Source organism: Equus przewalskii, chromosome 30, assembly GCF_037783145.1.
Source record: "Equus przewalskii isolate Varuska chromosome 30, EquPr2, whole genome shotgun sequence".
In the NCBI taxonomy this organism is placed as follows: Eukaryota; Metazoa; Chordata; class Mammalia; order Perissodactyla; family Equidae; genus Equus; species Equus przewalskii.
The window spans coordinates 12,161,769-12,293,494 of NC_091860.1; the positions used below are offsets into that span (position 1 = coordinate 12,161,769).

Consider the following 131,726-nt stretch of genomic DNA (forward strand, 5'->3'; position numbering starts at 1 on the left):
ATATCACATTAAATATAAACAAAGAACACTGAACATTCAGATAAGCTATCTGAGGATAATGAGATTCCCAACAAATAATATTGCCATAGTAAGCAATATTTAACTAGTCTCTAAAAGGCAATCGATTGGTTAATACTTTAAATCCACCAAAATTGTGGATATTTACTCATAGAATTAAACTTTTCCTACTACCTATTATATGCAAGAGTAAGAAGCCCTTTTCTGCTGGAAAGTATAAAATAAGAGTATCTGTGTGGGTTAACAATGTCAGTGACATTTTTTGAGTGACACACCCCGCTGAGACACATATTTATATCTAACAGTTGATATAAAATGCTTGCATTAACTCTGGTTTGTTAGGCCATTTCTTCCGGGGAAAGTTCTGTTATTTAGTTTTCTAACCAGACCTGAGTCATTGACGAAACTATGTAAGTTAAAGTTTTCAACACCACACACACACACACACACACACACCACTAATGAAAAGCTTTAGTCATACATGCATATTCATTAATTTCTCCCTGAGGAATGCTCCATCAATCCTAACATACTAATGCCTGACAAGTCAAGCCAGCTGAAGGTTCTCTTTGGGCCATGAGGTAACATTTTCCTGTGTTGTAAGACATGAGGCATAAGGAGCTTTCTTTTGTAAAGCTAAGAGATAGTATGGCTCTCAAACAAGGAAAGAGAAAACCATGGCAATTATGTAGTGATAAACAATGGAAATCTGCAAGGTTGCATGGACCGATGTTTTTTGTTTTCTTCTTCACAGTCAACTTTTTAGAAGCTACTCTTTCTAAGAGAAGTGAAATAGCATTCTAGCTCTTTTCCTGAGGATTTTTATTCTATTCCACTCCTTGATGAGGTCAAATGTGTTCCAGAATAAGACTTAAGCAAACTCTGCCTTCTTTCACTTTAATTTAGTTCTCTCCTTTTCTCCAAGATAATCGTTTATAGAAATTGCAATGCCTGCAAGAAGGAGAGACTGGCCTCTGACTTCCTGGCTGGAGGCTTGACAAGCCAGAGCAAAGAGTAGTGAAAGAATTCTTAAGACTACTTGACATGAATTCTCTAGAGTTGAAGTCATACCACACATGGGGGCTGTTACCAATTTTGGTCTAAAGTGTTCTGAAGGAGGAAGGTTCAGTGGAGTACTTTGTACCAGTAAGTCTTGAACTGTGGAGGTGGCCTGGGAAGAAGTGGGGTACTGCTCCACCCAGCCAACTTCTCTGTGCTCCTGGAGAGAAAAGTTTTCAAGTCATTCCCATGGATCTGCATGAAAGAGTATGGTAACTTAGAGGAAGGGTAAGAGCTGCGGAGCTTCTCAGGAGGCCACTACCCAAATGATGGAGTACTCCATCCTGAGAAAAGGTAGGAAGTGTGGACTGCTGGAGAGGCTAAAGGGAGATTAGATTATATATTGTTCTCTGAGGGTCTTCAGTGACAGACGGGGCTGCGATAAAGCTGAATACCATCCAATGAAAGGGCATAGAGCACCTGTGTGAAGTCTACCGCATCAGTCTAGGTCACCAGTATTAGACCAAACCAAAAGCAGGCCAGAGAACTGTCATTCTGAATTCTAGAAAACAACATGTCAAATCTATCTGTTCCCCTGCACTTGGATGAATAGCCAGCTATACATAGCGTTATTGCAAGGCATTCAAACATCAGTTCCTGAAAAATTTCATAATCATAACAACTGCTACTTAAGGAATGCACAGGCCTGTGGTGATGCTTCCTTATCCTTTCTCTACCTCCTCACTGGAGAGCAGCCAGACCCAGGAGTGGGGCCAGCATCCCCCTCCACCCCCTAGCCAAATCCAGCATGCCAGGGTGGGAGAAAGGATGAACGAGCAAACCATGCCCCAGACCCCACTCTGAGCCCTTGGCCCCCAAACCTAGCCTATATTAGGGACAGAAGGAGCTCTGAATTTAGCAGACTATGTTTTAATAACTGAAAGTGACCAGAAATTATGGATTCCACTTAAGATATCATTAAATGGGAAAAACTCATTTGACATAGCACTCTGAAAGCTGTGGTTGAGGGGAAAATAATATCTTTATGTCCTCAGCGAATTGAAATTCCTCTCTAATTCATTTTAGAAAGATTGCCATCCAAGGTGGCTGATTTCTTTGTAAGTTTTGGATTTCAAAGAAGCAAGGTTATTCTATCCAGAAAATTAATTTATGAGTTACCAAAATTTTTTCCAGATACATAAAGTATTGGTATACTTCCTATTTCATCCCTTGTTTTCAAAAAAATAGAAGGAGATTACTAGAATCTGGGATAGATATTGTCATAAATGGAAGAAATTCCTTAAATAGAAGACATCTTATCTCTGTAAGTATCAAGAAAATACCACTTATGTTCACCTATGGTTAGTGCCTTGGAACAGCAGTTTTCCAAATGGTGACCTCATGGATGAAAAGCACTCATGTGTCTTGCGAACTTGAGCCATTGAGCCCTTCTCACCTGGAGGACCTGTCCCCATATGTCATGAGAAGAGAAAGCAGAGCTGATAAAAAATTACAGAACAAGAAATGGATAACCTTCTTTCATCTTGTATGAGCTCCTTTGTTTTAGTAAAGAGATTTTATCATCTTAAGCAACCCAGTCACCATCACCAAGAACAAGGTAAAAACAGACAAATTCCAACGATGTTAGTATGTTAGTTACAAGACTGAGCGTCTGTTTTTGATGGTCATTTCATAAAATTTTCATCTTGGCTTTGTAATATTTTTTCCATTATTTATAGTTTATCTTTGATATTTGGGGATTTGGGATTAAAAAAATCTGTCATTATGTCGAACCTTTAAGATAAGCAATTGACATCATCTCTGTGTGGCTTTAGGAAAAATAAGTATGCAAAATAAAATTGTGTTTGTTGCCAATGCTCTACCTTAGACTTTGATGTGTGTGCAGAGCCTTCTGGGGATGTGTGTTAGGCTGCACCATGAAGAAAGAATGGTGAGAAAGGATGGATGGAGTGAGCTGGGTAAAAAGCAGAAGTTGTGACAAATGAACACATAAATGGGTTTCTCAGATTAATCTCTGACTTGCTGATGACGAGAGTGAACTTGAGAAGGGCTGTAATAAATCAGGGACTGTTCACAGTTACTGATTACTGAGAGCAAGCCCCAGAGTAAATCAGCTCCCCAGGATGCAGGCTGGTTTTGAATCCAGAGATGGAGAGCGCAGCTGTGGACCTCTGAGACGCGGGAGGATGTGTGGGAGGGCACGCATGACCTTTATGGCAAGGAAGGCTAAAACAATAATTTAAAAAACATGATTTTAAAATGCCTTACTTTTGAACAACTTTGGTGATCTTTGTTTATCTCATTTTAATTCTCATGCCAGCTGCGGAGTATATCTTGCTTCTTTATAAAAGGCAAGTGACTGACCCAAGATCATCTAACTGGAACCGCCAGTTTAAACGCAGGTCTTCTGACTCCAGTGCCAGTATTCTTTCTCTGACAGGCTCGACTGGAAGGACGAGGTTAACCCGACATGGCCAGGCCATCTCCCAGAGGAATGTACATGCTGGAAGGTTCTTTCAACCCAAGAAGTGGGAAAAGCCTTTCTTCTGATGAATTGCTATGTTTTGTTTTGATAGACTGAAAAGAATAGACTTTGATAGACTGGGCTGCTGAAAAGCTCAGAGCCCAACTTCTGGCCACATCTCCAATTTTGGAAATTGCATAGGACCTTCTGGTCATATCTTCCCATTCCACCCATATCATACCTCATCCTGACTGTTTTATTCCCATTTTCTTATTTTAAAGCGGCATGCATATTATAAACTTCTTCAAATTACTTGTGGAACAAGATAGGATATAAATATATAAATTGAAAAAGCAAATATGTGACATTTGACAGGTTTAGGTTTCTGGAGGCAGAGCTGTCATTCTGAGTCATAGAAAACAACATCTAACTATCCATCTTTTTACCTGTGCTTGGATGAATGACAGGCTATATATAGTGATGTTGCAAAGCATTCAAGCATCAGTCCCTGACAAATATTTCATTAACACAACTGCTTTTTATCAAATGCTGTGAGCACAGAGCTGCTGTGGGTGCCAAGAGCTGGGCTCCTGTTCTCCAGGCTTGGATAGGAAGCATGGTTCTCTTCCATACTGAGGAAACTTCCCCTGGGAAGAGGTGTAAGTCTGGACTGTCCATATAATCACCCTATGGGGGGAAGGGACACCCTGGTCATACAGAGCTGTCCCGTCTGTGGATTCTCATACCCTCCCAGACTTCTGCTCCCAGTTCCTGCCCAGTTTTCCCTCATGTCAATGCCCAGCTCAGAGCTCCCTTCTCTTCCTTCCTGGAATCTTAAGCTTTCTTTTTTCCTCTTCTTCCTCTCAGTTCTGAAGAGCCAGGACCCCATACTTCACAATCTCATTAGACCACACATATAACAGTCTCAAAACTCCAGGACAACATGGCCATTATTCACTAAAACCCCAATCTCACCATAACGTATAGAGCACATGACATGATTAAATATGTTGAATGGCATAGGTTTAAATGTGAAATAGTGTGATGGAATTTTTAACAGACACAGAACTTATGCCTACAACTGAGTTGATGTGTTCATTCCGTCATTTTTTTTAAGCAATCCAATCACTAAGAGTCCCACCTAGGCAGTTATAGAGGTGGTCCTTGGGATCCAGTCGCCATCATTAACTATGACAATGGAAAGTAATCATCAAAGGAACATGGATAGGGGCTAAGCTTTTTGCTGAGGGTGTCAAACCTTCAAGACCGTAACTGTGGAGCTCATGGCTGAAGGCATCTTCCTGGTACAAAGGACTCAGCAAAAGCTGCACCCTGCGCATATAACTACACATTCATTACCCACACACATTAGCCCATTTGTGTCATCAATCCACAGATCTGCAGGGCTGGGGGCCAGTGAGTGACTGGAGAGTCATTTTGATACAGATATACATGGATTTTGCTATTTCTTTTCCAATTTAAAAATCCTGGGCTAAAATGGGCAATTTAGTATAATAAAGCTATCATGTGCTTCTGAATCTCTTTCCTTGCTTTTAAATTGTTGCATTTAGATAATAACTCTTTACTTTCATCCTTTGTCCCAGACATCTTAAAGATTCTGCTGACTTTTAATATATTCTGTGTACAGAATAAGAGACAAAATAGCCGAGCGTACGTTTATTTGGCTCAATTGCCCTCAACGTGGTGGCAGCTGCCATTGGAAGGTGACCCATTGCTGAATTCAGTGTTTTCCTTGTTCCTGGTGATCATCTCTCCAGGGCATGAAGAAAGCTAGAATGGAAATTTCATAGGTTGTCAATGAAGAGACTTTAATTTAGAAATTCTCAAACGTGCATAACTCCCTCCGTTGTGAGTCAAGATGGCGGTTAACTTTTCAGGAGTGAGTAGTGTCTCCTGTGTTTCTTGGTACACAAATATTGGGAAAGAGTTAGGCTAGCTTAAGTGGGTGATTTCTTCAGATTATACGTCAGTGGTTCTCAAAGGGTGGTCACGGACCAGCAGAGTCAGTACAAAACGTGAGAAGTTGTTACAAATGCAGACACTTGGGTCTTACCCCAGATCTACTGAATCTGGAACTCTGAGATTGGTGCCCAGTAATCACCAGAAGACAGGTGACTCTGACGCCCGTTGGAGTTAGGAAACCACAGCTCTATCAGTCTAGTGTGAGAACAAATGCCTTGAATCAGATTATGTTATGAGAGTAGTGGACACACTCCAGCTTCTTGAACTAGAGTCTATCCAGGTTTAGCTAATGCAAGGTAGTAGTCAATGGATGGAACATTAAGGATTGCTTTTCTTTTAAAATGGCTTGTGGTTTTAGGGGCACAACTCCTTGGCCTTAGTTAATGGGTGTCAGTAATTACATAACTGTTTACAATTAGACAATGATGTCAACAAATTGGGTGGTTAGTAGCCAATCTTCTGGAGAGATGCCTGAATGTGGGCACAGCCCACAGCAGATTACTCAAGCATGATCAAGGGCATATTGGGGACAAACAACCAGATCTCATAGGACATATTAATTTTTTGAGCTGCAGTGAACTCAATACTGCAGACAGCGTATTTTAGCACTTGAGGCACCCAATTCCTGTCTATTTTTCCATGTGCTTTAGATACAGCCTTTGTGGCCCTCGTTTTACATGATGGCCATGTTTGAATTTTACAATGGTTCTTATAAAATGGTGACAAGAACTTTATATCACAATGTGCAAATAAAAGGTAAGTGTTGGCATCAGCATTCTGAATAGATCTTTCTGGCCTTGACCTCCAGGAATAGCCAGAAGAGCGTGCGTGCCCAACTTGACCAGGAAAGAGTCTCTCGCCCTCCTTGAGCTTTCTTTGATTAATGAGATGGGCACTTGCCAAGGGGAAGGGTGGTATCACGATATTGCAGCCCTTGCCCACCTGGCCTCGGTTTCTCCCTGTGCCTGGAACAGCCGCCACCATCCTGTCCCACCGATGGCCTGTTCTTCCTCTGGAACATGTGTGGGAATTGTTGTTCCTTCTTGGGAAATGTCATCTTTTCTCTTAGTTTCCCTGTTGTCACTAGGAGACCCAGGGACCTCAAATCAAATCAATTTGTACAAGGTAGGAATCAGCATGGATCAAATAAGACCGAGGAGTAATTAGTGCCTGCGTGAACCCGTTACAAAGCAGTCACACTGGTCGCATATTTATGTTCTGCCATTTGTCAGGAACTTTCAAGACTCTACTAACGTTACTTTAAAAATGTCTAAGTGGAAATACTATTCCCAGCCTACCCTGAACTTGAGCCGGTGCTGAGGAGCGGTCTCCCCAGTCTCCCAGAACAAGCAGACAGTTATTAATGGAGATGCTCCACTGGCTCATGTATGTACTAACATCTGTTAAAATCGCATTTGTTCAGGATTGCATGGATGATTGATACAGGAACATATCACTTTGGCCAAACACAAGCTTTTATGATTTCATGATGATGTTTCCCAGAGTACTAGGTTATGATGACCTGACTTTAAAAGTTAAAAGTCAAAGCAATCTGCTTTCATCCTAGGCTGACTGTACAGGAGAGATTTTCCGTTGGAACAACCTGCCATTTAAAGGGAATGGGGTCTCTGGCAGCGGGGGGAGCTGGAATCTGTGGCTGGGACTCCTTTGGGTCCTCTGGAGGCAGCCACATAGCCTGGCACAGTGTGGCTCTTCAGAGGGAGGGTGTTATGCTCGGAATAGAGAAATTTTCTCTCCCAGTCTGGGGGTTCATAGCCTGACTGCCTGGGGAGGTGACTGCAGAAGCAGGGTGTGGAGTGGACACTGACTGTTTTGCTTGTAAATCCCTCCAAAGAGCATTCTGCATGCCCTTGAACTTAATATTCATTGCTTTTGAACTTGCATATACTTGCACTTACATTCAAGTATAAACTAGGAGGCTCAAAGCGTCAGAGCTGGGTCAGTCCTTAGCTATTGACGGATGCACATCTCTCCTGCCTTTTGCTTCTTCCAGTCGCATCTCTGCATCACCATTTACTCCTCACTCAGTTTTGCTCTGTGTTGGGGAATCTCACTAGGAGCTCTAGACAAATTAGACATTCTTGTAAAATGCAGTGGCTCTTTGTTAGCTTTCTTTTTCCTTTGCCTTCTTAGAAAAATATTTTTGCAAGTGAAGGAGCAGGAAGTTTGGAAGTTTTACGGTTTTTTGTGTTATTAGGACAGAATCATTGTTTTGTCAACTTGCTTTCCGCTAACTGATGCATCTTCCCCTGTGGACAAAAGGTTTTTGGGTCTGTGGGATTTGGGATAAGGAAGGGCCCACTAGGGGGCGCCAAGCGCCGCAGAATATTCAACTCCGCGCAAAGATGAGGCAGGCTGCCAGCCTTGGTGTCGGGAGGCCTGCGGCTCTGGGAGGCTCTGGAAGTGCTCTTGGAAGGCCTTCATCTGTCTATTAATGGGTTTGACAGAGAGAAGCACTGCCAAGACCCAGATGGGAGGGTGAAGAGGCAGAGTAGGGAGGAGGGATGGGATTGAGAAAATTGGTGAAAGGAAGGAGGGAGGGAGAAGAGAATTGGAGGAGGGGGGAAAAGATAGGAGGGAAGAGAAGGAAATGCTGCTTTTTGTAGGACTGGGGGCTCCAGAGACATTGGAATATGGTGTTTTTGTGGACCATATGGTGTGGCGGGGGCACAGGGAAGGAGCCAGGTTTGTGCTTAATTAGGGGACTTGATGTGTCCCGGGTCTGCAAGGTCTTAGCCATCCTGTGGGCCTGGATCTCCCCAGGGTCCTCTCAGGCCCCTGTGTCAACCTCCAACCTCCCTAATTTAGAGTCACAACTTACCTGGCTTATGTCCTCCTTCTGGAAAAGAACAACGATCCATTTTGACTTCAGTACCTGCCCGATGGAAGTGGGAAGTGAAGGTGGAGGTCAATTTCGTTATACCTTCCAGCCCTTTAGAATCACACATGATTATGATCAACAATTTTGAACCTCAAGGATGATGGGAAAAGAAGGGACTTTTTCCTATTTAAAAATGTTTCCGGCTAATAATAGTTGCTAGCTTTTCCTGAGCTCTTCCTAGGCTCTAGGAAGAATTGTAAGCATTAGAAAGGATAAAGCCATTTAATCGTCACAGCAATCTGAGGAAGTCAGTACTATAGTTCCCCCTGTTTACAAAGGGGAAATGGCTCACCCAAGGTCATACCACCATCAGGCAGTGGAGCCAAAATTATGACCCCAGACAGTCTGACTTCAGAGTGTGCGCTTAAGTAATTTACCTAAAATGACAGTCAGTTGAGTGATGGAATGAACTTGAACTTAGGATTTCCATCTTCAATGGCATCTACACCTCCGCTGTATCCTCCTCATCACTGTTCTCATCACTGTGTTGGTCTCAGGACCCCATATACTCTAATTATTGAGGACCCTGAAGAGCATTGTTTGTAGGTTGCACCTATCGCTATTTACCAGACTGGAAATTAAAGCTGAGCAATTCAAATATTTATTAGTTCATTAAAAAATAACAGTAATAACCCATTCCATGTTTATAAGTAGCAAATTTTTATGAAAAAGAACTAGTTTCCAAAATAATAAAAAATTAGTAAGAATTTTAAATAGTAAAGAAATTTGTAAGTATGTGAGGTGATGGATGTTAACTAAGCTTAATTCTGGTAATCATTTTGCAATATATACATAATCAAATCATTACGTTATATACCTGGAATTAATACAATGTTATATGTCAATTATATCTCAACAGAAAATTAGTGAGAAGAAGAAAGTTTCGATTTTCTGCTAAATGTAAATGTAATTTTGATACAGAAAACTTAATACGGAAAAGCACAAAGAAAAGTGTAAACAAAAATCATCTGAAATCCTACTGCCTAGGAACCACTAGGAATATGTTTTGTATATTGTTCTATCCTCCTGGGAAGACTATGAATTCTAGACACTAAAATAGTAACCTTAAATTGTAGCAATTTAAACATTCCTACAAATCAGAGAGGAGGTCTCAAGGTTCTGCTAAGACCTGGAGGGGAAAATAAGTGACTTTTGACACACATTTCTAGATTTATGGGTGGGAATTCCCCAGGCCCCACCATTCATTATCTGAGTGATGCTGGGTTTGGGCAAGTTACCTAACTTTCCAGCCTCAGGTTTCCTCTCTAAAGGGGAGATAATAACATAAACCTTCAAAGGATTATGGAGATAATTGAATGAAAAATGTATGTAAATGCTTAGAAGGGGACCTGAAATGTAAGTATTCAAAATGTTAGTATTATTACCGTTTAAGATGATTCCTGGCACCCTCTATATTCCCTGTTAAATCATATGCTCCCTTTCATTTTAATGTCTATTGTGTGTTAGTATGTTTATCCTTAAATAATCAGGCAATTCTGGAGATGGAAATACACCCATCCTGGTACAATGCTCAACCCCAGAAGATCGTGATGTTTATTCTAGGTATTATCATTCGTGATTTTCTTCCCATGCCGAGAGTTTCTGATAAAGACATAGATGTTGTAGATCCTCAAGTTGGGCAGAAAAAATCTGTATTCCTCCTATTGTAAATCTATTATATGTAGATGAGAATACAATGCATAACCTCTCTGGAAAAGAAAGTTGGCACTTGGTTGGCACTGAATGCATTCCCGTTAAATGCACAGGTTAATGGAGCCAAATCTAGGCTGTAGCTTTAAGAGCAGCCTCCTGCACAATCCAGAGGCTTGAAATCCTCTAAAGGTGGGGTACAGGAGGCAGAGGCCAGGAGAACTCTGCTGTAGAGAAGCTGTCTTCTCTTTGTAAGGTATTCATTTAACATGGACAGTGCTGGGGGAGTGGAGTACCTTTCATAAGCAATCTGTACGTTTTGGCAGGCTAGTAAGGATTCCTGCCTTTAACCTGCTGGTAAGATGAGAAAAGGGTAACATGGTCCCCAAGGATCAGTTAATCTACCTACCAGGTCAAGTAACCATGCATGTTTGGCTCCTGGGTATAGACGAATGTAATTGATCTAATATTGTTGAAAGAATTCCCAAGTTACATTCCATTGTTAGGAAGCCAGTTTCTCTCCCTGCACCACACTGTGGTAGACCATATCATTGTCCCCAAATCTTTCCCTCTCTCTGTATCACTACTTTTGCCCTGTGACTTTCCAGTTTCTCCCACCAAAGGAGCAGAGAATAGCTCCCAATCTTTCACGCTTGTGTTTGGCCATGTGACTTGCCTTGGCCAAAAGAATGAGGTGCAAGTAAGAACGTGCAAGTTCAGAACCTAGATCCTAAGAAAGAAGCCTTTTGTGTTTTCACTCGTTTTCTTGTGATTCAGCCATTTCCATGAGAAGAGCATGGCTCAGGCAGGCCCGCCGGTCCAAGGAGGAGGATGAGACACATGGAGCAGAGCCATCCCAGTGGGGCCCAGCCAGTATCAGCCAACCTCCGATAAACCCACAAACATGTGAACGAAATAAATGCTTAGGAGTTATACGCCACCAAGATATTACAGTTGTTTGTTACACAGCAATAGCTAGCTGATACATGGGCCCATCCTGAGGCCAGAGTAAGGAAGACAGCAGATATGACAGTAAAAGAAAAGCCCATTCTCTCCACTGGTAGAGTGTGAGGAGTCAGAGAAGAAGGAAGATGAAGAGGTCAAATGCCAAACTTCTTATTTCCTCCTTGTTCTTGAGTGTGATGGGTTGGAAAGGTGAGAAGCATCCTGCAGATTTTGGAAAACCTGAGAACATCAGGCATCAGTGGCCCATTTTCCTGGGAATAGCATGGGACAGGCTGTGATCCTCCAGGAAACACCTGCATTTTGCTGCACAGTGTGCCAGGGAGCTCTCCTTCAGCTTTGGGAGATAGAGGAGTCTGGGCCAGTGGCCATGGGAGCTGGTGCTCCTGCCTCTCCTCAGTCTTCACAGAGTTCGTGGGGGATCTAGAACTCACTGCATGTCCCAGCAAGAGGGGCTGAGGGGTCAGTGGACTGACATAAGCCTGGGGTTAGAACAGAGAAGCCTGAGAACATATGGAATTTGTGGCCAGAGACAAGTGACTGGGAGAGTGATGCCCCAGCATCATATTTTATCCCTCCTTAAAAAAAGGCCAGATGCCAGCATTTCTCCATCAGTGGTCTCCTCGCAGGGCCTGTGGCTCTGCAGATCAGTGACCACCAGATACCATCTTGGGGAGAAGTGAGGTGGGAGGTGACGGGGGGAGATATCTGCCACGTGATGAGCTGCCACATCAAGCATTTACCTGAACGATGCTGGGTCATCCCGAAAGAAATATCAAATGACAAGTGGCAAATTGAAGATTTTCTTTGCTTCTCTGGGTATGGTGGCCAGTGCTCTTAAGAAGTTTAAACCAATTCCTAAGAGTGGTTGATTGTTTCTTAGAATCTCATTCCGTATAATGTTTTCTCCAAATGGTAACAAATGTAAGGTTTTCGTTTACAAAGAGCGCCTAAAACGCTATAACCCGTGTAAGACTTCAGCGCACAAACATCCCACCGCTACCGGCGGAAAGCTTTTCCTTCAGCTGTCGGCTGTCAGCAACTCTTCGCAGGCTGGTTTGAGTTGGACAGGAACCATTGTACGGGAGGGCCATGTGGTATTATCCACATGCTATGTAACCAAAATTGTATTTTCACGGCAGAGAGAACAGAAGCAGGATTCCAAGCGGATTTCAGACTGGTCCCTGAATCTGCTGCCAATGTCCTATATCCAGTTTCCCGCCCCCTCGTTCTACATTTCAGCAACAGCCAGCGCCTGGCAATCCCAGAGTTTATTTGGCCCATGTCATCTGAGAATGCCACGGGGTGATTTGTGGTGGGAGAGATGTGTTAACTGGGCCTAAACTGCTATCCAATACCCAAAACGTAAACCGCTTCCTGCCAGGTTGAAAAAGGAGCCGAGCCTTTTGGAAAGTTTACCTTACATTTGCTGAGGCCTTCCAATTTCTTGGTTGCAGCTGGATGTGCTCTCAGAGCAGAGCAGATACCCTGGGAAAGAAAAGGGATGCCCGGTCATCCAGCCCAGCTGGGGACAGTGAGGGCTGGAGCCGTCCTGGGACAGTCTGCCCCTGCCTGGCTCCCGGCTCTGCGGGGCTCCCGGGGCCCAGGGGGCTCAGCCAAGGATGGAGGAATCCCCGGGCTGATTGGATTCTCCAGGAGAAGCCTCGTACAACAAAATTACCTTTCAGCTCCTATATATTGTCTCTTCCCAGCCAAGCATCCTTTCCCAGGTCCTTATTAAGCATCTACCGCGTGGCAGACACCATGCTCTGTACACAGCATCCATTTGCCAATTATTTCCTCGGAACTCGTTTTCCAGGCACAATGCGATGTTGAAGACTAGCCACAAACCTTACTTTCGACGCAGCGCTTCTTGACTTACGTTCAGCGCTTGTTTGAAGATACTTACAGTTTTGTCACTCTTAAACCGATGCCCAGGGCTTCCGTGTGATGGATAGAGTTCTTGTGACTTGTTCCAAGTAAGTTGAGAGCTGAAGGGATTAGCAAGCGGGAGCCTCTGAAAATGGGAGAGAAGTTGATGAGGGGGAGGGGGGCCCGAGGCCCTGGTGCCTGGGCTTGCTGGGAGGCATTTGGATGACTTACAGCGGGGAAAGACTGAGCAGCCGCTGCACGCCTATAAATTTATCTCCCTGAACTACGGCCTCCCCATCTGTTCTAGCCTCTAATTACAAATGCAAAAAATAGCTAATTTGCAATGGCATCATAAAACGAGGAAATATAAGTGATTTAAGAGCTGCTCTACGCTATGTTGTTCATGTTTTACACACTCCAGGCAGAGCGAAATTGCTCTCTCCCTGTGTTAAGAGAGTTCCTCACATCAGCCGGTTTCTGATTTGGCCGGACTGTGGGAGAATTCTCACCAAGTTGCAAAGGGGGAGGAGCTGGCCCCCAGGACCAGACGCTCCACGCTTGATTCTGCGGCGGAGAGGGGGCGGGCCCCTGGGGTTACTGCTCAAGGCCAGTAGTCTGCCATGATTTCTGGATTATTTGAACTCTTTGGGGAAATATATGATGTGGACACAGTACTGTGAGTCTAACTATGATCATTATAAATTATTTTCTTTTCCACGGTGCCAATGATGAAATAAGGAGGATTTATCGTGAATCATCTTAGTAAGGAGAGATTGGACTTCCTTTTCTTTCTCTCCTCCTCCTTCCCAGCCCCTCATCCTCCTCTATCTTCTGTCTCTACCTTTAGAAGACCTGAGAAATCACCTGGAGTGACAGGAGCGTGGGGTGGAGGAAAGAGGGAACCATCTGGAGTCAGGCGCTGCCTCTAGATTCCTGCTGGGCTCCTGGCACCCAGTGGTTATGCAAAAACATGGGAGGGGACAACCTCCCTGAGCCTCACTTCTCTTAGGTGTGGACCAGGATGAGCAGCCCCTGCTCTACCTCCCAGGTCTTGAGAACCGTCACATGGATCTTGATGTGACCGAGCCTGGTAGACCAGAAAGCTCTTGCAGGAGCGCGTGCTCTCTGATCAGCCATTCCGTTCCGTAGGTGAGCACCGGAGTCCGCCGCAGTGCTCAGATGGGAGCCTCATCCTTGACTTGGCCCCGGCGCTCACCTCCTCTTAATACCTCCTCCTAACACCCAGGCTGTATAGGACACTGTTGGGGCACCCGGGACTGTGCTGGCTCCTGGGGAAGCATCTGGGAGAGGGGCACAGACTCTGGTGGAGACCATAAAAAAGAAGACACTTTCTTTGCTCTTGAGGAGCTAGCTGGTCTGGTTTCACACCTCCCTAGGAGTGGAAAGAGACTTCCCTGAGACCTGCCCTCAGAGTCAGCATTGCTGGGAACTTATTACAAACTTGGGGCAACTCATTGTGTTTCTCTGGGCCTCAGTTTTTCCCTGCTATAAAATAAGAAGGTTGAACAAGATCGTCTCTAGGAATTCTTCAAGCTCTAAGACTCTGTTGTTAGAACATCGAATCTAATCTGGGCAGCAGCCTTTGTTTTATCAACTGTGGGTTTCAACACTCATTTGCTCTGCGATCTTTTGGTTGCTTTAAGCGTGTTATGACTGTCATTTCCATCTTTAGTGATGGTATATGCACAATAAGGAAAATAATACATAAAAGTTCTTTCTGAAAAAGTAAAAACAAAATTCCAATGGACAAGGGACTGGCCCCATGGCTGGGTGGTTAAGTTCACGTGCTCCGCTTTGGCAGCCCACGGTTTCGCTAGCTCGGATCCTGGGTGCCGGCATGGCACTGCTCATCAGGCCATGCTGAGGCGGCATCCCACATTATACAACCAGAGCACTCACAACTAGAATATACAACTATGTACTGGGGGGCTTTGGGGAGAAGAAGAAGAAGAAAAAGATTGGCAACAGATGTTAGCGCAGGTGCCAATCTTTAAAAAATAAAATAAAGTAAAAAAATAAAATTCCAATGGACAACTCATATATGAGAGTTCTAAATAAACTTTAAGTAATAGATCGTTTGGGAGGTGCTAGGAAAAAATTATTCTGGCATTTGTTAAAAGGGTAAAGAAGAGTTCATTTGGGACTATTGTGATAGGTGTCAAGACTGTTGCAATAGAGGAGAAAGAAACTGCACTTAGCTCCAAATACAGCAAAGACAGCTGGGGATTTATAGCCCAAGAGCAGAGTGATGGGGTCAGTGGATGGAAAATCATTGAGAGGAGACATCAAGGGTAGAGGGATTCTTGCTAAACCCACTTAACAGGATTCTTGCTGTAGGCAGGCCGGGGGGAGCAGATATCAAGGGTGAGGAATTTGATCAGATTTTGAGGGTGACCAGATATCAAGGTTGAAGGGACTCTTGCTACACTGACTTGGCAGGATTTTTGCTACAACTGGATTAGGCGGGTCAAAGACAAGGCCCAAGGATGAGGCCTCATTGAAAACAAGGCTCAGAGGAGCCTGTCTAAAGTTTGGTCAAGGAAAGAATCTTTGTCAGTGGGAGGAAATAGTCTATCTTCTAGAACAGTGTAATCTTTTGAGGTGATTTTTAGTATAATGATGGGATGGCTAGTTCTTCATAGATGTTTCGCAAATAAACAATGGAAGACAGGAGGAGGGTAGTGGAAGGATACGTTCCACTTTGGTTAATCAGACACAATCCTTGGGTCACCGACTTGGTGGGGACTCATATTTGCAGAGGAGCTCAGAATCTTGGCTTTCATGACATGGGTTGCAACTACTTCTGGGTCAACCACCAAGACTAGGCTGAACCCTATGCTTCTATGAAAAATAGCTGCCATTACATAATGTTTACAATGTAAAGATAACTGCTAGAATGTTTCTTGCATTGCTCTTAGTTCCATCATTGTGTGTAGGAAAAAAGTTTTAATAAGCCTGTGTACTATTGACAAGTGTTCAGAACGTCCTAAGTAAATATCACAGTGTAGACACATATCATATTGTCTACATGGCATGCTTCTTTACCCTGCCCTCTTTGTTACTGCTCCGTCTCCACACTCACTTAGGGTCCTTGGTTCTGTGAGTTCAATGATACTGCCTATAGAGCTGCTTAAAAAGGAGAACAATTTTTGTTGGACCCTAATCCACTATTTCAATTTAAGGTTTGAAAGTACAAACACTTGTGTGTGAGAGATTTTGAACTAAGAGGATAACGAAGTGGGTATCTGTTATTACCTGCATCTTCCATCCAGGCCTCTGGCCCCAGGGCTTGGGTAGGGCTGATGCGGCCTCAGTGAGGACGAGAAGCTAGGCAGACTGGCTCTGCCTTCCGGGAGTTTCTTGTTAATATGGGAACACTGCTCTGAGGTACACAGAATCACTGGGACCACAGGTGTGTGAGAGGACATTCAGAACAGAAGAAAGGTTGGCACAAATGGAAAAAGAAGTCAGAGCATAAAAGATCAGCAGTCAAAGTCTAAGAAACAGTAAGAAAAAGGTCCACTTCCGTTTGGCATTCTCAGGGTTTCAAAACCTTCCAGAAGCAAAACAGAAAAATGGCAAAGCAAAAGAAACAGTATCTTCCTAAGAAAAGGAAAAGGAGAAAAACTGCTGCTTGCTCACCCTTAATTACAGAGAATGGAGAAAATTAAGAAAACCAAAGAGCTTTTTGCTTTTCATTTATAAGTATGAGACAAAGTTGGTTCCCATCTTTACCTTGTTGTTTTCCGTGGAAGAAAGCAGCTTTCAAATTATATTCACAGATTGACTATGCTGAATAGATGTAGCTTCGTTTTATTCAATCAGAAAATAATTCTTTTTTGATTATTACCTTATTTGAAAACAGTGTATTTTGGGCCACAGAGCAGAACTTCGGAGCTGCGATCGAGTGGCACGTTGGAGCAGTCCATGACATTTTAAGTTTGTATTTTCATATGTTTAGGCTCCTAGAACCTGAGTGGAAGGCCAACCTAAGCCGTAAATGACACAGAAAAAAATAAGCTGTTTGCTCTGATCCACAGTCAGAGCAACTCCAGGAGTGCGTTCTCTGGTTAATCTGGACCCGACTAACTCAGCTAAAGCAAATTTCAGAAATGACTTTAAAAACAAATTGTATCCCAATTGCCCCCTTCTAAAGCATTCTCAGTTCCTCTTCTTCCACTTGGGCAGCAAAGCACGGGGCCCCCAGAATTCTGACCTAGCTTTCCATAACACCTCGGTGAATTCAAGGAGCTTTCTGGGTAATTAACATGCAAATGTGTATTTCCATGCATGATCATAGACAAGCTTTCACTCTCCTGCTGAGGGATTGATTTTGTTAGAGCGCCCGGGAAGGTGTGTTTTTCATTTAGACATGCTTGTGTGACTGTGAACACAAAGAGTAAATTCCATCCAGGCAGTAATTGATAACGAACCTTATGAGAAATGAGATCTATCCCCACAGCGAGTAAAAATATCTGCGCCCGGAATTGGTCGGCATATACTGGCTGAAAGATGAGGATGTATCAAGGAATGTTCATTTGGAGCAATTCCTGCTTTTTATGTATTTAAAATGTTCTAAAGGAATTTTTTAAAAAAGCTTCAGTGATTATCTGCAAAATAACCGTGTTAGAAGGCTTTATTAAATCATACAGTCTCACTTCATTTATTGTTTCTAAGGATGACTCCCATAGGAGTGAGGAACTTTGGCCTTTGTTCTGTCTTCTTTTCCTCCCAGGAAGGGGACCCACTGGAGAGACGTCTGTAAGGGTTTCCCCTGGTGACATTCAGAAGGATGGCTTGCCACTCTCTTGGGTAAACAGTTCTGCTTGGAGTGCCTAAAATGTATATCTTTAAGACCAGATTTCTGAGTTTTTTGTTTTCGTGGTAAAGTATTTCTCCCGTCTGGGTTGGTATTGTGTGGCTGGGATGACATGTCTTGTAGTCTTTGAATAAGACTGAGAAGGGAGGATTTAGCATCTCAGGCATCAGGGCAGCTAGAAGCTTCTGGGGCCATCTTTTGGTAAGAAAGTGGTTGCCTGAAATTTGAGCTCCCTGCCTTCTGAGTTAGAAAAAGCTGAACTGGCCCTGGGGCCGGTGTCCGGGGAGCTTTGTCCCTGAGTGGGTGGTGATGGGCAGAGGATGAAAACGTACCACTTCTTAGCATCCAGGATTATGGGTACACCATTTTTTTAAAGCCTATGAGGAGACAAAATGTTAACAGTGGTTAGTTGTGTCTGGTCAGGGGACTGTGAGTGCAATTGCTTCTTTATATGTTTGTCTACTTTTTAAAAACTCTCTACGGTGAGACTGTATTACTTTCAGAATCCTAAAATACTATTTTTTTTTTAAGATTTTATTTTTTTCCTTTTTCTCCCCAAAGCCCCCCAGTACATAGTTGTATATTCTTCGTTGTGGGTCCTTCTAGTTGTGTCATGTGGTTTGATGAGCAGTGCCATGTCCGCGCCCAGGATTCGAACCAACGAAACACTGGGCCGCCTGCAGCGGAGCGCGCCAACTTAACCACTCGGCCACGGGGCCAGCCCCCTAAAACATTGTTTTTAAAGCTGCCCATTCTGGAGAATATCTGGAGGTATCATGGAGCTGGCAGTGGAAGGAAGGCCCCAAGGGGGGAACACAGCCCCATCTTGGCTACAACCCAGTCCCAGGCTCCCCAAACCCTGACGCTGGCGGGCTCCAGCGTGGTGAGGACAGGGCCGTCTGCTCCCCAGTTGGGAAATCTCCCATGCTCAGCAAGGTGCTCCGAAGGCCCGCCTCTGCCCCCCATTCTCACCTCGAAGGGCTGCACTGGGGCCTGCGTTCCATTAGAGCTGCCCTTGACTGTGGTACCAGCTTCTAGCACGTTGATTTATGGAGCTATTTGGTGTCAGGTAATTGCCCATCAATATCCTATTTATCACCCAGCTTGTCACTGGTTGTGGCTGCTATTCCTTGAAGCCAAGGCCTTTGGGAAAGGGCCAGGGACTCAAAACACAGCAAGAGGACCTAAGAAATGTAACATGGCCCAGTTTGCTTGTCACCGCTCAGCTTTCCCTTGAACAAGGGGAGGCACAAAGGCCTGTGTCGAGGGCAGGGAGATGCTGGCTGTAACATGATCTCTGGAAGCGAGGAGGGTCCCTCTTTTCCCAGCCTTCTTCCCCAACACCTTTCCTAAGTAGATGCATTCTGTGTTGGGAATAGGAATAAAATCTGCATATTCAGTAGGTCATTAAGTTAAAAAAAAAAAGAGTCGAGATTAATAGACTGGAAGGAAATATATCAAAACCCAAACACTCTGATTGATAGAAAACTTCTTTCTTCTTTGCTATATTTTCCATCGTATCTATAATGAGCGTGTATCTCTTAAAAACAAAATCATGCATTTTGTATATGTTCACTGATACTTGAAATCCCACAATTAAAGAGACGTTCATTTGGCTTCAAGTTTTTTGTGCTTTTAAAATGCAGATTCTCTTAGGTGTCTTTTTCAGCCTCGCTGAAGCGTTCATCCATCTAGAAAGAAGGCTTTGGAATTGATGGGCCCCCAGAGAGCAGGCTGATGAGCCTGAGGGTGTATGGGGGCTGAGGGGAGCGGCTGGGAGAAAAGAGTGGAAGGTGAGTTGGGAAACCAGCTTTGCCCACCCCAGGGTTGGCTAGGGGTGCCCCTGGTGAGCCAGCACACTGGGAAACTCAGGTGCGGACGTGAGGACCCCCACCCCCCACCTTCGCAGTACCCGATTCCTGGAAAGCCCAGCTGTGGTCTGGAGCCCTAGAGATGAGGAAACGCTGGACTTCCCCAGCCCCTCCCTTGCCCTTGAGTTTCAAGGGCTCTGCCTGGTGGTGCCTCCTCCCGCTCTCGCTTTTGGGGGTGGGAGAGAAAAGGGACAAGAGACTCTGGGTGTTTTGCAACAGAAAGTCCCGGCTCCTGACACTGAGTAAATAAAAGTGATTTTTCTTTTAAGAAAAAAGAGCCTTTTATCACACTCCGAGGGCTCTCAGAAACCATTTGGGCAGATTTTCCTAGGCTTGTTTTCAAATGGAAAAGTGAGAGGGCATCCTTGTCTGCCCCCCAACTCACACTCACAAACCACAGCGTGAGGAGAGGAGGGTTTCCGGTTCGATCACCTGCAGCGCGGCCCTCACTGAATGGAAGGAGGCTGTGAATGTTTCTATCCACAGATTCCCCTGTATTTTCATTATGTCTGAAAATCTGGGTCCCAGGGCACGCCTGGGGAGAACTGCCATTCGTTGGATGCTTCTTCTGTGCCAGGCACTGTTTAAACTGCTCCACGTTTACTCATCCATTTCATTCTCACAGCAGCTCTATGAGAAGGGAGCTGTTGTCCTTACCATTTTCTGAGCAAAGAAACTGAGAGCCGGGCAATCATTCATTTAGTGAGTAGCAGAGCCAGGACACGAACCTGGATGTTCGGCGATGGCCTTCGGTTGATAACCATGACGTGACACACATTGTCTCTCACCATGGTGTTTGCAGACGGTCATTTCAAATTTTGCTTACATCTATGCAGTAGAAGTTTTAAAAAGTAATTATAATGAAATACCTTTCCAGGCATTATGCTAATTATAATGTGCTAACAATTTACATCCGTAATTAGGAGACTGGGGAGTGAGTGATTCTGTTGCTTGAAAAGGGAGGGTACAAATATTACTCCCTGTGGAAACCACATACCCTAGCCCCAAGAATAAAAATAGCCTTCCAACGGGGACTGGTGCCCAATGGGAGCCGTCATCTAAATATTTTCAAGGCCCAAAGATTTTAGTGATTAAATATACCAGTGGCATGAATATGTACAGACAAGGAAGTGTTCAGCCTTTTCAGTGTAGAGGAGGAAAACGTCTTTTTCCTACTGCCTTCCTAGGTTCTCTGGCTGGGGCTCTGTAAATTGGACTGACAAAAATTCAGATTAACAAGAGAAAAGAATAGGAATTTACTTAACATAAGCTATAGGTGACATGGGAGCCTTCATAAGGAAATGAATTTCCCCAAAAAGGTGAAACCTAAGGATTTTTATACTAGGTTTGATGACGAGTGGAAGGTTGTGGAAAAATGTGATAAGACGAAAGAGTATGAGCTAAGGGTAGGTAAACTGGGAGAAACATAGCAAAGCATATTCATTTGGATTCCTCTTGGAGTCCCTCAGTCTTCAGAAATAGGAAGGGCATCTCTCACATGAGGGGCTCATGACCTGCTGCAGGGGAGACAGAGGAGGTCAGAGTGACCATCTTGCACCTGTCATTTCTCAAATTCCTTCACCTAAAAATATTCAATATGCCAAATTGCCTTATTTTGGAGTAGTGTGCTCTGACCACTGTCATCAGCAAACAAGAAAATTGGAATAAGGAAACTTTAAGGCTGATGGCATCTTGCAACCAAGAAATTCAGTACAACATGGGTCTCAAATTTCCTAGACAGTTTATTTCATATATTTTTAAATTTTCTTTTTATAGAAATGAATATACTAATTAAAAATAGTTTGATTCCAATTTTTTTAAAACTTTGGAGAATAATAACTTCCAAATCTCTGCTGGGATTAATATGTTATGATCCACACTTAACTTTGGATGATGGAAACCTGAGCAGAGGGAACACTCTGGAGCACTTGCCAAAGATCCACTCTGACCTTCTCTGTGGAAGTTTCTAGTCTATAACCAAACTCCATCTATGGGCTTTTCAACATGGTGTCTTTGACAGAGATGCTAACTGTACATGAAAAATGATAAAAGGACATGTCCCAGAGGGAGCCACTTTCCGTGTGTCCTCTCCCAGTCCTCTGACTGTGAGAGCTCTGCAGCTCAGCAGGTGACAGGCTGAGGGCTCTGTTTGGCTTCTCTCCTGGAGTGATTTACATTAAGTCTCTGGACTAGATTCCCAGCCGGATATCACCCTCCTCCCTTTGCCCAGCCCAGGCCTTCAGGACGATGTCCATAACAAGATGGCGAGCCTAAAACTATGCCTAAAATGAATCAAACAGTCGGCAGTAAGAGATTTACCAAAGCCTCCCTCATTTCTTCATTTCCTTTCTGAGGGATTTCACATTTGTGAGCATATTCTCTGAATGTGACGGTGTAGCCGTGCCAGGCACAGCCATCCCAAGTCTCAGGGCATTTTCGTAAAGAATGTGCATGAGAAGGGAGCATTTGAGTTATCCTGTGCATATTTTTAACTCACCAGTAACATTTATGTAGCTAACAATCATGGCTCCAGGGCGTCGAGAGGGCTTTCCCATTGCTAAACTTTGTGCTATTTCTTCAAGCCAGCTAGGATGGGTTCCATATTGGTACTTCTGAGTGGGGCTCTGAAGTTCATTTTTGGCAATTCTTAGCTCCCTTTTTATTTTTTACTATTGTCTTATTTAGCTAGGGGTAATAATAACTGCACAAGGAAAATCTCCTCAACCCTCAACAGTTGATTTGTGCCTTTTACCCTAACTCTCAAAGGAGTAAATAATTGCATACAAGGGATGCAAGCCAAGCTTTCTATCCCGTAAGAGTCTGAGAAACCAGCACGCTTATCTCTCTTTCTGTCTCTCTCTCTCTATTTGTATTAATAAAACAAGATTAAACAATTTTTTCTGCAAAACTAAATAGATGAAATCACACAGCTAGAAAATTGTGTATGCATGAGAATGACTTTCAAAGATTTAGCAGACAAGTGATAATACAGATATAAATGCATTCATCTGGGTATTTCAAAGTTTTTCGAAAAGTAAAGACTATGGAATCACAAAGAACGATAGAAGCTAACTCAGATTTTTCAAAGAAAAGAACCTATAGATAAACTAATTGGACTATCACTTGATTTGTGTGTCAGATATGTAAGTGCTTAGAGAGAACACTGTTCAGCTGTTCTCATCAGTATGATTAATGACTACTTAAAAGTGCTCGATTCCATTTGTTTGCCAGCTGTTCTTGTGTAGAGCAAACTGGGACTTTCTTAAGATACTCAGAGTTGGCCTGTCTGCAGGATTTGGGGGCTGCTACCTATGAGCTGGAAAAAGAAATCGGTAGCTCTTTGCTCATCACTCTGCGGGCAGACCCAGACACTTGTGACTGACATGTACCTACAGCAGAAGCTGACTACTGGGGACTTGTAAAAACAGGGGCCTGCTCCTTTGAGAATTCTGGTTGGTGGAAAGATCTTAGCCAATATGGAGCCATATGCATGGTTAGCAAGTTAACCTAAGTAGTCTTAACTACACAAACTAATAGTACTTTAAAAGGTAAATATTCACGATGAGTCATTTAAAATCACAGACAAGCTGGGCCCAAGCAGTAGTACAAAATCATGGAACCATGGAAATAATGCTGTATCCATTCCTAAGGAAGTGGCCACCACAGGTTACACCGTGTGGGCGGGCAAGGTGTTGGTGACGGGGGAATGACACATGCCTAATGGGGAATGATTTCAGACATAAGCTCCAAAGACAGCATTTTCATTTCCTGTTGTTCAAGTTCAAAAGAAGCTGTGCAATCTTTGTACGTGCTACACTGAAAGGCACAGGGAAGTCAGTACCTCATCAGAGATAGGAGTGCTTTTCTTTACCACCCAACCCCTTTCAAAAGTATCCAAGTGAAAATGAAAATGAATGAAAATCCCTTTAATCTTTAAGGTCACTTAGTTTAAGGCATACAGTCAGTCAACAAATATTGCTGCAGACATCCCTGTGCTAGTAACTCTGCCAGTAAGGTGTACGCCAGTCCCGCAGCATCTCTGTGTCCCGCTGGGGGAGATAAAGCATAATAGCTAACAGTTGTCAAGTGCTTGCTGTGCTTAGCGCTGTACTGAGCACATCGCGTGCACTATCTGTTTTATTCCTCCGAGCTACCTTATGAGGTCATGACTGTTATTACATGCCCATTTTAGAGACAGGAAAACTAAGACATCTGCTCAACATCCCCCAGTTAAGAATGGCAGAAGCAAGACTCAGACCCTAGTCTCTCTGACTCCGAGGAAAATGACAATGCAGGGCAGTAAACTTACGGGAAGATGCCGAAATGAGTACCAAAGATAGTGTTATAGAAGGCCAGCAGGAGAGCAAAAGGAATCTGGAGAAGCTTAGGGAAGCAGGTGAAGCTTGATTTGAACGCGCAGACAAAAGATGAGTAGGATGATATTGAGGATGACTCCCACACTTTCTCACAAATATTCCTTTAGTGTTGCCAGAGAAAGACTATTGGTGTCATGAGTCATTAAGCTGATTTACTGTGACTTTTCTTATATAATTATATATACACATAAATTTTTATAAAAATTGATATACATAAATATATGCATATTTTAAGGTATACATACAAATATAGAGATACTGGCTTGGGTAAGTTCATATAACCATATGTCAATCATCTCTATTTTATAGATGAGAAATTCCATAAACCCTTGTATACTGTGAGAATTGATGAAGATATTGGCAGACAATTTTTCATGAGTCTCCTTCATTTCTGCATGTCTTACAAACAGAAGCTGCCTGACCGCCCTTTGTTCTGGACTGTCATTTCAAGGTTGGTAGCAAACAGCCTTGCAAGATATAGTGTCTCCCATCTGGTGAAAAGGGCAGGCATGCTTACTGCCCCTTTTAACAGATTGGGTTCTCTCAGCTCAGGGTTCCTCTCTTGTAACACAACCCACCACACTCCTAGGCATCCATCTGGGTCCCTCTAGGTTGCCCCCAGGAGACTTAGGGGCAAGGGAAACTGACGCAACATGCCATCTCATGCCGCTTGCTGTGCCATGAGTAATGAAGTCCTTTGTCTCTGATCCAGGAATCTCATGTCTTCTGACAGCAGCCATGAAACTGTGGCAGTTAACTTACAAGTAGGGTAAAAAAACTTCAGACCCTTGACACTTTAGACAATAGGAAATTTTTTTCTTTTTTAGATAGGTCAAATTTGTCCTCATCGTTACTGAAAACTAAGGCATCTGCTTTGGCATCTATTGGATTAATATCAAGTAGATCCATCTTAGATCTTGGAGAAACCAAAGAAGACAAAATGCCAGCGTGAGTCTCCCCTGAGTGCTTAGCCAAGGTGCCCAGGCACTAGGTTCAGTAGGGTACAGCCCTTTCTATGTCCTTCCCCTCAAAGTGCTCGTCAGCTAAAGCAAGGGTTGACAAGCGGGCCCATGAGCCAAATCTGGCCCACACCTGTTTTCCTAAATAAAGTTGACTATCCAGGTACTGTCTATGGCTGCTTTTGTGCTATAGCAGCCTTGAGCAGTCGCCATAGAGACTGTACGGCCTGCAAAACCTAAAGTATTTACTATCTGGCCCTTTAAGGAATACATTTACTGACTCCTGATCTAAAAGAAGAGACAGACACATGAAGAATAAAGAATTCCCTCAAACACACTAAAGGCAGAGGTGTGAACAGAACATTATGGGAGCATAGAATAGAAAGCCATAAACACACACCCACATGCACGTGCATGCACACACACATGCACTCACGGACACGTGCACCTCCCCGCCCTTGTGCACACACATCTGTCATCTATATGCACGGTCTTATTTCGCCCTCACAGCAGCTTCATTAGGCATACAGATTGGGGGCATGGCCTCCGGAGACAAGCTAGCTTCAAATTCAAAGCTTTGCCACTTGCCAGCTGAGTAATTTTTGGGTAAGTTACTTAACATCTCTGTGCCTCACTTGCTAACCATGGGTAATGCTACATATACATCATAGGGCTACTGGGAGGATTAAATGAAGTCATAGAAATGCCTCTGACACATAGTAAACAATATGTAAATATTTGTTGTTATTCATCCTCATTTTCCAGAAGAGTAAACTGAGGACCAGAGAGGTTGAATAATTTCCTCAAAGTCACACAGGTAGAAGGAGGTTGATGCAGAGCTTAATATTTGCTCTGGCTCCAAAACCTAGGCTTTTTATCACTGTTATTATACTGCCTCTCAGTAATAAAAGCTTATTGAATTTCTAAGAAAAATCACCACAATAAAATTTCTTTACCTTTTCTGACAATTTTTTTTACTTTTTCAGTTGTTATTTGTGGTTTATTTATTGGCAGATCCTACAGGTACTGTGCCCGTTCTGCAAGAGTCTTATTTGAATTTGCAGTATTAACATTTTCACACCTGAACTTTGATGGCTGTCCTTTGAAGTCAAGTCCACTTTTAATACTAAAATAATTATATTCGTGGCTTTAAAAGCATAAGCCTAAGCAAAGATTTTGCTAGTGGTCTATATAATAACATTCATGTAATTTTAAATAAAGAATAGTACTTTTAAATATAAACTCTAGATAAGTGATTCGATACTATTGTATTGCTCTAAGAATATACCAAAAACAGTGATATTTTAAATATAGTTTTCATAGAGTCATTTTATCCTACCCTTAGTATTCCACTGAGTTAAAAAAAAAGAAACAGAGGCAGCCCTGATGGCCCAGTGGTTAAAGTTTGGCATTCCTACTGCTCCAGTAGCCCAGGTTCAGTTCCTGAGTTGGAACCACATCACCTATCTGTCAGTAGCCATGCTATGGTGGTGGCTCACATAGACGAACTAGAAGGTTTTACTACTAGGATATGCAACCATGCACTGGGGCTTTGGGGAGAAGAAAAAATAAATATCAACAATAAAAAACAAACAACTACTATCAGTATGTGGATTACAGCCTTTCTGTGAATGGTTCTAATGGAAAATTCACCATCTCCTAAACCCAGACCCCTGCATCTTAGCTCCAGATTACCGCCTTTGGCAATGGAGGGCTATGGTGATGTCTTGCTGAGAAACAAGTTACTATTTAAAGAATTCTGTGTCAGTAAAAAGAAAAGGTCAGTATCCATTTGGTTTTACTTATTATTTTGAGCTTCTGGAAAAGTATTTTTCATGGATGACAATGCTGCTTCTTTGACAAGGAAATAATACTTTTGAAACCTGATGTGTACTTATTAAAAGAATCTTCATTGATGATACTTACTCAAAGGCTGAAAGCCTATGAAAAGGATTCTAACTGTCCGTTTCTCCATTTAATTAATAGCTATTTTAAAAAGTTAGATATTAATTTTAATGAAATGGTTTGATTTCCAGAAGAGAAACTGTAGCTTTTGCTTCTGACAAAATAACAAGTTACTTTGTATAAATTGTTTTGAAATCTCACAACAATAGTTGCCAGAGTTCCCACAGTTTTTCAGTGACAGAGTCAGGATTCTAACTCAGACCTCCATGGTTCCAGATATTATCCAATATTTCCTGGGTCTAGTTCTGACCAAATAACATGTTAGTCCAGTCCAAAGCGTGTAATTCCTGAAGGAGATCCTTAGCACTTTCTCCTTCCTCTGGCGTGACTGAGAAGGTCATATATTCCAGAAATGCAGCTACAAAATGGAGAGGCTGCTGTCAGCATGGGTCCTTGAGTACTGTGTGAAGCAGAGACTCCTCTACTGACCTGTGTTTGACATGTAATGTGATAAAAGACTTTTATCTTAAGCTACTGAGATGTGGGGATTGTTTATTATCACTGTATAGATATCCTATTCAAATACAGTTGTCTTTGCCTATTTTCCAAGTGGATTATCTTTTTCTCATTGATTTATAGAAGCTCTTTGTTTATTAAGGATATGAACATTTTGTCTGTTACATATGCTGCAAATTTTTTTCTCCTTGCCTATAATTTTGCTTATATTTTATTTTGCTGAGCAGAAATATTTTTGCTTATGCTGTATTTTTCTGAACAGGAATTTGAAGGCTTTATGTAGCCAAACTTGTCAGATATGTTCTTCTATGGCTTCTAGTTTTTCTGTCATAAATAGACAGTTTCTCCCCTTGCCAAGATTATAATTTTCCCATTGTCATTTACTGAATAGGTTGTTGACTTCCCCACTGGGCAGAAAAGCTACTTTTATCAATACTAAATCCCCACCTATATATATATGGATCTGTGTCTGGACTCTTAATATTTTTCTGCTTTTCTGCCTGTACCATATTAATTTACTCATTATTGTTTTTAAACATATATTCTGATACATCATAGAGACAATTCCTCTTTTCCTATTTCAAAATATGATTGATATTCCTTCTTACAGATAACTTTTACTACTTGTCAAGTTCCAGAAAAGAAAATGTGTTGGGATTCTAATTGAAATTATACTAAATGTATATATTAATATGGAGAGCACTGAAATCTTTATATTGCTGAGTTTTCCATCAAGAAAACTGGTGTGTATCTTCATTTATCCAGATCTCATTAAAATTTTATAGTTTTTTTTTGTGTATTCTTTGTTAAATCTATTTGTAGGTCTTTTATAATTGTGGTTGCTATTGTAAATGTGTTTTCTTTTTATAATAGATTGGCTTATTATTAAATTTTATGGCTTTACACTTACCTGGTAACACAAAATCAACTTCAAAGACTTGTCTGAGAATATAACTTAAACTCATTCCTGTTCAATAATTACCTGGAACTTAGCTGACACAGAGGGTATGCATAATTGTCTCAAAGATGCAAAAAAAAAAAAAAGTAGTGTCTACCTAGACCATATCATAGTGGCTCTCTATGGAACTTTTGCCTCATTCCATCTTGATGTCAGGTCACTGGCCTAGGACAACTCTTCCAGAACTTACTAGGGAGTTGTTTTTCAAAGGTGTTATTTTGTATGTTACATTTGTCATCTGTATGAAGCTCCCAAAGAGGAATTCCCTTGGTCTTTGTTCCTCCTGAGAAACTGCTTTGTGCTTTTATCTAGTGGACTCTCTTGTAAACCATGTAACTGATAGCATTTCTCTCTGCGTTGACTACTGTGTTGCTTAGAGTCAAGTTTTCACCCACCTCTAACAAATAGACAGGATTTTCATGGAGGCATTTGAATTCTAAGCTTATTCTTGGCCTTGTTGAACTTTCTTTCCTACAGTTATACCTTTTTTCATTTATTTTTATCTTGCTACATCTTCTACATCTTTGTAATCCACTTTAAATGCTTTCTGGATCAAAACAGACTTGAAAATGCTTAGATGGGTTTATATCGTATAATCCATGCTCTAATTCATGAAATTGCAAGATAAATAATTACCACACCGTCTGATATAAAGAACTTTATTTTGAAATAAAGAATTGTACATTCTTTGAAATTACATACAGAATAATCTTAGCCTTAATTTCTAAAATCAAACTCACTTTTAAAAACCTTCTAGTAAAATGATTACACAAGTAAATTTTAGACTTACAGCCTGACGAGGAAATAAATACTTGATGAGATTCATCATATTACTTGTTTTTATTTCTCTTACCATTTGAAATGTATGTCTCTCCCATTTTGTGCTCAATATCGAAAACGCAATTCCTGAGTAAAGCTTTACTCTATTTCTATATTTCAAAATTTTCTAGAAAAGAAGAATTTTTAAGTGATATAAATTTAAAATAATAGTTTGTGACCCAGCATTAAAATGTGTAGAAGCAAATCAGAATTGTTTTGAATTGAAGGCATATTTCCAAGTCAACACAGACAAGACAAAGACAGTTTATAGAAATCACTTTTAGAAATATTTTTAGTTCAGTGAAGTATATTAAATAGCCTACTTAATCGTAAGTTTTAAGAAATGCGAACAAAAAATTTGTAGAAAGAATTTATAATACTAAAATAGAGCTATAATAATCAAACTATCAATAATCTTACTTTATGAAAGTGGGACAAAGTGACTGAAGACAATAAAAAAACATGGAATTTATTTAACCAAGTGTTCCTGAAGCATTCTGGGTATGAAGAATGACAGTCATGAGGCCATGGTGTTGTCTTGAGAACAGCAGCTGGATGCTTTTCCACATGATTCCTAACAGGCAGAGATGCCCCTTAGGAAATAGTGGGTTGGACTAATTTTGACAATAATAGGCTTTCCATGAGGGACAGTGCCCATAATATGATCTAATCAGACTGAACTCTTCCCAAAAGCCCGGAATCAGAAGCACAACCAAGTTTGATCCAATTCTCCTCATTTCTACACAGAGAGAGCATTTGTAATACTTCTATTTAAAGAAACAAAATCAATTGGTGAACTCCGTAGAAAATGCATATAATGAATTTCTGGCTTGAACCCTTTTTGTGTTCATTTGATGGTTTAAAGAAATCTATACAGATCTGCGTCTCTACTTCTCAACTTCATCAGTCCTCCTGGATGGAACATGAGGTCAACTATGTATACCTCGGGAGGAGGCAGACCCCCAATCGCTCCCTTACGAGATTCATTCATCAGCTTAACTTCATTCCAAGCTCTGCCATACTCCCCGCGAACCAGAGAGCAGCCGATGCCAATTTTATCAGCCAGAGCCTGTGGGAGAAAACACGAGATCAACCAAGAGTGAAGAGGGAGGGGGGTGGAGGAAAATCCTCAGTTGTAAGACCCACCTTGGCTGAAGGTGAAATATACAACTCTTGCGAAGACATGCTTAGAAAGGAGGCTGAAAAAATGCGAAATGTTGTGATAGGAGCCAATAAGATGTGATAAGTTCCCTTGTTCCTCAAGATTCTGTGCACTCAAAATCTCTGTGTAGGCCCTGCTGGGAAGTGACATTTTCCAGGCAGTTACGCTGCATTGTATCAGCACAAGATTGATGATGTCATTGCAGAAAAGCTATTCCGCGGGCTTTCAGCGCTGGTACATCTATCAATCTTCCCCTGTTTCTGGGCTGCTCTTTGGGTGTGATATGCGGTGGGATTGCATAGAGGGATAAGATTGGTGGGGACGTGTCTCTAGCCGGTTTATTCTGTGTGATGGAGATGGGTGATGGGGCGCAAGAGGAGCAGGACCGTGAGTGTCTGTCCTGGTGCTGCCTCCTGCCACCTCCTCAGGGGTTGCTTAGCTTCCTTAGAAGCTGTCTCTTCAATTTGTCCTGATTTTGAGGTTACTAAAAAAGTGCCTTTAAAATAATCTAGAAACTTCTTAGCCATATCATAGTGGATAAGAGAGCTGCCTCAGACTGCCCGGGTTTGAATTTTGGCTCAGCCACATACTAGTTGTTGTCACCTCAAGCAAATGATTCAGCCTCTCTGTGTTTCCCTCTTTTCCTCTGTGAAACCAGGCTAAGAACAGTATACCTACCTTCCTTGTAGGGTGGTTTTAAAGATGAAGAGAATTAATACGTGTCAAGTGCTGACAGCCGTGAATGCTGGCCCAGGGCAAGTACACAACTAATGTTCCTACTACAAGAAGGCAAGGACTGTGTTGTTTTAACAACCCATGTATTTATTTATGAATGTAATTTATCAATTACTTACTATGTAATGACGGTACCAGGTAGTCTTGAGTGGACCAAGATGATTAAGACCTGACTGTCATTTTTAGGGCCTCCTGTTCTATCTAGCCTGAGACTGCCTGGTAAGCAGTCAATTCTAACACAGCAGTATCTGAGCGTATGGCACGCATAGTCTAGTGGGGCAGAGAGACAAAGCTAAACATCTAATTATATGATGTTTTCCAAAGTAATAATTACCGATCTCTTATTCTACATCAAGGCACTTTAAATCATCAAAACAACCTGTGGAATAGATGCTATTGTATTCCACATTTTATAGAGAGTAAAACTGAGGTCAGATACTTTTCCCAAAGTCCCAGTAAGTGATGACCTAATGGGAAAGCCAGGGACTCTCAGAGTCTGAGTTCTTAACCTCAGGGTGATACTGCCTCCAACTAAGTTGAATGAGTTTCCATCTGAAAGTCTCTATTTCCTTTGTGAAGCGGGAAACAAGGTCATCTGCTTGGAGGAAGAGGGGGAGATGAAAAGGCTGAGGAAGAAGGGCAGATGTGGGGCACAGCTGCTGAGGAGGAAAAGCCTGAGACTGGAGCTGGAAAAGGGTGACCAGGCAACACGCATGCGCACCCTCATTGGACACCCTGAATCAGCTGGGGCATTCCCCACTGTCATGTTCTGCAGCCTGAGTATCATCATGGAAAGGGGCAGGCCAACTGGATTGGTGCAGGGTGGCTGGTAAGGCAAAGGGGTGGAAGGATGCGGCAAGAAAATGAGGGAAATGAGTGAGCCAGTTCTAAGGTCTGTGGACGAATTATCTAGGCTGCTAAACAAGAGCCAAAAACCTGGAAGAAAATGGTGGAGATGAAGAGTATATGTAGGGGGAGTGAACAATTTAGGAGGTGGAAGGATAAGAGGTTCTATCAGTGAGTATTGGTGTTCAGGATTTCAGTGGTGGGCAAGAACTCGTAATTAATTGCATGACTCAGCTGAGGGGTGAGAGTAAGGAATTCATTTTGGCATAATGCTGTGTCCTGGATGTTTGTGTCTTCCCCAAATTCGTATGTTGAAGCCCTAATCCTTAATGTGATGGTAATTCCCAGTGTGGGGTGGGTCCTTAAGGAGTTATTAGGTTTAGATGAGGTCATGAGGGTGGAGCCCTCACTGTGGGATTAATGCCCTTGTAAGAGGAGGAAGGGACCAGAGCGCCCTCTCCCTCCACATGTGAGGCTACAGTAAGAAAGTGGCCACTGTGAACTAGGAAGTGGGCCCTCACCAGACGCTGGCTCTGATGGCACCTCGATCATGGACTTCTCAGCCTCCAGCAGTGTGAGAAGCGTTTATTGTTTAAGCCATTCAGTGTACGGTGTTTTGTTACGGCAGCCCCAGCAGATGAATACAGCATCTATGAGACACTCAAGTGCAGCCGGCTACAGGGTAAACAGATACATAGATCTGGGATCAGGAGAGGTTGGTGGGACAGAGGAAAGGATCTGGAAACCTTAGGCATTTTGGTGGTATTTAACGCCACGTGAGAGGATGACGTCACCATATGAAGTACATAAAGGGAGAAAAGAGAAGAGTCCGGGTCAGAACCTTGAGGCATCCCAACATTTAAGAGAGAGGGGTGGAGGAAAAGAGGTGTCCAAAGGAGACTGAGATGAAGTGGAAAGAGAGGACAAAGTTACTGAATAGAGTGGTGTCAAAGAAAGAGAAGGACCAATGACAAATTCTTTGACATATCAAGTAAGACAGACAATAGATCACTATGCTCCTTACTGAGGGAGTAAAGGCCAGACTGCAGGGAGCTGAGAAGAAAAATGAGGTGTGCCAGAGAGGGACAAGGAACTGAGATCACTCAGAATTTTGACCAGGAATGAGAATTATCTACAGATAGAAGTGGTGTGGTAAGTTTTTTTTTTTTTAAAAAAGATTGGCACCTGAGCTAACATCTGTTGCCAATCTTTTCTTTCTTCTTCTTTTTCTTCTCCCCAAAGCCCCCCAGTACATAGTTGTATATTCTAGTTGTGGTTCCTTCTGGTTGTTGCTACGTGGAACGCCACCTTAGCATGGCCTGATGAGCAGTGCTAGGTCCGTGCCCAGGATCCGAACTGGCGGAACCCTGGGCCCCTGAAGCAAACTGCGTGAACTTAACCACTCTGCCACAGGGCTGGCCCTACAGTATGGTAAGTCTTGATTCAGATAGGAAAGGGTTCACATTCCAGCTGTATCTCTGGTTGGCCTTGGGTAAATTCCTTCTCTAAGTAACAGTTTTCTTGTCTTTAAAATAAGGGTAGTCATTTCAACTTTTGGCATTTTTGAGACCCTTCACAATTATGTTCAAGTGCCTCATTCATAGCTCAAAATGATGGTGGTCATGGTACTAGGAGCTATAGGAGTATTTGTAGATATTACGAGAAAGATTTATATTTTCTCTTTCAATATTGTAGACTTAAGTTTAGATTTTAAAGGAGAAACAGCTAATAGAGAGAAGGAGATTTGAGACAGGAAAGAAGAATTGATAGAGCAAGAAATCCAGAGAAATAGGAAAGACTGGCACTTGGATTATAAATAGAGTTAGCTTGAGACTGGAGGCAAGATATAAGTAGATGCAATGAGATTTATAGGTATCTGGGAGAGGGTAGGAGTTTTATACACTCAAACCATTCTTCCAATTCCTATTCTATTCCAGACATTGGGTATAATGGAACAACAAGAACAAAGAGATAATCTTCTCTCAAACCTGAGCCTTCTCTGATGTCCGCCATCTTGGTGAATAATGCCATCATTACCAATTGCCCTGACCACAGTCTGAAAATAATTTTACTCTTCTCGTGCAATCATACACCACACGCAGGCGGTCACCAGCTCCTTTCAGTTTCATCTCCTAAATCTCCCTCTAAATTCACCCCCTCTTTCACACGCTCACGACCATGGTTTTAGCATAGGTCACCCATACTTCTTGCTCCATTGACCTTCCAATTGGTCTTCCCATTTCCAGCCTGGCCCCTGCTCTAATTGATTCCTCATTCTGCTGCCTGAACAGTCTCTCAAAACCATGTTACCACTTTCCCCTTAACAATATTCAGTGGCTACCCACAGATTTTAGGATCAAGTGCAAACTCACACAGTGCTTTGTGATCTGGTCTTTTAGCCCCAATCAACCCCTTCTCCTTTCTTCAGACAAGCTACTCTACATTCCTCAAATGGACCATTGACTCTACACCTGTAATTTTGTATAAAATGTTTGCTTGGTTTAGAATACTCTCATCTTCCTTCTTTACCTGCTGAAATCCTATGTAGTCTCTCATACTCAGGCCACGTGCCAATTCCTCCCCAGAAACTTTCCTTGACATCACCTTGGAACCCACAAGTCTGCATGCAGGGACTGTCACCTTGGTAACTATAGATTCCCAGATCCTAGAAGAGGCCCTGGCCTATAGTAGGTGTATGATAAATGCTGAATGAATACGCTTCCAATAGTCTGGTGAATATGTATGTATGTATGTGTGTGTGTATGTATCTATATACACATACATATGTATCTCAAATATAAGTAAATCTAAATGATAGGATTACTAGTGTCTGGTTAAATGTTAGCAACTGGCTCACTCCATTATGATACAGACAAAACATTTTTACCTAATGGCAAATGAGGCAAAATATCTGAAATACCTTGAAAAGCAAGGCTCGATGGTAGAAGGTTCCTTTTTTGATCTGTCCAATTGGTACAACATTAGATTTAAGTTGATATTTTAGTTCACTTATGTGAAGCTCCCAGCCGAAATCGTGGAGTTTCTCTTTCGGAATTTTACCACCCATTTTTTCTGCCACATACCTGTGTCAATTGCATTGAGATCAAATCAGTCGAGTTTAAGATCTCATTTGGGATGCTTTGAGAGTAACTATATGTATAATTATATGTGTAAAAACTATAATCCTTCTGATTTTTATTGTTTGCTTTACTTTTAAAAATATACTTACTATACGTAGGTTAATGTTACACTTATTGTATTCAAACTATCATATATAAACTGAAATTCTAACAATTTCATTCAACACGAAGAAAGAAATGAATGCTAATTCTCCCAATATCTGTAACAAGATACAAATCAATATCACAGTAAATTTGTATCAGTATGTATGCAGTTTTAACATTTTCTTACTCTTTAAAAGTAGTTTTAAATGTTTCAATCTGAAATCCAAGACATTATACTAACATATGATCCTTCTTTTAAGGAATTTAAACTCAGAGAAGACAAACATAGAGGAATTTTCCCATTAGATTCACAAATATCTTCAAGCTTTATAATTATTTTTTCTTAAAATTTTTTTTTTAATTTAGAGAAAGACAGGGTATTTGGCTAACACTGAAGTTAGAGGAGAGAGGAAGAGGTAAAAGGAGCACTAAGTAACAGTTAGGTGGAGAGGCGGGATGCATGTGGTCTACTTTGCCTGTGGGTTTCTCCTAATACTATAGACGTCACTGAAGAAGTCAGTAAACACATCTGCAAAAATCCTCTGTCAACTAAGGCTACTACAATCTTGGAGTATAGGCAGAATTGCAAATTTTAAGGAAACAATTTCCCCTTGCTGTATGTGGAACAAATCGAAGAAGACAATGGTGAAAAACAACAGAGGAGGTTGGGGAGAAAGCCACTGAACTGACCCAGGGTTCCACTAGCCAGGTGTACTGTAAGGAATGCTAGGAACCCAAGGCATCGGCACAAATCTCTGTATCTCTAGCTTGGGGTGGGCTCGGGTTAAACCAACAGTTATTTGGAAATGATGAAAAGTATTTCTGATAGGAACAAAGCATGAGGAAATTTGGCAAATGTTGAAATGAGCTGCATCAGAATTCTGCTGGAGTCATCACTTCTCAAGGACACCAGGAAAACTTCAGTAGCCAAAAATGTTCTCTTCCAGTTTGGCTGACAAGAAGTCAGTGATCTGGCGGCTGTGCTTCTTGCAGTTGTCACATCCAGGTTTGATGACTGCAACTCACTTCTGTTTGGAGTAGATACAGGCACCTATGGAGACCGCAGCTGTTGCACACCCCAGGAGTTCACCTACTGGTTGGTGTCAGTCATGAAGCCTCTCCTCTATTTCTACTGATCTCTAATCCCTTACAGTCACCAAATCAAGTTCTCAGCTTTCTCTTAGTGGAATCACATTAAACGCTCTAATTGAAAAGGCAACTTCCCTGCTTTATATGGCGCGCAGAGCCGGCCCAAACAGCCGTCAATTAGAATATTCACACTTCCGCTTTAGGGCAATGTAATACACAAAAATCAGTCAGACAACATAAAAACAGGGGACGGTTATTCATATGAGAAAATAATTTGTGAGTTTACACTAATTCACACTAAGATTCCTTTAAATTGTGAACACCCCATATACCTAAGGAATAATTTAATTTTCAAACTTTTGACTCATTACTAACTTCTTCAGGATCACGCTGATGGATGAATGGTTTAGCTGGAGAAAACGACATAGGCATTTTTCTTTAAGCAATTTCCAGCTCCTAGCTCTGATTCTTGGTGGAAATATGACCTAAAATAGTAATTGAGAATTTTTTCAATTCATTGTGTTTCTCCTTCAGAGTCAGAGGTAGGGTGCTGTCAAATTCAATTTTATTATGGTGTAGTTATCTGAAAATTGGCTAAAACATGCAGACCACTAAAACCAAAAACTTTTTTTCAGAAAATGGAAATGCATGTGTATATATAGACAACTTACTTTGCAAGAACCTCAATCTGTTCCTTAATATTGGTTATGGGAAGAATTGATTTGGTCACTTCATACACATAAACACAGAAGTCAGAATCAGCTGGAGGGTACCACTCTTTATCATAGTTCCCTTCTCCAGGCAATTTGGGTACTGCCAACACTTCTTCTTCCTCCTTCACTTTTTCCTCTTCTTTTTTTCCTCTGCCTTTCCTTTGAGAGTAAACAATAGCAATCAAAATCACAAAATGAATAAATACTAACTGTGCTCTGAGTTAATCTGAAGCGTATGACAGAAATAGAATATTTTCTACCTCAACAACCACATCACATATAGTTCTCAAATTCTCAATGACGACAATAAAGTTTCATAGTCTCTAATTATGCAGAAGAAATTAATTTTAAAGATAACATTACATGATTGATATATATTATGAAAGTCATGCATCCGTCTTCTGCACAATTGCTTAGCAAGATGTCTGGCATATGGTAGGTATGTAATAAATATTTACTGAATTGTAAAAAAATAGGTTGCCTCCTCAGGAAGTCTAAGCCAGTCTTATCTCATCTCTTGCTTCAGTTGGGACCTTCTACAAGAAGAATGTGGATCACTATTTTTAAGAAAAATTATCCAAACCATGGAAAAACACAAACAAAATAAGGATGACACAGAATTTCTATGTCATGCAAGGGCAAATACTTAACCAAAGTTTATCTAGGGAAACGCAATTAGTTCTGTACTTAAGAAAAATGAAATATACTTAGTAAGCAGTAAAGATAGTATTAATTAAAAGTTTCAGACTTAGAGAAGTTACTAGTTAACATGTAAATTTTTATTTAGTAGAGATACAAATTATTTCTATCCAATGGAAAAGATACTCCCAAAGGTTATGGTCTATTGTCCTGTAGGATGTTAACCAGTCTTTTATGCACTCAGCAATCTTTTTCTAACACTTATTAATTAAACTGGATATAAATGCCTAACTCCTCAAATGTTCTTTGAACCAGTATTAATGTCCTACTGGTTCCATTATTAATTAATGAGTTGCACAAAAACAATGACACGGGTTCTCCCTCCAGGTAACATGGAGTCAGCACACTTCACCCTGTCTCTCCTGTTGAACGCAGTCATAAAACCCGGACAGGATGCATGCAACAGCTGTTTAAAGACTCTGAAAAGCAAATAGTAGCAGGAACGTCAGAGAAGACCCAGATGTGAATTACTGTTGAATAGATGGTGAGTTTATCTTTTTATTTTCCTCCAGTATTCTCCAAGCTGAGCTAAACATAGCCCAAAATCTAGAAGTGGGCATCGGTACAGAAAGAGAGAGAGCTCAAGGAGAAACGCTCTTGAGAAACAGGGAAGACAGAGAATGGAAGAAAGCTCTGTTTTTGTCTTCTGGTTTTTCTTATTTTTCTTTATTCTCTTGTGCCCCAGTTCCTAAGGAATACTCAGACAGTGCTGGCAGTGGTGACATCGGGGTCTCTTAAGAACCCAAAACCACTTTATACTTCTTAGTCTTCCTGGTGTTTTGGCTGTAGATACAAGTGCAGTCATGGCAAGAGTGTATCAGGGCAGGGTAAATCAAGTTTTCTGGCTTAAGGACCAAAAAGGAGACCTCAAAGAACCAGAAAAAACAAGGGAGGTCATGGAGAGTGAGGAGCTCAGGAGAGCAAGCTCATGAAATTGTTTATGAATTCCTAGGCTTCCCCCTGAACTGCACATGCATGGTTCTAACCCTAAACAGCACACCTAAACAGATTTTTGAGGATGGAACTATTGGTTAGCCAACCACCCAAGTCCCCAACTGGACGCTAGCTGGCACATATGCAGGACTGCTCCAAATAGCACTGCAAAGCCTTTGAAAACTGGACTGACAGTGGAATGATGACCCACAGAACAATGGCTAGAATTTGAAGACTGAAACCAGCTGGATCAATTGCCTGCTAAAACACACACACAAAAGGAACATTCTTCTTAGAATGTATCTAAGACCCAAAAATAAGACTTGCTGGACTCATAACATAATATAATATAATTACTCAGCATATGAAGAACGAGGAAAGCTTCAATTCATATGAGAAAAGACAATCAATAGACATCAATGCCAAGATCACACAAATGTAAAATACTTCAATAAGTAAGGTCAAACACTGTTGAAATAAGTAGTTAGAAAGTCTTAGAAAGAAATAGAATATATAAAAATGGAATTTTGGAACCGAAAATTACAATAACCAAAACTTAAAAAAAACCCCACAACTCCATGAATGGGTTTAATAGGAGAATGGAGATAACAGAGGAAAGAATCCATGAACTTGAAGATAGATTTTAAAAATTATCCAATAAGAACAATACAAAGAATGAAAGATTGAAAAAGCATTTGACAGAGTCTTTGGGACTTGTGATGCAATAAAAAAAAAAAAATCTAATATTGGTGTCATCAAAGACTTAGAAGAAGAGGAGAAAGGACGCAGTAGAAAAAATATTGAATAAATTAGGGCTGACATGGCTTCCTCAATTTGGTTAAAGACATAAATCTACATAGTCAAGAATTTCAGTGAATGTCAATAAGGTAAACCCAAAGAAATCCACTCCCAGACACATCAAATTCAAATTACTGAAAACTAAAGACAAAGCAGATGACATGATTGTCTATGTAGAAAATCCCAAGGAACCTACCAAGAATACTCCTAGACCTAACAAGTGAGTTCATCAAGGTCTCAAGATATAAGATCCACACTCAAAAATCAATTATGTTTCTATATAGTAACAATGAACATGTGGAAACCAAAAAAACTTTTGGAGCACTTACAATTGCTCCAAGAAAATTAAATCCGTAGGTATAAACTTTACAAAACTTGCACAGGGTCTGTGAGCTAAATATTAAAAAATGCTATTGAAAGCAATCAAAGAAGCCCTAAATAATGAGACATACTGGGTTCATAGATTTAAAGATACAACATATTAAAGATATCAATTCTCCCTAAGATGATCTCTAGGTTTCATGTAACTCCTATCAAAATTCAAGCAAATTTCTTTGTAGACGTAAAAAATCTTATTCTAAAACTTATATGGAAAAGCAAAGGCCCTGGAATAGCTAAATCAATCTTGACAAAGAAGAATAAAGTGGGAAGAAAAACTCTACTCGATATCAAGTTTTACCATATAGTGACAGCAATCCAGACAGAGTACTGGTAGAGGGATAGACAGATTAATGTAACAGAACAGAGAACCCAGAAATAGACTCACACAAATATGCTTAACTGATTTTTGACAAAGGTACAAAAGCAATTCAATAGTAGCAGTACAGCCTTTTCAACAAATGGTGCTGGAGTAATTAGACATGAAGGATCCTTATGGTGATGGGACTGTTCATTATCTTAGTTGTAGTCATAGATACATGAACCTACATGTGTGATAAAATTGTATAGAACTAAATTCATACACACACATCCATAGAAGTAAAACTGGGGAGAACCTGAATAAAATCATTGGATTGTAGGAGTACTACTCAGCCATAGAAAAAGACAAAATCGTGCCACTTACGACAACATGGATGGACCTTGAAGATATGAGGCTAAGTGAAATAAGCCAGACAGAGAAAGACAAACATGTGTGATTTCACTTATGTGTGGAAGATAAACAAACACATGGATAAGCAGAACGGATTAGTGGTTATCAGAGGGGAAGGGGGTGGGAAGAGAGAGAACAGGGTAAAGGGGCATGTGTGTGTGGTGATGGAAAAAAATTAGGCAATCAGTGGTGAACAGGACGCAATCTATTCAGAAACTGATAATAATGTACACCTGAAATTTACATAATGTTATAAGCCAATAAGACCTCAATAAAATAATTTTTAAAAATCATTGGATTGTATCAATCAACATCCTGGTTACGATATTGAAAATGTTTTCATTGGGGGAAACTGGGTAAAGGGTTCATGGGAGGGTTCATATTTCTTACAACACCATGTGAATTATCTCATAAAAATTTCAGTTAAAAAATATATTGGACATGTCTGTGCCATCTATTATTGGACTCCATTCTGTTCATTCATGCCTCTGTCTATCCCTTTACCACCACCATACTATCTTGGTTACTGTAGCTTTATAGTAAGTCATAAAATCAGGTAGAGTAATTCTCTCAACTTTATTCTTCTTTTTCAAAATTATTTTGGCTATTATAATTTATTTACTTTTCCATAAAAGTTTTAGAATCAGCATGTCTATAGCTACAAAAAATCCTGCTGGAATTTTGATAGAATTCTATCAAATCTATAGATCAATTTGGGCAAAACTGACATTTTTACTATGTTGAGTTTTCCAATACACAAACACAGTATATCTCCTCACTTATTTAGTGATTCTTTGATTTCCTTTATGTTTTATAGTTCTCAATATATAAGTCCTATACATGTTTTGTTTCACTCTCATTCTTATTTCACATTTAGTTTTTTAGGACTATTAAAAATGATATTCATGGGGCCAGCCTGGTGGCATAGTGATTAAGTTTGCATGCTGTACTTTGGCAGCCTGGGGTTTGCAGGTTTGGATCCCGGCTGCAGACCTACACACTGCTCATCAAGCCATGCTGTGGTGGCATCCCACATAGGAAATAGAGGCAGATTGGACACATGTTAGCTCAGCGACAATCTTCTTCAAGCAAAAAGAGGAAGATTGGCAACAGATGTTAGCTCAGGGCTAATCTTCCTCACCAAAAAAAAGAAAAATGGTTTTCAAAATTTTTTGGTTTTCAAAAAATTTTTTCTTTTTTTGCTAACATATAGAAATATGATTGATTTTTACGTGTTGGCGTTATATTCTGACATGTTGCTAAACTCACCTATTAGTTCCAGGGTTCCAGGAGGGTTTTTTTTTTTTTAAGTGGATTCCTTAAGGATTGTCTATTTAGAAAGTCATGTTGTCTGAAAATAGGAACAGTTTTTTCCCCCTCATTTTCCACTCTGTATATATTTTTAAAATTGCCCTATTGCAATGTGTAGGACTTCCAATATGATGTTGAAGAGGAGTGATAAGAACAGTTATCCTTGTCTTGTTCATGATCTTTGCAGCCTTCCACAGTTAAGTACAATGTAATCAGTAGATTTTTTTGTGGATGGCTTTGATCAGGTTGAGGCAATTCCCTTATATTCCTATTTTGCTGACAGTTTTATTTTTTATCATGAATAGAATGTTGAATTTTGTCATATGAGTTTTCTGCATTAATTAATATGATTGGGTGGTTTTTCTTCTTTACATTGTTAATATGGTGGATTACCCTGATTGATTTTCAAATATTGAACTAACCTTGCATTCCTGGGATAAGATCTTCTTGGATGAGTCATTCTCTTTATATATTGCTGGATTTGATTTGCTAATATTTCAGAAAGAATTTTTGCATTATGTTCATGAGGAATATTGAGCTGTAATTTTCTTATAACGTCCTTGTCTGGTACTGTCATTAGGATAATGCTGGTATCATAACGTGAGCTGGGAAACATTCTCTTCTATTTTCTGGAAAAGATTGTTTTGAGTTGGTGTTAATTATTGAAATGTTTGGTGGAATTCACTAATGGAACCATCTGGGTCAGATTTCTATTTTAGAAAGGTTTTATAAACTCAATTTCTTTAATGGTTATAGGACAATTTAGGTCATCTATTTCATCTTTGGTGAGTTTTGATTGTCTGCAGTTTTTGATGACTTGGTCTATTTCATCTAAGTTACTGAATTAAGGTGCTCATATTATTATCCTTTAATGTGTGTAGGGTTTGTGATGATAATTCCCTCTTCATTTCTGCTATTGATATTTATGTCTTCCCTCTCTATTGTCAGTCTTGCTAGAAGTTTATCAATGTTATCGATGTTTTAAGGAATCAGCTTTTGATTTCATTGACCTCCTCTATTGTTTTTCTGTTTTCAATTTCATTGATTTCTGCTCCTTTTCATTTTCTTCCCTCTGCTTCTATTGGGTTTATTTTGCTCTTCTTTTTCTAGTTTCTTGAGGTAAGAGCTTAGATTATTGATTTAAAGCCTCTCTTTCTTTCTATTACATTAGTGAAATAAATTCTCCTTCAGCACAGCTTTCGCTGTATCCCACAAAATTTGATATGTTGTATTTTCATTCAGGTCTCTGTATTTTTAAATGTCCTTTGAGATTTCCTTTTGTCCAATAGATTCTTCAGAAGTGTGTCCTTCAATTTCAAAATATTTAGAGATTTTCTTGTCGTCTTTCTGTTATTAATTTATAGTTTGATTCTATTTTGGTCAGAGACCATATCCTGTAGGATTTCACATATTTTAAATTGCTGATGATTTTAGATCACATGGTTCTATGAGTTGCTCAGAGGAGAGTGCTGAAGTCCTCAAGCGTAATTTTATATTTGTCTATTTCTCTTTTCTGCTCTATCAGCTTTTGCCTCTTGTATTTTGAGGCTGTCTTGTTTGGTGCATCTAACATACATTAGATCATTATGACTTCCTCATGGATTGATCCACTTTGTCATATGTAATGTTGTCCCTCTTTGTCTCTAGATATTTTCTTTGCTCTGAAGTCTACTTTATTACATATTGAAAAAGCCACTTTTGCTTTTTTTAGATTAATATTTAAGTAGTATATTTTTCCATCCTTTCACTTTCGATCTACCTATATCAATGAATTTGAAGTGAGTTTCTTTAAACAGTATACAGTTAGATCATGACTTTTTAATCCACTCTGCCAGTCTCTCCCTTTTGAGTGGTTCTTAGCCCTCTGTTTTTCTTTTCTTGTCTTCCTATGGGTTACTTGAACATTTTTTAGTTTCCCATCTTGATTTATTTATACTGGTTTTGAGTGTAGCTCTTTGTATTGGTTTGTAGTGGTTATGGTAGGTATTATAATATAAATACATAGCTTATCACAGTCTACTGGTATCCACATTTTACCACTTTGAGTGAAGTGTGGAAACCTCACATCCATTGAGTTCCATTTACCTTCTCCCCCTTTAAATATCATTTTCTTGAGTATCAGATGGTGTTATAATTTTTGGTTCAATCATCAAATATGATTCATAAAACTCATAATGAAATGGATAGTCTATTTTATATACCCATATTTCAGCTCTTGTTTGTTGTTTCTTCTTTCTTCCTGATCTTTCTAGATTCTTTCACTATTTTCTTTTTGTTTGAAGAACTTCCTTTAGTTAGCCAATCTGTAAGGCTGGGCCTGCTAGCAATAAGCACTTTGTTTTCCTTCCCCTGAGAATGTCTTTATTTCCCATTTTCATTGCTGAAGGATCTTTATTTCCCCTCTTCACGGCTGAAGGATAGTTTTACCAGATAGAGAATACAAAGTTGATTCTTTTAGCACTTGAAAAATGTTATGCCACTTCCTTCTGGCCTGAGAGAGCTGTACTGTCATCCCAATTGGTTTTTTCCTATAGGAGATTGGAGTCTGCACGTTTATGAATTCTGGAGCCCACCTGGACTCAGTGGCTTCCTCGAGTGGGGCTAGCTCACAGGAGAAAATTGCATCCTATGCTATGCTAGCAGAAAAGAAGGACCAGGAGGCCTGTGTGTGACTTCTCCAGCTTTTGTTTGCGTGTATCTTTTTCCTGCTGTCCCTGCATAGTATCTTTTGCTATAATAAATCTTAGCCATAGGGGCTGGCCCCGTGGCCGAGTGGTTAAGTTCGCGCGCTCCGCTGCAGGCGGCCCAGTGTTTCGTTGGTTCGAATCCTGGGCGCGGACATGGCACTGCTCATTAAACCATGCTGAGGCAGCGTCCCACATGCCACAACTAGAAGGACCCACAACCAAGAATATACAACTATGTACTGGGGGGCTTTGGGGAGAAAACGGAAAAAAATAAAATCTTTAAAAAAAATAAAATAAAATAAATCTTAGCCATAATTATATATATATATATAATTTCATATATATATGAAAGCTAAGAAAATGGAGCTAGGCCAGGTTAGGCAGCCAAATCTCCTAAATTATGTATTCACAAGTATTGAGCGTTCTGTTCCACTAGTAGTAAATTAGGGGTGGGAATGACCTTTAAGGATTATTGAAGTGGTTGTAAGGGAGGGGCGATTAACTGAAGTCCACATGAGTTTTCTCTTTATTTTGAGGGGTAAAAAACCCACAAAAATAATCCTATCAACTGCTATTGGAGAATTACACAAAACTCTATAATCATAACTAATACTAAAAGGTTTATATTTTCTAATTTAATATTCTATTTACTGCAGTTAAGGAGAGAGTCTAAACATGTATGAAATGCACTAACAATATATCATGATAAAATCTCTCAGCAAAAATGACTATTTCCCAGCTATATCATCTTAACCCTTTGCCTTTTTTGTAAGACAGGTAAACTGAACATCTTCATATACAAAGGAAGATTTCAGTAAACTAAGAACCAACACTCGGAAGGTCAGTTAGAATGAGAGAAAGCATAGATGAGTGTACCTATTTTCTAAAATTACAGGGTGGCTTTATAAGATTGGAGAGTTTGGCCCTGTGATTCCTCAGAACCACCTACAAAACCAAGCAGGTGTGCTTCTCACTGAGTGTGTTGCCTGAAGTAAGAAGAATCATCTGGCATGTAGAAGATGACATCCAGTACACCAGGTGAACGCATCAGGGAGGGCAATCTTATTGAGTGATGAGAAAGAGAGAATTTACTGGAACTCCTGAACTATAGTTTCCTGTCGCTATAAATAGAAGTGTTTCATTTGGACTTCTTTCTCACAAAGGCTGCCAAGTTGTGTTAATAAGTGCTTCATTACTTGAATGAATTTCTTTCTAAATAAATATGGAAACAAGCACTTGGAAATTACAAAATTAACTCCTGTAAAATTAATCCTCAGAAAGAACATCAATTTATGACTAAAGATAGCAGAACTTTTACCTTGCTTGCAGACATTAGCAAAACTACCTCAGAAAAGAGAGATTTACTGTGTGAATCCCAAACCATAGGGATATTCCATTGGTGGAGGAGTAGGTAATTAGAGGGAGAGATTTGTCTGGCTCCAAATTGAGTAATGACATTTTCAAAATTTAATCACTTGCTCCTTTTTGATACCATCAACTATTTGAATATATAAATTACAGGGCAAGGCTAGTGAGGGAAATATAAGTCATGAATCCAGCCTGCTTGGGGTTTCAATTTAAGCAGGAAGATTTTGGTATGTGAAAAATAATCACAATACCAGGTAGCATTCGATAAATTCCACGAGTGATAAACATCAGAAACTGGAGAAGCTAAATATTGAAAGAAATCTATTCCAATTGAGTGTCCTATTCCACTCAATCTATTCCAAAAGTATGAGAAGAGAGTATTGTACAAGGTGGAGATACATTTATTCTGGGTGTAGAAGGGTACGTTGTGTGTCTTCACGTGTTTGTGTGTGTGTGTGTGTGTGCACGCAGGGAGAGGAAGAGAAAAACCAGTAAGGTAAAAAGAGAGTTTGAGAAAAATTATTTTAAAAACAAAAATGTTTTAGGAAGCCATTAGGATTGGAATCAAGATCATCCAAGAAGCAGAAATGTTAAAGTATGTGCTGTAGATATCCAGAAGTCTCCAGAGATGAACAGACTAGAAGGAGACAAAACAGGAGTCAGAAAAACAATAAACTTTTAAGTGTGTATAACAGACTCAGGTGCAATCAACTTTATGAAAACTGGACCGAATACAAAAATATACTACAGATAGAACTCAAAATACATTTCACAAATAGGAATAGTAAATGTTTATTGTAAGGAGAATGGTCTTTATAATGAAAAGCTTTAGAGGGCATATTAGACGTTGGTTTCAGTGACGTCTGGGAAAGCATCAAGAAGGTGACTGAATAAATGGGAAATAAATTAATCTCCTCTCCTGTGAATGTTTTGCCGTCAAGGAGAGTGCAACGAAAACCTTCCAACACGAAAATAACATGGTGGCTGCTCACCCGGTGAGAGCTTCTTGCTGAAGGATTTTAATTTACATGGTATGTGGTAATGATATTCATCAAGAAGAGAGAAATCCATACTTTTTTTGTCCGTATTAGGCCACTGCACACATAATTGACTTGCTTGTTTCCCATCTCTTCTCTCCTCTCCTTTTCAAAAATTCAGCCCCTTCGTGGTTCCAGAGGTCTCACTATTCTTTGTCAGTATCTCTCAGTAACTTTTTGTTAACATTATACATGCTCAGTGACATTATTAGATGAGGAGATCTCAAATATTTTACTCTCTCTAGGGGTCCAAAGTTTTTATAGTCACAGGACAAGAAGAGTTGACCAAAAGATCGACAAGAGGACAACAAGATTATGACCAATCTATCCCGCTGTGGACCCAGGACTAAGAAGGGGAAAGAGACTGGACTGACATCAATCACTTAAATATGGCAAGGCAATGGTGTAGGCACTTTCCATACATCATCTCACCTACTCTCCCAGCACCTCTATGAGGAAGGAATCATCACTTCCATTTTACAGATAAAAAAGCCGTGGACCAGTTTTGTCTGAATCCAAAATTTGTGTGTCCTCCTTTATGCTAACAATCCTCTTGAATATTGGGAGCACATCAGGGTTTATCTTCAAGCAAGAAGTGAGATGCAAGAATATGCAGAGACAAGGAGGAGAATGGAAATGGTATGGAAGGAATGATTATCCTCATTTGTTTACAATTATTCTCCCTGGGCATATTGTAAGGGAGTCAAACATCTATTCCTTCCAACCACCAGCGTTCAATATTTGAAATAATTTGTGAATATTTGATCAATAAATGCTTCTTTACTGTCCCTGATGTGCCTGATATTATTCTAGGCTCTTTGAATAAAAAGATTGAAAAGGCATGGTCCCAGATCTCGAGCAGCTCATTGCCCAGTAAGAAAAATAAATAAATCAACATCAATCAGTTCAGGTTACATGTAAGAGATAGAATCAAATTCACAAATGAGTGGAAACAAAGAAAATATTTAACCTGGAGTGATCAGGGAAGGCCTCACAAAAACAAAAACATAAAGAGAACGAAGAAAGAACAGGAATTTGCCATGGCTACGAGACATGGAAGGCTCGGCCAAGGTATGCCACGGTTGGAGTCTGGACTCCATCTGGAAGATTTAAGGAGTTCTTATTTCAGGCAGAGTAATATGATCAGACTTTTATTTCCAAAAGTTAACTCTGCGGGATATTGTGGAGGATGGGTTTATGGATGGCTATTCAAAAGGCAAGATGCTCTTATAATAAGGAGATTAATGAGATTGAGATATAATATAAAGACCCAAACTGGGGAAGTAAAAGTGAAAATGAAGGAAAGAATGATGCAAGAGACATTTAAGACACAGAGTGGATAGGACTAAGAGATTCGTTCAGTGCTGGGGATAAGGGAGAAGGACTTTCAGATGACGCCTAGATTTGGGTAATTGTATGGGAAAATGGACACATTAATCGACAGAGGGAATAGAGGTGGAGGAGGAGGTTTGGGAGTTGGGGAGAACAATGACTTTAGTTTGGACGTTTTGTTTCCTGGGTAACAGGATAGAGAAGTTCAATAGGCAATGGATATACAAAAACTTATCAATATGTAAGGTCTTTGTAGAGGATGAGGAGAGAGCAAAGAGGACCAGAGAAGAAAGGACTCATCCATAGAACAAGGAGACATGGGTCAAATGAGATAACGATGTGAGCGCTTCCAAATGTTACAGCAAAACATTAATATCAAATATCACAATTAAAAACTCATGGCTGTCTGAAGATCAGCATTTTGATATTTACAAGTATATGAAATAAATTTCAACCCAGAAGGACTGCCCATTCTTTTCCAAAAGCTTTAGGATTAAGAATCAGACTGAGCTGTAAGAAAAATAAGATAAAAAGAGCCCAGGATAGGAGAACCACCCAAAATCAAAGCTGAGGTGGTATCAGAGATACCAGAGGGAAAGACGGGCTTTGATTGATGATGATACGTATAATATGTCTGTACCGGTCACTTATCAGACCAGTGGCCCATCGTTCCCTTACCAAGGTGGCAGAAGGCCGATTCTTCCCCAGGACGGCAGTTGGGTAGACCAAAGGGAGACACCTGCCTCAGAGCCGGCCAAGAGGCCACGATGGTCTCTCTCGGTTCTAAAGCCCAACAAGTAACGAGTATAATCTCTGTGAGCAAGACGGGGAGCAGATGTGGAAGCACAAGTCCCGAGAGCGAGAACCACCACACTCCAGGGTCTGGGCTCACCCCCTGCGGGGGCGGCTGTGGGGAAGGGCAGGAAAGGTCATTTTAAGTTCATTACTACACAGGGCTGGAGTTTCGAATGACCAACTGGAGTCTGCTGTTTCTGTTGTCGTTTGTGAATTAGAATGATTGTAGGATTTTACAGTGATCAAAGAGAGTTCTCATCCAGAGGCAGGAGAAGAAATTCCCTCTGGGTAAGTTTTAAAGAGACAAAAACAAAGTTACCTTTTAATTACATCTCAGGAGTCTTGCCTCGTTTATACTGATTCCATAAGAAACACTTCCCATTCAAAAACTAGCCCTTCCCTTTCCAACCAACTTTGTTGGGCAGTTACGACCTGATGGGATTCTAACGCAAAGACAGTGACACACTTCTTACCTCGATGCTTTTTCTTTAGCGGTGCCTTTGCCAAGAGCTGTGTTTCGACCGGAAGCAGGTTCTGATTTCTCTTCTGTGGGAGATCCAAATGCAGCACTAAAATGATAACTATTTTTTCTTATTTGAAAAAAACCATAACCAATTTCAATCATATGGAAAATAACAATACATTACATTTGCAAAGCTTTTCATAATCCCTAAGGCATTTTCACTCCCATTGTATGTTTTGATTCCTTTCAGTCCTGTGAAGCGGGGCTCCGGGCATTATTCCATCTCCAGAGAAGGAGATAAACGTGTGCACAGACGCTGAGTCTTGTGCTCAAGACCTCACTGTAGGTCACAGCAGACAGGAGGTAAAACCAGGTTTTCTGCCTCCTTTTCCATCAGCAATTTAAAAAAAGCAATTAGGAAATCACATTACTGTAGGAATAATACGAATTAAGTTGCCAAAGTCTAAATTTGTTTTTTTTTACTCCCAAATTAAGGGGAGAATTATTTGAGTATAGATAGAACACCATTTTCTTACTTGGTCTTTTCTTTACTTGCTCTTCTTAAGGAAGATGAAGAAGAAATACTCCGTCCATAACCAACGTCTGATGATTTATCTTCCATAGATGCAGGTGGAGAGCTAAAGTTGTACATATTTGAAATTATGCACAAATTAAAATAATTTATTTGCCAGTATTGTCTTTGTCTTACAAAACAGATTTTTTTCTGAAAATCACATTTGGAGCTGCCTTTTAACAGTGACATATTCTTTGAAAAGCATGAAGGAGAGGTCAAAATAAGACAAAAAGAATATTATAAAGCTTTTCACGAGCCAGAACAGGAAATATTTTTATAAAATGTGTCACATAAAATGTATTATATAAATATACAGGTATACATGACCATTTTAAAGAAGAATGTCCAAGCTATAATTTTTAGCTCTATTATTTCTTATTTTATTAAAAAAATTGGACAGCGTATACCTGCATACAGTTCTGGAGATGTGCAAACATAATTGATCTTGGTTTGCTCCTGTCTATTTACACTTTTTTCAGTTACTTCATGTTGCCAGAAGAGGAATAAGTCCTGACTGCAGAAATATACATGGAATTGACTGCTGAAGTGAAGTCAAAGGCAAAACTATGGTTGTGGTTATTCCACGGTCTTGACTACATCAAGCTATGAGTTTATGGACCCGTGTTTATTTTTAGGGTGGTCTAAATACAAGGGAGAAAAAGGTACTGTACGGGGAATCTTTACATATTCACGTGATGATGGACAAACAAAAAAATCATGTGTTTCCCTGGATGCCTCCTCCCCAGAAAGACTCACACTTCAGAAGATTTACTGTTAACTAAGAGTATAGCACGGAGATCACTTGGTTCTTGAAAGGCGAGATCCTTCAAAGGCGGAAGTTTGGTGCCAGGATTTATCTGTAGATAATTTAAGGGTTGAAAAATAATATCCGGATGGGGCATCTTTTAAAAAATGGCTATTGATAGAATATGTTCTCAACTGCTTGAGGGGTCTAGTTTTACACACACACACACTCACAAGCACATAAACACACACATTTAGAAATGGGAACCTGAAGTTTGTGGATAGCTCACCTTTGGGCAAGACAGTTCCCCATAATCTCTATTGCTTTGTACTCAGCTTTTTCACACCATAATTATCAGTTTGGCCTCTGAGAGTATTTGACTTTGCAAATTCATCTATATATATTAGGGAGAACTTATGGTCTGTAGAAGTAACTAGTTACTAGACAGATCACTAAAAGTGTCACGAGGATGTCTAAAAATAGGCTAGACAAAGGCTAGTCCCAGCAATTTTACCAGCCTGGTGAAGAGGGTTAGACCAGATCGCCTTCTGAGGTCTTTTTCCAGTCATGTTATAATTAGATTCCTCTCTCATCCAAGATGCTTTTCATGATCCTTGTAAAATAAGACAGATCATGTCATTCGTCCACCCAGAACCCTGCCAAGGTTTCCACTTCATTCAGACCAAAGGCCAAAATCCTTCCAGTTGTCTACACGACTTACATGCGAGGGTCTCTCTCTCCTCTCTGATATAGTCTCTACTATTCTGGCCCGTGGTTCACTCAGCCCTGGCTACACTGACTTTGCTGTGCTTTCAATATGCCAAGCCTGTTTACACCCTGTGGCTTCTGCACTGGTCTCCTCCGCCTAGAAAGCTCTCCCCCAGATATCCCCATGGTGAAGTCCCTCACCTCCGTCAAGATTTTGCTCAGGTATTACCCTCTCAGCGGGGCCTACCTGACCACAGTTTCTAAAATTACAACCATCAAGCCCACTAGTCCCCAGCACTACAGAGCCCCCTTATCCTGCCTCTGCTCCACATTCCCCCCACCCATAGCTCTTATTTCCATCCTGTGACTTCATTCATTTGTTTGTGATGCTTATTGCTTATTGTCTGTCTCCTCTCACCGCGACCGTGGGAGTAGACATCTGTGTCTCTTCTGTTCACTGACATAGTCAAAGCCTACAATATTAGAAACTTAATATTTACTGAATGAATGAATTAGAGAACTCTCCTTTATAAAGGGTATTGCCTCATTAAATTTTAAAAAAATTCACGGACAAATAGATTTTGCCACAATTTTATCTGATCCATGGCAACATTTTTCTTGTAAGCGTTCCTTGTCGGTTTTTCGTAAAGCATCTTTGTACGAATAACGTTGTACAGCTTTTTAAAAACTACTCATCATTGAAAGAGATAGGCTGTCTTGGATCAGCAACTTCTCAGCGGTTTGTAGGGGTATGTGTGTGATGGTAGCTGTGGTGGTGGTGGCCGGGGGAAGCAGAAGGAAGAGATAAAGTTTTAGGCTGGCTGGTTTTCATTATTCAAAATGTCTCAGATTTTGTTACCATGAGGGTGTTTCCTGCAAGTATGGCTCAGCTATGTGATCCTCTTACAGCCTCTTTCCTCTGCTTCTTTGAACCGGATTGGTCCAAGACGGCTTCTGCTGCCAGCCTTGCTCACCCCGATTCCTCAGGGCCTGCGCCCACCTGGCAAACGGGACATACAGCTTTTGCGCTTCTGAGTCCTCTCATCACCTCAGGAAGTATATATTTTTGATGGTGCCTGCTGAGATCTGCCACCACCAGCTCTCTTGTCCCTCTCTGTGCTGTTTTGTTTTCCTTTTCATTCTCCCTCTTGCACAGCTTCTGCCTGATTTCAGGGACTTTTAGTAACTCTTAAATCTGGGGGAAGTCTGTGGATCCTATCTGTTTCCTAGTTTTGCCTAAACTGGGATTGGTGGATTTTTGAAATTTTCCCCATTCTCCTTATTGCTTTTGGTTTCCAGAAGAAGAAGAAAATGCTGATTTAAGCAGCAATGTCAAAAAGTCCTCAAGATTCTAAATTTTAGCTTCCCATTTCTCTCAACATTAACACTGCATTACACTATATGTTGTTTTTAAAATCATAATCAGAAATGTGAAGTCAAATAATATTCTTCTACATTATATTTTAAAATTCAATATTACGATTTCATTAATTTCAATTAGATTATAATTAATAAAATGAAAACATTATACTTCAATTTTTATCACTAACATTGAGCCCTAAAAGTAACAGAACCCCTCAAATGAAATGCTCCTTCTATCTTCTCTGAAACACAAGACTAGCATTAGTCAGCTGATTTAAGCACGAGTAATCAGATTCTAGTTAAAACTGTACACAAATGCAAACTCTTATAGCCAGACAAAGCTAAGGATGAAGTCTGACCCCCCAGTTTCTGTCTATAAAAATATAAGGTCTGTTAGGTGGTTATAGAGTTGCAATGTTATGGCATCATGACTAAAGAAGAAATTATCACACAAACTAAAAGAAAAATTAGGGCTGCCACTTACCCGACCGTAATCATAGAATCCATCACTAATTATGTTACTTGATGACAAATACCCAGTCTGGCTGTATTTCAGAGACAAGTGGTTGTTGAGCAATTTGTTATGAGCTGCCTCACTGAATTTATTTTTTCGACTTACTGAGAGATTAATTTCTTCAAGGATATCTAAGGCCCTGTCAACAAAAGGAAAAAGCATTATTAGCTTTATACAGGCAATCCAACACTAAGTTCTCATTTATATACCTAGCTAAGATCTTGAAGGAAGAATTCAGACGGAAGGTTAAAGCCATTCACTCTTTGAGATAAAGTGATACTGACAGAATGATGAAGACAGAGCAGGCCTTTTTGAGAACATATATGCCACATAGTCACCCACATTCAAACAGTTAAAAAGGACGCTCAGAAAAACGGTTCTTCATTTAAAGCGAAATTAGTGTTGGACTCCAACTGTTTCAGCTCACCAGGAGATAGATACAAAGAATAAAAATGGTTAGAAATAGGGTAAACCTGTCCGTAGAATCTTAAAACCCTATTTGCTGATATGCTAAAGGCAACTAACTCATCTGCTGGTAGTGAGGAGAGCAGATTTGGGGAGGCCAGTTAACCGCATAATTCTAATGACAAGGTTTGGGTGGGGAAGAGAGAAAAATGGAGATGGTAGTTTGGGCGTGTCCATCTTATTTTAGCTTTGAAAGTTGAAAGACAAATAGGATTGTGTTTAGCAATAGTAGAAGAAAGTGAAAGAGAAGCATTTATCAAGATGAAAAAGTAGAAGAGGAAACGTGGAAGAGGATTTCGTAAAGGTGGTGAGGGAGAGCGCTAAGTGGAAGCGAGAGGAAGGGACTCAGTTTCCGCTAGGCAGTCCCTTCAGAGGTAAGGCCGGCGCTGTGACACGCAGAGCCCCTGAGCGCTCTGCAGCCTGAGGGTGGGAATGCAGACTCTGCTTGACCTTCTTTGGGCCTCAGGAGTGTGCTTCTTCATCTTCTGCTCTTCATCTCAGCCAGAAACTTGAGCCAGCTCCACTCACCCGAGCTTGCATAATTCAACGGCCATCAGCTCCTCGTTGGCGCAGACCATTACAGCCCAGCTGGCATTCTTTCTCACTTCATCATTCTTGGAGCGCAGGAGCTCGACCAGGGGCTCCAGTCCACCTGCGTTTCTTAACTAAAAGTAGAAACCAAAATTTACACATTTTAGAGTACAGGAGATAAACATTTGCACTTTAAAAGAATCTCATTATTTGATTGTTAAAAGGTTTTAACTATGGGAAAACATTTTAGGTTGTGTCTATATTTGGATTTATTAAATTCAAGGAAAACCATCTATTGCAAAACCTTACAGACAGGAGCCCAGTTTTCTGTTCAAAGTCAAGAAGAGACGACAGTAAAGCAGTCGAGGGAGGTCATCGTGATGTTCCATGGGGCGGGGACCGGACAAACAGCCTATCGTCTCACTGCCTACAAGTGGGACGTCCTGTGTTCATCCTTCTGCTCCTCAACAAAGAATGTTTGTCTGGCCCTGTGGTCAATGGAATAATGGTCCCCCAAAGATGTTCTTGTCCCCAGAAAGGATTTTGCAGGTGTGATTAAGTTAAGGATTTTGAGATGGGGAGGTTGTCCTAGATTATAGGTGGGTCTAATTTAATAACAAGAGTCCTGACAAGAGGGAGATGAGAGCGCCAGGAGCAGAGAAAGGAGATGTGTGGTAGCAGAGACTGGAGTAACGCTTTGAAGATGGAGGAAAGGGCCACAGACAAAGAAAGCAGGCAGATGGGAAAAGCTAGAAAAGGCAAGAAACAGATTTTCTCGTAAAGTTTCCAAAAGGGACACAGCTCTGCTGACACCTTGATTTTAACCTATAAGACCCATTTTCAGATTTCTGGCCTCCCAAACTGTAAGATAATAGATTTGTATGGCTTTAAGCCACTCAGTTATGGCAGTAATGGGAAACTAATACAGTCCCCAAGGCTGGGCAGCAGGAACTGATGCAGGCAAGTGCCACCCACGTCACTGGACACTATCGCCAAGTCGGCAGAGTGGCCAAAGCAACATGGAAGCAAGTGCCTAGAAAGAGACCCATTTTTGTTATCCCTGCAGTGTCTTCTCTTCACTTCTCTAAGGAGTGAAAAAGAGAAGAAAGAGAACAAGGAATTGGACAGAGTTACATTAATTACATTATTAAAAGAACTTCCTCATGTATAAAATTATTCCTATCAGATGGGGCTGGCCCCGTGGCCGAGTGGTTAAGTTCGTGCGCTCCGCTGCAGGCGGCCCAGTGTTTCGTTGGTTCGAATCCTGGGCGCAGACATGGCACTGCTCATCAAACCACGCTGAGGCAGCATCCCACATGCTACAACTAGAAGGACCCACAACGAAGAATATACAAGTATGTACCGGGGGCTTTGGGGAGAAAAAGGAAAAAATAAAATCTTTAAAAAAAAAAATACACAAAAAATTATTCCTATCAGAAAAAAAAAATATTTGACAGAGCTCTTGTCTCACTGTCCAAAATGCAATATGGTATTATCAGAACCTGGAGGACAAAAAGAATATTCTACCCATCTCTATGTGTATTATCTGAAGACAAGAGCCCTTGTGGGGTATGATCCACTCTCAGTCATTTTCTTCTCAAATATTGGGACTCTGGGAGGGATTACACATCAGCGTATGTAACTTGGACAGCTTAGAAGAGTTTTCTCGAAGCATCTTATGCTTAGCAGACCAAATTTCTGAACATCTTTAACTCTGAGTATAATACAAAGTTATTTAACCCCATGTGTTCTTTTGGCAAAGATCTGATTCATTTATTAATGCCTCCATTCATTCCTCCACTTACTCATTTACTTATTAATTTAACAACTGTTTATTAAGCACACACATATGCCAGGTATATATTAATGACACGGACACAGGGGAGAAAAACCTCAATTCTGTTCCCTGGAGCCTCAAGGAGCTTATGGTCTTTCATACAAGAACCATACAATGCAAAACGGAGGACAAGGAAGGCATGTATAGGGCGCAATGGAAGAAGGATGAAGACGCACCCAAGTTTGAGGACTGATGAAAGGCCCCATAGGGGACAGGATGGCTGAGCTGGGTTTTGACAGAGAAACAGGATTTTATCCGGTGGACAAGAGTGAGACTAGCTTTCCAAGCAGAGAAATCAAGGAGGTATAAATAAGAGAAGAGAGCATACTGACAGAATTACAGATATTTCTGGAGTGTAGTTACTCCTGGGAAGAGAATTTGGGCTCAGGCAGGTGGATGCGGATTGTCAAGAGCTCTTGCATAGCACGCTAAGCAGCTTAACTTTCACCACGAGCACTGGCACGCCACTGGGCACTTGTAATGATGCAAGGAGGGTCATACATTTGAAAGATCAGTCTGGAGGCAGTGTGGGGACGAGGAGGTGGCAGGGTAGGGAGAGCAGTAAAGTCAGTTGCAGTATTCCAGGAAATAGAGGACTACTCTGCAAGCTGCGTGGAGGTGTGATCAAGACCCTTTCATTGATCACCATGTTGCCAATGCCTGCTATAGTGCCTGGCACACAGTAGTTGGTAAATAAATATTTGGTGTCCATCTTACCACTTTAAGGACGTATTGAGTCAATAAGAACAAAGAAGGAGGATAAAATAGATATCTTAAAGACAGAGAGAAAAGATTTGTTAGTTGTCTGAGCAGACAGCATAGTGTGAGAGCATGGGCTCTGGACTCAGAAAGATGTGCTCGCCTATTCCTGACCTACCAACTTACCAGCTCTGTTTAAGCACATTATCTCTTTAAATCTCATTTTCCTCATCTCTAAAATGGGGACTACAAACATACCTATTTCAAGTGAGGTTTAAATGCATTTAAAATGCTTAGCACAGTGCCTGGTGCATGGTGAGTGCTCCATAAATGTTAGCTATTGTTATCTACATTGGGGAGAGAGGAACAAAGTCCTAGGCTGTTTGAATGAGTGCCATATGACAGATAAATATGAGAAAGGCAAGAGAAAAAGGGATGATTGTGGGTTTATATAAAGTGTCTTATAAATAGAACCAAACACTTTTATATGATGGACTTGTAAAAAGAGCAATTCTATATTTTTAAATTTTGAAATACAAAAGAAACGCAAGATTATGTATAACCCATATGTATAATTTAAAGCATCATAGTAAAAGGCACACTTGTTTGTCTACCATTCAGCTCAAGAAATGGCACATTTCAATGACCTTGAACCCCTGCCTGCTCCTCTCAATCACATCTACCCTCTTAATCCCCCAAGAGGCCACCACTTTCTTGAATTTGGGTTTAATCATTCTCCTGCTTTTTTGATAGTTTTGACTTATACGTACATATGCCTAAACAACATATTGCTTAGCTTTGCATATTTTTGAGTGTTATATAAATAGAATCATAAGTATGTACTCTTCTGCAACTTGATTTTGCTCAGCATAATGCTTGTTGAGATTCAGCTCTGTTGATGTCTGTAGCCGCCGTTCGTTCATTTTCAGGGACGTGAGATCCCATTTTATGAATATACCACAAATTTACTTATCTATTCTCTTAACAATTGGACAATCAGTTTGTTTCCAGTTGTGTAGATATTATAAACAACGCTTCCTGGTGCACAGAGACAAGAGATTGTCATAAGTACATACTTAGAAACAAATTATAGAGTACACTCATCTTTTTTGCTAGATAATGCCAATTTGTTTTCCAAAGTGTTGCACCAATTTTGAAGGACTTAAATGATGAGTAGGTTCAAACACTTGAAAATGTTTCCAATTAATCTATCAATACGGTACGGACCAGAAAAACAAGAGAACAATTGTTACTGAAACTCTCACCTCTGTCCGGGCCTCAGCATCACAGGCAGTTGCAGCCACAGTGAGGGCTGCTTTGCTCTGCACGACCGTGTTGGCAGAATGCAGCGGGCCGATGAGGGCGTGCATGATGTCGTGACTCTGTATGTTTACACGCAGGGGCTCCTGCATTGCCATGTTTGTTAACACTGTGGCCGCGTTGGCAACAGCTCCATCTCGTTTACTGGACAGGATGTTTATTAATGGTTCAATGCCATCAGCTTCGGCAGCAGCACTGGGTAAATGAAGGAGAAATGAATGTCATTCATCCGTGTTCGAGAAATTATCTTTGGAACGTACAACCAAACTGATAAAACAAATGAGTACATAAAGACAATTTTAGAAAGGAATTAATTTACAATGCGATGAGTCCAGAATTGAGGCACTAGTGATTTAAATGGAGTCTGGGAAAATGTCAGGTATAAATGAATTTAAATAATCCTTTTCCTACTTCTACAGCTTTTGGTTATAGAAAAATGTATGACTACTTCTTAGAAACCCTGCTACAGCTGTTCTTTTGTTTTTGTCTCCCCAAACCCCAGTACATGGTTGTATATCCTAATTGTAAGTCCTTCTAGTTCTTCTCTGAGGGCCACCACCACAGCATGGCAACTGACAGACAAGTGGTGTGGTTCCGCGACTGGGAACTGAACCTGGGCCCCTGAAGTGGTGACAGTGCCGAACTTTAACCACTAGGCCATCAGGGCTGGCTCTACAGCTGCTCATTTTTAACTCAGTGATACTTATAAGACCAGGAAATTCTATCGAAAGAAAGTCTATTAAAATATTCCTAGCCAGTAAGAAAACAAAGCTTTAAACAAGAGGAATGAGCAAGCATGGCAACTCTTGATTAAGTTAAAATTCTTTAGTCTATCTTCTTCTTCAAATTAGGTTGTTAATTGTAGGCAGAGGTTAACATATTTGAAGGCAGCAAATCATTTGGGAGGTGAACGTTGCTTACGCAAATTAAACATCAAAGATCAAAGTCATGATATTGACATAGATAATTTCAGTAATGTAGGCATATTCAGTTGTTAAATTTCCTATTTCTAGTGTAAAAAGACTACAGTTATCCATTATATATGAACATTTCCTCACAACGAGGAAGCCTAATCTTCCTTTTAAGAATATCATACTTTCTATAGTCCTTGCTTTGCAATCATTTAAAAAGCTCATAAAGTAGTAATAATAAAAAAGGGATCATTTTAACGAGTGGAAGACGATTTAATTATGTTCTGTAACGTTTGGAACTGCTTCAAATAAGAGATGTTCTGAGCAACAAGATACATAGAGCATCCTGCTTTTAAAGGAAGACCCCAAATTATGTGTTAAAAAGTGACTTAAATCATCATGGTAACAGAGGCAATGAAGACAATAAAAACATACTTGAGACTCCAATAACATGAATATCTCTTTATCTTTTCATTTAAGGTTATATTAATAACCAAAATTTAAAAGAACAAGTGAGGATATATGATTTAGCCCATCATCTTGTATTCTGATGAATTAAATTGAAGTTGGTACTGTCACTTAAATTTGCTGATCGGAAAGGAGAACTGACAACCTCAAGAGCAGAAGTTATTGCAATTGTCCATCAGAAAGCAGAAAACAAATAAAATGTCCATCAGGAGGCTGGTACTCTAGGTGAAAGGAAGCTGTGGTGGAGGCACAGACCAACTCTGAAGGAGACTGGACCACAGCGACTGGGCAGCAATGAAATGATGAGAGGCGGCAGCTCTGAGAATGGAGGGTTCCACTGGTGGTAACCCTGAGGGCACCTCCCAGCCCTGGCTTACAGAAACCCACGCAGAACACACACCCTACTGATACCCAGGCGAAGTCAGCGCCTACTTCCATTTCTCCCATAGTCCATCCAGTCTTTGGTGTATATTTAACCCTTCTTGTGCTATCTCCCACTCTTTCTTGGGGAAGACATCCCTTAAAAGTAAAATTTGGTTAAATGACATGTAACCAAAATTTCCTCCTATAAAAATGTTGAGAGGAAGGCCCTGCCTCTCACTTTGATAGCCTGAGGGCCAGCATTTAATTTCCTTTCCTAGGGGATAAAATAAACACTCAAGATATTTTCACTTTCAATTCTCCCTCCTATTATTAATTGACATGGTGGTCGTTTGATTTTATGAACAAGGGAAAATTTGGAGGCCCTACCATGTTAGTTTACCAGAAACTTCTCTTATTTTCACTTATAGTTGAAACATTGAAATTTTCTTAAACTGCCAGGAAAAATTTTAAATTATGCATATATTCTAGTGAATTAATATATACTTAGACCTTTTCAAAAATCATTTTGTTTCCTTTGACTTGTTTTTCAAGCACTTGATGCAATCAGTCCCTTAAACCAAATACTTTGTAGTTTTTAATAATTATAAACATGCACAATTCCTTTGTCTCTCAGTGGTTTTTCCTTTGATAATGTTTCCCCTCCCTTTCTTTTCTTTTTTTCTTTTGTTGAGGAAAATTGGCCCAGAGCTAACAGCTAAAATGTTAACAATTTTCCTCTTTTTGCTTGAGGAAGATTGTCACTGAGCAGAACATCTATGCTAATCTTCCTCTATTTTGTATGTGGGACACTGCCACAGCATGGGTTCATGGGTGTTGTGCAGGTCTGTGCCTGGGATCCGAACCAGCAAATGCCAGGCCACTGAAGTGGAGCACACGAACTTCACTACGCCACTGGGCCAGCCCAACATTCACTTTTTAAAATGTCTTGGAGAGTGAAAAAAGAGCACACAATGGAGGTATTTCAGTGGTATCCATGATGGAAGCCAGAAGTATTTTAGGTAAATGCATACCAGTAAATCCTCAAAGGCTTTGTCTTTTGTGATATAAGGGGGTTTTTGGAAAATTTAAGTGAGTACATAGGATCACACTCCATCAATTCAGTTTCTCTTGTTTATAAAACACGTGGGTCCTGGAGACACACGAATTCTCCTTAGGTGTACCTCTGCTCTGGGCCCTTCTGCTTGGGTTGCTTCCTCCCTTCTGTACAAAGGCGTAGTTTGCCCTGGTTCATTTGTATCTCTACCTTCTGCCTTTTCTTTGCTCCTTATGGAGGCAGTAAAGGGAAGTACATAAAAACCTAGCTATTTAAAAAACCAGAGATTCTGGTACACGGTGGAATACAGCTCTTACTAAATTGAACTTAACTGCCAGCATCGGAGAACAAATCCCACACGCACAGCTGGGAGAACAACTTGCATTATATGTACGTATCTGCCCAAATTTGCGATGTCAGCTCTGTTTAAGTGTAAAAAGCTTAACAGACTAAATTATTATGGCAGAAAAAAATCAAGCTATTATTCTTACCTTAAAAAACAAATTTCATTGATAGAAATAGAGTGCAGAATCTGTCCTTTTTTTTTTTGAGGAAGATTAGCCCTGAGCTAACATCTGCCATCAATCCTCCTCTTTTTGCTGAGGAAGACTGGCCCTGAGCTAACATCCGTGCCCATCTTCCTCTACTTTATATGTGGGACGCCTGCCACAGCATGGCTTGATAAGCGATGTGTAGGTCCAAACCTGGGATCCGAACCCACAAACCCTGAGCCGCCAAAGTAGAATGTGTGAACTTAACCACTGAGCTACAAGGCTGGCCCAGAATCTATACTTTTTTTTGAAAAAAGAATTGCATTAATTTTGTGTCTTTCAAACCCAAGACATTCTGTTTTATTTTTCCCTGTGTCTAATACACACACAAGCTGAAGCCTGTCATATTTTAGAAACACATTTCAGTTTCCTAGATAGTATAGCATTATCCAAACGAATGGGACAGAAGTCAAACTGCTTTGTTACAAAATCCAAAATTATAGGGCCATATGTCATCACAATAATCTGAAAATATTTTCTGATATTTACTATCATGAGTCTCCATCCGGTTGGAATTTAATCAAGCACAAGTTTAAAGTATAAACTGAAAAAAAACCTAAAAACCAAATATAGAAATGGATAAAAATAGCTGTTGATATCTTTTGAGATATGTAAATAGAAGTGAAGTTTGACATGTCTTGTGTATCCATTCTATTACCAGGTCCTGACTGTTGTCTTCCATATTTCTCAAGTCTCTCTCTTTTCTAATCTCCATCTCTCCCACCGAGTCCAGTCCAACATCCTCTCTTGTGGATTGATATAAACACTCTCCCGGCAGGTCCCTCCTCTCTCCCTTGAATCCTTTCTCCATCCTACATCTAAGGTGATCTTTTGAAATAATAGATTTAATCGTATTGCTCCCCTACTTAGAACTTACATGGTTTCCCATTGGTCCGCATGCAGCCCCAAATTTCTCACGCCGCTCTGAGCCCTGCATGCACAGATCCTGGCCTCCCTCACCAGCCTACGTGCTCTCCCACCCTGCCCCGCTCCTCTGTGCTCTCGGCCTCTCTGGCAACCTGCAACATGCCAGGCTCTGTCCTCCTCAGCGCGTTCCCCTGTGCCAGCCTCACTTCCCGACATACTCTTTTCCCGGATAATTCCCATTCATCTCTTAAAGTTTGGCACAAATCTGTCTTCCTCAAGGAAGCTATCTTGACCCCAAAACTGGATTAGGTCTCTCTTTTCCATGAGCTCAGAGCATTTGCTTGCTAAACATATATATAAATATATATATTTCTTTTCTTTTTGTTTAAAGAAATGACGTTTTGGCACAAATGTTCATAATCAAAGAGCAGCAACGATCTCGCAATATTATTTTATAGCACTTGTTATGGAAAGGAATTCAGCACGAAGTTTTTCATGTAAGTCCCCAAGCCCACAATGAAAAACCCCCTTACAGCACAGACACGAAGAACATTGGTAAGGAAAAATTCCATTACACAAATAGTGTCTACTTAAGGCTCACTGAAAACACTATGCTATTTCATGGCTATGTGTCTTTGCAGTCACGTTCTCTTTGCCAAAACGCCCTTCCCAACACACACACCTCTGCTTGAGGAACTCCAGTTCACCTTCAAAACCTGCTCAACCGCCCTTCCTCTGCCAACTCATCCGTGACCATTGCTGCCCCTCCTTGTTAATCGCTCCCTCCTCTCTGCTATGTCTACACCTGGCGCCTCCTTCTTAAGAGGCAGTGCGTGAGTCTTATTCATATCCCCGGTGCCAAGAAGATCAAGATGTTTTAATTGACTTGAATCAGCTCAAGGGGCGTGATGAAGAAGACCTCTGCAGGTGCGAAGGGTGGAGGGGAAAGAACTCAGCTCAGCAGTAAGTACGTTTGCGAGAAGGGACAGGACCCAACAAAATTGGGCTCTCTCCTTGCGTCACTTCCAGCTGCTCTTGAAATCAGTTTCCTTCCTCCCCACCCTCAATGGCTCTCGAATTATTCAGGGAAGTTCTTGCGGAGTTTAATAAATAAAATCTTATACTTTAGACAACTTTTTAGGGATATATCCATTTCATACGTCAAGGGATGTCTGTCTATATTTCATCTTTGCAGACGTCATTGACGGTTTACTTGGGTCGTGGCATCAGACGACGCTATTTGGTACTTCTCAGAATTTGATCCTTGCTACAGCGTGGAGGTTCCCATTTAACCCATCTGCAGAGGCTGGTTACATGAATCAAGGGTGACCTTGGGCCGTACAGAAATCTGTTTAACAGAGCCCACATACAGGGTAATATGTGGAACTCAATGGAACAGATGGTAATATTGGCAATCAGGACCTTGTTTGTTAACAGTGATTACAACCGTTCCCACCAGCATGACTTTTCACATGTCTCCCTTCCTCACCAAGGAAGATGTATCGGCGGCAGACACATTGCACGTGGTCAGGAGGGTGGAAATGCAGCAGCAACTCTGGTAGCTGCCGTTAAGCCTCGCAGGCTCCCGGTGACTGCGTCCAGGTGCGCGGGGGCTGGGACACTGGCCTCCTGCTTCTCACAGCCAGATTTGGAATGCTGCGAACAGGATTCCTGACTGTCGTTCCAGCCACATTTTCAACGAAGGTAATGATCCAAGAAGTCGAGTGTGTGGGTAAAATTGATCAATTTCTGGTCTCAAACAGCTCTCACCCCACTGCAGCCCCACCACCGCAGAAGACGGAAATATGTGTCCCCAAACTCAGGCTGAACTCCGGGATTGACAAAGGTAGCCAGGAGAATTTGCTCCTTTTAAAGAAATATTATTTAAAGAAGCTCATCAGCAGTAAAGGAGAGAGTCACAATTAATTGCAGGCAAAAGCTTAAAATAGAGGGTGTAAAGTAACATGATTATTAAAGTAAAACCCAGCCACAGAAACAAATGCGTGAAATTTTGCATCCTATAGCAAAACAAGAAAAATGCAAACAAATATTTGAAAGTATGTGAAACCATATAGTCTCTATCATATTGCTGTCCCTTAGTAGGCTTGAGTTGGAGATTGTCAGAGCATGCTTTTCTGCTACAGTTGCTGGGATAGCGTGGCTTCTCAAGTGAGAAGTGCTAGTTGCAAAGAGACTAGGATGTGCCAACCCAGCACCTTCAGGTTTTTGTTACCAATTATGAGGCAGTCACTCAAAGTCTGGAGAAATCAAATGTAATCTTCTTACAAGTGACACGGAATCCTTATTGACCTATCTGTTCCATCGCAATACTTCACTTCCACACATGCCGCCTTCTGTTTCAAAAGCTGCAAAACCTGCCAATAATTAACTAGCTGCCATCAGGAAAGAACAACTGTCTTCATTTTCCATGGCTGACTTGTCTCCTGATAAAACAGGAATAACGGTCAAGGTGTTAGAATATTCATAATAAATGGCTTGTGCGGTTACCAAGTGTTTCTCTTTCGCCTGGAAATCAGTCTATTTACATCTCTGTGGATGACGAGGGACACAATCCCAGAGTAATTAGAGATACTATGTTGCCGATTTTCTTAACTAAATAATAAGGGCGCAAAAACCCCTGGCACCTGCCAGGACTGGCTGATTCGTATCAGCTCTCATGTCACTTCTTCAGAGAGGTCTTTGATGAGCTCCAGGTCATTCCCCGCCCCCCTGACCCGTTTCGCAACCCCAGTGCCATGCATGCCCTGCTCTACGCCATTGCGCTGTTTTATTTAATCTACACTGTTATCACTTCTGAAATTACCTTTGTAAAATTATTCCTCTGCGTCTGTCTCCCTGACTAAAATGTAAGTTTCGAGAAAACAGTTTCACAGACCCTTCGTCCTGTTCCCAACAGGGTCCCTACCACCTAGAACAGCGCCTGGCGCACAAAGAACGGCCAAGGAATGATGAAATAATCACCAAAGAAACCTAATTCATAGATAATAACTTCCTTAGCCTTTGGGATAAAATGATGAAAGTGGTAAAGAGTGACCCCATCTAACTCCTAGTGCCAGTTGTGTTCCAGGCTCTCTGTGATACTGGAAGACGGGAATCACTCAGAGGCACAAAATGTAATAGATAATCTAGATTCACTTTTATTTTATAGTTAAGAAAGGTAAAATTTAGAGAGACTAAAATTTGCTGATGAAGCAATTCAATCAACAGACACAGGATGAAAACCATGGTGTTCTGACTTTTTAGTCCCTTACCTTTTTCACAAGTATCCACCTGAAGCTTTAAAAAGCACAGTATTTTCTAGAAAAAGGCCAGAATCTACTCGGTTCACTTTCTCATTCCTCAGGGAATGAGAAATGAGGCGGACTGTTGATGTATAGCATAGTAGGAAATTCTAAATGCTGGATACATTTTTTTTCCCCCTCTTTCTTATTCTCTTTATAGGAGGAGGGGAAGAGGCGGGGGAGGACGAGAGGACGGATAACGGGGTAAGGGACCTGGGAAAAAGGTGGAAGGAGGGTAGGAAGGAAGGAGGAGATGAAAGCTCCCTCCTGCAAAGCTGTCCGTAGGAGTCCAAGGAGCCCTGGCCAGTCCAGTGGGGAGAATTCAAAGCAATCAGGAAGGTGAAGGGAAACATTTTGGTGGGGAAGACCGGGAGAAGTTCAGAAAGCATTGGGCAGGAGGCAGAGAGAAAGAGAAGTCACGGGGGAGGAGACTGAGTTTCAGCTCCTGCAAGCTCCCTATGGACGTATGTAGCAGACCGCGTGAGTGTCCACCCATCTCTGGGACCTTGGGCAAAGACTGTGCTTTTGTTTCCTCATTTGCAAAGTGGGCGTGACCATAATATTCCCTACATGATAGGACCGCTTTGAGGATTTACTATCATATTCCATTTCAAGTACTTAGCTCCAGGTCTGGCCCACGTTTGCCAGCTACCATCGTCGTCATCATCCACTCATATTCAGTAAGCCACAAGGGCAGAGATTTTCCTTTGGCCTGTCTCAATTTCCTGGATCATGAGAAAATATGATCGTATTTCTAAATTTGCATGTGTGTATGAAATTTTCATTTTCAAACAACTTTTCAGCTAGACGGTCAAATTTCCAATACTCTCAGGGTTAGAGCTGGGCAGTTTCCTCAGGAATCCCACCCAAGTCTTTCCCTTTAGGTGTAATCAGTGAGCAACAAAGGCCATTTCCAGAGGGAAGAAAAATCATGGAAAATGATGAATATAAAAAGTCAAGGATGAGTAAAAATGGAATATACGTAGGTTTTTAAAGTACTGCTTCAAATTGAAAGGGAGAGTGAGAGAAAAATCGCACAATAGAAAAGTGTCCAAATTGTTTGCTAATTTCCTCTGAAAATCAGTAACACTGGAAATCAGACCTGAAAGAGGTGCCAGCAACTTTATAAGGTGACGCAAACGTCAGCCTCTGCTCTCTAGGTAATAAAAGCACACGGATAATTTTCTCACTGAAATTTCACAGGATTCACCTGGTCTTATGAAACTGGTAGCTAGTAAAATTCAAATTGTTTGTGAAGGTCGAGTAGGCATCAACTGACACAAAATGGGGATGTGCAAATCAACTTGCTTTATTGCAAAATCCAGCTTTTCATTGTATATATTTTTTCAAATCCTGTGTGATTTTCCCTATCCATGACAGCCTATGTTATAGCAATGTTCCATCAGGCAGAGAAGGAATCGAGGCTCTAACAGGTAGAGATAAAAAATAGACACTCTATAAACTTGAGTGCAAAGAACGCAGGAATAATTCTTAAGTTTACCATAATGACTCTGCCCATCTATTTTATCTATCCATTTCAGAAGCCTTTTACAGTCATAAATAACACTTTATACAACTTCTTTGAGGTATCATCCTTCATACAAGAGTTTGAGACATCCTGAATACGAAACTGAACTTGGTAAAAGGTTTTGAAACTAGCTTGAGGTATCTCGCAGGATGCTCTTACCGTGAGCCTTCTAATTCAAAGGATGGAGCATCTTACAACAAAGCGATATAAACAAGAATTTTAAAACAAAATAATCTTTTCTATTACACAAAGTCGAGAGCAAAAACTCAACTCTAGATGCACTACAATAACAATGAGATGAATTTACGTTGTCCAAGTGTATTATATTATCCTTTATGGTTACATAGCAGGGCAGATATTCAGCCACCAGAACAACGAATGTGTGGAAACATTTTGAAATGACTGCACCTTACAAAGGGACAGAGACCAACGGAAGCATCTATTGACACACATTTAGCAGTAGAATATGATCTCTCTAAAAGCCTCACAATGAAATGCTTTCCGGATCACAATCTTTTAATAACGTTTTATAATATTATTTTAGACACACTGGACAGTGTTTCAAATTAAATTAGTGTGCGTTTTGCTAAAATACAGAGCAATCCGTCTGTTACCTTTTCCCCTCCCCCATCTTCCTGCGAAACCGCCACTAGGGGTCAGTGTGAAGCCACGGTTCCCCTCACTGTTGGACGGGAAAATGGAACTGACAACATTTCCCTGCGGAAAAACCCTCGTGTAACAAAGACAATCACCGCACAACGTTAGCATTATTAACACCAACCAATACATTGAGTCTATACCGTGAGTTTGCATTTTTCATGAGACTGCATTTTAATTTTGTAAATTACCGTGGATTATTTCTACGGCCAATGTTTCTTTAATAAAAAAGTATTCTAAGTGACGAGGTTACTTATTCTAACTGAACCTGTGCGTCTTGGCCAAGAAGTATGATCAAGATCAGACGCTAAAATTTATTTTTCGAAGGGTGATAAGACACATCTCTAGCCATCTCAGAGGTGAATACCCCATCTCTTTCTATAATGGAATGGAGAGAAGGGAAAGAAACTTGCGGTATTTTGCCAACTTTGAGAGGTGGGTTTTTTTTCCTTCAAAGTGACTGTGATCATTTGCGGCGTACAGCCTTCAGTGCACAGTAAAATATAGGCAATTCTAAAGAATAGCATTAGTCCATACTTAGGTCTACAGAGTAAAAGACATGGTAAAAATAAGTATACAAATATCTTACCCTCCCCCAACTCTATTTAATGGGGTGGGAGTGGGAGGAAAAAATAGCCTTGAAAAGTGTTTTCTGTTTACACTAGAGAGATTTAACATTCTAAGAAGTCACTTACGGTCAGGCCCTCCCCTGACAGTACTGAAATGACTGACAGAGTTGTGTCACTGTGGATAAATGAAGCATTGCCTTTTCTTGAAATATTCTACAAAGTTCCCTAGGTGGCATACCTTTTAAGCATCTTCTCTACAAATTCCATGGCTTTCTTAGACATGGGCCTCCATGAATAATTCTACTAGCTATTAAAATGATTCAGTCAATGCTTTATTTCTTTGTTAGTGAAGAGAAATATTAATACTGATAATACAAAATGACAGGTCATTCATAAATAATGAGGATGTTCAAAAGTTCCCAACGTACTCAAATATACATCCATATAATCTGGGAGCATTCTGTCTCTTTTTGGAGTCCCTTTGGGGTGTACTCCTTACTCAAATCCTCATTTTCTTTGCTGTGGTCCCAACCATAGGTCACACAACAGTAGGAAAGTCCCTAGAGAAGAGCTCTTTGTCTCTGATATTGTGGAGGCCAGCAATGGCCCAGCAATCAATCAAATTTTTTCCTTAAGTAACCACTATATGTGCTGCCATTTAGAACTTTCTTGAGTTACTGCTGTTGTGAGAAGTCAAGAAAGGATATAAAAAATAAAAAGGAAATGGAGATAATAAGATTTAAGAATCAGTGTGTTTACACATAGAGATTTGAGTATGTATTTTCTATAGCAAAACCACAGTTTTTACTTCCTTATCTATAGGCATTAAAAATAATTGTAGTTACTACTCTTTGTATTTTTATTTTGTTCGTTGTGTTTTATTTCCTAAAATAATTGTACCTTTTGAAAAATATCTAGTCAACAATCGTACTATTTTCTAATCTTTTCATAGTTTACCAATAGCCAAAATTTTAGTTAATGTTGGCAAACAGAAATGAAAAACATTAAACCTTTTCATTCTTGGGATAACTTAAAAACTTTAATTCTGATCAGGTCCAACAGATGGCAGTGATGCTATAAATTAATAGCTTAATATACTCTTATAATATGTAGGATCTGCTCCACAGAAGAATGTCAGCCAAGAATAATTCTTCAGTACTGGCATAAACAGTGTAAAACTTTGAAACGACTAATTGGACAGAAGAGTACAAGGTAAATATAACAAGAAATTCTGCCAAAAATTGTATTTTCTATTTCAAAAATTAACAACTTTCTCCTTGCCAAAAAGTATTACAAAATGAGAATTGTCAAAAACATTAGTAGTGAACCAAGAAAGGATGGATAACAGTGTCCGAATTAACTAAATGGGGTACACTTTTATATAAAATTCATTATTGCTTCTTGGTTCCATTTTTATCTATTTCTTTCCATGGGGGTTGCTTTACCTTCTCACTTCTTACGTATTCACTTAAAAAATGATTTTACTTTTCTTTCTCCTATTAGCACCTTAAATAAGTGAATCTCACTGTTCTTATCCTCTTTTCCTATACCTTCAAATAGTTACTTTTATTCTTATTCACTGCCTTTTCAGGTTTTTATCCCTTTAAATCACCTTTATTCTGCAGATAATAAAGAATAAAAAGTATGAATAGAAGACTCTTACAGGTAAGTCTCCACTGTTGCTTCTGTGATCCAAATTATGCAAAAACAAACAAACAGAACAGTACAGATCACTTTCTGTTTTATGTTCTCGGCGTTGGTTGACAGACCTTCTGTTTTTCACTGTCCTCCTTTTGGTTGTATTTTTGGTCTAAGCCCATTTCCCCTGAATGCCTACTATGGGATGGGCACTATCCTGGATGCTTGGTGTGTTACCAGTGAATTACACAAACAGAGGGGCTCCCTTCACGGGTGCTAGTCAGAGGGAGGGCCAGAAAATAAATCATAAACATAATGAGTGAGTTATGTAGTATGTTCGAAAATAATAAGCGCTATGAAAAAGGGCAGCAGGGAAGGGAGAATACGTGTGGGGGCTGCAACTCTAAACTCTGCAGTCTTGCTAGGCTTCCTGGAGGTGACATTTGAGCAGACTTGAAGGGGGTGAGGGAGCCAGCAGCGGGCATTCTGGGACAGAACAACATTCCACGCAGAGAGGATGGGCAAAATACTTACTGGAAGTTGACCGAATGTACTTCCAGAACATACTCTATGACCTACTCTTCATCATTTTACTCCCCAACACTGGCTTATTTGTAAGTAAAGGGATTAGTGTTTGTTAGATTGTTTTCTAAACTACAGTCTCATTTATCCATAGCTCACATACCTGGAAACTTCATATATCCAGAATATATATGAGAACTCTCCAAAAAAGAGAAAAGAAATGGCCTCTGAGGACCAAAACACCATTTAGAGAAGGAGCCTCAGGCCCCACTTATGGCTTTTATATAAAATTTGATAAAGCTTGATTACCTGGTACCCAAGCTTTGAACTGACTGAAAGGAAGGGGTTTGAAGAGGACTTCAACAGGATGGCCCTGCCAATCCGATCTATGGCCAGCAGTGAAAATTAATACTGACAGCCTGCCAGCGAGGAGTCCATGAAATGCATCACTCCCAAAGGCACTGTGCCCTGAGGCTGTACTCGGAGCTCGGGGAGAGCACCCGCCTCCCTGCGGGGTCCTGACAGCTCCACCGTAGAGTGTATGATGCCACTCACTCCAAATGGGAACCATAATACACCCCCCCCAAAGTTCAATAACAGTATGATCGGTTTCACAAGGTTACGAGGGAAGGATTTTAGAAGATTTTAATTCAAACTCATTACAAATTTTTTTTTTTTAGGTGAGGAGGAGATTGTCACTGAGCTCACATCTGTGTCCATCTTCCTCTATTTTGGATGTGGGACACCGCCACAGCATGGCTTGATCAGCAGTATGAGGGTTCACGCCCGGGATCCCAACCTGCAAACCCCAGGCCACCAAAGTGGAGTGCGCAAACTTAACCACTATGCCACCAGGCCAATCCTCAAACTCATTACACATTTAAAAAAGCTTTGTTGATTAAAGAAGTAAATTTTCAAACATCTAGAAAACTTGAGTGTCAAGGAAGCCTTGTTCACAGAGAATACTATTAGGTAAGATCTTTTGGTACCAATTAAAGTGATATTTATAATTAAAGTTGAAAATCTTCCACAAAGGGGTATGGATGGTCTGGCTATTTATTTATCATTGCCACCAAAATTGCTCATCATCTTACTATTTTATTACATATGAGCATGTTTTCTTTTGTAAGAAAGCAAGACGTGAAAATTTGAATTCAGGTATTTTAGATTACAAATTATTTTACATGCATTATAAAATTCTATTTTTAGATTAGAAAAGTACTTAATTTTAAAAAGTATTTGTCATTTTTACAAAGAGTCACCACAAAGTATGTTTCTCCTTTTGGGTTGATTTTTTCCTTTAACTTAGAAAATTTTAATTTACCCACAACTTTCCAGGCAAAAATACGTTACATAATGGAAATTACGCTAGCATTTCATGTTATCAACACACCAATGAATACTCAGTTCATGAAACGAGCTTCCAACATCAGAAGGTACCCTGAGTTTACAAATTAGAAATCATCTGGCCACATCAAGATACGGCTATAAGAGAAAGGTTACATTTTAACAAACAGAATTAGTATTCACAGTGCTTAACTATATTTTAGCTTAATTAGGACTAGCAATTATCAAGTATCCAAACATCTACCAAATGCACCTGGAACACATTATCTCTGGGTTTTTGCCTTCTTCCTTACTACTTAGGTGTGGCGGAAAAGCAGCTTTCAACTCTTTCTAACCCCCCACTCCAGCCACCCCAGCAGCAGAGCCAGGACTCAGCCCAGGTCCTATAGCCCTTTGCTAGGAAAGGTGATGGAATGGACCACTTCCAAAAAGTGATGCTGGAAACACTCACCAATGCCGAGTTTAAGCTAATGATTTTTTAAAGACAATCTGAGTAGAAAATATTTTTTTATTAAAAATAAGCATTCACCTTTGTTTTCTCTTCTGCTGTGGTTAACTTCAGTAGTTAACACTTTAGGAGCCTTACCAGAAGGATGGACAACATGGCTTATTTGTTTTCATTCCTTTTGATTGACTATAGAATCTTTTTCAACTCCAGTCATCAGCGTTTGGCACAAACATGTCAAATCTGACTCCATTTCCTCCTTAAAAGCATTTATTTTCACATCTTTTTGCTCATAAAGTCCAAAGTAAAAACTGTATAGACCTCAAAGGACATCTATAAAACCAATTTCATTCATGTCCCATTTCCGTAACCAAACACAAATTGAAAAAAAAAAAATCAGAATGGACAGTATATAATACGCTAAAGAAATGACAGCAGTTAAAAATTTATGAAAATAAAATTAACCTACAAAAATAAAGTTGATTGTCATGGAGGAAATGTCAGGCATCATTTAGTCCTAATTGACTTTTCTGTGCTCACAAAATGAAACTGCAGAGTCAGATGACAAAAATCTGTGAAACAGATAATTGAAAGAGAAAATCTGAAGGCAGTGTTCTCTAGAACTACTTACCATCCTAATTTTCTATGTTTACTTAAAATTGTGAAATGATATAAGCCAGGTAAACTCACATCAAATCAAGACATTTATACACTCTGGAGGTCTGTTAAAGTATTCCAGATAATATGTACATCTAAAGGCACTGGGTGTGGAAGTGTTTTAGTGTCACAGATAAGATTTTTGCACTGGCATGACTATCTGGAAAAATCACCAAATATGCTATTTTCAAATTGCTACTTACTGGGACTCAATACTCTAGAAATTTGTGTGCTTCCATACCAGATGATGATGACCCCGAATTTAGGAAATTACCATGTCAAAGATCGTATCTATTAAAGGAACACAATTTGGCTTTGATGCTTATGCATCTCGGCTATATTTTTATTGGGCGTTGTTAGATTTTTAGTCACTTCATTAAAATATTTGTGTGGGAGTAGAGAAAGGGAAAGAACGGGTAAGAAATGGCTTAAGAATATGATGGGGGTGGAGGCAGATTTATTTCAAGTTAGAAAAGGGTAATTTTAGCCACAATGCCATAAAACAATAACATACCAAAGTTAATAACTAACGTATTGTGATGGTTAATTTTATGTGTCAACTTGACCGGGCTAAGGGATGCCCAGATAGCTGGCAAAATACTATTTTTGAGTGTCTGTGAGGGTGTTTCTGGAAGCAATTAGCATTTGAATCAGTAGACTGAATAAAGATCGCCCTCACAAATGTGGGTGGGCATCATCCAATCCACTGAGGGCACAAATAGAACAAAAAAGGAGCAAAAAGGGCCACTTAGCTTACAGCTGGAGCTGGGACAACCATCTTCTCTTGGACATCAGCACTCCTGGTTTTCAGGCCCTCTGACTCAGACTGAATTACAACACCATTGCTCCTGGTTCTCCAGATTGAAGATGGCAGATCATGGGACTTCTCAGCCTTCATAATCACAGGAGCCAAGTCCTCTAATAAATCTCCTCATACATTTCTCCGATTGGTTCTGTTTTTCTAGAGAACCCTGACTAATTCTCATACGAAATATAGGGAGAGTAAATAACTATTCCATTTATGAAAGTTGCCTTCAAGAAGTTCTTACTGTTTTATAAGGCAACCTTATCTTCTGTAGGGGAAATAACACAGACTTCGGAGACCAACAGACGTGGCTTTAATTTCCTAAAAGTGGCTATTTTAATAAATGTATGTTCCCACGAAAATGAAGTAACCTGGCAGAGTCTCAGTTTCCTCATTAGTTGATGGATTATCTTGATAATTAAATTTTTAAAAGAATGTAACCCACATGCCACAGTGCTTGGAATACAGAAGGCATTCCTTTTCAACCTTTCTTCAAAGTATTTACCCATGATATGTTGTTTTAAATTTATTTCTTTTTTCTTTCTTCTTTTTTTTTTTTTTTTTTGAGGAAGATTAGCCCTGAGCTAACTTCTGCCAATCCTCCTCTTTTTGCTGAGGAAGACTGGCCCTGAGCTAACATTTGTGCCCATCTTCCTCGACTTTATATTTGGGATGCCTACCACAGCATGGCTTGCCAAGTGGTGCCATGTCTGCACCCGGGATCTGAATCAGTGAACCCCGGGCCACCGAGAAGCAGAACGTGCAAACTTAACCACTGCGCCACCAGGCCAGCCCCTAAATTTATTTTTTAAATGTTTTTAGATTTACCTAATGTTTATGTCCTCTTAAAATAGAGCTTTAAAATTTTTTTCCAGATTTATCAAATGTTTCTATAATGTCATCTTTAATATTTCCATCATTATCCAGTTTGATTTGTACTGGAACCTTCCACAAGAGTTAGCCTGTTGTCTGAATCCAACGGTCCACACGTTTTCCCAAGAAGCCCAGATAGAGTCAAGATTTTGTAATATCTTTGGAAAACCGGCCTATCTGATGACTTTTATTTCCATGGAGTTCCTAAGGAATAACCTGAGCTATGGAATGAATATGTAAACTGCCTTGAAAGCCAAAAGATTAAAATGAGAGCATCTCGGACGTTAGCTCTCCCATAACAGGCCGCGCCGAGTGAGTCCTTTTGTACTTACTTTGCATTCGCAGGATTACAAGTGGTCAGATTGGCCAGGGCGAGGGCGGCAGCCTCTCTGACCTCTTCGTTGTCACTTTTTAGCAACTGAATTAACTGTGGGATCCCTACACAAAAAGGAAAGGTGAAAATGTGACTTTACAAACATCCGCGTAAACTAGAGAAGGTGGCAGGTAACCCAAAAAGGTTCAAGCCGGTTTCCCGCGCTCAGCTTACCCTGATTGTTGAAGAACTCTTTGCTGCCGGCATTCTCAGACATGGCCGAAATGGCCTGGGAGGCAGCAATTTTAGTTCCATCGCTCTCGGAACCCAAAAGGGCTACAAGGCATTTTTCAACTTCTTGTTCGTGAAAAAGTTTTCTATTTTCAGCTTTCATAAACCAAAAGGGGAAAAAAAAAATCAGAATTTGGCTGCAAAAACTGTGCAAGTATAATTACTTCCGCATCCAAAATGTGATAGGTTTTCAAACTATTTGCTAGCTTTAGTCAAGAGTCTGAACTAAACAAAAAATATACCTATTTAACCTTTAGAACACGGTGATTATGCAAAATGAATTATGGATATTGCTTTTTTTCCCTTTCCCCTTATATGATATCAACACTATGGCAAAGAAAATTCTATAACGAGAAAGAGGCAAGTTTCAGATTTAGCAGGAACTTATTTAATACCAGTCACATGCCTGGCATGGTTCTGTATTTACACATGCTATCTTCTCACTAAGGACAAAAACCTATTTATTTGATGTTTATTTTAAATACAAAACCCAATATTTAAAGAACTAAAATGTACAAACTGGTGAACTTGATGCTCAAGAGAAGAGGAGAAAGTGAAAAATGAGTAATGAAATATGCTCCCAAGTCTTAAGGAATTTATAATGGTATCCAAAAAATCATGATCATCTTTTCTCTTAAGTTATAATACATGCTGACATAGCAAAAATTAAAAGAATTATTTAATTGCTAATTCACCATAATCTAAACATACATTAATACAGTTTTCTTTATTTGAAAACATATAAAGTTATGACTCTAAGTAGCATGATATTCACCTCATTTATAAAACAGTAAATTAAAAACCAAAGTATTTTTAATGTTCTTTTTGTTCCCTATTTTTTTCTCTTGATTTCGTTTGATTTTTTTATTAAATGGCAATCTCATAGTAATACTAAAGCAAATACTACATTAAACTAAATTAGAACATTAAAACTAATTTTTTTATTTCGTATTCTATAGTTAGTTCTAAATAAGTTACTATTTACTAAAAGCATGTACTAGAAAAAAAATATATTAAACCAACCTCAGTTTTAATGCCATAAGGGGTACCAGACACTAGTTTGAACAGAAATAACTTACAAATAATTCTTTTATTTATAGTTCCTTCAAAAAACTTTGTCATAGGTTTGCTTCTCCATTAATTAACCTTTATAAAGTCAATTTACATGATTAAAATAGAAGGATGTGTGATATATGCTCTTAGGATGTTGACATATAAGAGAAGAATATTCCTTTAGAGTAAAAATCTCTGCAAAAATGATGATGTTAATTTAGATTACATCTACATGTGGAATTAATTCATTACTTGAATATATTTTAATTAACTTTTTTCCAGAAATAGCTTCAGAAATCATAGTGACTAGGGTTCCATTTTACAGTTAATATGTGATTTCTGTCTTCTTTCAACAACGATTTTTTAAAATCGCCCCCTTTCCCAGAACCAGTGTCACATTCAGGAGTCACCATGTTTGCAAATACTTCTTTGGCCTGCTACACAGATGTGTGCCAAGCAATCTGGCCATTAACTGGCACATCAAAGTTCATAACACTTCTGTTCATTCATCTCAAACCGATCATGAACCATGTCCTGTAACCCTATCATTTTAATCTCTTGCTCTTTTCATATAAAATTAGAATTCAGGCAGGCCATAAGTGTTTCATAAAAAAGCTGCAATTGATACTTAGATTTCAAGAATGTGGCTCCTAAAATATTTTAAAATATATGTAGTTTTCCCTAAATAAATAAGATCAGAAGTCATTCTAGAGTCTCTGACCTAAAAGTTTAGATGGATAAGAAAGACTTCCCTGATGGCTCTAAATGAGCTTTCCTAACACAACACTCTGAGCATGGATTCTATCAGGAAAACTGGCCAAAAGAGTTAATTTGAAGAGACTGACTTTGGAGTGTGTAATTGTGGCATTCAAAAAACAGTATACATGCCATTATTGGAAAGATTTTTAAAACTATTTAGGGACTGTGAGCAGTTGGTTTCTCAACAGAGTGTTCTGAAAATTCAGCTCTGTTCACCAAACCTCCACAGTGCTGAGCGCAGCACAGCTGTAATGGATTTCAAAGATGAATTAACACGTTCACCACGTATCTGCACCGAATTGCTACACGGAGAAGTATTTATGTTTTAATTATGCAGATAATAAAGACGGTGTGGTAATTATGCTACTAAGAGAGTAATGTCCTTTAAAAATAACGTTTGTTGAGTATCATTCAAATAAAAAGCATGAGGTTTTGTAACTGAAAATAAATCTGTAGGTAATGATGCTTTTCTTCACCATTCTCAGAAGTTGCCACTGTGCCACCCTTGCTCCTGCTGAGATGTTAATGCCAGTTCATAAACCTCATGGCAACACGGTAATTAACACCTTCCTCTTCCTGGTGCCAGGTCAAAGGCATACCGACTCAGCTTTCCATGGTAGAGATGCATGTTAACACTTCACTCAGTGAACAAAACTTAAAAACCGCGTATTATGTGTTTCTGTGATTCAACTGTGTTTTTGACATGCAATGACTATGCATTACCTAGCCTACAGAAATTTTTTTGACGATAATGGAAAGTAAAAAGAAAATGTTATAAATGAATACTAATGGTTACATTGTTCTTTATTTTTTTAAGATTTTATTTTTCCTTTTTTCTCCCCAAAGCCCCCCAGTACATAGTTGTGTATTGTTAGTAGTGGGTCCTTCTAGTTGTGGCATGTGAGCTGCCACCCCAGGGTGGCCCAATGAGCAGTGCCATGTCCATGCCCAGGATCCAAACTGGCGAAACCCCAGGCTGCCAAAGCAGAGCATGTGAGCTTAACCATTTGGCCACGGGGCCGGCCACCTACATTGTTCTTAATAACAATATAAGGAGTAATATTTGTTAAAACCTACTTATGCAGTTTTCTAATTGTGGAAAATTATTTTAAAACTTCTTCATGATTATTTACTTTCTTTCCCTTTTTTTTTTTTTTGTGAGGAGTTTGGCCCTGAGCTAACATCTGTTGCCAATCTTCCTCTTTGCCCAAGGAAGATTGTTGCTGAGCTAACATCTGTGCCAATTTTTATTTCTTGTATGTGGGACACCACCACAGCCTGGCTTGATGAGCAGTGTCTAAGTTCGTGCCCAGGATCCAAACCTGTGAACCCTGGGCTGCTGAAGCAGAGCATGCAAATCCAACCACTATGCCACCAGGCTCGCCCCATGATTATTTACTTTCAATACAGAAATATTAAGAGATAACTTTGTTAATCCTCATTAAGTTTGTAGAGTTTATAACTGTTACTAACATAAAGTCAGGCATGTCTAATGTAAAATCTGGTAGATAGAAGTCAAGGCAGGCAACAGTTGATATAGAAAGGAGTTGACAAGAAATATACATAGGATCTGAAAAGAAGGCAGAGTTTAGAATGGAGCCAGGGAGGATCTGGCTAGGCAAATAGCATTAGGAGGTAAATAAGTCACCAAAATAGAAGAGAATAATCAGGTAAATGAGGAAGATGCCAATTTATCCTCTGGCACTGGCTCTAGGGAACAGGATGTTGTTTCTGTTCTAATATTGTATTCTGGACGGAAGTGGGCGATTCCGCCCACAAATGTTGTGGCTAAGGCAGTTCAGAGTTGTTAGGGGAATTCTGCTTCTGGATGAATTTGGAATGGAGAGAGGTTCTCAAAGCCGTGTCCTTCCAATCAGGAGAGGGTTCGCTCTTGGGGATGTATTGGGATATGTAGACAGCGAGAAAGCTTGGATCTTTGTGGAATCATTTCTCTTTCTAGAGACTCCAAAGACCAAGCTTCCAGACTAGAGAGCTCCTAGGCTAAGAAAACTAAACCATCTCTGCACTCGTTGGACTTGAAGCCTCATTTGATGTACTTTTCCAGTGTTTGTTCAGTTACCAAACGTGGAAACAACTTAGAAAGGAAGGAGACTGTGCCAGAAAGGATAGAGGAAGGCTATCCTTCCTCTATCTAATTTCTTGAATTAGAAATGCAAGCTTTTACAGTAATAGCTGAAACCTGCCGGGCAATGGTGAAGGATCTCCACTGTAACACAGATGGGCAGTTGGTTGAGTTACGTTAGGGCAGATGTAAATCTCTTCCCACCTGGAAAATGGAGTTCTGCTAAGCAACGGAAGCTAACTTTTTGTGCTATGCTTGCTTGGTATTCCATAGTAGCAGGGTCAGCCTACCTTAGTCCAAGCATTAATTTAGCATAGTAGGGATAGATGAAGGCTATGGTGGGAGGAAACTGATAGCGTCTTTAAAGCAGAGCGGGCTACACTCGGTTAAAGCATGAGAAAGTACATTCTGAAATTTCTTACAGGCAGAAAGAAAAACCAGTTATTTTATTGACACCTCAAAAAGCAATAAAATTAGAAAATTTGATTTTCCCTCTACGCCCAGGTATCTGTAGAACAAAAATACCAATAGATCAAAACAGGATTTCCAAAATCAGAATCCTAAGACCTAGACTAAGAACCTAAACCAGAGCAAATGTATACAAAATTATAGCGTAAGGTATATGCTCAAGAGCACTATGGAGAGATTCTGAGCAAGATCCAGTTGACAACCAATGGCCATATGATTGTATGAAACAGAAGAATCTCTGATTCCAAGCTGGGGCATCTGGACTTGATCCTGTTCGTCCTAGTCCAAGAGATAGTAACTTGGGGTCCATGGATCCAGAAGGCATAGATGGGCTTCAGGCAGTCCAAGACTCCCTGAAATTATATGAAGAATGTTGTGCATATGCACATTTAGGAGGGGGTACTCTTTCATCAGATTTTCAAAGAAATTCAAGACTCCTCAAAACTTGAGTTTGGGCAACGTAGCTGGATGCGCTTGGAAGTGATCAGAAATACAGGCAGGAATTCAGAGACAGGTCATAGGTAGATACAGGTTTGAGATTCATAAGCAAATAAGGAGTCAGCTGAAACAGTCATAAGTGAGACCACTCAGGGAGACTGAAATAAGAACAAGACAGAAGGTGGGAAGGCGGGTTTAATATTGAAATGACAGGCAGAGGAGAGGAAGCTGGTGAAGGCAACCAAGTTGGTGTGGTGATTAAGATAATAATCAGAGGGGAGGGATGTTATGGAAATCAAGGGCTAGAAGAGTTTTAAGGAGGAGGGGGCAGTCAACAGAGTGAAAGGCACAGAGAGATCAAGTAAAGCACAGGCTGAAAATGCGTCTGTGGGAGTTAGGATCTGGGAGGTCAAAGTCAAATTCTCCAAGGACTGTTCTGGCAGAACGGTGGAAACAGAAGTCGCGTGCCGTAGGTTAAGGGATAGAGATAAGATGAAGAGGTAGGGTTATTTAAAGTTGACTAGTCTTCCAAGGAGGCTGAGTGTAAAGAAAAGGAGAAAAAGAGGGCCACGGGGCAGGGACAAGAGAGGAAGAAACAAATCCCATAAGCTACCCCGGGTGAGTGAACAACCGTGGGCTCTGCAGAATGCTCCAAACTTCTATCAGCTTCCTCCTCTATAACCAGTGGACGGGGAGGAAATAGCATGTTAGGGTTGCAACATCACATTGGAGGGAAGCCCCATCATCATCCAAAACTGGGCTGAAGGATTCCATTGCCATCTCAGTCGATGGGGAAAATAGGCAAAGGGCACCCTGTGAGCCTCATCTGTTCATTTAAACCAGGCCTAGACAGAGCACTTCTCCTTCCATGATGAACAAAACATTAAAACCAAAAGCATGAAAGAGTGTGTAACAGGTACAGAAGAAAGAGAACGGAGATGGTCTAAAAACAATAAATATTCCTGGGGAAAAATATTAAATAAAACAAAAATAATCAAAAGTATAATATAAGTTAGGAAAAATAAACAAAACATGATTCTACAGTTCAAGACTTCACTATGTTATAGGCAGAGAGAGAGTCTCAGACATTATTTTGGGAAAATTTTTGAACTCTTAGGATAAAGGATTCTACCCAAATAGAAAAAGAAACACCTTATATACAAAAGAATGGAAATCAGGCTATCCTTAGACTCAGACTCAACAAAAGCAACAATGATAGTAACTTGAGGAGAAACTGCAATGATGAGAATTCCAAACCCAGCTAAACCGTCATATACGTTTGAAGGCAACAAATATTCAAAGGTCAGGTCTTGAAAAATACACTACTATTGACTATCTCTGAATAAAAAAAAAATTTTTAACTCAAAAATATACTCTGGTTAATTAAGAAATGAATCGAAACTAAAATCTGAAGAATGGGTACGTTTTATTATGAGAAATTCACAAAGTACACTGAAACAGACCCAATATGTACATAATGCTAAAGGGCAAATGTGGATGAAATTGAATGTAATGGCAAAGTGATTCTTAACAGGGAGAGATTTATGTAGATTTCAGAGAGGAGACTCTGTAACCCCTATGAAATTTACAAACATCAGGGAGGGGAAGAGTTACGGAAGCAAAAGTGTTAAATATCTTAACTATAGTAACTTTATCTTTAAAATAACCATTTTAAACTGTTTTTCAAATCTATATAACGAAGAGAAAGAAAGAAAACAAAGAGACAGCACAGAAAAATGAAAAGTAGAAAGCATAAACATGATGTCAGAAAGAAAGTCTAATAGTGGCAAAGATAAATCTAAATATTCTGTCGCCTTGCCTTCAGATCTAGTGACAGTGAAGCTTTCACAATATTGCTCATCTGTGGGAACTTCACCACCTTGTTTGTTCCCTTTTATATTTCTGAAAGTTGTGTCTTTATTTAAATCATCTGGAATTTACAGAGCTGTTTTCTGCCAAGACCATGTTTGATAATACATGGCAATCTTAATATCAAATTAGAATTTTATAGAGTTTAAAAAATCAGAAGTGGATATAAAGCAATATTAAATAAAGCAAAGTTAGCTAATATAAAATTACAAGAGAAAATCAACAGAAATAACATAGTGGGAAACTTTTAACATACCACTCTTCATCTGTGATAGATCAAAGTAGATAAAAAATAAGGACAAAAAGAACTGTACAATATAATTTATAAAGCTGAACTAAAAGACAAATATCAAACTTTACATTCTACAGGATATATATCTTTTTGTCTGGTCAACAAATATTTATTCACTTATCTCATTCATTGTTTTTCTAGAATAATGCCTTGCATATAGCATGCATACAATAAATATTTGTTAAGCATTAAGCAAAGAGTACACCTTTTCAAGATTTCATGGAACACTTGTACACATTGATTATATACTAGGCTTTGGTGAAAATGTATTACCATCCTTGAAGCAAATTTTGCATTTTTTAAACTACAAATCAAAAATATTAGAATTAAAAACTAAAGACTTTGTGGGGCCGGCCCGGTGGCACAGTGGTTAAATTTGCATGCTCTGCTTCTGTGGCCCGGGGTTCGCTGGTTCGGATCCCGGGTGTGGACCTGTGCACCACTCGTGAAGTTGTGCTGTGGCAGGTGTCCCACATATAAAATAGAGGAAGATGGGCACAGATGTTAGCTCAGGGCTAATCTTCCTCAAAAAGAAAGAAAGAAAGAAAGAAAAACAACAAAATAAAATAAAATGAAAGACTTTGAGCTCGGAGTCCTCACTGAGAAATGGGATCTGGGATCCACTATAGGTCTTTCTCTCAGAGGGTTGGCCCAATATGCTGATATTGTCAAAAGGCTGACTAAAATACTAGATTCCTAAGACTGAAATTGAAAATATTCATAAATAAGCCATCTTTATATTATATAAAGTGATGGTGCATGTTTTCGAAATGCTGTTCATACTGCACTGCAAGGAGGGTATCATGAACAAGAGAAAGTCCAGAAAAGCTAAGAGAATGATTACAGTTTGGCCTGAGGACATGATGTATGAAGAGAGACTAAATAAGATAAGGATTCTGTCAGGAAAAGTGATGGTTGAAGGGAACGTGAAAAAAATTACAAATGATGTAGACCAAATACGTACAAATTTAGTCATTAGATTCTATAAGAAAGAGTGAGAAGACACGATTTGGAACTGGAAGGTAGTCATTTTAGAACTAACATAAGGAGGTAGATTCATAAAACATTAAGCCAGATGGGACTTAAAGACTATCTGGTTGAATTTCTTCATCTTACAAATAAAGAACAGATTTCAACAAGAGGTGCTGAGCAAATTGGATATCCACATGCAAAAGAATGACGCTGGATCCCTACCTTACACCAAAGACACAAAAACAACTCAAAATGGATCAAAGACCTAAACACAAGAGCTAAAACTATAAAACTCTTGCAAGAAAACGTAGCAGAAAATGTCATGACTTTGGATTTGTTAATGATTTCTTGGATATGACAGCAAAGCCCAGGCAACAAAAGAAAAAATAGATAAATTGGACCACAGCAAAATGAAAAACTTCTGTGCATCAAAGGACACAATCAATAGAATGGAAAGGCAACCCGCAGAATGGGAGAAAACATTTATTAATCATGTATCTGATAAGGAGTTAATATCCAGAATATATAAAGAACTCCTACAACTCAACAAGAAAAAATAAACAATCTGGTTAAAAAATGGGCAAAGGATTTGAATAGACATTTCTCCAAAGAAAATATAGAATTGGCCAATAAGCACATGAAAAAGATGCTCAATATCACTAATCATTAGGGAAATGCAAATCAAAACACAATGAGATACCACTTCACACCAATTAGGATGGCTACTATCGGAAAATAACAAGTGTTGGTGAGAAAATGGAGAAGTCAGAACCCTTGCGCCTGACTGATGGGCATATAAAATGGTGTAGCTACTATGGAAAATAGTATGACCATTCCTCAAAATATTAAACATAGAATTACTGTAGTATCCAGCAGTTCCACTTCTGGGTAGATACCTCAAAGAAGTGAAAGCAGAGACTGGAAGGGAAATTTGTACATCCATGTTCATAGCAGCATTGTTCACCATAGCCAGAAGGTGGAAGCAGCCCAGGTGTCTAATGGATGAATGGATCAACAAAATGTGGTATATACATACAGTGGAATATTACTCAGCCTTGAAAAGGAAGAAAATTCTGACACATGCTACAACATGGATAAACCTTGAGGACATCAAGTGAAATGTCAGTGACAAAAGAACAAATGTTGTATAATCCCACATATATGAGAACTTAGAGTAGTCAAAATCATAGAGACAGAAAGAATGGTGATGCCAGGGTCTGCAGGGAGGGGAAAGTGGGAGTCATTGTTTAATGGGTACAGAGTATCTGTTTTGCAAGATGAAAAGAGTCCTTGTCCTTGACATCACCTCCTTCCTCCCCAACCCACTGGTCATTCAGTAAACACTATGGACCCCCATTGTGCCAGGCAGTGTGTTGGTGGTTCTTCTGCAAATGCCTCTCAGCCATCTCAATCACCGTGTCTGTGTCAGAACCCTGTCACCCCCCACCAAGACCACCCACTGCAGCGATCCCTGTCCTGGTCTCTCCCTGTCTTTGCACACGTCTTTGCAGCAAGAGTGCTCTTTCTTTAAAAAGTGAAAATCCAGAATGTTCCTTCTCCTCTCTAAGTCACTTCAATGGTTCTTTGTTGCCATGAAAATCAAGTCCACAGTCCTTAATTTGGCTTGCAATGCCCATTAGCATTTGGCTCCTCATTACTTCCACAGCCTTAACTCTCAGTTTTCTGCTACCTTCTATTCACTAGCCATTCTGAAAACTTTCAGTTCTGGAGTTTACCACGCTCTGTCCCTCTCTGGCGTTTACACACACTGTTCCTTCTCCTTAGAGGACTGCTGGCTCCCCTCCCACCAGGACCTCCCTTGCCCAGCCGGTTTCTATTATTTACCCCAGGTCCTAGCTTGTCAATCACCTATTTCAGGAAGACTTGTCTCACCTAAGTCTGCATTAGGAGGCCCTCCTGGGGGATCCGGTTCTCCCATCATCAAGCACCTTTAACACCGCCTTGTGATTGCCTATTTACTTGGCAGCTCTGGGTTTACTAACACAAAGTGAGGACTCAATAAGTCATTAATAAATAGGTCTGGAGAGGCTGTAGTGCACTCATAGTCACATCCCCAGGCCACCGCAGTGCCAGCAGCGGAACCGCTAGTAGAACGAGAACACCAGGAGCTCTCTATCCAGTGTCCTTTCCATGACTGTGTCACATGATGGCTAAACGACTCATGAAACTCACCATCCCACGAGGGCCTGGAACAATCTTCGAATGGCCCAGCCACACTAAACCAAAGAGAAGTGGAGATCTGCAAAAATTTTAGGTTTGACATTGTCCCTGTCTTCCCACGGCCCTCTCTTTGGGCCTCAAATAGCTAAGGCGGCCTGGGATAGACAGAAAACTGAACTGACCAGGTATGATAAGGTCTCAGTTCCACTGGACAGAATACTGACTCAACCAACTTTTGCCAATATTAAAAACCTTAATTTTACAGCCTGTCTTTAGATTGGGTATTCATAACGTAACTCACAAAGCCCGTCTATATTAACCATGTCCTAGAGTGGAATTCGGCTGACTGCATTAAAACTTGGCCTTGAAGAAATCCAGTATGGGTTGAAAAGGAAATGTTTCCCATAATATACACACAGACATATATACAGATGTGAGTATATATGTTTAGAATATAAATCACTTTCACTAGTCAAAGCTGTCATCATTTATAAGAGAAGTGATGTAGAAGGGGGAAAATAAAATCACATCTTTTATTAAATAAAATACTCCCAATATACATAAATTAAAACTATAATTTCATCTTCGGTGCTTGTGATGTAATTAATCTCTCATGTTTTACAGATTTATATCAACATAGCTTGCCACTGAAATGAAAATTGTATTATGGAGATGGGAGGAACATATTATTTTTCACAGCTATATAACAGGGCACTGCTGGACTCCAGCTGAAACTTGAAATTACTATATAGATTTCACTCCAAATGTGGATTTATTGAAACAACGTTTCCAGGATCACAAACACTGCATACATTCTATATAATTCCAAAATCAGGAGAAATAAAGGCTTCAAACTTAATTTGGGAGTGAACTGTTTACAAAAGCTGGAGGTCTAAGCACACTGAGTTTATTACATCCTGGACAAAGTAATCTCTCCTTTAACTCATTGGCACTGAGATGAATTTTGGCCTTAAATAGTAGGTATAGCACTGTTCTCAAATGGTCGTTTAAAAGCAGATCAACACCCTAGTGTTTGTTAGCACTAATCAAAATTAAGAATACAAGAGGAAATATGTACGCTTAGTTTGTATAAAACGTGACATACAATCAGAAGCCGCTTTACTGATGGCTTTAGCTGCATTCTTCTGAATGTCAGGAATTGTAGAGTTTTCTGCAAATGACAGGAGCTTCTTAAGGCCCCCTGTCTGCTGAATCAGCACCATGGTATCCATATCTTCAAGGCAATTGGCTACCACTGAAAGTGTTTCTACGTGAAGGTCATTCCATTCCTAATAATAAAAGCAAATACAGCTCTAGAAAGTTCTCCTAAAAGAAATGTATACTTTCCACATTTTACAAGACAGACTAAGGTCAGTCCGAACATAATGTAATTAATTATGTTGTGACAGAGGCTCAAGCAAACAGTTCTGTTTATTCACATAACATCACTCTGCCTTCTCACTTGCCCCGTCTTTTCTCATTTCCCCTGCTCCAAAGCGTTTTATGTACAAAAAATAATGGTATCCAAGTAAAGCTGCTCACACAACTTTCTACCACCAACAATTTTAAAATTTGAGGAAAATATTTTTTGAAAAATCAGACAGAAGCTGAAGGAAAGTGTATTCCTTAAAATCTCCAACTGGTAGAGGGAAGCTTTGTGAGTGTGTCGCTTTCTTGCCTGAGGAATCTCCCGAATCCCAATCCTGGAGCAGTGGAAGACTGCAGCCTTATCTGAACAGTGAAAAATTTAAGGTGGGAATCCTTAAAGTGAGAGAAACAGAAAGGACGCGCCCCCATCATGGTGTTCCACACAGCATTGCTTCCGATCAAGGAACACGCGTCGCAGCGAAAGAAGTGCAGCAACGGGCCCAAGCTCGCGGAACTCACTGGCCTTGCCATGTTCCCCACCGTCCCGCAGCAGCTGGCGTGATACAATGGTCTTCTTAAGACTGCTTTACAAGCCCGGCTAGGTGGCAACACTTGCAGGGCCCAAGCAAGGTTCCCCAGGAGGCTGTATACGCCCTGAATCAGTGTCTAATATATGGTGTTGTTTCTCCCATAGCCAGGGTTCATGGGTCCAGGGATCAAGGGGTGGAAATGGGAGTGGCATCACTCATTATTACCTCTGGTGACCCACTAGCAAAGTTTTTGCTTCCTGTCTCCACGACCTTATTCTCTGCTGGCCTAAAGGTCTTAGTTCCAAAGGGAGGAACGTGTCCACCAGGAGACACAACAATGATTCCATTGAACTAAAAGTTAAGGCTGCTGCCCAGCCTCTTTGGGCTCTTCACGCCTCTGAATCAACAGGCAAAGAAGACAGTTATTGTGCTGACTGAGGTGAATGATCCCCACTACCAAGGGGAAAATGGAAGCCACTCTACAGTAGAGGTAAGGAAAAGCACGTCTGGAAGACAGGAGGCCCTGTAGGGCATCTCAGTACTACCATGCAGTACTACCATGTGTGATTAAGGTCGATGAACAACTACAGCAACCCAACCCAGGCAGGACTACTCACGGCCCAGACTCTTCAGGAATGAAGGTTTGGGTCACCCCACCAGGCAAAGAACCAAGACCAGCTGAGGTACTTGCTGAGGGCAAAGAGAACATGGAATGGGTATTGGAAGAAGGTAGTTATAAATACCTACTACAGCCATGTGACTAGTTATAGAAAAAAGGACTGTAATTGTCATGAGTATTTCTTTCTTATTTTGTTAAGAATGTGTGTGTGTGTGTGTGTGTATGAAATATCTTTATTTTCTTCCCTCTCTTATCCCCTTAGGTAACATAAGCTGTACTGACTTTACAAAATAGTATTCCAGTTACGGGATGTCAAGGAGAAAAGTAAACACCATCCAAGGACTTTGCATCCTCTTCTGGGCAAAGGGTCAGTGCGTTTGTGGGGGTACACAGGAAAGTTATATCATGTTAGGTGGAAATAGGACCCTGCTATTGTCTTTCTTTGGAGATTAAATATGATTTAAGGAGATACATATGGTGCCAAATTGACAAGGGATGGACCTATGATGCTTAATTGTTATGTTTTAACTTAGCGAGGTCATGGTCTCAAGATATTTGGTCAAACACTATTCTAGATGTTTCTGTGAAGGTATTTTTTAGATGAAATTAATACTTAAATCAGTAGACTGAGTAAAACAGATTACCCTTCACAGTGTGAAGTAAATTACTCTCCTTACTTTACCTCAGAGAAACCTATGGCAGACAAAGGTTAAAAGACTAATTCTAGGCATTTCAGGAAGTCTTGAAGAAGATCATAAACAAGAATTAAAAAATCTTAAATCTTGTAACCAGAAGGTTTAAAAAATTATTTTATAATGGCCTTTATCATTAGTCTGATTTAATCATGCCAATAAAGTATGGAGCAATAAGCAAATTAATCCATCATACTTACTCTCATACTTTAATAAAACTTCATTTTAAAAAAATACTCTACAATTTGTATTTTATAAGAACAGTTAGGAAAGATACATTTCCTCACAGAGAATTGAATGAAAATTAGAAATACCTTAGTTTCTAGGATCTTAATAAGCTGGTCCACGCCTTGATTCTCTCTCAGCATTGTTCGTGACTCCTTGTCATACGTAACAACACCTAAGGTTTTGAGCGCCAACAACTGAATAATTGGATATTCTGACTTCAAGAGATCTAATATAGGAGGGATTGCATTTAGTTCGTGAAGTGTAGCTCGACATTGAAAATCCTGCCATGAGATACAAATGATCAAATAAGCAATTTTTAAAGCAAAATACAGTGTCAAGAAGGGAGAAATTCTATTTTCTAACAGAGAAAGTTATAATGTTCCCATCTTTTATTCCAGATTCCCTTCCAAAATAACTCACAAACAAAAATAAGCAAACTTGAAAATTAACACCACCAAAATATTCTTTTTAACCATGCAGACATTGTCAATAACAGGAAATAGACATCATCTGTGACTTCTGCAGTACCTAGTGTTGCTTTATTATACAAGAAACTCCTATTACCATAAACAACATTACAATAAAATCGATGCATAATAAAATTCTTTTCACACTCTATATCCTGTTTCAAATAGTATTTGATAAAATGAAATGATGGCATCAATTCCTTATTATCTTCATTCAGATGGATTGCTTATGAAATGCTTATATGCACGCAGTGCTGTCGGCAGGCCCCGTGCATGCAAGCTTACATCAGGTTTAGTTCAGACACATGACCTTTATTTAAGACATTGACAATATCAAGGGGTCATTAGAGTCTAGGCGAGTTGCTCTGCTTTGTGTGTCTGTAATTCTATGTGTTGGGGGGGAGGGGTTGGTTGGGGTGAACAATGGAAAAAACAAGTCAAAAAACCATGAAAAGTCTCCAAACTCTGCCAAATCATGACATTTTAAATCAAAACATGGTAAATATAAAATAGTATTAAAGGTGGAAAAGGCCCCACTTAGAGCTTAGCTTTCCTCTATCCATCCTTCAACTGACCTCTAAAATCCAGCTTCCTTCAGACATAAAAAAACAGTGTTGCTGTTGGTCTAAGGGTTGAATTGTGTCCCTCTCCCCCACCCAACCACCAAATATATGTTGAAGTCCTAATCCTCAGTATCTCAAAACATGATCTTATTTGGGAACAGGGTCATTGCAGGTGTAACTCGTTAAGCTGGGATCACAGTGGAATAGGGTGGGTATTGAATGGTGTCCTTGTAAGACTGGTGTCTTTGTAAGAAGAGACAGAGGGAGAGACGACAGGAATGGAGCTGAAAACCAAACAATGTCAGGGATCAACAGCCACCACCAGAAGCTCAGGAGAGTCAAGGAAGGGTTCTACCCAGAGTCGAAGAGGGAGCATGGCCCCACCGACATCTTGATTTCGTCTTCCAGCCTCCAGAACCGTGCAGGAATAAATACCCATTGTTTTAAGCCACCCACTTTGGGGTACTTTGTTACAGCAGTCCTAGGAAATCAATACACTGTTATCAACTAGGACTTCTGTTGATGAAAAAGAGCGAAGGTTAAGTCTTTTCATTTCCATTTGATAAAAAATATAAGAAAATAGAGCTTTGAGGAGTCTTGGAATGAAAAACACAAACATTTATAGGACTATTCAGGCCTCCGGTGAGGTGAAGTAACCAGAGAAGGGAAGCAGCTGGACTTCCTCTTGAGGACGTCTCTTTTAGGAAGGAGTGAGGGTAACACCAGTGAGCGCCCAGCCACCAGGCGTTACATCCAAGGCCGGGAATGTATGCTTCTGCTGCCTTTTGGCATGAGCCCATTTGTCTCTTTTTTTCTATATAATTTGTCTAGATACTTTGCCTCTCAGTAAACCCTCCCTCACCTTTGCTTTGCTATGTCTTTCTTTTACACTCTACTCCTGACTGTTTAAAAAGGTGTTTTTGTATTTTCTGTTGATCTAAAGCTTATCAAATGTGTGTGGGAGTTGTTCGGGACCCTGAGCAGGTAAAGGAGGAGAGAAGGTTGTGCAAAGTGTCAGGGAGCCGACCCGCTGTGGGGGTGAGGGTGTGCGCACTGGGCTGGGGCACGGGGAAGCGGGCAGAACAAGCTGGGAGGGGGAGGTAGGCTGTTTCTTTCCACTGCAAAGGAAAACAGCACAGAGAGAAAGCATCTTGCAACTGTGAACCATGAGTTCTGTTCAGCATACTTAACTCACTAGGCTTTCAACAATAAATAAGTCTAATCCAAAATCTTGGTACACTGAAAACAGCATATATTACATCCAGTGGGCGTAGATCACCAAGGTTAGATCAATAGCAAACGGCCCAGGTCAAACCTAGTTCAACATGAGTATTAGGTTTCCTCTATCAGAAGAAATATGTTTTATCTGGTATAATCCCACCTTAATTTGCAAGCTATTCTATTCTTTAACATTTAAGTAGGCTTGTAAAATGCCCTTTCATGGGAGACAATTACTTATAAAGTGTGAATTTTATAATTACTTATAAAATGTGAATTACTTATAAAACTGAAAGTTATCCCCACTGAACTTCTACTATTTTTTCCCTGAATAGTAACTACCAAGTAGTACTGAGAAATACTGGTTAATCAAAACTGGTGAGTTTTTAAAAGTTTTTTCCTTTTTTTTTTCTTTTGAGGAAGATTAGCCCTGAGCTAACATCTGCTGCCAATCCTCCTCTTTTTTGCTGAGGAAGACTGGCCCTGAGCTAACATCCATGCCCATCTTCCTCTACTTTATATGTGGGACGCCTGCCACAGCATGGCTTGACTAGTGATGCATAGGTCTATACTCAGGATCCGAACTGGCAAACCCTGGGGCCGCCAAAGCAGAATGTGCGAACTTAACCGCTGCACCACCTGGCTGGCCCAAAAGCTTTTTCCTTTTTTTAACAGGGAAATAAATTCTATAATCAGTTTTTGTCAAAACACATTTTTAGGAATTCCTCTTACCTGGACCAAGTTGTAAATGCACTCAATAGAATTCTTCTTCACGTCAGGGTCTGGGCTGCTCAGCAGTCTGATGAGCGGCTCTAATCCACCATGTTCAAATATTTGCACTTTGCTGGTATACTCTGCAGACATGTTTGCTAGGCAAAGACTAGCAAACTCATGGATAACTACTTCTTCTGCATGTCAAAAACAAATAACACAAGTATGCTAAATGTTTATTTAACCATTCTTTTAAAACATGCTTTGAAAACCAAAGCTCTGTGAATTTCACCTTGGTTGGAGCTCATCTTAGTTTGAGAGATTTTAGTGACAATTCACAATTGGTATTTCATAAACTATTTTCAATAAGTAGTTTAATCAAATGTGAAAAATAAACCAGTCCCATTTTTTGAAATAGATGTAGGATGCAAAATTACCTTCTGGAGCAAGCTGAGCAATGACAGAATGCATGACATCTAACTCCCTTAACAATTTTTTAACATCGTCTACAAAAGAAGAAACAGAATATTAATGTTTATTAACAATAATAGTAATGTCTGTTGAGTAGTCCCTTATGAAATAGGTTCTATTATTATCTAATTTCACAGATAAGGAGATTGAAGCTCAGAATCACACAGCGAGTTAGTGGTGGGGCCAGTTTTCATGCACAGGTCTGTCTGGCTCAGAAAAGTGCAAAATGTGCCTAGAACACCTATCGGGAAAGCTGAGTTACTGTGCCCTACATTTTTTTTTATTATACAGTAGTGTTGGGGAGCTAACTTTGCTATCCCAAAATGTGTCTCTCTGGCAGGAAGATTATTTTAGGCTGATTATTTTTAAGAAACAAAAGACTCGGGAACAGCTTTTATCTCCCCCTTAACTGCCTAAAAGAATTTAGATAAAGGACCTGTTCCAAGAAGAAGGTGTATGACCAGGGATATCTACAAAGAAGATGGGTTAGGTATGGTAGACCGGGGGAAACAACATGGCCTGTTTGATCAAAGTCCTCTCTGGCTCATTTTCTCTGCATAGCATGGCAAACATTTGTTTACCAAACATTGGCTTTCCTCATCTTGTAAACTGTTTTCCTCCCGTTTGAAGTCCCAGACCCCTACCCCTTTTCTCCTTAGCTCTTGGTGGCATATAAGCTTCAACTGCCTGACTGTCAGTGGGCCTCATAGTCTCATGGAGCCCCCGTACATATGAAATTAAATTTGATTTTCTCCTACTAGTCGGTCTCATGTCTATTTAATTCTTAGCCAGAAGAACTGAGAAGGGTAGAGGAGAAATTTTTGCTCCCCTACAGTAGTAATTCTTTTTTTGTTTCATTGGTAGGGTGTTTTTAAATTTTGATTTTAATAAAGCCTGTACAGAATGTAAATAAGAATTATCCTCAGCCTTTTTGGATTAATACTTCTTGTTTCCATTCCATTTAATTATCAGAAATGCCAAAAATGCTTAAAGATAAGTATATTGATTTTTTTATGTTCACTTTTGTGTTGCTTTTATGAGCCTAATTAAGGCTAGACAGGCATGCCTCTGCTTCTTTCCTGCCGTCCTTAACCCCCTTTTGCTCAGAAATAAGTCACAGCTGCTACCTTAGTTTTACAGTTTCTCTTCTTGGTCACTTGTCTTTGTCTGATACTCTAATAGACAAAACAGCATATTTTAACTATTGTTTCACCATATTAAATGTATGAAAATATTCAAGCAAGTAATAGGTCTGACTTAAGGTGTAAATATATGTCTAAACTTACTTTTGGCAAAATATAGTTTGCAGTTTCAAAAAAATAAATATATCAAAACTCTTTACCCTGGGCTTTTTTCACTATAATATGTATGAAGGGTAACTAACAAATAGACAGATAAATTACATTATACTAACTCAAGAAAAACCTATTTTAATTTTAACAGACAATGATTGTTCTCCCAACTTTTAAGACTAGAACATACTACCTCACCAACTTGGAGAGTTTTTTGCATGTCTATATTTTTATATTTAAAAAATATCCCTTAAAAGAAGAAATCATACATTTGTTGCAATATACTTATTTAACTTTTTCATTAACATTAAAGTCAGTTTAAATAAAATTAAAATGAATCCCTTCACATTAAATATAAAAGAAGGATAATGCATTACCTGAGATTATTTGATTATTTTTAAAAGTTCATACTTACTGTTAGAAGCCAGGATCCCAAATATCATCGTAGCATTTCTTCTTACTATTTTGTCTTCATGCGTGAGCAGTTTAGTTAAAGGTTCCACAGCTCCAAGTTCAAGGAGGGTTGCTTTATTTTCCTCACCTGACATCACAGGTAAAATAAAATCATCATGGATATTATCAACCTCATGAAAACTCTTCTTTGTGTTATTCCAATGTCTTATTTGCCATCTGCCTTCCGCTTTCCTCTTTGCCTCCTCACATATGTCTCTCAGAATAAACTTTAGACACTGCGCACCCGGGACACTCCTGCTCTCCTTCCCCTGATGTGTGCAAAGCTGGCTTCCTCTCCGTCATTCAGTTCTGAGCTCACTCGGCACCTCCTCAGAGGAGTCTCTGACCTATCTGTCCAATGTCGCTACGCCCAAGTCTTTCTCTCTTTATCCTGCTCTATTTTCTTCACACTTCTCAACGACCTCCATGCATTGCTGCCTAATCCACTATAACTGAACTTTCCATGAGACCAGATAAGCTTTCTGTTCTACTCTTATATCCTCAGTGCCTAGCATGATGCCAGTCAGGTATTGGCATAATTAATTGCATAATTGCCAAATCAATTATAAAAATTAATCAACACACACAGTCCCCACTTCAAGTTAGAATGTGTGTGGTGGAGTTGGCTCATTTTTCACCCAATGGGGTTACAGCTCCCACCATGTCATGCAAGATGTGCCTGCAGCCAGCAGGGAGGTGCACATACAGAGGGGAGCCACCAGGGTCATTGGGGACTCCTTAACCGTGGCAAGAAGTGACAGAACCAGAAGGTCAAGTAAGGCCAGAGTCTCGCCTAACTGTAGAAGCAATTTACCCGCACCCTGATGAGAGGGATCTCATTCTACAAAGTCAGGAATAATGTCCAGGCCTGATTAATTTCAGCTTTTCAGTTTCATGGGCTATGAAAATATAGATTTCACTTTCAAAGTAATTTGAGAGTATAATAAAGTCACTTAGACTTTTTTTGTCTGTTTTCTCATGAAATTATTTTATAATTTATAAATTTATAAATTATTTATAATTAAATTTATATAAATTATATATTTATAAATATATATTATATATAAATATATAATTTAAATATTTTAATTTAAATATTTAAATATGAATTATAAATATATAATATATAATAATATATGTCATATATAAATATGTATATATAAAAATTATAAATTAATTTATTAATTTAAACTTTAAGTTATAGGTTCATATTCTGATAACACCGTTTCCAAAGCACAGACTGTATCTTCCTATAGCCCACGGAACTGCCCTGTTTCTAAGTGATCCAATCTGTCACATCATTAAAATATGTTGAAGTTTGCATTGTTGACTATTACAAACTTCCTTTTCAAATCTTCCATAATATTTGCATTTTGCTGAAGATCTAAAAGTTAATTTCTTAGATGAAAATATTTTGTCAAGTGAATTTTAAGATAAATTTTAAGAGACTTATGCTTAAATATAAATATATTTTATATATCAGGTTTTTATGAAAATTTTGTCTTTAAATTGTCATTCTGAGACTTTTATCACATAACTTAAATTCTTTCTTCATTAAAATACATTTATCATTATTATTTTTTAAATGATGGTATATATTCTAATTTCATGACTGGAAGAGAAGCATTTGCAAAATTAATAACTTGCATGTAATCTTTTATAGCTACCTTTATTCTTTTTTAACAGTTTTAATGAGATATGATTCACACACAATAAACTGTACATATTTAAAGAGAACAATTTCCTAAAGTTTTGACTCGTGTGTAAACCTATGAAACCAAACCACCATTAAGATAGTGAACATATCTAACACCCCCAAAAGTTTCCTCTTGACAGTTTGTAATCTCTTCTTCCTGTTACTATACATTATTTTGCATTTCCTAGAATTTGATCTAGTCTCGCAGTTTGTACTTGTTATTGTCTGGTCTTGTTCAAAGTATTTTGAGATTAATCCATGCTGTAGCATGTACCATAGTTCATTCCTTTTTACTGCAGAGTAGTATTCCATTACATGGATATACCACAATTTGGCTGGATCATATAGTAGGTGTAAATTTAACTTTTGAAGAAACTGCTGAACTGTTTTCCAAAGTGACTGTACCATTTTACATTCTCACCAGCAATGTATAAGGGTTCTAAATTTCTCCACATCCTAGCCAACACTTGTCACTGTCCATCTTTTTTACTATAGTAATCCTAGTGGGTGTGAAGTGGTATCTCATCATAGTTTTAACTTGCATTTCCCTAATGACTAATGATGTTAAACAAAATGTACCCTTTTTTTGCCATCCATATATCTCTTTGGTGGAGCATCTGTTCAAATCTCTTGCTCATATATATATTTTTAATTTGGTTTGTTTTATTATTGAGTTTTGAGAGTTCTTTGTGTATTCTGGACATAAACCCTTTATCAGATACATGATTTGAAAAAATTTTCTTGCAGTCTATAGCATTTTTTTAAAACACAGTTACTAGGTTTTTTTGGGGGGGGCAGTTTTAGGTTTATAAAAAAATGAACAAAAAGGACAGAGTTCTCATATACCGCCTCTCCTCTCCTTCCTCCATTTCCCCTGTTATCAACATGTTGCATTAGTGTGGGATGTTTGTTATAATTGATGAACCAATTGATACATTTTTATTAACTAGAGTCCATGACCTACATTAGGATTCACTCTTTAGGTTGTGTGTTCTATGGGTCTTGAGAAACGCATAATGTCATATATTCACCATTACAGTATTATACAGAATAGTTTCACTGCCTTAAAAAATCCCCTATTCTCCACTGATTCATCCTTCCTTCCCTAACCCCAAACCCCTGGCAGCCACTGATCTTTTTACTGTCTCCACAGTTTTGCTTCTTTCAGAACGTCATACAGTGCATAGTCTTTTCAGATTGACTTCTTTCAGTTAGCAATATGCACTTAAGTTCCCTCTGTTTCTTTTCATGGTTTTACAGTTCATTTCTTTTTATCACTGAACAATATTCCATTGTATGGATGTACCACAGTTTGTTTATCCATTCACCTACTGAAGGACATCTTGGTCACTTTCATGTTTGGGCAATTACGAATAAAGCTGCTATAAACTACAGGTTTTTGTGTGGACATAAGTTTTCAATGCCTTAGGGTAAATACCAAGGAGTGTGATTGCTGAATCATATGGTTAAGACTAAGTTTAGTTTTCTAAGAAACTACCAAATTGTCTTCCAAGGTGGCTATACTATTTTGGATTCCCTCCAATGAATGAGAGTTCCTGTTGCTCCACATCTTTGTCATCATCTGGTGATGTCAGGGTTTAGAATTTTAGCCATTCTAATAGGTGTGTAGTGGTATCTCATTATTGCTTTAATTTGAAATTCCCTAATGACATACAATATCTTTTCAGCTGTTTATTTGTCATCTATGTATCCTCTTTGAAGAGGTGTGTGTTCGGTGTGAATTTGATGAAATCCAATCAATTGTCCTTTTATGGATCATGTTTTAGTGTCACATCAAAGAAACTAAGGGTTAACCCAAGGTCAGAAAAGTTTTCTCACCTGTGTTCTAAAAATGTTATAGTTTTAAGTTTTATAATTTCATCTATTATATGAGTTGATTTTTGCATATAGTGCAAAGTATGAAGCGCAAATTTTTTTTGCATATGGATATCTCATTGTTCCAGAACCGCTTATTGAAAAGATTCTTTTCTCCATTGAATTGCTCTTGTATCTTTGTTGAAAAAATTGTCCATATACATGTAGGCCTATTTATGGACTCTCTATTCTGTTTCATTGGTCTATTTCTTTATCTTTGTGACAATAACACTATCTTAATTATTGTAGCTTTATAGCAATCTTAAATCAGATAGTGTAAATTCTCCAACTTTGTTACTTTTTCAAAATCGTTTCGATTATACTAGGTTCTCTGCATTTCCATATGAATTTTAGAATTAGCTTGTCAATTTCTACCCAAAAAAAACTTGCTGAGATTTTGGTAGGAATTGCATTGAATCTATAGATAAATTTGGGGAGAATTGATATCTTAACAAATGACATCTTCTACTCCATGAAAACAGTATATCTTACCATTCATTTAGAACTTTAATTTCTTCCAGAAATATTTTATAGTTTTCAGTGTATGGATCTTTCACATCTTTTGTCAGGGGTATCCCTACATATTTCATACTTTTTTGGTGCTATTGTAAATAGTAGTATAATTCATGTCAATTTCCAATTGTTCATTCCTAGTATGTAGACATGCAATTGAGTTTTGTATATTGATTTTGTATCCTGAAACTTTGCTCATTTATTAGTTCTAGCAGCTTTTTTGTACGTTTAATAGAATTTTCTATATAAAAGACCATATTATCTTCTATAAATCAAATACAGTTTTGTGTCTTCTTTTCTAATCTGGATGCCTTTAGTTTCTTTTTCTTGCCTGACTGCATCGATTAGAACCTTCCATGCAACACTGAGTGAAAGTGGTTAAGAGCAGACATCCTTCTCTTGCTCCTGATCTTAGAGGGAAAACATCCAGTCTTTCACCATTAAGTACGATATGAGTTAGCCATAGGTGTTTCATAGATACCCTTTATCAAGTGGAGGAAGTTTGCATCTACTCCTACTTTGCTGAGATATTTTATCAGGAGTGGACACTGCACTTTATAAAAATAATTTTTTCGCATTTATTGAGATGATTATATGTTTTTTCTTTTTTCTTTTAAAAATATGGTCTGTTCATTTCCTGTGGCTGCTGTAACAAATTATCACAAACTTAGTGGCTTAAAACACAAGTTTATTACCTGTGGTCTGGATGTCAGAAGTATGTGGCAGGTCTCAATGGGCTAAATTCAAGGTATTGGTAGAGTTATGCTCCTTTTTGAAGCTCTAGGCAAGAATCCTTTTTTTTTTTTTTTTCCAGTGAGCATTCCTTGGCTCATGAGCCTCTTCTATCTTCAGAGCCACTCTGCTCCCACTGTCATGTCTTTCTCTGACTCTGACTCTCCTGTTTCCTTCTTCCACCTATAAGAACCCTTGTAATTATGTTGGCCCCACCTAGATAATCCGAGATAATTTCTTCATTTCAAATTCAACTGCTCATGAACCTTAATTATATCTGCAACTTTAATTCCCTCTTGCCATGTAACATAACATATTCACAACCTCCAAGAATTAGGATGCAGACATTTGGGAGTTTATTATTCTACCTACTGCACATACCATACCTTGATTGATTTTCAAATGCTAAAGCAGCCTTACAATCTGGGAATAAATCTCATTTGGTCATGATCTATGAGTTATTTTATATATTATTGAATTGGCCAATTTTTTCTTTAGAATTTTTACATCTATGGTCTTGAGGCATATTGGCCTGTAGGTCTCTTTTCTTGTAATGTCTGTCTATTTTCACTATCAGGGTAATGGTGGCTTTTTAGAAAGACTAGGGAAATATTCCAGTTTTTTCAACTTTCTGAAATAGTTTGTGTATAATTGGTATTATTTCTTCCTTAACATTTGGTAAAATTCAGCAGTGAAAATATCTGGACCTGGAGTTTTCTTTGTGAGAAGGTTTTTAACTACAAATTTTAATTTCTGTAACAAGTATAGGGCTATTCAGGCTATTATTTTTTTTAGTGAGCTTTGAGAGTTCTGTCTTGAAATGAATCTGTCCAGTTCATCTAAGTTGTAGAATTTATTAGCATTAAATTGTTCATAATATTCATGTTATTCTTTTAATGTCTGTAGGATTTGTAGTGATGTTCCCTCTCTCATTCTTTATATTGATAATTTGTCTTCTTTCTCTTTTTACTTATCAGTCTGGCTTGAGGTTTATCATTATTACTTATCTTCTCAAAAACAAAAGCTTTTCAACTCATTGCTTTTATCTTTTGTTTTTCTGTTTCTTATTTTATTGATTTCTGCTCAGATATATATTATATCCTTCTTACTAAAGACTGGGTTTAACTTACTCTTCTTTTTCTAGTTCCTTAAACTGGAAGCTGAGGTAATTGATTTGAGAACTTCTTGTTTTCTAACAGGCATTTAGTGCAGTAAATTTATCTCTAAATACTCTTTTAGTAGCATTCTACAAGTTTTTATAGGCTGTGTTTTCATTTCCAATTCAGATTTTCCTTTTGATTTCTTCTTTCACACATAGGTTATTTAGAAGTGTGTTATTTACTTTCTCACTATTTAACGATTGTCCAGAATTCTTCGTGTTGTTGAATTTTAATTCAATTTTATTGTGGGATGACATATTTTTTTTTAAAGATTGGTACGTGGAGCTAACAACTGTTGCTAATCTTCTTTTCTTTCCCTCTGCTTTTTCTCCCCAAATCCCTCCAGTACATCGTTGTATATTTCAGTTGTGGGTACTTCTAGTTGTGGCATGTGGGACACCACTTCAGCATGGCCTGATGAGTGGTGCCATGTCCGCGCCCAGGATCTGAACCAGTGAAGCTTGGGGCCATTGAAGCACAGCACACAAATTTAACCACTTGGCCACAGGGCCGCCCCTGGGATGACATATTTTATATGACTGAAATTCTTTTAAATTTATTAAGACTTGTTTTATGGCCCAGAATATGGTCTATTTTGATAAAGGTCCTGTATGCACTGGAAAAGAATGCATACTCTGCTGTTCTTGGAGTATTCTATAAGCATCAATTAGGTTAAATTCATTTATATTGCTGTTCAAATCTTTTATATCCTTACAGAATTACCATCTACTTGTTCTTTCATTTATTGAGAGAAGAGCATCAAAACCTTCAGCTATAATCGTGGACGTCTATTTCTCCTTGCATTTCTAGCTGCATGTATGTTGAAGGTCTGACATTAAGTACATAACTGTTTAGCATTTTTCATAGCCTCTTGATTAATTGACCCCTTTATTATTATTATAAAATTACCTTTTTTTTTTTTTATCTCTGAGGCTACTCTTTTGTCTATTTTCTGATATTTATATAGCCACTTCAGCTTTCTTTTGATTAGGGCTGACATAGGATATCTTTTTTCCATCCTTTTACTTTCAAGTTATTTGTGTCATTATATTCTAAGTGCATTTCTTGAAAGCAGCATGCAGTTTGGTCTTGCTTTTTGTCCAATTTAATACTCTCCCTGTCAAATTGAGGTACTCACACCATTTACATTTAATCTGATTATTGATATGGTTAGGTTTAAATCTACCTTCTTGTTACTTGTTTTTTATGTGTCTGATTATTCTCTGTTTTCCTTTTCTTCATTTCTGCCTTCTTTGTATGAATTGCAAGTTTTTACGATTCCATTTAATTTTCTTTGTTGGCTTATGTGATATTATTCTTTGTTCTTTTAGTGGTTGTAGGATTTATAGCATACATCCTTAACTTACCACAGTCTACTTTCAAGTGGTAATATACCATTTCACGTATAGTACAAGAGCCTTACAATAGTATACTTCCATTTTTCCCCTTTCTACCTTGGTTCTGTTGTCATATATCTTACTTTTACGTATGTTTCAGAGTGCACAACATACAATTATTATTTTTGTTTAAAATAACCAATTTGCTTTTCAAGTGATTTAAATAATAAGGAAAACATCTTGTATGTTACCATTTCTAGGGTTTTATCTTTATTCTTTAGTGTAGATCCATATTTCCATCTGGTGTCATTTTCCTTCTGCCCGAAGGACCTCCTTTACCGTAATTAGTAGTGTGGGTCTGTTTGCAACGAACTACTTCAGCTTTTAAATGTCTGAAAAAAGATTTTATTTCTTTTATGTTTTTGAGAGACCTTTTTGCAGGGCACGGAATTCTGGGCTGAAGGTTTTTATTTTTCTCTTAATACTTTAAAGATGCTATTCTGCTGACTTCTTGCTTTATCATTTTTAATGATAAATCTATTGTAATCCTTATTATTGCTTCTCTAAATGTAACATTTTTTTCCTCTGGCTGCTTTTAAGATTTTCTCTTTATCACTCTTTTCAACCAATTTGATTATGATGTCCCTTGGTGTAGTTTTCTTTTTTTTTTATTTTTTGGAGGAAGATTAGTCCTGAGCAAACTGCTGCCAATCCTCCTCTTTTTTTGCTGAGGAAGACTGGCCCTGAGCTAACATCCGTGCCCATCTTCCTCTACTTTATATGTGGGATGCCTACCACAGCATGGCTCAACAAGTGGTGTATAGGTCTGCACCTGGGATCTGAACCAGTGAACCCCAGGCCGCTGAGAAGCGGAACGTGCCCACTTAACCGCTGCACCACTGGGCAGGCCCCTTTAGTTTTCTTCATATTCATTGTGCTTCAGTTTCAATGAGACTCTTGGATCTGGGGCTTAGAATTTTCATCAAATTAGGGGAACTTTTGGCCATTATTTCTTCAAATACTTTTTCTGTCCCTCTCTCCTTTTTTCAGGGACTCCAGTTACGCATACATTGGGTCAGTTTTGATTTACTGATTGATTTATAGTCTCATTATGGGTTGTATTTTCTTGCTTCTTTTCATGCCTGGTAATTTTTTATTGGATGCCAGACATTGTGAATTTTACCTGGTTGGGCAATGGATATATTTGTATTCTTGAAATTTGTTCTAGGAAACAGTTATCTGGAAACAGGTTGATCTTTTCCAGTCTTGCTTTTTAAATATTTGTTAGGTAGTCCTAGAATAGGGTTCAACATAGGGCTAATTATTTCTAACTATTGAGACAAGACCCTTCTGTGTATTCCATACTATCCTCTGTGAGGTTTTTCAGTGTGCTGATAGGAAAGGTACTACTGGCCCTGTATGAGCGCCAGGCACTGTTACCTCTGATCCTGTTGGGTACTTTGTCTGACTTCAAGTAGGCCCCACACATGGACATGCTGGTCAGTATTCAGCTCACTGAAGTGACACCCTTTACAGAACTCCTGAGTTCTCTCTCTCTACAGCTCTTTCCTCTCTGTTACTGTCTTGAAAACTCATGCTGCCTTGTCCGCCTGGACTCTCAGATCTGTCCTCTCAACTCCGAGAGTCCACCAGGCCTGCACAGGTTGCCCCTTCCTGTGCCGTGGCCCAGAAACTCTCTGAAGTCAATAAGCTGGGGCAATCATAGTGCGTATTTCCTCTGCTTCCTGTCTCTCAGTGGTCACTGTTCTGCATTTCCTGACAGTGGTTTGCCAACTATTATTTCATATATTTTTCTGTTTTCTTAGTTGTTTCAGTCAGAGGATAAACCTGGCCCCTTACTCTATCTTGGTCAGAAGGCAAAGTCCCATCATTTATCCAAAAAAATTTTTTCAGAAAATACTATTATAAAACACCAGACTTACAATAATTTCTATACTGATTTCACATAAAATACATGCCTACTTATTTCTTCTTCTATAAAAAGACGTAACAGATGATGAGTCTGGAAGGCTGAATGAGACTCACGCTGCCATGGATGCATTATCCAGTGTCCCCTGCAATTTGACCCAGAATTCTATACAATCTACTCATGTACCGTATCTTCCAGAACCACTCTGGTTTTTATCTGGATTCCCAATGATGGCTGGCGTGATATAGCAAGGCAAGTAGTTTACCATTTTCTAAGTGAATGATTTGTTGTTCTATCATACAAGCCCCAAAACAATGTTTAAGGTGTCATTTTTTAAAAGTCAAATTGCTCCTATCTTAGTTTAAAAAGTTTTGTTAAAAATACCAAGTTATACTGAACTCTTCCAATATTCCCAATTAAAATGTTATATAGTATAATAAAAGTCTAATTCTATCACCATGTGGAATGAACTAAATTATAACCATCTTTTACGTTTGTAAATCCTCTATGAATAAGCCTTTCAATAGATTTTAATCTGTAACATTTACGATGTTTTAATAAACTTTACTTTCTACAACTGTCTTAGTTTTACAGAAAAAAAATTGCAAGCATAGTACAGAGAACCCACATATCCCACATCCAGTTTCACCTGTTATTACCATTTTACTTCAGTAGGTACATTTGTTACCATTAGTGAACCAAAACTGGTACATTATTATGACTTAAAGTCCACAGTTTATTCAGATTTCCTTGCTTTTGGCCTAATGCTCTTTCTCTGTTGCAGGATCCTATCCAGGCTCCCCCATGACGGTTGGTCACCGCGTTTCCTTAGCTCCTCTTGGCTGTGAGAGGTCCTCAGACTTTCCTTGCTTTTGATGGCTGGGACAGTTTTGAGGAGTCCTGGTTAGGTATTTGTAGAAGGTCCCTGACTTGGAATTTGTCTGATTTGGGGGGTTATAGCTTTTTGGGGAAAATAGCAGAAGTAGAACGCCATTTTCATTCTATCATGTCAAAGTCACATATCGGTATGACTTCTCACTGTTGAGGTTGATTTTGACCACAGCTGAGGTAGTGTTTGTCAGGCTTCTCCGGTGTAAACTTCCTCTTTTTTCCCCGTTTCCATGTTGTGCTCTTCGGAAAGAAGTCACTACACAGCCTGCATCTAACGAGTGGGAAGTTACATTCTGCCTCCTGGAGGGCAAAGGAGCTACAGAAATTATCTGGAATTCTTCCACAAAGGGGATTTATCGGTTCGCTCCCAATTATTTAGTTATTCAATCATTTACTTGTATCAATTATTTATTTGTATCGTAGATATTTATTTTCTACTTTGGGTTATAACCCAATACTGCTTTATTTATTTCGTTCCTCAAATGGTTCCAGCTTTGACCACTGGGAGCTCTTTTAGCTCCCGTGACATTTACAATGTTTTAAATGACAATAAAACCTTCAAAATGACTATTCTACCAAATGACTGAATTTCTCCTTAACGTTAAGTTAGGCACTTAGGGAGATACATTACTTACAGGTAATGCATTAAATGAAATTCTGGTTGTCTGAAAGAATTCATCTAACAGGAAGTAAGCTAAAGACTAGGGAGAAAAGTGCCCATTATGTAGTAAATATTTTAAGAAACTAATGAAATAGAAAGATAAATGGAAAAAATCCAAACCTTTTAGAGCAAATCTATAAATGGCTTCACATGCTTTAGCCAAAATTTCTTCTTCTGGAGAATTAAGCATTAACACCACAGTTGCTGCCTTTTTGCTTTCAATTGTTAATGGATCAAACTGAAACGCAGAGAGAAAAATATCAGGTTCACATATGAGCTCTAAAGCACAGAAAAAATGAATGGTCTCTCAAAACTTAAAGAGAACATAACCTTACAAAAAGGATGCGGTCACTGCCCGCTAAATGCATTGTAAAGTTTTTATTTAAAAAACATCACGGATAGACAGTTGTGAACACTGGCGGCGTTGGAATTCCTGAGGGAGGGATGGTGGGAAAAGTAAAACGTTTTAAAACCTGACAAACCTGGTCTCTCAATTTAGCCCTGTGGAATCAAACAAGTGACTTAAGCTGCTAGAGTTTCAGTTTCATTTTCTGTATAATGGGTATAATAAGACCTATCTCCAAGCATCAGGAGAGGACTAGAGACCTTATATGTAAAGCACTTAGCGTATTGTCTGGCACATAATAGATGCTGATTAAATAAGACATATTAATACATTCTTAGTCAATACATAAGAATCCTCAAGTACCTGGATATAATAGATGCCCTGACAGTCTCAATAATCAGTACCTGCTTTCTAACCACTACACTCTTTCTGGGAAAGCAGGGAGTACATACATGAAACAACTAAAAGGCAATAGAAAACAGCATATAGCAAAATGTAAAATTGGATAAAATCTGGAATGGGGAAAATGGTACCATAGTTTAAAGAAAACACATAGAATTCTAGGAAGACCTGTATCCTGCTATGGGGTCTTGAGAATTCATGTGTTGCTAAAACGAATAATGACAAACTTATGACCCCTGGGGGTTGTCTTTGGTCAAAGAGAAAACACATTATTACACTATTTTTCTTCCATTTCCAGAGACTGGTGGTGGAGGGAGTTTTGCTCATGTTAAAGAAAAATTGAATTTCAAACCTTTAGCTGGCTCTTTATGTTGGCTCTTCCTAAATGACCATCTTACTGTGTTTTAGGATATAACAAAAATTGGTGTTCAGTTTTAGGTAGAGGATATAGAGACACATTACTCTGAATAAGGAAACATAATTGTTGAGGTTGGAAGAGTTAAAGAAGACAGAGAAGATGGCAGAAAGCAACAAGCTGAGAGGGCATGGGTGGGATAAAAATTCCCCTTGGAGGGGAACCGGCTGCTGGGTTTTAGACAGCATGATTGAACATCCAAATTAAAGCTGTTGTCTGTGTGTGTCTAACTCTATACTAGAAACTGTAAGAGTTACAAAAATCACGCTGTTTCTTCTCAAGCCTCTTTGACTCTTTTTGGGGGGACGAATCTTCAGAAAAAGCCAGCCATATGCACCAGGTTTGTGGTACTTGCGGGTTTCCAGTGACATGAATCATGGAGAAAAGATGGCCTCTAGCAGAGCCCAGAGCAATGAGTAGGATGCTGGCTGCCAGCCTGATAAGGAGAGCAGAAAGACCCGGAAATCCACAGAAATTTTAAGGGAGAACTTCTGAAAGAATTTAGGGATTGAAGCTTGAGAACCATTTTACTTAGCTACTAAAGGGAAGATTGACAGAGGACCTGGGCTCACTCACCACATTTTTTTAATCTGAAAAATTAGGGAGATGGGTTATACTTTTTTTTTTTTCAAGATTGGCACATGAGCTAACATCTATTGCCAATCTTCTTTTTTCTTCTTCTTCTCCCCGAAGCCCCCCAGTACATAGTTGTATATTCTAGTTGTGAGTGCCCCTGGTTGTGCTATGTGGGATGCCACCTCAGCCTGGCCTGATGAGCGGTGCCATGTCTGCGCCCAGGATCCGAACCAGTGAAACCCTGGACCACTGAAGGGGAGCGCGCGAACTTAACCACTCGGCCACGGGGCCAGCCCTGGATTATATCTCTTAAATCTCTTCCAGATATAAAATTCTAGGATTCCTTGAAATACAAAAACATATGACAGAGACCACAAATGTTGGGATGAGGAAGGGGAAATTAATTTGAACTGAGGTAAATGGAGAAAGGTCCATGGAGGTGGTATAATTTTAAATATGATTTGAAGAATGAATACAATGGGTAGGTTGAGATAAGGAGGAAGGCTATTCAAATGGCAAAAATAACACTAGAAAGGTTTAAAATGGGAATGAATGTTGTATTTACGGTGGATAAAATAGGAGCTTGCCTAAACTGAAAATATACAATGGGAAGCAGAAATAATATTGAATAATAAGGAAAGATGAGGCCTCAGCAAATGACCTAGGCCCTCCCTTCACCCAACTCTCTACTGAGGATAATCGACAAAGTTCAGAGGGAAAACGGTTGCGACTCTAGAAATTTATTTCTGGCTAAGCTGTCATTCATACGTGAAAGAGATATATTCAGGCATTCACAAACTCAACAAGTATATCAACTATATACTCAAACAAATTACTTGGCAAATATTCTACGCAAAATTCTGGAGGACAAAATATAAAAACAACGATAAATACAGTAAAATATATACTTAAACTGAATGATGATGTTGTGAATCATAATGTAATTCTTAAGAAAGGATTCCTGAAGTAATGATGACACATTATAAGAAAAAAGGTTAATAATGACTTGGAATTAAAATTCTAGATTTTTTTCAACAAAACTCGGGTAAAGGAATCTTTTGGTAAAGAAAACGAGATTGTTGCCTAGTTATACTTATTTTTTATATTGATAGGAAAACAGGTGTACATATGTGTTCTTAATAGGCTACAGATAGTAGTGGAAGTTCCGAATTACCAAAAGGAAAGGGTAACAATGGAAAGTTGTTTAAAAACACCTGGAATTGCTACATTCCAGTAAGAATGGAAAGCTCCTCAATTCAGAAAAAGAAAAGAAATTCAACATGAAAATGTAGCAAGGAAAACCAAAAACTTAAAATAAAATGACAGGAATAAAACCAAATGTATCACTGATCAAAATAAACCTCAGTAGGGGCTGGCCCCGTGGCCGAGTGGTTAAGTTCGCACGCTCCGCTGCAGGCAGCCCAGTGTTTCGTTGGTTCGAATCCTTGGGCATGGACATGGCACTGCTCATCAAACCACGCTGAGGCAGCGTCCCACATGCCACAACTAGAAGGACCCACAATGAAGAATATACAACTATGTACCGGGGGGCTTTGGGGAGAAAAAGGAAAAATAAATAAATAAATAAACCTCAATAGAATAAACAAATCTCATTAACCAAGATTGTCAGAATCGGTTAAAAAGCAAAATCTACTTTGTTTTTGTGTATTGATAGATATTTCTTCCGCTTGATCTTCCAGAACGTGAATTCAGATCTCTCTGACCAAGATATAGAACGTTTCTATCAACCCTCAATATTTCCCTCACACTCCTTTCCCCCCAAAAAACCCAGAAATATAAACATATAATTTTTAAAATCATGTTTTTCCTGTTCTTGAACCTCATATAAATGGAATCATATAACACGCACTCTCACATCTGCTTTCTTTAGCTCAGCACAATGTCTTTGAGATTCATCCACATTTTTGTATTACTAAGTCATACTTTTATGGCTATACAGTATTCTATTACATGAATATACTAGTTTGGGTTCTTTTAGTTGGAGCCCATCATGAATAAAGCTGCAATGAATATTGTTATACATGTCTTTTTGGGGATATATGCCTTCATTTCTCTTGGGTATAAACTGTCAGGGAGGGAGAAATTCTACCACTCTTGAGTTTTTATGGCTGGACTAATAACAACATTGATGCAAAACCAGAATAACAGGAGAAAAACTAATTTAATAGATGCACATGGAAGATCATTAAAAAATGATACTCAGAGAGGGAACAAAGCAGGCAGTTTATGTATCTTTTTACACAAAGAGACAAGAAATTTGTAAGGATATGACAAGACAAAGAAACTTAGGTTTGGGGTACATATTAGTGAGGAATTTAAGCAGAGGTTGGGTTTGAGGGAGTCAATTAGTGAAAGTAACAGGGTTTGTTTACACAGGCTTCTCAGCCTGAGTTCCCCAGCTCTGGGGATAAGGATGTCTCTATCGCCTGGGGTAGCGAAAGGTACCTTTCAAATGGGAGATTTATTTCCTGCTTTCAGCGGGAACAGAGAGAAGGAGGGTCAAAAGAAGAAATTTTAATCCAAAATAATCAATATGCCATTGTGGGATATTTTGAGGAGGCCTGCCCTGGGCCCCAACAATACCTAAAGTGGTCTTATCAGTTTACATTCCCACTAGCTATGAATAAGAGTTCCCGTTGCTCCAAATCCTCACCAACCCCTGGTATTATCAGTCTTTTTAATTCTCTTTCCACATCTCTTCGACTACATTTATTTATTATTTATTTATTTATTTATTTATTTATTTATTTAGGTGAGGAAGATTAGCCCTCAGCTAACATCTGTGCCAATCTTCCGCTACTTTGTATGTGGGATGCCACCACAGCATGGCTTGATGAGCAATGGATCCAAACCCACAACCCCAGACCACCAAAGCAGAGTGCATGAACTTAACCACTGTGCCAACGGGTCTGCCCGTCTTAGATTACATCTTTAGATCCATCTGCTCTTCGTAGTTGTTACAGCAGAAGAAATGCCCTACTGCTACCTACTACGACTACATCTTAGCCCGAAGCAGAAATGTTCTCATTACTTTTAAAAGTTCTCTTCTGTCTCTTCTACATATTCTGACTCAATAGCATCCATCTATCATTCAGCATTGTCTTCTGTCATTATGCTTGCTATCCCAGCAATTTTTCTTTGCTCACTCACAGATTGGTTTCCTTTAGCATCCACAGTGTTCAGGCTTTGAGCCTTCCTTGGTAGCCAACCAGCAAGTGGTGAAAGATACAGCTTTACCACTCAGCTACTCCCACCACAGCCATTCTTCAACTTCACTGGGATCCTCAGTACATTTATTCCCTCTACTTCCACTTCATCAGCTTTCTCATTCCTTCACTTTACTTCTTATCTTGCTTAGATTTTATGATCACTTATTTTAGTAACACTCCTGCCAAATCCTAATCCTTCCATCTTTTCATTAAATCAATTTTAGAAAACCCAAATCATGAATGCAAACTAGTATTTGCTTTCTTTGCATTTGCACCCAAGCATCCAAGCATTCTTAGAGAATGTTAAACTACAGGGAAAATCAGTATTTCTATGAATTCATAATCAATAATTCCAGAAGGGCCTCAAATCTACCCATATCTGCACATTTTCCTCTATTACATTAGAGAAATGTTTCTTCCACTATCTAAGCCCAAAGCCTAATGTGTGCTTTGGATTTTTAATCCATTCACCTTAATTCACTCATTCATTCAATAAACATTTATTCAATCCTTAATAAGTGCCAGACACTAAGAACACATTAAACAGGATAATCAAGTCCCCTGTTCTCATAGAACCTCTACATTCTCAGTTACCCCATGCTATTAATTATCCCTTCTCTCTCATGTGTGGTCAACTTCTTCCTATCAATTGAATAATTCCCATTACTTCTTTTGAATCCACTCTACAGAGGGCCAATTTAGATTCAATATAATGCACCTATTTTAAGTGTAACTAACTTAGGTGTAACTTTTTGAGTTTTGAGAAATATTTACATCCACAAAACCAACCATTCCAAACAATATGCAGAACTTTCCATTACCCCAAAACATTCTCTCCTGCCTCTTCGCAGTTGATTCCCCTTCCCAGATCGAGTCCAGGCAACCACTGATCTGCTTTCCTTCACTGTAGGTTAATTTTGACTGTATTAGAATTTCACATTAATGAAATTATTACACAGGTACCCTTTACCTATGGCTCCTTTCATTTGGCAGAATGCTTATGAGGTTCATCCACATTGTTCCATGTATCAGTAGTTCATCCCTTTTTAGCACTGAGTAGTATCTCATTGTATGAATATACCACAATTTGTTCATCCATTCCATTTGTTGATGGACCTTTGGGTTGTTTCAGTTCAGGACCATTATGAATAAAGCTGCAATGAGCATTTTCATTCAAGTCTTCTTGTAGATGTACGTTTTCATCTCTCTTGAGTAAATACCTAGGAGTGGAATTGCTGGCTTGTCTGGCAAGTATATGTTTAACTTTACAAGAAAATAAAAGTTTTTTCCAAAGTAGTTTCACTGTCGTGCTTTCCCACCAGCAACGTATCTGTCTCCAACACAGTGTATCTCTTCAGTTATTTAGATCTTTCTTAATTTATCTCAGCAATGTTTTACAGTTTTCAGCATATAGGCATTATATTTATTTTTTAAACTTATCTCTGAATATTTCACTGTTTTTGATGATATGGCAAATGATATCTTTTTTTCTTCATGTATTTTAACCAATGCTAATAGGTGAACAACATTTAGGATCATTTTTCCTCTCAAAAAATGAACATTTTTATTATGAAGATATGTACATCTTTTTCTCTGGTGTATTGTTTGTCCTGTAACATACTTTGTCCGGTATTAACACAGGCACTCCAGCTTTCTTATGATTAGGATTTATATGGGATAGCTTTTTCCATATTTTTACTTTTAGCCTATCTGTATCTTTACATTTAAAGGAGATTTCTTGTAGAGAGCTCATAGTTGGGTCTTACTTTTTTATTCAGTTTGACAACCTCTTACGTTTAATTGGAATATTAGATGGTTTACATTTAGTATAGTTATTGATATAGTTGGCCTTTAATTGACCATCTTGCTATTTGTTTTATCTCTCTCCCATTTGTTCCCTGTTTCTTTTTTCCCATCTTCTTTTGGATAAGATTTTTTTTAGTATCCAATTTTATCTCCTCTATTGGCTTATCAATTGATTTTTCCTCTGGTTATGGGTCACATTTTCCTTTGCATATATAATTTTTGATTGGCTACTGGACATGGGGAAACTTATCTTGTCAAGTGCCTGGATTCTTTGGGGAAGAGGTCTTCTCTTGAAGGATGTTGAGTTTTGTTCAGCTAGGCAGTTGCCTTACTTATAGACCAGCTGGATCTACTTAAGGCCTGTTTTAAAGCTTTATTAGGGAAGCCTTTACTCTAGAGCGGGTTTAGCCATACTACTACTAACGTAGTATGTCCTGTAACATACTTTGTCCGGTATTAACACAGGCACTCCAGCTTTCTTATGATTAGGATTTATATGGGATAGCTTTTTCCATATTTTTACTTTTAGCCTATCTGTATCTTTACATTTAAAGGAGATTTCTTGTAGAGAGCTCATAGTTGGGTCTTCTGGGGGCTCTGCGTAATGCCCCCGGAGTTCATTAGGGTCTCTCCACTCTTTATGATCAAAATTAGAATGTCTCCCAGACTCATGTGAACTCTAAAATTTATTCAGCTGACAGCTCCCTAATAGCTGTTCATGCCTGTTCTTTCTCATGTGGAGTTTTACCCTGAGCAGCTTAGAAGTCAAAGAATCAAAGACACCATTAGACAGATTTCTAGAGCTATTTGTCTACGTAGTCCCCTCCTCTCTGGCACTCTGCCTTGCAAATTCCAGCCACCGTAGCCTCCCTGAACTCTGATTTCTCAAATCTCTTATTTTAAATCAAAAACAAACTTTCCCTAGATATTAATCATCCTCCACGTGCCAACCTGGCTCTCCTTCCCTTTCACAGTCAAAAATCTTATAAACTATTTACTTTTCCATTTGCTCACTCTCACTTCCTGCTGAATAACTCCAATCTGACTTTCACGCTCATCAACTCACCAAGATATTTCTAAGGGCATCATCAGTGATCACCATGTCACCTACCACTTCTTCATAGTTTTATTTCATTTCTGGAGAATTAAAACAATAAAACAATAATTGAAACTACAGAAGCTTATGGCTTATTTAATTGTCAGGCCTCCATCTTTCTGGATAAATTTTTTATTGTGTTTTATTCATGGTAGTTTGGATACTGAAAATCCTTGGGCTTTCTTTGTCCGTGTGTGTGTGCATTTTTGTGGGGAGAGGGCCCACAGTTACCATCCTACCCTCATAAGGCCTCCTGACTCCCCACTGAGCCCTTGACTATCTTTACGACTCAAGCCTGTTTCCCTCAAATTCTGGCTGGATACTGTCTCCACCAACGTCCACTCAGAACAGATTTCCCTTCCATTTTAGAACTTCCACTTCAGAGGCTTCTGATAGTTTGTATTCTTAAAGCTGTTTTTATTTACTAAAGTGAATAAATATACTATGTTGAAACATGGGTATGTCATGATCTCCACAGAAGGACTACCATTCTCAAAGGCGTAGAGGACATGAAAATACATTTAAACAAAAACTATCGTAAATATCTTTTAATCCTTCTTCCATGGTTTAGAAAACACTTCAGTATCTTACCATATCTTCTAGTCATCATTGAGAAAGAGGCGATACGGGGCACAAGAAGCTTAAAGGGGAGGTTGAGACTGTGAGAGTTACAATCTAAAGAGCTGTCGAAGGAGGAGAAATACTGATGTTTGGCAGAGAGTGGAGAAACTTGGCATGACGTTTCTTGTTCCCACAGAGCCTACAGCATTATAGTAATTTTTTATTAAAAAAGGCGCTGAGAATAAAATGATAGCTATAACAGAATGCCACACAACTAAATAAATAATACTGTGCTGTAATTACATATCCCAGCTGCCTTCCCGTGAGGAACTCACAGTCAGTCACCAACGAGCTGGTTGTGAAATTATAATTTCATGCTCTGGACAAAATAAATGATGAATCAAAATTATTTACAAAAAGAATGAAAGGAAGGGGAAGCATTTGGGCTAAGTTCTGAATTTTAAGCCCAGTCAATTAGAGAAGCCACAGACTTATAGAAATACTTTTAGATCTCTGTTAAGGAAATAAGACAGTCAGGAATAGCACTGTCCCATAGCACTCCAACAATAAAGATGTCCTAATTTTGCACTGTCCAATACAATAGTCACAGGCCACATGTGGCTTTTGGGCACTTAAAGTGTAACTAATATGATTGAGGAACTGAATTTTTTATTTTATTTTTTAATTGTGAGTTTTAATTAATATAATTTTAATTATTATAAATTTAAATTTAAATAACCACATGTGGCTAGTGGCTACTGTATTAGGACAGTCTTAAAAGAACACAAAATTATAAAGTTAAACTCAGTGAAAATAGATGAATCGTGACAGTTGAATGATTTTTACGGTACTGATAAATGCAAATAAAAGGCTTTTTTTGACTTCTATTGGATTGTATTTACCACATCAGTGGTCTCAGCTCACGAGGAGTCAATTACACAGGAAAAGAGAGACTGATAAACAGAAAGAGGTAGACTGTACCACTCTAGTATAAACTTTTATTAAAGAATATCTAGACATCAGTTAAAATCCACTAAAAAGTATAAAGGTTCAAATGCAAACAGCTAAAATGGCCTCTAGTTTTCTTTACAACCCGAATCAAAATAAACTTTGAAAGCAAGGTAAGCAAGCTGGTAATTATACAGTTTTGTGTATATATGTTATTTATGAATTTATACTATATTTTTATTAATTCATGATATTTTGTTTATCTGTGATGAGGGAGAAAGATGGGAAAATAAGTTCCTGTGATGCTTCATTTCTAAGAAAGTTTGTGGCAGTGTTGGCAGTCGGCGACAGAGTTAAAGGTTGAGTTCTGAGGTTGATGAAGGGGGTCCGGGAAAAACAAGCCCCTGGAGTCGACATCCTACTCTTCTGAGGAACTGGGTCTGGTTGCCCAGGTGAGGGAGCAGGTTCTGCTCTTGCCCGTTGCTCTGATTCAATACTCACCAAGCTCAGCTCTCCATGTGCACTTAACTAGGGAGAGAAGGTGCTGACCCAGTAACAGAAATGTTTAGTTAACTTGATGCTTATTGAGATCCTGGAGCCAAGTCATAGCCTCTCGTGAGTCTGAATACCGTGGATTTATCCACTGAAGCTCAGTCGCCTCTGAAATATTAAGAGAGTAAAGTTCCCATGCTCATAAACTCAGAGACCTGACCACGAATCATGACGGCCAGGCAACAGGCCTCTGGGACCTTTAGTTGCCGGCTGGTCTTCCACAGCTGATATTCCCGCCTCCTTTGGCAGCTCACACAGACTTCTACAGTTTTGTAGAATGATGAGCAACACCCTCAACTACGTCATTAATGGTAACATTTACTAAGTTCTTATCTAGTGCCTGGCACTGTTCTAAGCATCTCACATTTATCTAAGCTTGCCTCATGACTGGGAGTGGAAATGAAGTGGATATCATTACACCCCCACTGGGGTGGGCAGAGGTAGGAAATTTGCCCCAGATCATAGAGATGGTGGATGATGGAGTGAAGATTCAGACTCTGGCAGTATAACTCTGGAGCCTGCACTCTTATTCAATGAATCTTGCCTTCTATTAAATACTGTCTACTAAGGTCGTTTCTGTTAGTAACTCTTTTATGCAATCATTCCACAGGAAGTTTGCCTTTTATTAAAGCGTCACAAACGACCTTTCAGCCAGACACAGGAATGATTTGGGGAGGGAGAACATAGTTGTATTGATCGCTCAAGCCATATCTTCTCCACATCTAAGGCATCTCCTTAGCTAGTATTCTCTTTTATGAGAAGGACCGGAGCTCAATAAACCATATATGTACACACTAATGGTGTTAATGTACGTTTTGATAATGAGAATATTAAGAAAAGCAAAAGGAGCTTTTGTTTCAGCCATGTCACCAACCACTCTTCTTTCAGTGCCCATTGCCCATTTTCACTGGTAGGTAGAAGACTAATAAGAACTAAGATATTTGGAAACAGTGCTTTTAGGAAATATATAAGAAGCAAATCATCATTAGTTGACATAGAAAAGGTTATTTTCTTAAGCAGTTAAATCTTTTAAATCTGGTTTTCATTTACAATTGTTACCAAACCTCTCATAGACTTTGAAGTGGTACACCTTGGGACAAGTTCCAAGTTCAGATACTTTAAATTGTGGTACACTGTTTTGAAGTATTAGAATTTACAAGATAGAAAAGCAGTTAGATATTTCAATACTAGTCTATCAGCTTTATTAAGATAAAGTCAGAGCAGGGGAAGGATGGAGGGGCCCTCAAGAAAGGCAAGAGTCAGGGACCATTGGTAACTGTTACACACGCCTTTGCCTGCCCCCAAGGCTGTTGTGAACTGAGGACACAAGAGCTAGGTTTTTGCTAACATTATGACCAGAATTATTTCTCAAGTCTTTGATTGTGCCCCCCAAGGATCAGAGTACAGAGGACAATACCAGCAAGACATTATAAAATTATAGAAGGCGTATTAGACAAATATATCTATGTTTTAATAGTCCCTTAATTCTCATTTTAATCACAAGGTGTTTGCTGTCAAGTACTGTATTCATGAGTCCACTTTCTAGTAATAACATGTCAATAATGATATTCGATGGGACTGGCCCTGTGGCCGAGTGGTTAAGTTCGCGCGCTCCGCTTTGGCAACCCAGGGTTTGGCCAATTTGGATCCTAGGCGCGGACATGGCACTACTCATCAAGCCATGTTGAGGTGGCGTCCCACATGCCACAACTAGAAGGACCCACAACTAAAGTATACAACTATCTACTGGGTGGGGGGGGGTGATTTGGGAAGGGGAAAAAAAAAGATTGGCAAGTTGTTAGCTCAGGTGCCAATCTTTAAAAAAATAAATTAAAAAAGTAATGCTATTCGGCAGCATAAAGAGGGGTAATGTCAACCTAGGATGCAATGAAGAAATAAGAGAATTTGGGACATTTTAGGAGCATGTCCAAAGGAGAGCAGCCAGGCTGATGAAACTACATCAGGAGACCACAATGACGCCCTCTGTAAAGCTTTCCTACACCTGGGCAGACAGGTGCTTCTGTCGTCTTCGTTCCCAACAATACTGAAGGATCATACAGGTAGTTACATAGGGGTATCTGTGTGTGCGTGTGTGTAGCAGAGTCTAAAGGATTCCCATACAATAGATCTTAATTCCTGAGTATTAACTGTGTGCCAGGCACTGAGAACTTTATGTGCTTTATTTCATTTTAACTCACACAACCACCAAAATGAGTTGGACATTGCAATTTCCACTTAAGAGATAAAGAAAAACTGAAATAACTTAGCCAAATTTGGCAACGTCTCCAAAATAACACAGTTGGTGAGAGGCAGAGCTGGGCCGCAACTCGCATTCATGACCACAATGCTCCCACGCTGTCGAGGAGATCGTTGCACGAAGCTCAGCTTCCTTCAAACTGTAAAATTCTGGGAATCTGTCACCTACACTCATTTTTTTTCATTCACATTTTATTTGAAGAAAATCACACCAAATGTCTGTTTCAAAATAAGTTTCTAAACTGAAAATTGCCAAGGTCATTTATTATTTTTAGCACAGTTTTTCAGTAATTCATAGACTTTAATGAGAGAAGATAAAACCACATTTTAAAAGAGAGAGAGACAGGGCCTTGTTTTGCAGTGAATAGATTACTTAAGCATTTGGAACAGAAAAAAATGACGAACCCAGACTTCTCTCTCCATAGAATTGGAAAATACAGGACCTCTGATGTTCAAATGGTCATCCTCAGACAACCTTGTATATATATGAAATAGCCGTACCATAACTTCCAGTAATTTTTGAAAATTCACTTGGATAATTAACATCAATGGCAGACTGGCAAAGTCAATGTGAAGTATTTGAAAGAACAAACTCAAATTATTTATTCATTTACTAGGCTTATAAACATGCCATCCACATACTGGAAAAGCTAATAATTACTCTCTAATTGTGCTAATTGTGTAATGACAATGTCGTAAATGTTTGTTTATATAATGTTAGATTTCTCTGACTAATCTTATCATTAGTCAGACTTTGGACTTCTGCCACTGTGTACTCATGTATATACGGGTACATGCCAAACTGTCTGAACAGTTTATTTTTAAAACTGGTCATTAATGTGCTACTAGTATTCAAATCAGAAACTTACCACATCCTTCGGAGGAGGTTCTGCTTCCTTCTTTATCTTTTTACCCATTCTGGAAAAAAGATGCAATAAATGTTTAAAGTGTCATTTGTACATCAAATATGTACAAATCTCTCAGTTACCTATGTCCTTAGGAGGAGGTTTATTTCCTTCTTTAAATTTTACCTAAAGGGAGACGACGCAACAAATGTAGAAATTATTGCACATGTACAAATATGTACCCACAGCCCTATTTCAAACTCTACAATTTGAAAGGAACTTATTGATAAGAGTGTTGAACGTTAGTTCTGGCTTCCAGTTTGGAAAGGAGAATATATTAGTGACATAACTTTAACTTACACAACAGGAAATAGTTTATCATGATTATAACTCACTTAGGCAGGGCTTGGGAGACTGAAGCCAAGTTACTTTTAAGATCTGCAAGAATGTTTTGCCACAAAGAGAGGGATTTTTGTTTGTTTCTTGCACTGATCTATCCTAAGCTCTTAGATCAGTGACTGGCACATAGTAGGCATTCGATATTTATAAAAATCATTGGCTCCATTTTTCCTGGGAGTGACGATTTTGTGAAAGGTATCCAAGATCTACCAGCTCCAAATAAACATTTATGTCATTTTCCCAGATAACAAAAAGTTTTCTCTAATATAATCCAGAGCTCAATAAAAAAGTAATTGAGGGGCTGGCTGGGTGGTGCAGCGGTTAAGTTCGCAAGTTCCGCTTCAGCGGCCCGGGGTTCGCCTGTTCGGATCCCGGGTGCAGACATGGCACCACTTGGTAAGCCATGCTGTGGTAGGCGTCCCACATATAAAGTAGAGGAACACGGGCACGGATGTTAGCTCAGGGCCAATCTTCCTCAGCAAAAAGAGGAGGATTGGTGGCAGACGTTAGCTCAGGGCTAATCTTCCTCAAACAAAAAAAATGTAATTGAGACTCTGAAGAGATGTATTCTGGGGAAACTGGGGTTACTCCTTGCAAGACTCTTCTCCACCTGCCCTCATATGTCCACGTCTGTGTGGAGAACAGTCAAAGGAACAGTATACATAGTTGCTATACCACAGGGGGGTAACTCCACCTCGGTGCAGAGAACTTTCCAAGATGTTGGTGACTGTTGGAATAACCCTAGAAATCTTTCAAATTTTCTCTAGCAAGAGTTTGTGGAGTTAAGTTGGATATTAGGACCACCTCATTTGGTATATTCTAGTCTCCAGGAAATTACTGTTGTCTCAACAGAAATCCTGGGAAGTAGAAAATCCTCGGAGAGAATCTATAATGTCAGGGTTAGTTCAGACGGCTTGTCAAGGGACAAAAGCAACTCCCAGCATTAGGGACACTGACCAGAATTTATCACATACGTTAAAAAGCCACATGGTCATAGAAACTCATAGGGACTTCTGAAAGACATCCATTCTAAGTCCCTAACTTCAGGTCACATATATTTCAAGATCTTTGAGGACAAGCTTACTCTGTGATGCACTACCTCACGCTGTATTCTATATATTAAAAGATTAAAGTGTGCCCACGTCCCACATTAAATATAATTTTCACCATAAAAAGTTATGAAATTTTGCATTTGAAATTACTCAGCAATCATTTTGCACACCTGGAAATTCTTGCAAAATGGGGAAATTGTTTTCAAATGTAATTTTAACATTAATTTTTCCGTTTTCTTTTCATATTTTAGAGCCAATTTTTTCTTTTCAAATCTCAGACATTTTTTATAGGTGCTGGACCTTGTGCCTACAACGTTTCAGGCAGACACACAGAAGCTATTCCAGAGAAATGAAAATCTATCCTATGATTAAGCTCTAGGAAAAAGAGATTTCATAGCTCTTTATAACCCATTCCAAGATATAACAGTCTTTGATTCACAAAAGAATTCTTTACGAATAACGTTCAAGAAGCAATTAAATTACACCTGCATAGAGTTACCTTCAGTCATCTGATTTTCAAAGGAATTTATTTTTTCCCGTTTCAGGATAGTGATTTTTAGCAATTGCATATTGAAGAGTACAGAGGCTGGAACAGCCTAGATATAGAGGATTACAGCGATGGAGCTGGTCCTACGCAATGCTGTGAAGTACGAAGTGTTTCATTTGTGTTATTACCATATTGGGTGTAACGGTTAATGGGGGAGACAGCATACAGCTGACATAGGCCAGGGGCAATGAGCCTCAGAGATGACCCTGCCCCAAGGGTTCTTTTTAAACTTCGTGAATTTGACATCCCACTTAAAATCAACCCGATACAACTAAATTATCTTATATTGTTTTATTCTTAAAAGATTTGTTTCCCTTTAAAGCTACAGAGATGTCAAATTATGAAAACAAATCCTCTTGACTTTTGAAGCAAAGTATACCTGTTTTCCTTGACTATTTCACCACCTGCACATTGATTTTTTAAATTGTGCTAAAATATATATAACATAAAATTTACCATTTCAACCATTTTTAAGTGTACAGTTCTGTGTCCACTGTCCCTTTATAAAGGTAACACATTTCATCATGGAAAATTTGGAAAACAGAGAAAGGCACATGGAATATAAAAAAAATCATCCAAAATAAACTCAGGGAAACCATTATTTCGATGTAGTTCCTTTTTGTGTGTGTTTCCCATAGTGACTTGACCATCCTACCTGGATTTTTCCCCCTATTCTCACTTTCCCTTCCTGGGACCATTTTCCTACTAAACTCTTCAACTAACGGACAGGTTCATGAAATCTCAGTCTCCCTTTATTGCTCCATTCATCTCCAATGGATCAGCATATCATGTCATTTAAAGTAGTATTTTAAAATCCACTATTTATCTAGCCAGTCCCCTGGTGTTGAGCATTTTTTTTCCCCAGTTTTCTGGAATTATGGACGAGGCAGCAATGAACATTCTTAGACATAAAATTTTCATCTACGTCCATTTCTTTAGGATAAATCCCTAGAGTAAAATAACTGGGTGAAAAGGTATGAACCCCACCACACTGGGTCTGAAAACCTCTGCTCGATATTTCCATCTTCTTGATTGTTGGAGAGGGGCCACATTTTTTTCACGAGTTTATCGATCATCTGTATTTCTCCTTCATAAACTTTCAGCCTATGAGCTCGGAAATATTTTCTAATGGGGAGATTTATTTTGAGAAGACTTAAAGGGGAGGAGGAGAGCTGGAGCAAGTGGGGACCCACTTTTTGAGCTGCACACAGTCAAGTAACGGAATCTTAGACTCAGATCCCCACTCGAGGCCTCGGTTTTGCTACCTGTTAAATGGGAGGTGGTGGCCAGGATGCTTATGAAACCCATCCCGACCCCGGTCTAACACTGTGGGTGTAGGACAGGTAACGATGATCCCTCACAAGGTGTTTCCTTAGCTGCCCAGACGTCCCCACCCGCGGGGAACCATCTCCTTCCCCAAGTCTTGCTGGGGCCTCTGCCCTGGGCCTCTCCAAACCGCGGAGGTGGCCGTGCCGCTGCCCGCCCGCCTTTACCTGCCGGGAGATCCCGCCGAGCAGCGGCTCCTCCGACTTGGAGAACTGCACCCGCTGCCGCCTGCGCGCGCCTCCTGCTTCACTGTTGTCCCTGGTTGCTAGGCGACACCGGGCCGCGCCTGCGCGCTCCTCCGCCGTGGAAGCACGCGCTCGGATGCCGGAGGCGCCCATTGTCCCGCCGGGGACCGCGCTCAGTAGGAGCAGAGCCCTATGCATCCTCAGTTCCCTGAGTCCCGTACTTTGGGGCAGGATGGACACGGGGAATCCTCCTCTTCTTAGTTCTTGAGGGGCAGCCCAGGAGAAAACTGTAAATTAGCAGGCAGCGCAGCCTGGCCAGAGACCGGCTGTGGATTCGCATACTCTGAGATGCTATTGCATTCTCCCAACGACAGGCCTCAACCGGGATCTCTGCGCAGAGGACTTCCAAATCGCCACTTCCTGCCCAGACTGCTAAACTGCAGACCTGCATTGCCAGCTTTCCATGCACCAGGGTGGCCAGTCTTTCCCCGCGGAACTTGCCATGTCTCTTCAAAACCTCCTCCTCCTTTCTTTCCTTTTTCTGCCATTCCTCCCAGTCGCCTAGAACCTCAGTTTCTCCTCCTCTCGCACCCCCTGCCCCCCAGCTCCAGTCAGCAGTTGAGTCAATGGGCTTTCTACATTTTGTCCACTATCCAGTCCCCCTCTTAAATCGTTGCTGTCACCCCAATCCAGGTCATCATTTTTGGCCTTCTAACTGATAACTTCAGTTTCTCTCTTCTTCCAGTCCTTTCTGCAGACCACAGACTGATCAACCTTCCAGAAATTATTGCTCTAGTCATGTCACTCCCCTACTCAGACTTCGATGGCTTCCTAAAATAAAGTCTAAACTCATTAGCCTGGCATTCAAGGCTGTCTGCCCATCCCTATTCTATCTGTGCAGACTTATTTTCCATCATTTTCCTACCACCCAAACCCCAGCCAAACTTACTGTTCCCCCCCAAATTTTCCTTATTTTTCTATATTTTGTCTCACTCTGTTCCTTCATTATTTCATCTATTCAACAAATATTTATTGAGCACCTCCAGTTTGCCAAGTCACATGCAACTCCTGGAATATTCTTTCGTTTCTACTTAATTAAGCCCAGCTCAAAGGCCACTTCATAAAATACTCTTTGACTGACTTTAGCAAAAAGTCTCTCCCTCTTCTGAGTTCCCCTCACACTTTCCAAACTCCGTCTCCCACCAGCTTCCCTGGGTCCCCCAGCCCTGAGAGTGTTAGAGACATCTTGGAATTGCTACTTTCTTGTACCTTTGTGTCGTCTCCTCACCTTTTAAATTACCCGATAACAGCTTTATACATATTTAACAATTCTTTGTATTAAATTTTCTATGGTCAAAAACATGTGATTTCTGTCTCCTGAATGGACCTTGAATATTACACTCCGGTATCTTCAGCCTCTCCCTCTCTTCCAGCATTTTCCCCTTCAGTATAGGAACACTGTGAAGTCTCTCCTTTGCCTCATACAAAAAAAACAGAAACAAAAAGAAGAAAAAACCTCCTTTGAACAGGTATCTCCTTCTAGCTATCATTCTATTTTTCTTTCTCTTCTTGACCATGACTTTCCAAAAACGTAGCCTGCATTTGATACTTCCACATTTTTAACCTCCATTCACTCTTCAAACTATAACAATCTGGTTTGGTCCTGCCGCTAAAACTAGCTAAATCCATTGACTATTTCTTGGTCTTCATTTGCCTTGACACCACTGCTGCATTGTAACCTCTTGATGATACTTCTTTCTGGAAACACCTTCCTTGGTTTCCTTGATACTTCTTGCTCTTGATCCTCCTCCTGCTGCCATAATCATTATTTATAAGGTCTTTTCTATACAACCTTAAAAGTTGGTATTTTCCAGGAATCCACCTCTGGCTCTCTGCATATTATATCCTTTCCAGGGGTCATCTTATTTATTTTTGTGACTTCAACTGCCATGTATATAGCTCCATATCAGACTCTCCAATATTTAGCTCTGGACTCAGATAGCCTTCCTCCTACTCTTATCCTGCCTCCACCTGGATGTCCACAGGCACCTCACACATCAACTCTTCTTATCTAAACTCATCATTTTCCTAATATAAACATGTTTTCTTTTTATCAAGGGTACCACCACCCACTTAGATACTCAAGCATAGACTCTGACAGTCACCCTAGACTCGTTCTCCTTGATATACAGTTATTTGGATTCCCCTAAAAGTCTCTTGAATGTATCCTCATCTTCCTATTTCCATAGTCCAAGGACAGAATGTCACCATCCTTTACCTGATTTCATCTGACAGGTCTCCTGTCATCTGGCTTCATCCATCTCCAGGATGACCAAATTAGTCTTCGTAATTTGTCTCTCTTCTTGCTGGCTCTCAATCACTCCACTACATACGTCATGGCATTCAAGACCTTGTCCTGGCTGACTCCTTCCTGCAGCAGTAGTTTCTCTAATCACTTAATAAAAAAAAAAGGTAGCAAACTGCTCATAACTCTCCAAGTACACCGTGACATTTTGTGCCCTTCACTCTCCTAATCAGCCTGAAAACCATCTATTTGTCTTTCAAAATTTATTTTAGTCAGAATTTCGTTCGAAAGTCTTCACTGGCTTCTCCAGACATAGTGAGACAGTTCTCAGTTTGCACCATCACTGTACCTTACACTTGCTCTATTCCTGCTATTTTCACATGAGACTGTAATTTGTTTGTTTATATGTCTATCTCCCCACGTCGGCTATTTCTAACGTTCTTCAAGTAACTAACATTTGTTGAACGCTCATCATGAGCCAGCAATTATGAATTGATGAAAGTGCATCATTAAATCTCCACCATAACCCTGTGAGGTACAAATGAAGTAATTGGCATGAGGTCACTCTGCTAGTAAATGATAGAGCCAGGACTTGAACCGAGGTTAGCTTGACTCTTACAGCCGTGTTCTGAACCGATACATGACAGCAGCTCATCCTGAAAATACAGTTTTGTAACAAATTGTAAAGAGTTTTCATGAAATAATTAAAACTACTATTCTGATTCTTTTTGTCACAGACTTAGTCTTTACGGCACAGGTGTATTTTGGAGGGTCCTATTTATTTTAACATACGCAGTTGGATGAGTTTTGACAAATGTTTACGGTTGTGTAATCACTACCACAATGGACATATAGAACATTTCCATCATCCCAAGTTTCCTTCATGCCCCTTTGAAATCAAGTCTTTCCCTCTACCCCGCTTCCCTGGGAACAACTGATCTGTTTTCTTCCCCTATAATTTCACATTTTCTAGAATGTCTTACAAATAGGACTATACAATCTTCTGCCTTTTGTGTCTGGCTTCTTTAATTTAGCATAATGCTTTTGAGATTTGTCCATGGTGTTGCACGAATCAGTAACTTGTCTCTCTCGATTACTGAGTGGTATTGCACTGCATGGATGTACAACATGCATTCACTGGTTGATGGACATTTGGGTTCTTTCCAGTTTTGGACTGTTATAAATCAATCTGCTCTAAACATTTATACACAGGTTTTCATGTGAACATATGTTTCTCCTTTCTTGGGAAAATACCCAAGAGTGGAATTTCTGGGTCTTATGCCATGTGCATGTTTGATGTTGTGAGAACTTGCCAAACTGTTTTCCAAAAAAGCTATAGTATATTTGCATTCCCACCAGCAATAAGTGAGAGATCCAATTGCTTCATATGCTCTACAACACTTGTTATTGTCAGGCCTTTTAATTTTAGCCATTCTATTGGGTGTGTAGTGATATCTCCTTCTAGTTTTAATTTGCATTTCTTTCACGACAAATGGTAAAGAGTTCATTCTCTGTACTTGTGAACCGTGTCTATATCTTCTTTTGTGAACTATCTGTTCAAATGTTTTTCCTACTTTTAATTGGGTGGTTTGTCTTACTACTATTGAGTTGTAAGTGCTCTCTATATTCTGCGTAGAAGTTATTTGTCATATATATAACTTGGAAATATTTTCTGCCCAGGTTCATTTTAGTGGAAAATGGGATTTAGAGACCATAATCTAAACACTAGGGTTGCTCATTGCTACTGGGTTAGTCATTGCTTCTAGGCCTTTTCAGAAGCCTAGTGATGCTATGAATTCAGCACACGTTAAAAATCAGAAATCTACAGATTCAAACCTTGGTTGCAAAAGATAAGATATCATCGTGTGGCAGTCATAGGTACTCTCTGGTTCTCTAGCCATGGCTTCTATTGGATCTTAAAACTCTAAGCCTGTCATTTTTTGTCTCAGAACTACTAAATATAATTAGAAGTAACTCATCCACCCCACATCCCTTGTAGTCCTTTTGTCCACCACATTGTGCTACAGCAGTAGCCACTTGGTCTGTCAAAACTGATTCCAACAGGGACTTCTTTCTAGGAGACCACAGGAGACTCCCAATAAGACAACCTCTCAAAGTAACCAGGTCTGCACTGTTTTCAAATTCAACCAGGTCAAACACCCAGTCCCACATTTACATCTTTGAGCTTCTAAGGTCAGTAACCACTTCTGATTCCAATTACTGTGTCATTTGAAGTTCCATTGCAGACACCAAAATCTGTTCTAGTTAACAGAGGATTCAAGATTTACAGCATTATTGTAAGGGCTGGAGGACCAGCTTCTAGGATGAGCCTTCAGAGATGACTTTAAAAACAATACTGCTGGGGCTGACTCCATGGTTGAGTGGTTAAGTTTGCACACTCTGCTGCGGCGGCCCAGGGTTCGGATCCTGGGCATGGACATGGTACCGCTCATCAGGCCACATTGAGACGGTGTCCCACATCCCACAACTAGAAGGACCTGCAACTAAGATATACAACTGTGTACAGCAGGGGGTTTGGGGAGATAAAGCAGAAGGAAAAAAAAAAAAGATTGGCAACAGTTGTTAGCCCAGGTGTCAATCTTTAAAAAAAAAACAAAAGGCTATCCATGGACCTATATTCTATGTTAAGTGGGATTCTCAAAATGGTGACTCCAAGCCACTGTAGTCATAGCTGTTTACAGTTTTATGCAAAGAATTAATATTGGAAAAATACTCTGCCGGTTCATACCAAAGGGGATGACCAACAAAAATTTCCTCTAGAGTTTCTGAGCTAAAAGAAGAATTGAAATTGTGGGTAGAAGTGTGGGTATAACTAATTCTTACTTTGCAGACTAAAAGTTGGTTTGTTGGCTTAAAAAATATGTTAACTAATATTTTGAGCTTCTTAATGAACATGATCCAAGTTTGGAAGGGCCACACAAAATATAGTAATGTGCACTGCCAACATTAATGGATGCAAAGGAAAAAAATCACTGCTGATGCTTATTAAGAGTTAGAATTTGAATAGTCAAGAATTAGTAAGACCAGTAGAGCAATATCTTTACGCTGGAAGAAAAACTTCATTAAAATTTTGAAATACTTAGTATGAAAGCATTTTAAAGGATTCAAAATCCACTCATTATCACAAAACATTTCAATGTTGTATTTTTCAAAGATAGGAGAGTTTTTATCTTAAAAAATGATAAACCTATGAAATAAGATTTTAAAAGATCAAATTATCTCATTAAGGGCAAGAAAGCGGTTTTCATTCATTGAAGCACCAGTGATAATTTGCTATTTGACACCTCTGCTTGTATAAACATAGCTTCTGACCAAGATGACTATGAAGAAGTGAAAGCTTTTGATCAGGAATTACATGTAACAGTTTCAAGCTGTACATCAGATGCGTGTAGTGGTGGGGGGGGGGGTAGGGTATGTATATGTGTGAAATATTCCCAGAAGCAAACAAATTTTTCATTTAAAAATGTAAGGCTGTTTTATTTGTAAGTTTTTTACAAACTCAATATTTAATACATCTTTACTAATTTTTATCTTAACATAAATATGTAATAGAAAGAAAATGTAATTGTTTTTTCACGGAGCCCCATATTGGCTCCTCCAAGCCTCTGCAGTCCATCTCAGCAGGACTGAGGAATATTGTCCTTTTCCCTATATGCCATGATGTGGGAAAGTGTGAGAACCTCTGATCTATGGTCTTGCTGACCACTAGAAGATCCATGTGAGATCTACAGGACTTGGTCCCCAACCGTCTTGGTCCAGTAACCTGACATCCGTACATGCAGAGATCATCCAATGTGTCCATATTAAACAATTTATAGTGAGAGCTATTCCCACTTCCACTAAATCAGTGCACTTTCTCTCCTAGTATTAAGGCCCTTGAGCAGTAAATTAGCTATCAGGACATTGTGCGTGAATATGAACTAGGACTACGAGAGCTAAGAACTCTGATGAATTTTTCTACCCCACCACAGACAACACTTATGCATCTGAATTATTACTCAAACTCAGCATCCTCCCATGGATTTTTTTTCTTTTTTTGGTGAGGAAGCCTGGCCCTGAGCTAACATCTGTTGCCAATCTTCCTCTTTTTGCTTGAGGAAGATTGTCCCTGAGTTAATATCTGTGCCAATCTACCTCTATTTTGTATGTGGGACACCACCACAGTATGGCTTGATGAGTGGTGTGTGGGTTCACACCCAGGATCCAAACCTGCAAACCTGTGCCACCAGAGCGGAGTGCAGAAATTTAACCACTACACGACTGGGCCAGCCCCCTCCCCTGGATTTTGTTACAGTCTATGTGGTTATTTCCATAGCTAAGGCAACATTTTATCTCCTCATATTATGCATGTTTTAAAATCAGTATACTTAGGTATTGTCACTCTCGTGCACCACACACAAGTAGTGTGATACTGGGAGCTGGTTAAATCACGTGATACTCTCAACTCTCCCATGTTAGCAACTTAAGAGTTTTTGCATAACAAACTTTGTTTGATTCAGTAGATATGTTCCAGAAAATACGTTTTTGAAAAGAACTTTTGAAAACTAATTATACTTCAAGAACATTGAGAGTTCACTCTTTAGAGAAATTTGAGGATGAATCATTTTACACAGAAAAACAAAAGAGCCCTTCAGTAAAAAGAAAGCAATTGTCTATTATTTATCTACTTTATAAATCTAAATTTGCTTAAAGTGAAGGAGTACCTCTGTATAATATTAGGTAATTTATCATAATATGTTCCTTTTAATGTATTCTTTGAGTTCATTCTCATTCAGATTGAATTAGTCATATGGTTGATTGTCATAAATCAATTGAAATCGGTTGAAGATAAATAATAAAAATGTAAGACTTCTGTTTGTGACATTCAGTTCAGCGTTAGCGATGTAAGGAAATCCATAAACAGCATGGTAACCTTCCATCTTTTCTAGAGCTTAAGCATCCGTAGTTTGCCAACAATTGCTGTAAATAGCTGCTCTTTTTCTCAACAGTAGATTGCCACAGAGCAGTTCCTTCCACCACATTGTGTTGTTTAAAAGTTATCTGTTTTTTTGGCTGCTGTTCAAGGGAGTTCTTCGCCTGTAAATCCTCTTTCTCTCATGCTATGGTTGAGACAAAATCTTGGCACGATTTCAGCGCATTTGTCTTGTTGTACCAGGAGAGAAAAAAATTAAGGGCCCCAGAGACCGACACTGTTGGGCAAATGGTCATGAAACAGTGGGAAGCCTGTTGGCTATTCACAAGGGTCATCTACTAAACACCCGTTGCAAAAAAATAAGATCTCTTCACACGACAGGCAGCCCCACTATAAACAAGATCATTTAAAAGCCTGAAAGATAGAGTTTCAAAGTAAACAATGTTCATTGTGTACTTGACTCCAGGCCTTTAAAATCAGCTTAACTTAGCAGACTGGGTCCGTGAGGAGCAGTCGTTTAGTTCTTAGTCTGGTTTTCACTTTCTTTTAACTCTGAACTCAGTTTCTGTAGTTTGCACTATGGAGATGTCTGCTGGGTTGCTAAATTCCAGCTTATGAGGTTTAAGAGGAAAGTGGGTACATCCCACGTAGAGAAAAAGTGTTGAGTTGTCCAAGATAATATATCTCTTTGAGATAACATCTCATTCTGTGAGGGATGCTCCAGAATGACTTCTTCCACCATTGGCTACTAGCCATTCCCTCTTCATAGACTGTGTGACCCATGCTGGCGGATAAACAGTAGGAACTACTGTCAGAGCAATCCCTTGACACGAAGAGAATCCCCTAGTTTGGCTTCTGGCATTCATCTTGTTTTAAAAAAGAAGCTGGATAATTGTGTCTGTTTAAGGATGGATCCCTTGAACTGAGAATAAGTGGGTTGATCTAAAATACAAACCAGATCAAAATCACCAGGAAAACCTTTATTGAATATAACGCAGTGGTGGGACTCCCCAAGAAAACCAGTGTGTTGGTAGTAGCGGGAATGGTTCTCTGAGCTCTTCTCTTCACCTGTTATGGTGAGTTGTAAGGTAAACCAATAGCACATGGTACTATTGAGGTCAGGCTCCTGGGTCTGCTCTCTCCTTGGCTTTTTTAACCAAATTGGGCCAGAGATTTCGGCTGGATCATGACTGATACATGATTCCTGCTAGAAAAGGAGGTCTGAGCTCAAGCCCTTCCAGTGGCATGTGGTGACTGTTATCCTGACCTATGGAGGGTCCTTTGGCCCGCATTTGGAAGGCCCGCCTTATCTGAAGAGCTGGGCCACCCTCTACGGCTCTGGTCCCAAGGCAGCATCATTTCAGGGATAGTGAGTTTGTTTCCACAAATTGTTGGAGTTTTGTGTCTAATTTGAGGCAGAATCATCAGTCTTTCAACTCAAAATTATCATATTTTCCCTGACTTGCTTCAAGAAATGCCAAGTAAAACAAGTTTAAAAAACAAAGAAATACTTACTTAAAATTAACAAAGTGCTTGTACGATAGAAAAAATAAGCAAAAAAGATGCATAACAATCAAGTGTTGTATCTTTTGAAATAAGTAGAGGGGAAAGATCCCCACTGTTTGTTTGTATTTTTAAAAATTGTAACAGATAGATACATCTACCAGTGAAAAGTCCTAATTATTAAATATTTAAGGAAATAATTTTTAGTTCCATGTAGAGTATAATCTATGATATTAACAAGTGAAATTATATACAATGATGAAAATTATAACTGACAAGAGGTCAGAGTCACCTGCAGTGTATCTTTGATTTTGACTAGACCTCAAATTTCAGGGCAGCTTAAATAATAATTATTATAGTAATAATAATTAATAATTCCTTGAACAGTTGATTTCAGGGGTGTAGGGCTTGTTTTAAATGACTCCTCTCTAAGAATCAAGAAATTAAAGAGGGCTAAAATATTGTGAAATTTCTTTATTTAATAGAAGACTGAGACCAAGTTCATACAGAGGTTAAGAGACAGAACAAAATCTTAAACACAAATGATTTTCTCTATCACATTAACCTAACTTAATTTTTTACCATGGGGCTGAGATATTGAAATAAAGAAAAAGTCCAAAAAGAAAAAAATATCGAAATAAAGAGATTTTATTCTCTTCTATTCAAAATAGGGTTCTTCACTTCAATTTTAGTCTCTATCTCTTGTAAACATATTTCTAACTTTGCAGAAAATGTAGTTCTACATATATTCCATTTATTAGCAATTTGCTTTCATTGCAGTCACAGCATACTACTTGGTCCTTATACGTGAGAAAGTAAGCAGAAACCAATGTTCCTCTACTGGTCTTACTATTTAGCATTCAAATTCTAAGAGTAATTAAACCCTGGTGACTTTTTTTTCTTTGAATCCATGAGTGTTAACTGTACACATTACTATATTTCATGTGGGCCTAGCAATTTTGGATTATGTTCATTACATTTGTTAGCATCTTGATGAATATAATCCAAGTCAAAACTACCATTCTAAGCTTGGCATTACTAATTGTAGCACTTAGAAATTAGTTAATTCAAACAGAAAGTTGATATGCTTTATACTTATTCAAAAGAATGTTGCTGAAGAATTTTACAGTCCTTGTGATGAGAAATATTTGCAATTTCTGTTCTCTAACTACAACGTTTTTTTCTTTTAATTGATTCTCCAGAGTGGACAATAGCGCATCACGCCAAGATTTCTATCATCCACTATTCCTGAGTGCTGCCATTTGTGATTTGAGAGCTCTAAGATGGTCCTCCAAGTAGCTTCAGTCAAGGTATAATTCATCTTAAGGGCTAAAGTCAGGGAAATGATTCATATCTGCTAAAATAATCAGCTGTCATTTATTACTTTGGCCTTTAAATCAAGGCCACTGAATTCCATTTCCATGACCATTTGTGCCACGACTCAAGGAAAGTTTCTAGTGTTTTGGGGGTATGTAACTGATGCAAATATTTAGAGACATACTTAAGTCTGAATGTGGAATTGCCAATATAATGACGGTTGAGAAAATTACTTGATGGTCAAAACTAATAAATGGAGCACTGTTATGTGGTACCAGCAACGTTAGTAG

The 131,726-nt window shown here is 39.3% G+C and overlaps 1 protein-coding gene and 1 long non-coding RNA gene across 9 annotated transcripts; one reads left to right on the forward strand and one right to left on the reverse strand.

Moving 5' to 3' along the window:
• Positions 1-28,942: 28,942 nt before the first annotated feature.
• Positions 28,943-121,490, reverse strand: ARMC3 (armadillo repeat containing 3). 8 transcript variants are annotated; one of them, XM_070601878.1, is made up of 19 exons: positions 121,361-121,482; positions 117,894-117,942; positions 104,957-105,074; positions 94,004-94,129; positions 92,263-92,331; positions 91,847-92,022; positions 88,953-89,147; positions 86,535-86,718; positions 75,258-75,410; positions 75,043-75,148; positions 58,099-58,348; positions 54,295-54,431; positions 53,272-53,440; positions 50,729-50,829; positions 49,935-50,036; positions 49,409-49,516; positions 36,844-37,044; positions 34,780-34,942; positions 28,943-30,185 (listed from the first exon to the last, which is right to left on the reverse strand). In XM_070601878.1, exons 2-19 carry the CDS (start codon positions 117,939-117,941, stop codon positions 29,976-29,978), a joined length of 2,616 nt encoding a protein of 871 aa, XP_070457979.1. In that variant the 5' UTR covers position 117,942; positions 121,361-121,482; the 3' UTR covers positions 28,943-29,975. The 8 variants fall into 8 exon arrangements, with proteins under 8 accessions (XP_070457979.1, XP_070457978.1, XP_008508797.2 ...); XM_070601877.1 differs by having other exon boundaries at positions 49,409-49,525; XM_008510575.2 differs by having other exon boundaries at positions 49,409-49,504; positions 121,361-121,481.
• On the forward strand, positions 67,996-71,617 carry LOC139080554 (uncharacterized). The gene is made up of 2 exons (XR_011535145.1): positions 67,996-68,289; positions 69,537-71,617. It is a non-coding gene; the product is annotated as an uncharacterized lncRNA (long non-coding RNA).
• Positions 121,491-131,726: the final 10,236 nt, after the last annotated feature.

Bases quoted from the DNA above. Each gene is read 5' to 3' on its own strand.
- ARMC3 (XM_070601877.1), bottom strand. From the start codon at position 117,941: ATGGGTAAAAAGATAAAGAAGGAAGCAGAACCTCCTCCGAAGGATGTG. The intron at 92,332-94,003 runs GTAAGTATGAAC...CTTCTTTTGTAG, and splicing joins TGGGATCCTGGCTTCTAACA to ACGATGTTAAAAAATTGTTA. The intron at 86,719-88,952 runs GTATTTCTAATT...TTTTATTATTAG, and splicing joins TTAAGATCCTAGAAACTAAG to GAATGGAATGACCTTCACGT.